Here is a 138,564-nt window from a genome sequence, read left to right as displayed (position 1 = left end):
GCGCCACACAACCACAAGTGCGCCGGCAGCCAAGAGCTCGAGAACGCTGCTTCTGCACAAGCCCGCCTAGGGCGTTCACCTTTGTTCTCAGAGCTCCGTGCAACAGTCTGCCTCTCTCGCACTTCGAACGGAAAACGAAAGCTTTTCGCCTACGCCCTTCACAGAGATCCGTTGCCAGGACGAGAATGACTTGTAGCCGGAGCTCGCCTCCGCCGCGAGGAAGCTGCTCTTAGCACCGCATTGCAGGGACACGTCTCGCTTCTTGACTACGTGCTTAGCGCTCTCCGAATTCGCTGCTAGCCCCACGGTCCTTCTCAGCTGCAAGTAGCAGCGCTCGCAGTACATAGAGCTTCGCAAGGACCGAAGACCCGGAGGGAAGTATCGCACACGAAAATGTGGCAGGACTGAGACGTGTTCTACATTTTCCCTTCTCGTCATCCACTTTGTGTTTCTGCTGCTTCTGCTGTTAGGAATCACTACTTGAAAGACGAGCGAGAGCGTCTTTCTGGGTGCATTGCACTGAGTGAGTGCTTGCTAGTGACTTTGCACTCGGAGCCAAGGCAAGAGGGCGTGCTTGTTCGCAGAACTGAGAACACGCTTTTGGGCAGAGCTGAAACTGACCGCTGGAGTTCAGCTCCTTACGACTGCTAAGGGCACTTGCGAAGGAAAGCGAGAGTCAACCACCTTCCTCTCCTAGTAGCCTCTAACGTGGTGCACACAAACACGGCTCTTGTGCCGCTTCGTTCACCGCCCTCGCCCACACCTACGCCTGGCTCCGCTTTCACTTGCCGGCGGCCAGAAGCCCCTGCAGGGGCGCCCCATAGCCAGCAGTGTGCCGGCAGCCAAGAGCTAGAGAACGCTGCTTCTGCCCAAGCCCGCCTAGGGCGTTCACCTTTGTTCTCAGAGCTCCGTGCAACAGTCTGCCTCTCACGCACTTCGAATGGAAAACGAAAGCTTTTCGCCTACGCCCTTCACAGAGATCCGTTGCCAGGACGAGAATGACTTGTAGCCGGAGCTCGCCCCCGCCGCGAGGAAGCTGCTCTTAGTACCGCATTGCAAGGACACGTCTCGCTTCTTGACTACGTGCTTAGCGCTCTCCGAATTCGCTGCTAGCCCCACGGTCCTTCTCAGCTGCAAGTAGCAGCGCTCGCAGTACATAGAGCTTCGCAAGGACCGAAGACCCGGAGGGACATATCGCACACGAAAATGTAGGAGGACAGAGACGTGTTCTACATTGTCCTTTCTCGTCATCCAGTTTGTACATCTGCTTCCTTTGCTGTTAGGAATCGCTCCTCGAAAGACGAACGAGAGCGTCTTTCTGGGTGCACTGCACTGAGTGAGTGCTCGCTAGGGTCTTTGCACTCGGAGCCAAGGCAAGAGGGCGTGCTTGCCAGCTGAACTGAGAACACGCTGTTGGGCAGAGCTGCAACTGACCGCTGGAGTTCAGCTCTCGCCGGACGGCAGAAGGCGAAGAACGAAGCCGCTTGCGAGCGGCGCAGTGCAGCGAAGAGCTCTCCGAATTCGCCGCTAGCTCCACGGTCCTTCTCAGCTGCGAGTAGCAGCGCTCGCAGTACACAGAGCTTCGCAAGGCCCGAAGACCCGGAGGGAAGTATCGCACACGAAAATGTGCCAGGACAGAGACGTGTTCTACGTTGTCCCTTCTCGTCATGCAGTTTGTGCCTCTGCTGCTTCTGCTGTTAGGAATCGCTCCTTGAAAGACGAGCGAGAGCGTCCTTCCGGGTGCATTGCACTGAGTCGAGTGCTCGCTCGGGACTTTGCTCTCGGGGCCAAGGCAAGAGGGCGTGCTTGCCCGCAGAACTGAGAACACGCTGTTGGGCAGAGCTGCAACTGACCGCTGGAGTTCAGCTCTCGCCGGACGGCAGAAGGCGAAGAACGAAGCCGCTTGCGAGCGGCGCAGTGCAGCGAAGAGCTCTCCGAATTCGCCGCTAGCTCCACGGTCCTTCTCAGCTGCGAGTAGCAGCGCTCGCAGTACACAGAGCTTCGCAAGGCCCGAAGACCCGGAGGGAAGTATCGCACACGAAAATGTGCCAGGACAGAGACGTGTTCTACGTTGTCCCTTCTCGTCATGCAGTTTGTGCCTCTGCTGCTTCTGCTGTTAGGAATCGCTCCTTGAAAGACGAGCGAGAGCGTCCTTCCGGGTGCATTGCACTGAGTCGAGTGCTCGCTCGGGACTTTGCACTCGGGGCCAAGGCAAGAGGGCGTGCTTGCCCGCAGAACTGAGAACACGCTGTTGGGCAGAGCTGCAACTGACCGCTGGAGTTCAGCTCTCGCCGGACGGCAGAAGGCGAAGAACGAAGCCGCTTGCGAGCGGCGCAGTGCAGCGAAGAGCTCTCCGAATTCGCCGCTAGCTCCACGGTCCTTCTCAGCTGCGAGTAGCAGCGCTCGCAGTACACAGAGCTTCGCAAGGCCCGAAGACCCGGAGGGAAGTATCGCACACGAAAATGTGCCAGGACAGAGACGTGTTCTACGTTGTCCCTTCTCGTCATGCAGTTTGTGCCTCTGCTGCTTCTGCTGTAGGTAATCGCTCCTTGAAAGACGAGCGAGAGCGTCCTTCCGGGTGCATTGCACTGAGTCGAGTGCTCGCTCGGGACTTTGCTCTCGGGGCCAAGGCAAGAGGGCGTGCTTGCCCGCAGAACTGAGAACACGCTGTTGGGCAGAGCTGCAACTGACCGCTGGAGTTCAGCTCTCGCCGGACGGCAGAAGGCGAAGAACGAAGCCGCTTGCGAGCGGCGCAGTGCAGCGAAGAGCTCTCCGAATTCGCCGCTAGCTCCACGGTCCTTCTCAGCTGCGAGTAGCAGCGCTCGCAGTACACAGAGCTTCGCAAGGCCCGAAGACCCGGAGGGAAGTATCGCACACGAAAATGTGCCAGGACAGAGACGTGTTCTACGTTGTCCCTTCTCGTCATGCAGTTTGTGCCTCTGCTGCTTCTGCTGTAGGTAATCGCTCCTTGAAAGACGTGCGAGAGCGTCCTTCCGGGTGCATTGCACTGAGTCGAGTGCTCGCTCGGGACTTTGCTCTCGGGGCCAAGGCAAGAGGGCGTGCTTGCCCGCAGAACTGAGAACACTCTGTTGGGCAGAGCTGCAACTGACCGCTGGAGTTCAGCTCTCGCCGGACGGCAGAAGGCGAAGAACGAAGCCGCTTGCGAGCGGCGCAGTGCAGCGAAGAGCTCTCCGAATTCGCCGCTAGCTCCACGGTCCTTCTCAGCTGCGAGTAGCAGCGCTCGCAGTACACAGAGCTTCGCAAGGCCCGAAGACCCGGAGGGAAGTATCGCACACGAAAATGTGCCAGGACAGAGACGTGTTCTACGTTGTCCCTTCTCGTCATGCAGTTTGTGCCTCTGCTGCTTCTGCTGTTAGGAATCGCTCCTTGAAAGGCGAGCGAGAGCGTCCTTCCGGGTGCATTGCACTGAGTCGAGTGCTCGCTCGGGACTTTGCTCTCGGGGCCAAGGCAAGAGGGCGTGCTTGCCCGCAGAACTGAGAACACGCTGTTGGGCAGAGCTGCAACTGACCGCTGGAGTTCAGCTCTCGCCGGACGGCAGAAGGCGAAGAACGAAGCCGCTTGCGAGCGGCGCAGTGCAGCGAAGAGCTCTCCGAATTCGCCGCTAACTCCACGGTCCTTCTCAGCTGCGAGTAGCAGCGCTCGCAGTACACAGAGCTTCGCAAGGCCCGAAGACCCGGAGGGAAGTATCGCACACGAAAATGTGCCAGGACAGAGACGTGTTCTACGTTGTCCCTTCTCGTCATGCAGTTTGTGCTTCTGCTGCTTCTGCTGTTAGGAATCGCTCCTTGAAAGACGAGCGAGAGCGTCCTTCCGGGTGCATTGCACTGAGTCGAGTGCTCGCTCGGGACTTTGCACTCGGGGCCAAGGCAAGAGGGCGTGCTTGTTCGCAGAACTGAGAACACGCTTTTGGGCAGAGCTGAAACTGACCGCTGGAGTTCAGCTCTCTCCGGACGGCAGAAGGCGAAGAACGAAGCCGCTTGCGAGCGGCGCTGTGCAGCGAAGAGCACACGAGTGAGTGCTCGCTAGTGACTATGCACTCGGAGCCAAGGCAACAGGGCGTGCTTGCCAGCTGAACTGAGAACACGCTGTTGGGCAGAGCTGAAACTGACCGCTGGAGTTCAGCTCCTTACGACTGCTAAGGGCACTTGCGAAGGAAAGCGAGAGTCAACCACCTTCCTCTCCTAGTAGCCTGTATCGTGGTGCACACAAGCACGGCTCTTGTGCCGCTTCGTTCACCGCCCTCTCCCTCCCCCTCGCCTGGAGCCGCTTTCACTTCCCGGCGGCCAGAAGCCACTGCAAGGGCGCCACACAACCACAAGTGCGCCGGCAGCCAAGAGCTAGAGAACGCTGCTTCTGCCCAAGCCCGCCTAGGGCGTTCACCTTTGTTCTCAGAGCTCCGTGCAACAGTCTGCCTCTCTCGCACTTCGAACGGAAAACGAAAGCTTTTCGCCTACGCCCTTCACAGAGATCCGTTGCCAGGACGAGAATGACTTGTAGCCGGAGCTCGCCTCCGCCGCGAGGAAGCTGCTCTTAGTACCGCATTGCAGGGACACGTCTCGCTTCTTGACTACGTGCTTAGCGCTCTCCGAATTCGCTGCTAGCCCCACGGTCCTTCTCAGCTGCAAGTAGCAGCGCTCGCAGTACATAGAGCTTCGCAAGGACCGAAGACCCGGAGGGAAGTATCGCACACGAAAATGTGGCAGGACTGAGACGTGTTCTACATTTTCCCTTCTCGTCATCCACTTTGTGTTTCTGCTGCTTCTGCTGTTAGCAATCACTCCTTGAAAGACGAGCGAGAGCGTCTTTCTGGGTGCATTGCACTGAGTGAGTGCTTGCTAGTGACTTTGCACTCGGAGCCAAGGCAAGAGGGCGTGCTTGTTCGCAGAACTGAGAACACGCTTTTGGGCAGAGCTGAAACTGACCGCTGGAGTTCAGCTCCTTACGACTGCTAAGGGCACTTGCGAAGGAAAGCGAGAGTCAACCACCTTCCTCTCCTAGTAGCCTGTATCGTGGTGCACACAAGCACGGCTCTTGTGCCGCTTCGTTCACCGCCCTCTCCCTCCCCCTCGCCTGGAGCCGCTTTCACTTCCCGGCGGCCAGAAGCCGCCGCAGGGGCGCCCTACCGCCAGCAGTGTGCTGGCAGCCAAGAGCTCGAGAACGCTGCTTCTGCCCAAGCCCGCCTAGGGCGTTCACCTTTGTTCTCAGAGCTCCGTGCAACAGTCTGCCTCTCTCGCACTTCGAACGGAAAACGAAAGCTTTTCGCCTACGCCCTTCACAGAGATCCGTTGCCAGGACGAGAATGACTTGTAGCCGGAGCTCGCCTCCGCCGCGAGGAAGCTGCTCTTAGTACCGCATTGCAGGGACACGTCTCGCTTCTTGACTACGTGCTTAGCGCTCTCCGAATTCGCTGCTAGCCCCACGGTCCTTCTCAGCTGCAAGTAGCAGCGCTCGCAGTACATAGAGCTTCGCAAGGACCGAAGACCCGGAGGGAAGTATCGCACACGAAAATGTGGCAGGACTGAGACGTGTTCTACGTTTTCCCTTCTCGTCATCCACTTTGTGTTTCTGCTGCTTCTGCTGTTAGGAATCACTCCTTGAAAGACGAGCGAGAGCGTCTTTCTGGGTGCATTGCACTGAGTGAGTGCTTGCTAGTGACTTTGCACTCGGAGCCAAGGCAAGAGGGCGTGCTTGTTCGCAGAACTGAGAACACGCTTTTGGGCAGAGCTGAAACTGACCGCTGGAGTTCAGCTCTCTCCGGACGGCAGAAGGCGAAGAACGAAGCCGCTTGCGAGCGGAGCAGTGCAGCGAAGAGCACACGAGTGAGTGCTCGCTAGTAACTTTGCACTCGGAGCCAAGGCAAGAGGGCGTGCTTGCCAGCTGAACTGAGAACAAGCTGTTTGGGCATAGCTGAAACTGACCGCTGGAGTTCAGCTCCTTACGACTGCTAAGGGCACTTGCGAGGGAAAGCGAGAGTCAACCACCTTCCTCTCCTAGTAGCCTCTAACGTGGTGCACACAAACACGGCTCTTGTGCCGCTTCGTTCACCGCCCTCGCCCACACCTACGCCTGGCTCCGCTTTCACTTGCCGGCGGCCAGAAGCCCCTGCAGGGGCGCCCCATAGCCAGCAGTGTGCCGGCAGCCAAGAGCTAGAGAACGCTGCTTCTGCCCAAGCCCGCCTAGGGCGTGCACCTTTGTTCTCAGAGCTCCGTGCAACAGTCTGCCTCTCACGCACTTCGAATGGAAAACGAAAGCTTTTCGCCTACGCCCTTCACAGAGATCCGTTGCCAGGACGAGAATGACTTGTAGCCGGAGCTCGCCCCCGCCGCGAGGAAGCTGCTCTTAGTACCGCATTGCAAGGACACGTCTCGCTTCTTGACTACGTGCTTAGCGCTCTCCGAATTCGCTGCTAGCCCCACGGTCCTTCTCAGCTGCAAGTAGCAGCGCTCGCAGTACATAGATCTTCGCAAGGACCGAAGACCCGGAGGGACATATCGCACACGAAAATGTACGAGGACAGAGACGTGTTCTACATTGTCCTTTCTCGTCATCCAGTTTGTACATCTGCTTCCTTTGCTGTTAGGAATCGCTCCTCGAAAGACGAACGAGAGCGTCTTTCTGGGTGCACTGCACTGAGTGAGTGCTCGCTAGGGTCTTTGCACTCGGAGCCAAGGCAAGAGGGCGTGCTTGCTCGCAGAACTGAGAACACGCTTTTGGGCAGAGCTGAAACTGACCGCTGGAGTTCAGCTCTCTCCGGACGGCAGAAGGCGAAGAACGAAGCCGCTTGCGAGCGGCGCTGTGCAGCGAAGAGCACACGAGTGAGTGCTCGCTAGTGACTATGCACTCGGAGCCAAGGCAACAGGGCGTGCTTGCCAGCTGAACTGAGAACACGCTGTTGGGCAGAGCTGAAACTGACCGCTGGAGTTCAGCTCCTTCCGACTGCTAAGGGCACTTGCGAAGGAAAGCGAGAGTCAACCACCTTCCTCTCCTAGTAGCCTGTATCGTGGTGCACACAAGCACGGCTCTTGTGCCGCTTCGTTCACCGCCCTCTCCCTCCCCCTCGCCTGGAGCCGCTTTCACTTCCCGGCGGCCAGAAGCCGCCGCAGGGGCGCCCTACCGCCAGCAGTGTGCTGGCAGCCAAGAGCTCGAGAACGCTGCTTCTGCCCAAGCCCGCCTAGGGCGTTCACCTTTGTTCTCAGAGCTCCGTGCAACAGTCTGCCTCTCTCGCACTTCGAACGGAAAACGAAAGCTTTTCGCCTACGCCCTTCACAGAGATCCGTTGCCAGGACGAGAATGACTTGTAGCCGGAGCTCGCCTCCGCCGCGAGGAAGCTGCTCTTAGTACCGCATTGCAGGGACACGTCTCGCTTCTTGACTACGTGCTTAGCGCTCTCCGAATTCGCTGCTAGCCCCACGGTCCTTCTCAGCTGCAAGTAGCAGCGCTCGCAGTACATAGAGCTTCGCAAGGACCGAAGACCCGGAGGGAAGTATCGCACTCGAAAATGTGCCAGGATAGAGACGTTCTACACTGAGTAGAGACACAGACAGACAGAGAGTTCTACACTGCCCCTTCTCGTCGGCCATCTTGTGCTCTGCTGCCTCTGCTGTGACGAATAGGTCCTTGAAAGGCGAGCGACAGCGGCTCTCCAGGCACTGAAGAGAGTTCCCTAGGGACTTTTCGATGTAAAACTTTTTCCACCTCCAAAAATACATGGGTAAGTCCTAAAAGTTTTGGTTTTCTTAAGAATAGTTTCGCCCAAGTTTTGCTGTTCTAAACACCCATGGTTTCAGTCTTCACTTAACTGCTTGTTTCTGTCTTTTTGGCTAGTGGCAATCTAATTCTAAGGTAACTAGATGTGTTGGAAATCCATAAATTACATCTCAAGTTAGGTGGGATAATTGGCTCGGAAGAAAATGGAATTGAGAATTTGGAAAGAATCCAGAGTGAGCTGATGTCACAATCCGAGATTCCCTTGGGTTCCAAATCCTTTCATTTGTGTTTTTGTGGGCTTTTTGAAGGCGGTGTACAGTTGAAGCCATGATTTAGCTGCGGTGAGACCTGCTCTGCTGTAAAAGCATTATTTTCTCAGTGAGCATGGACAACAGTTAGAGTGTCGTCTTTTAAGATTCCCTGCACTCCACTTATGGTGGCAAAAGCAGTGCCTTGACTGTAATCATAAAAGTGATTACAGCTTCATTGCTTTGACATCATGTAGGATGCTTCCTCCATCTGCTGTGGTCAGCATTAAGTAACAGATTTCTCAGTTTCTAGGAAGAGTCTAGCAAACAATCACTTTGCTCCTTCTCTTGCATTTATTCATCACTGCTATGCTGCTATACAGACAGGTAGTCTGTTTATGATTCAACAATTCAATGGGACATCAAGTAAATAACAAAGCAAAACTAACTACCGAAAGCACTATAAGGGCCAGAGATTAGCTTGGATCAAAACAGGTATTCTCCTAGCATTGTTTACAAACGAGTCAGCATGTGAAACAGAAGGCACAATGTAGTTTGTGCCTTGTTTTGGGCATGCCCGGAAGAAGGAAATTCTGATTTCACATACGGGAAAAGAAATGTTGACATTTGAATGAGATTGTTCATACTCCAGTAAAGGTTGCTTTGAAAGGTTGTGGAAGTCCTGTTAGGAAACATGGCTTTACAAGTCCTTTCCACCAGGAGACAACAGCTGCAGAACATCTGGGTGTGCCAGTGTTGAGAGCACCAGCAAAGATCAAAGTGGAGAAGTTGGTGAACAATGGCAGTGGCCTGGCGGAGGGCAAGTGGGGTGCTGGCTGTGGGACCAGGGGAGTCCTGACTGATTTAGGAGGCGTGTGATGGTCTGTGCCAGCAAGCAGAATAGTGCTGTGGCCTTGGCACACTGCTAATACTGGAATTCAGTGGGGTCACTGGGCAGGCTGAGTGTGTGAGCTGCTGGAGGGACCCAGGTTGCCCACATGTAAACATCCAGTCTCCCTCTTGCCAGCCACAGAAAGGAGCAGGATGTGGCTGCTGGCGATGCCTGTCACGTATATGTAGTGTATATGTGTGCTATCCCAGCCTGCTGGGAACACTTCTTCTTTGGGACTGCTTGGGCTGAGGGAGAGAAAGCAGTGGTAGTTTCTGAGGTTTCGAGTTTGCTCGAGTTTCTCAGGCTGTTTCTGGAGCCACCCAGAGTTCTCTTCCTTGAAGCATTTCAAGTCCTGCTAATTTTCAAAATTCAAACAGACACAGCCCTAAGCTAGTTGATCTGACTTCAGAGCTATTCTTACGCTGAGCTGTTGGATGATCTGATCTCCTGAGATGTCTTCCATCTCAGTTTATGACCTGGTTCTTGTGAAAAGTAGGATCTTTTAGCCTGGAGAAGAGAGGTTTCTGGAGAGACAGTATTGTGGCCTTTGAATATGTAAAGAGGGTATAAGACAAATGGAGAAAGACTTTTTAGGAAAGTTTGCAGAGACAGGATAAGGGGCCATGCTTTCAAACTGAGACTAGGTTTAGATTGGCTAAAAGGAAAAACTTTTCTACAATGAAGCTGGTGAGACACTCAAACGGGTGTTCCAGAGAAGTTGTGGATGCCCCATCATTGAGAGTGCTCCTTATCAGTTTGGCTAGTCTTGAGCAATTTGATCTACTGTAAGATCTACCTGGCAAGGAAGTTGGACTAGATGATCTTTAATCACAGACTGTTGTATGATTCCGTGGAAGACAGAATGCAATAAAGTTCATATTTCAGATTTTGGCGCAGACATATTTATTTTTTCTCACTTTATGCATCATTGCAATGACAACTTGTTAGCTTCTGAAATGATTAGCTGAGATTGATTTCCTTCCTTAGTTTCATTTTCTCTGTTATTCCTTCACTCTTGGACTTTTTTTTTCACTAGATTCCCTCTTTCAGTAAACTGCCCTTAAGTATCACTTTGCTCCCCACCTGGCTTTTTTTTTTTTTTTCAATGACACCTTTTCACTGGTTCGTTTTGGGCCTTTGCTGCTTGAAGTCCAGCAGCCTCCTTGTCTGAGCATTACGGAGCTTTCTTTACAGCTTCATCACTATGCAAAAAGCCATAAATTACTGTGTTCCATCTCACATACCATCAAGTATCACACTAATATTCCCTCTGCTGAATAGCTGGTTGGTTTACATAGACCAGCCAAATACCAGGAAATCCAGATGGCAGCAAGAATCTTGTAGACTACTCCCGCTGTTCATTTAAATTCTGGAGAAGTCACGTGAGGTATCACATTCTCTTGAAAGAAGTGTCTATCATCTCGGACATTCTAGAATGGGCTATTAATATTGTCATGAGTTTCTGGCTAGACTTTTTAGTATGCAAATTCAAATTCAAATGATCTGAAATGATAGAACTTCAAGAATTTTTTTTTCCCAGAATCGAAGTATGATGGAGTTCCATAGGGAGAATCTTAATCTTAGTTATTCTATTCCATCTCACATCATGGCTGGGGGAAGGGAGAAGGGAGTATCTTTGGGGGACAATGGGTTCCGGTGTAGTCAGTAAGCTGGGCAGAGGAGCCATCAGGTATTGTCTGTTGTTGGGCGGGGGGGGATTCGTGTGAACTCTTCCTTTCTTGTACCCTGCCACTAGTATTGTTGCTAAAATTGTTTGTTTTCTCATCCAAGTGACAAAATCAGCACACTTAATGAGGGATGAAGAGGGAGCAGCGACCTCAGAACAGGAGGAAGAAGAAGCAGAGCCTGCTGTCCTCCAGAAGAAAAAAACACTACCAGCCAATTTTGCATCATCTGTGAACTTCCTGGGCGTGTACTCTATCCCCTTGTCCAGAACACTGAGCAAGATATTAAACAGGACTGGGCCCAAGACCGAGCCTTGGGGACCAGCTGGATGAACTCTATTTCCCACCACTCTGTGGGCCTGGCCATCACCCAGTTTGTCACCCAGCAAACAGCCCACCCATGCAAACCATAAGCAGACAGTTTCTTCAGGAGAATGATGTGAGACTCATTGCAAAAAGGATCAGGGAGATGCCTAGGAAGAGTCTCAGGTGAATCCAGGAGACTATAGTGGAGGACTATTCAGTTTTCCAATCAATTTGCTTAAAAAACTCTACAAAACCGTAATAAACAAACAAACAAACAAACAAACAAACATAAAAAGCAGACCAAACAAACACACAGAACCCCCCAACCAATAATCCCCAAAGAGACAAAAAAAGCCCCCAAAAAAGCCCACCAAAAAACCCACCCAAAACTGAAAAAAAACCCCAAACCCAACACAAAAAATCAGGGTGAAGGTTTTTAGTAACTTTAAAAATAACAAAACAAAACAAAACTAAAAAAACCCCAGAAAGTCACATTTCTAAAGGTGCTGTCCCAGCCTCTTCTCTCAGCAGGGAGGACATCCTGAAGTGGAGCCAGTTGGAAGAAAGCGGGACAGGGCAGCACCTGGGCCATTGTCTCAGGACGGCCCTGTGGCTGCCCCATTGCCAAAACCTGGACACATAAATCAAACACAGGTATGCACATGTGCTTAGACACAGCAAAAATATATTTGTCTGAAAAGAATACTGGTCCATTTCTATCACTGGAAAGAGCATAATGCCTCGTCTCAGCTTTCTTTTCAGTCATTACAAATGTTTCGAAAATAAAGGAGTGCAGAAAATGGAAATATCCAAGATCAACATGAGGACCAGTAACAAAGATTCCATTTTTGAAACTGCATTGGGAATCCTCTGCAGAAATTGACTCAGAGCTCTAAGATTTACAAAAAAGACCAAGAGGACTGGAGTCAATACAACACAGTGTCTGGAGACTTCAGCTGGTTACCTTGATTTCTCAAATATGATGGAGAAAGCACCTTAGCAACTACAGCTGCCAGTTCTCTCAGGGCCCTGACATGCCTCTGGGTGGGTCCCATGGTCTTGCATGCTCAGGTTCCTCAAGTGGTCTGAAAGCTGACCTGCTACTATGGGTTAGAATCAAGTCCACCAGTCCAATAACCTGAGAGATGTGGAAATAGTGACTGGCAGTAAAAATTGAGACCAACACTTGTTGAGTACCTCAGCCTTCTCCTTGTCTGTTGTCACTAGTCCTGTCTGGCTTATGGGGGTGGGGGGGGGGGGGGGGGGAATAGGGGAGGTGTGATAGGTTTCTTTTCATCTTCCTTTTCCCACTGAAATACCCGTAGGTGCCTTTATTATTCTTAGTTTTGGCATGCTTTTCCAAATTCAGCTTCAACTGAGCCTTAGCTATACTGATCCCATCCTCACACACTCATGTGTTACCACTGTATTTTTCCCATGATTTGTCTCGCTGTGTATTGTCTGCATATTACCTACTTGCATCACATCTATTAATTTTCAATAACCTTCTGGCTTTAACTTGTTTTCAAAAAAAACCCTTTTTGAACCTTTCCACCTCAGAAATTCACCTGGGAAACCCCAAATCCCCAAAATTCACCCCGAAGTCCCCCCTGGGACGCTCAGCACTCACCTGGCAACTCCCAAAAGCCCACAAATTCACCCCAAAATTCACGGGGGACCCCCAAATCCCAGGGCTTCACCCCAAAATCCCACCTGCAACCCCCAAAACCCCTCAAATCACCCCCAAGACCCAGTCCCCCCAACACCTCCCAAATTCACTCCAAAATGTCTCCAATCCCCCTCAAAACCCTCCCAGATACCCCCAAATCCACCAAATTCACTCCCAGACCCATCTGGGACTCCCAAAAATCACCAAAATTCCCCGGAAAATCCACCTGCATCCCCCCAGATTCATCCCAAAATTCTCCCACGACTTCCAAATGCTCACCTGGATACCCCAAAATCGACAGAATTCACCCCAAAATACGTCTGGCATTCCCAAAACTCACCTGAGAACCCTAAAATTCACACGTATACCCTAAAATTCACCAAATTCACCCCAAAATTCCCCTAAGATCCCTAGAATTCCACAAATTCCCCCTAAAATTCAACTGGGACTCCCCACATTCCACAAATTCACCCCAAACCTCGCTACCCGGGATCCCCCAAAATTCCACAAATTCTCCCCCAAAATCAACCTGGGACCCCTCAAAACTCACCTGGATCTCCCCAAATCCCCGCCCCGCCCCGCCCCCCCCAATTCACCTGGGCACTCCCAAATCCCCAGAATTCAACCCAAAATTCACCTGGGACCCCAAAAACCTCCAAATTCGCTCCAAAATGATTGGCAACTTTACACACTCCATTTTCCCACAAAAGGATCTAGAGCCCTGTGCGCTTCGTATACAAACTAAATGCAAAAAAACTTTCTATTCATTCTCAGCAAAAAGACTTCCTATTCCTCCTTCTTTTGGACAAAACTGCCTTCACTTTCAAACTTATTCTCTTGCTCACTTACCTGCATAATGCTTAGTCCCTGTTCTGCATGCTCATTTTCTTCACTTTTACAAGGAATCCTCTCCTCATCTTCTTCTTCCTCTGCTTCTTCCATTTCCTGTGCCAAGATCACCCGTTTCTCTGTTAGATTTCTTTCTCCAGCTGATTTTTTGACAACTGTCCCTATCTTCTGGCACCGCTCGCTCGAGAGAGGCGATTGTCCCGCTCTGCTCTGGGCTGGGACTGCGCTCTCTTCAAGCCCTGGGGGCAATTTTGGATGCCACAGCGTCAGAAAGACCTCAGGCTATTGGAGAAATGTCCAAAGGAGGGACACAGGGATAGCGAAGAGGCTGGAGGGAAAGCCATACAAAGAGTGGCTCAGGGCATTTGGTTCAGCTGCAGAGAGGACACTGAGCTCACACCTCACTTGGGACCTCTCAGCTCCTCCCAAGGGCAGCACAGGGACAGCTTTGCTCTCTGCTCTCTGCGACCAGGGACAGGAGCCAAGGGAATGCCAGGAGCTGTGTCAGGGGACGATTAGGCTGGCTATCAGGGAAAGGTTTTTTTCCTCAGAGGCTGGTCGGGCACTGAATAGGTTCTCCAGGCAATGGGCACAGCCCCAAGGCTGCCAGAGATCCAGGAGCGTTTGGCCAATGCTCTCAGGGATGCAGAGGGTGGGACTGTTGGAGTGTCTGTGCAGGGCCAGGAGTTGGACTTTGACGATCCCTAGGGGTCCCTTCCGACTCAGGAAACTCTTACCATTTTCCCCTCTTTCCTCTCCTTGCACAATGCTCTCAGCTTACTGTTCCACCGCATGCTCCACTTCTGAAACCTCCGCTACTTCTTTCCAGTTCAAGCACAGTTCTACTGGTTACAATCCAAAGATAGACAGATTGAAAAACAACCAAAAAGAAACACCTGTTTGGAATGTCGTGGTCTTATCTGCATCTCCAACTATGAAGTCGATTGTGCCTTGCAAGTTCTAAAACTTGCAAAACAACAACAACAAAAAACACCCACCACACCGTTTTAACATAGGGATTTGCCTTCTTCTAAGAAATCCATATCCCTTCTCAAAATGGATCTATTTCAGGAAGAGATCATCTTGAATAGATCACTTACTACCTAAAGAACCTGGAACACTCAAATCCGTAATGATAAGCCTGTTACCTTGTCGTTTTCTGTTCCAAAGGCAAATGCATTTGCTCAAGTGCCGTTTGTAACAAGGACAGAGCTCAAAGTGTGGCTCTGAGAAATGTTTTGGTTTCTCTCTCCTATCTCCATCAAAAGCACTTTCTTCAATGGCTGAAACAATACTTGATACAGTCTGAATTTTAAAGGTCATGAAAATTTTCTCCAAAGTGAAAAATTAATATAGCAGTCAGGTTTGAAACCAACGGGAATTTTTGTTTTACCTGTTTGAAGATTCCCTTCACACTAAAATGCTGGCTGATGGATACCTAGAAGAAATCAATTCCCACAAAATGCTTCTGGGTAAGCCATTACGTCATCCATTACAATTTGCTTCAGTGTCCCGTTCCTGTCCAATTGAAGGTCCCTGTTTAAGAGACTCAAGTGCGGAGAGAAATAAAATTAAATATGACTACAGTGCCTTTAAATCGAAATCGAACTTCCTGATCAATCTCATAAAACCTTTAGGCTAAATGTTGCCATTGATCTGTTTCTACTGAACACAATCACGTCCTGGCTTGTTAGAGATTAGTTCATTAGAAAGAAAGAAACGCAGAGAAGTTAAAATATTTCCAAAGAAGCATTTGACATCCTTCCTTTTGGATGGGGAACCACACCAACACTGCTTACATAAGAGGTCAAATGACTGTCTTCCATGTTAGTTCTGCACTGTGCTCAGCGGAGCCTTTCTGGTTTATTTGCCTTTGACTTGGACATAAAGCTGAGTCTTGATTCAAGAAAAATCAATATTCACACTTGTTTTCATTTACACGGACATTGGCTTGGTCTCCTAAACAAAGAGAATGATGGGGAATTTTTGTACGAGTTCAGATAGGTAACATTCTCTTTCCGCAACCTGGCATTGTATTTTCACTTGGTCTGTTACCTCTGGCTTTGTTTTAACGGCTCAAATTATTAGGAAGAGTATCAAACCTCCAGCTCTAACCACAGTCCCACTGCGAGGTGTGTGAAGGTATGTGCATCTGCCCCTCAGGTCCATACTGCTCTTCTAATGTGCCTCTGATCGAGCAGGTAGGAAAGACCTCCTGGCTGTGTGAACAGTGCTGCTTCCTCTACGGCTTCAGAGCTGCTGCTAAGATCTTCAGGAAGGAGAGCGGTATTGTACCCATTTTTAGATGGTTTTTAAAGTTGCCGGTGCTTGGCTGTCTTAAACGTCTGAGTTCCTAGAACTTTGAATGAGATCAAATCTATGAGTGAAGAGATGATGGTGCAGACCAACTTCTGATTCCGGTGATCCAAGAATCTGCACTACTACTTTTACCTTCTGAATAAGGCATGGATGTGATGGTATGCACAGTAATACTGATGTGCTATGGTTTTTGAATGATAGCAGTCTTCCTTTGTCCCATTCCTAAACCGTGGGCATTATTTGCCTTAACCTTGTTCAGTAGGGACATTGTTCTATATTCTTACATGAAGTGAAAAGCACTCTTTTTCCATACCTTCACACAACAGCATTAAAACAAGGCCTAAGTAGTACAACCAATGTTCAAAGATGCTCTACCTTTTAAGTTTACAAAACATACCAAATTCATACCTTGTTCTAAGTTGATCTCAAGAAGAAAGGGTGTTCTCCAGATACTCCTTCAGCTCCTCCTCACAGCTCACCGTTTGCCTTTTTTCTAAGATTGTATCCAGATCACTTTCATCATCTAAGGCCACATAAAAAAGCTAGTAAAAATGGTTTCGTAGATACTAAAATCTCCCCAACTCTTTAGGATTCAAGGAAGTTAATTATGCACATATCTTCTACACCCAGAAGAGAAAGCTACCTCAGCAAAACTCATCGCCTATGAAAATCTTCCTAGATAATGAACACCTCTGACACTGCCACCCCAAGTTGGTGTTCTGAAACAATGAGAACCTCACATCCAATCAGACTCTAGACCTGCACAAGATCTCGTCATAGCAACTTGCAGCCACTTTCTACAGAAAGCAGCAGTGATCTCTATCGCTGTTGCCATACCAACAATAAGACAGGACTGTCCATTCAGCGTGAATCAAGCAGTTAGCAAAAATGCACCTGACAGAATGAAACTGAAGAGGAGAAATTCCCATCTAAAAGTCAAAGATTACATTTTTAATTTTATAGCAGGTATTTTGAATTTCAGAGGGCTCTTTGCATTAAGAAGTCCTGTCTTTATAGCACACCCTTGTTTTTATGTTTCTACCTGGATTATGGCCATTTAGCCGTCTCCTTCAAATCACTCCAAAGAAAAACATTCAAGTGAACAAGTTCTTTCTAAACTGCTGGAAGGTGAAATGAATGAGTAAGAGGATATGTAACATGATAAAAGGCTGCCTGGAATTTTACGACTGGTATCCAACATGGCGTCTTCTATCCGGAGAGTAAAAAAAAATCAGTCTCCAAGTAAACTGGTAAGAATGCGGATTCTCAAAACTTCTGTTTATTCTGGCACCATAAAGCACCAAATCACATTCTATCATTTATCCCTTTAGAAACAACTGCCCGACTTTTTTTATGTATAGAAAAGATTGGAAGACATTTGGGAGATCATTTCCAGCTCTTCCTGAAGTCTGATCTTAAGCAGACTGGGCCATACGTCATTCATCGCTATCCTATGTATTTCAGATAGAAATGATCATAAAAATACAATCTATTTCTATTACAAATAATAAACACAAGAATTATGAACACTTCCACATGAAACTCTTCCACACCAAACTGTTTCTCTGGAGTGTTTTGTCACACTATGGACCTCTTTCTAAGGTGACATCAATAGCCTACCACGCAGAAGGCATTGCAGGTGGGAGCACAGCAAGAACAGACTCATCCCAAGGAGTGATGAAGATATATGTCATCAAATAAAAGAAACGTACATCCACGTGCTCCACTTCTTCTTCAAACCTACATTTTCGTTTCTCAGTCATCTGAAGCATGTTGGAGTGCACAACTTCAGCATCTTCTGCTGTGCAAATGTTCACATCCAACAGGGTCATCTGAAGGAAAAGAAGAACAAATTATTGACATGCACAGAAGAAATACTGTGTGGCTTTCAGAGAGCCTGGCTAAACGTAGTGTTTCTTTTCTTGTGATGGACAGAGATAGATTCAGCCTCCTACATGCCATATTAGATTACTAAACAATACCATCTGGTTGGACACAAAGGGAGAAATTGAGGCAGAGGTGGAATTTCTTTCCCAAGAGAAGACAGATTTAGCACAAGGGCTGAGGCTCCTTGCATCTTCCACATTCATGTAGGACAGCACTCCCTTCATTACTGGCATTTGTTACGGCTTTTCCACATTTCAAGCACAAATACCAACTACTACTGTGAAACCAAACGGATGGCTTACTTTTTGAACAGAGTAAGGAGGAGGTTAAAAAGGAATTCTGCTTGTTATCTCAGTGTCTGGTGCATCCTCAGACGCACTTTACTCTAATGACGCATTGGACCACGGCTATCACAGCCAAAAGCTGTGGCACTCAACTTGCACATCTGCCCTTTCTCCTGACACTTGCCCTCGACCAGCTCATACTGGATGCTCATTTTCTCCACGCACTCCACATTAGGGCTGTCTGAATGATACGGAACAGACCACAGTCAAAATTCCCATCTTTCACAGTGCAGTGTGACATGGAAACATGACAGAGGCCATGTGCTGAATCTCAGCACACGGAACAGATGCCAGCAGTGCCTACAGACACCAGACACTACCAGCCAAAGAAATCAAGACATTTTCATACACAGCTGTTTATCATTATGCTTCAAAGTAGCAAGGTACTTAACAATCGCTACCAACTTCTTTGCTACCATACAGGCTACAAACATCCCAACTGGATGTGCTCTGGAGCAAGAGAAGGCAGACACAGAGCGGGAAGGCATGCTGCAAGGACACAGAGAAAGGAAGTATCTCCAATACTTCCCCTCTTCTTCTCATACTTCCCCTCTTCTTCTCCAAGAGTTAAAAAGGAGTATTTTTGTATGATTGAGAAGGGATCCACGTCAAAATTAACTTTTGATTTCCCCCAGATTCATTCTAACCGAGCCAGTTCCTGCTAGATCTCCCCATGCACAGGTGTTTGTACTGGCCAAAGGAAAGCCATGCCACAGGCAGCCTCTTTGGCTCTTACTGCCACCTCCAAGCAACTGAGAAGGTATGTGGCAACACACGGAACAAAGAATAGAGCAAACATGCACTCTCAAAGCAACCGTCTGCCTCATCGTTGCCCAGGAGAAAAGAAAATATTGCTCGAATTCCAGACTGCTCTTAGGATTTCCCGACCTACCTAGACTTTTGTTTCAATTCTCCAGAGTTCTGCACCGTTCGTTTCCATCGGATTTGGCACGTGTTGGAGGCAACAGGGTGCTATCAAAGCAGGAAACAAGAGTCAGGTATCCTAAAATACAAACCAGTCAGTACTTCAAATATAAAATTATGAATCCGAATATCCATACTACTGGGCTTTCTTTTATTTACAGCCATCTTGGCAATGAAAATAAACCTGAGATTGTTGTTGTTCAAGGCCAACTGTTTACTGCCCGATAAGGAACTAACTGTCATCTACCTGGTTCCTACATCCACCGTAAAAAACCTCCCTGTAAAGATCGTAATGCATTGCACCCACACCAATGTGTCTTGTGTTCAGGATGGATATTCAAACGTAGCAACGTTAGATTTCTATCCAGACTCCTCTCTTCATTTATTCCGCAAATAAAATCCCACGCCATGGAGAAAAATATGCCTTGACAAAACCACCAAGTTCTAGCTCTCCACCCCTCTTTGCCCATTTCTGCTATGTTTCGAGATTTACTTCTGCATTCCTCCATTTTTAGAGCCTGATCGTCACCTATTAAGTGTAGCTGGGGCACTGAAAATCAAGAATGCATTTTTTCCATTCAAAAGAGCTGTACAGAAATAGATGTAGACCCTGCCTTACTGCTGCATTTAGCAATCACACATTGACAGGAAGCAAAGTGCATTTTGTAGCCAAGTCCTTCATTAACTCCAGCAACAATTGTTTTCCTTTATGCTATACCCTCTTTTGCCATACCCGATATATTGCAAAACCTTCAGTCTCTCTTCACTGAGTACCATCTGCTCCTTTATCAACTTTTCCATTTCCATATTCACAGTTGGGGGATTCTGTATTTCTTCACTTGCCATAAATTCTCTGCAGGATGGAAAGTAGATATGTAGAATGGAATCACATGATATATGTGATATCATACGTGGTATCACGTAGAAAGAAAAAATGATCAAGTATTACTTTGATAGAAACCAAAAGTGAACACTAGCCTCTTGGTGTTGCTCATTGTCCAAAAGAAGACTGCCAAATTTCTGACCTGAAACTCTGAACTCCACACTTCTTTTGCATGAGCTTCCAGTCCCTTGCCATTTCAGTTGATGCCATTTTTCTTTCTCAAGCTCTGATTGCATTCGATTCAAGAGTAGCTTGGCAGTTGCCCTCTCATTATCCAGCAGTGCTCTGTTTATATTCTGTGTATTAAAAAATAAAACCAGAAGTAGAAGCAGCATACAACATGCAAAAACAAACCAAAAATTGTCTCTTCTACAGAAAATGAGGGGAGAAAAGAACACAAATGATAACCAATAGCCTGCCAAGTAGAAATTTCTCCTATATTTCAGTGATTGATAGGCAGAAAAAATGAATTTCATCTGGGGAAAGAAAGACATTCTAGGAATATTCAGACTGCTATCTTGCCCCAGGTAAAACATTTACCATGGCCTTAGCGTTAATGAGCTTGTGAACATCAGCTGCCAAGAGGAAGGACATTTCCTCCAGTTTCACACAATACTTGGTCAGTACATCTGCTATCTGTGCAATCAAACAATACAGAAAAGCAACAACAATGAAAAGTAGAACTCAAATATCAATTTCCCAAGTTAAAATCTACACGAACAAGACAATTTTTCCATTCAAGTGAATTCGATTTAATTAATTCATTAACTACATAAGTAGCATTCTCACGTTCAAGAATAGAATTCAAAGAATCGACGTTGCTTCTTCTGAGACATTGAAGCCTGAGTAGATCCCAACTTCAAATCTAGTAGGACGGCATGAAAGCAATACCTGCTACATTTAGTACATGTAAACTACAAAGAACATCTAGAACAGCTCTAAAAGATGAACAAACCCATGAACTTTGAAGGAGACGCTAGCAAGAAATGTGGAAATAGGCTTTATCTGCCCAGTGCTTTTCCCAAAAGCACGGGCACTCCTTGGCGTCAGTGAGAGTCTCTGTCTCATTACTCAGCAGCTGGCTTAGGGTAAAAAAGGATGCATGCAATCACTTCAGTCCTGTTCATGACATAAACTTACTGCATCATCATGGAAGCCATTTACTTGGAAATATAGCCTAAAAAATAGGTGTCAGACTGGGTACATATCTAGATTGCTATGAGCAAAACCAATTTCTTTTTAACAGGAAAGCCATACAATATGCCTGCCATGGCAAATATTAGTCTACTAGCCCTGCACTTCAACGGGCAGTGAGCAGTTCATGACACCAAGTTTACGTTTGGCAAGGAGACAGTCTATTTATTACAAGCCCCTAGTTCTAGAACCAAGAATTCAGGAGTTGCTCATTCCCAATGAAAATCTGTCCATTTCATACCTTTGGGGTTTTATGCTTCTGTTCTTTACCTGACTTTAGTGTGGCTTTCTTGTGAAGTCACTGATGGGTGTTTTTCCAACACATTTCTGCTGATTACACGCTAATTGCATGGCATCAGCAGACATCTCTGAATGTCTCTTGAAAGTATGCTTTTTACTCTTCCTAGAGGACCTTGTCTTCTTCTTTCCTTCACCCAAAAGGTGGGCTAAGTGAGCCTTCAAAGAACCATCATCTCAACAATTAGAATTCTTTCAAACCTACTGAATGGAGAACAGCGACAAAAAAAATTTAAAAAGACTAGTACGCGAAAGACAGCAGAAGAGAAAGGTAAAATAATGAATCCTACATGCCACATGCATAACTCTCTTCATTCAAGGCTATTTTCAAAATGAGGAAAAAAAAAAAAAAAAGATCATCTTTTCCTCAGAGAGGAAAAGTGGAGTAACTGGATTGTGTTGCCTTGCCTACAGTTACCAGAAAAGTCAACAGCTGAGTCGAAAACTCCTGAAGCTGGCTAACTACACCTCTAAATGTTTTACTACTGTGTTATGATTCTGTCTTCAGTTAATAGAACCCGATATACAACAAAGAGATGGGAGCACATGGAGATGCATTGGAGAGCCTACGCTGAAGGTAACACATTCATTTTTTACTCCAACAAATCCAAATTAGAAATGTTGAAAATGACCCGGGGCCATTTCAACAGCCAGCAAACTGACTAACACAACCAACCTTTGGCTTTTATTCAATCCTTTGCTTGTTTTACCTGGACCTTGAAGATCTGTCTGCAGCCTTCCTCTCTGCAAATATATCACACTCGTCCTATTGAGAACCCATGGCTCATCACAGCTGCTTCGCCACGCCTGCTTCCAGAAGAACTGGCAACTACAAGCTGGGAGCCAAGAGATACAACACTTCACTTGGAAAAGGGCCTTCCATGAATCCTAGAATCCCAGAATGGTTTGGACTGGAAGCGACCTTAGAGACAAATTATCTTCTTCCCACATCCTGACACGGGCAGGGACACTTTTCCACTAGTCCAGGTTGCTCCATGTCCGCTCCAGCCTGGCCCTGGACGCTTCCCGCCATGGGGCAGCCACAGCCACAGCCTCTTTGAGCAACATGTGCCAGGCCTCAGCACCCACCCAAGGAAGAATTCCTTTCCAATATCCCGTCTACCCCAGCCCTCTGGCAGTTTGAAGCTATTCCCCCTTGTCCTGCGAGTCCAGACCCTTTTCCAAAGTCCCTCCCCAGCTATCTTGGAGCCCCAGCAGGCACTGCAAGGGGCTCGAAGATCTCCCTGGAGCCTTCTGTTCTCCAGATTGGACACCCTCAGCTCTCCCAGACTGTCCGAGAGCAAAGAAGCTCCACCTTTCAAAGCACCTTAGACACCTCCTACCGGCCAAACTCGATGGCAACGCTGGCCTTCCGGGCCCTACGGATATCGCTTCCGGTGTCGCTCGGAGTCACTCCCGGCTCTCTTCCCGCCCCCCATGGGGCCCTCAGGCGATGCCGCTCCGACGGCACTCCTGCCGCTGTCGGACCAACGGGGGGGCGGGGGGCCAGCCCAGCCTCATCCACAATCCACAGTGTCCTCGGCGGCTGCTGCGGGCTCATGGCGGCCCACACACCCGGAAGCAGAGCTCCGAACACAGAGGATCATAGCCCCGCATTTGTGTTCGTCTCTGCACAAGGCAGGCCAGACTTGCCATGCCCGGACTTTTCAGTTCAGCACGAGAATGAGAATACACCTGCGCCATGGGGGAGGAAACCTCTCAAGACTCCCTCATACGTAGTCGCTCAACTTAATGCCTAGGCACTTGCCATTCCTAAGGCTACACTAACACCTTTTTTGCCTTGCGGGTAAGAAATGCCATTGTTCTCATGTGCAGGTAAAGGCACAGAAATTGGTAAAAATCTATTTTGTCTTTATTTCAGCCAGTTTCTTTCTTACACTTGTCCTGGGGTACAATACACAAATGTGTATTCTATCACCATCTGTTAAAATGTGTGAGGGGTGGTGATCCTTATCTTTGTGGGAGATATCCTCTGCTGATGTGCCATCTGATAAGATCAGGGGAATGATCATCTTTATCTTTTCACAACCCATCCTTCCTCCAGAAGATATATTCTGTTAATGGGCCATTAAGTCCTATTGTGTGACTGATAAGATTACATCATCCCATTGGGAGATGCCCCAGCCAGGGGGAGCAGACACGCCTTTCCTACCTAGATAAAAAACTGGGGTTTGGGACGCGAGGGCAGCCCTTTCCACTGGATCCCAGAGGGTAGTCGGACCATTTCCACATTATCGCTGGATCTTCGGAGGAAAACTTCACCTTCTACATGAGCACTGCTTCAACTGAATCACATCTGTCATCCAGGAGGACTGCAGCCACCATTTATACGGACTGCTACCAACACCCTGACTGACAGGGTGTCAGGTTGTATTTCTGACTTTGTCGGTGTTTTATTCTTTTATATTATTGCATGTATTTTATTTTTTCTCTTTTCTCCTATTAAATTGTATTACTGACTTGGAGTCTCGCACTGGTTTTACTTTCAAACCAACACAACACTGCTTGCAAGACAGCCAAGATAACGCTCTGTGCTATGTTCTGCCATGACACATGCCTGCTCCCCAGCTGCAGCTAAGCCAGTCTCCGGTGCCCCAGTGACGCACCCAGAATCCCGTGGCGCAAGATCTGTGCTGCTGAGCAGGGCAGTCTGACATGGGGGCTCTGATGAGAAAGATTACCACATGCTGTCACATCCCATCCCATCCCATCCCTGCATCAAGGATTCTGGGAGCCCCTCTATGTCCCCATGGAGGCAACTCTGGCTGGGCCAGGAGACCCTCAGCATGCCCACAGGACAGCTTTCCTCACGGACACCACAGAGGCCGTTCCCCATCCCCGTTCCAGGCGTTTGCACCTGCCCATGTCTCTGCCAGGAGCCAATCACCCTCCAGTTTCCCCCGGCAGCTCATGGCATGAGCATGCCCACTGGGTGGTCTGTCCCAAACCAGCAGAAGCACCTCGCTCTCTGGAAGGGTGCAGGCACCCAGGACTGCCACCCCTATGCCATTTAGCACCATCCTGCTCACTAGCCGGTGGCCACCACAAGTCCAGATCAATGCTGGGCCAGCCTGGACTGGCCCTGCAAGGCAGCAACCCTGCTGACACACCCCATTTGGCTGGGCCTGGCTGCGCTTGGCCAGGCTCAGCTGTGCATGGCTAGCCTCGGCTGCCCTCGATGTCACTCAGTAGCACTCATTGTCACTCAGCTGAGCTCAGTGCCGCTTGGGCAGCAGCCCATGAGCTCGCTGTTCACCCATGTCCAACACGGCCTGCCGCTCCGCTGTTTGCGAGTTTTTTCTTTGGTGGAAAAGGGGCCGTTTTAATGACAGTATTTTGAAGTTCTGCAAGTGTCTAACTGGGAATCTCTGGAGCCTTTGTCGGGGTGTAGCCAAAGTGGCGACTCTGCCCCAGGGACGTTCTGGTCCAACGTACCGCTGGTGTGTGGGACAGGGGAACAAACTGCCTCGGGGCAGCGAGCAGGGCTGTGGGAGGGAGCAGTAGTGGGGAAGGTTTGAAGCTGGCAAGGTCACCAAAGCACAGAGAGCAATAGACTCTGCTCGCATGGGGACAATGTGCGACAAGTAAAGTGGGTGATCTAGAGGTGAAAAAAGGTGAAAAATACCCGGAGGGTATTGCTGGAGCAATCAGCTCATCATGTCTGCTGGTCATACATAGAGGTCACAGGCAAGTGCTTTTGCGAATGGACAAAATCTTGATCAGAAACTCTGGAGCTTTTCCTTTCAGGGGAGAGAGAATTGTGGAGGATGTGGGCTGCTCGTATTTCAGAGTAGTGTTTCAAACCAGGTACTTTTAGACTGTATCCTGCTGAGGGATTGTTCTGTAGAGCTCAAACTTGGTCTGAAAGTTTATCATTTATTGCTGTCTCAGCCTCTGATAAATAATCTATAATGATAATGTTAATAGGCATTAATCAAAAGCCCCAAAGCAGCGGCTCAACATAATCTGGCTCCCTGAGCTAAATCAGGGGAGGTTTAGGTTGGTTATCAGGACCACAGGGTGATTGAGCACTGGAACAGGCTCCCCCAGGGAAGTGGTCACAGCACCAAGCCTGACCGAGTTCAATAAATATTTGGACAATGCTCCGGTATATGATGAGATGGTTGGGGTGTCATGTGCTGGGCCGGGAGTTGGACTAGATGATCCTGGTAGATCCCGTCCAACTCAGCCTATTCAATGATTCCATGATAAACCTCTGCAAGTGCAACTTGAGGCCATTCCCTCTTGTCTGTTACTTGTTATCTGAAAGAGTCCAATCACTACCTGGCCACACTCTCCTGTCAGGGAGTTGTGCAGAACCAGAAGTTGTGCTGAGCCTCCTTTTCTCCAGACTGAGCCCCACCCAGCTCTCTCAGCTGCTCCTTGTTCTCCAGCCCCTTCCCCAGAGCTCTTCCCTTTTGTGGACACACTCCAGTCTCTCAATGTCTTTTTTGTCATGAGGGTCCCACAAATGACCTGAGGATTTGATGTTTGGCTTCAGCAGTGCCCAGAACAGGGGGACACTCAGTGCCCTGGTCCTGCTGGCCACACTATGCCTGGTAAAGGCCAGGCTGCTCTTGACCTTCTTGCGTACCTGGGTATGTGCTGGCTCAGGTTCAGCTGCAGTGGTGATTTCTCTCTCCTCTCCAAAGCAAGCAGTTCAGTAATTCTTTTTTTTTTTTTTTTTTACCTGCCAAGGTGTAGCAGAAAACAATCAGAGAGCAAGGGGAAAGCAGGTCTTTTCCAGAATGCTGAAGAATCTTAAGTGGAGAATAAAGCTTAGAGGAGTCTGTCATAAAGAATTATTTCATATCAATACCACAGCCCTTTGAGTAGTCCAGAATGCAAGAAAGAAAAGAAACCAGGGAGCCTGATAATCATTCCTAGAAGGCATGTTCAAAGTCCCCCAAAATTTCTGTGAAATAATTAGGAACAGAATCTAATTTCGGCTACAGGTGACTTACTGTTCCTGTAAGTTATACTCTGTTGAACTATCAGGAATGGAATCATCTCCACCATTGCTGATGCAGTGTAACAAAGAACTATTTCCTGATAGTACCACGTTTGCAATCTACAGCTGAGAATGCGCAACATGAGTACCAATAAGGTCTGTGCTGAAATCCGTGTGTAGGGAAGGACAGCAGCAGTGTGCCAGCACTTGCTTTTCCAGGGGAGTGCAAGGGGTGCAATGGCAATGGCAGTTTCCCGTGCCTTGGGACTCATTATTGCTGCAGCACTTGAGAGTGAGTGCCAGCTGAGAATTCTGAGTGCTGGGCTGTGAACTCTGGCATTAGAACTGTTCTTAAAATGCTTTTCCCCCCACGTTCATTCACACTGGCTTTTGTAAACATTTGTCTACATATTGACATTTATATGCAAGAGCACTTAGGAGTCTGTCAGTGATTAAGACCCTAAAGTTTAGGGGAGCAAATTTTCAGTTTTTTAAGGAAGTAGTGGATAGGATGCCCTGGACACTGCCCTCAGAGATAATGCAGCTGAACAGACCTGAACACCTATTTAAAGATATTTTTCCTAGAGACTAAGAACTCACAATTCCCATTTTTAAGAAGTCAGACAAGGAATGCAGGAGACCAGCTTGGCAGACTAACTACCTCCTTGTTTAAAAAGCAAGAAGGTAATATGGAGACAACATACATAATGCAAAAAGGTTTTTTTGAAAACAAGTTAAAGCCAGAAGGTTATTGAAAATTAATAGATGTGATGCAAGTAGGTAATATGCAGACAATACACAGCGAGACAAATCATGGGAAAAATACAGTGGTAACACATGAGTGTGTGAGGATGGGATCAGTATAGCTAAGGCTCAGTTGAAGCTGAATTTGGAAAAGCATGCCAAAACTAAGAATAATAAAGGCACCTACGGGTATTTCAGTGGGAAAAGGAAGATGAAAAGAAACCTATCACACCTCCCCTATTCCCCCCCCCCCCCATCCCCATAAGCCAGACAGCACTAGTGACAACAGACAAGGAGAAGGCTGAGGTACTCAACAAGTGTTGGTCTCAATTTTTACTGCCAGTCACTATTTCCACATCTCTCAGGTTATTGGACTGGTGGACTTGATTCTAACCCGTAGTAGCAGGTCAGCTTTCAGACCACTTGAGGAACCTGAGCATGCAAGACCACGGCACCCACCCAGAGGCATGTCAGGGCCCCGAGAGAACTGGCAGCTGTAGTTGCTAAGGTGCTTTCTCCATCATATTTGAGAAATCAAGGCAACCAGCTGAAGTCTCCAGACACTGTGTTGTATTGACTCCAGTCTTCTTGGTCTTTTTTGTAAATCTTAGAGCTCTGAGTCAATTTCTGCAGAGGATTCCCAATGCAGTTTCAAAAATGGAATCTTTGTTACTGGTCCTCATGTTGATCTTGGATATTTCCATTTTCTGCACTCCTTTATTTTCGAAACATTTGTAATGACTGAAAAGAAAGCTGAGACGAGGCATTATGCTCTTTCCAGTGATAGAAATGGAGCAGTATTCTTTTCAGACAAATATATTTTTGCTGTGTCTAAGCACATGTGCATACCTGTGTTTGATTTATGTGTCCAGGTTTTGGCAATGGGGCAGCCACAGGGCCGTCCTGTGACAATGGCCCGGGTGCTCCCCTATCCCGCTTTCTTCCAACTGGCTCCACTTCAGGATGTCCTCCCTGCTGAGAGAAGAGGCTGGGACAGCACCTTTAGAAATGTGACTTTCTGGGGTTTTTTTGTTTTGTTTTGTTTTGTTATTTTTAAAGTTACTAAAAACCTTCACCCTGATTTTTTGTGTTGGGTTTGGGGTTTTTTTTCAGTTTTGGGTGGGTTTTTTGGTGGGCTTTTTTGGGGGCTTTTTTTGTCTCTTTGGGGATTATTGGTTGGGGGGTTTTGTGTGTTTGTTTGGTCTGCTTTTTTTGTTTGTTTGTTTTTTTATTACGGTTTTGTAGAGTTTTTTAAGCAAATTGATTGGAAAACTGAATAGTCTTCCACTATAGTCTCCTGGATTCACCTGAGACTCTTCCTAGGCATCTCCCTGATCCTTTTTGCAATGAGTCTCACATCATTCTCCTGAAGAAACTGTCTGCTTATGGTTTGCATGGGTGGGCTGTTTGCTGGGTGACAAACTGGGTGATGGCCAGGCCCACAGAGTGGTGGGAAATAGAGTTCATCCAGCTGGTCCCCAAGGCTCAGTCTTGGGCCCAGTCCTGTTTAATATCTTGCTCAGTGATCTGGACAAGGGGATAGAGTACACGGCCAGGAAGTTCACAGATGATGCAAAGTTGGCTGGTAGTGTTTTTTTCTTCTGGAGGACAGCAGGCTCTGCTTCTTCTTCCTCCTGTTCTGAGGTCTCTGCTCCCTCTTCATCCCTCATTAAGTGTGCTGATTCTGCCACTTGGATGAGAAAACAAACAATTTTAGCAACAATACTAGTGGCAGGGTACAAGAAAGGAAGAGTTCACACGAATCCCCCCCCCCAACAACAGACAATACCTGATGGCTCCTCTGCCCAGCTTACTGACTACACCGGAACCCATTGTCCCCCAAAGATACTCCCTTCTCCCTGCCCCCAGCCATGATGTGAGATGGAATAGAATAACTAAGATTAAGATTCTCCCTATGGAACTCCATCATACTTCGATTCTGGGAAAAAAAATTTCTTGAAGTTCTATCATTTCAGATCATTTGAATTTGAATTTGCATACTAAAAAGTCTAGCCAGAAACTCATGACAATATTAATAGCCCATTCTAGAATGTCCGAGATGATAGACACTTCTTTCAGGAGAATGTGATACCTCACGTGACTTCTCCAGAATTTAAATGAACAGCGGGAGTAGTCTACAAGATTCTTGCTGCCATCTGGATTTCCTGGTATTTGGCTGGTCTATGTAAGCCAACCAGCTATTCAGCAGAGGGAATATTAGTGTGATACTTGATGGTATGTGAGATGGAACACAGTAATTTATGGCTTTTTGCATAGTGATGAAGCTGTAAAGAAAGCCCCGTAATGCTCAGACAAGGAGGCTGCTGGACTTCAAGCAGCAAAGGCCCAAAACGAACCAGTGAAAAGGTGTCATTGAAAAAAAAAAAAAGCCAGGTGGGGAGCAAAGTGATACTTAAGGGCAGTTTACTGAAAGAGGAAATCTAGTGAAAAAAAAGTCCAAGAGTGAAGGAATAACAGGGAAAATGAAACTAAGGAAGGAAATCAATCTCAGCTAATCATTTCAGAAGCTAACAAGTTGTCATTGCAATGATGCATAAAGTGAGAAATAATAAATATGTCTGCGCCAAAATCTGAAAGATGAACTTTATTGCATTCTGTCTTTCACGGAATCATACAACAATCTGTGATTAAAGATCATCTAGTCCAACTTCCTTGCCAGGTAGATCTTACAGTAGATCAAATTGCTCAAGACTAGCCAAACTGATAAGGAGCACTCTCAATGATGGGGCATGCACTTCTCTGGAACACCCGTTTGAGTATCTCACCAGCTTCATTGTAGAAAAGTTTTTCCTTTTAGCCAATCTAAACCTAGTCTCAGTTTGAAGGCATGGCCCCTTGTCCTGTCTCTGCAAACTTTCCTAAAAAGTCTTTCTCCATTTGTCTTATACCCTCTTTACATATTCAAAGGCCACAATACTGTCTCTCCAGAAACCTCTCTTCTCCAGGCTAAAAGATCCTACTTTTCACAAGAACCAGGTCATAAACTGAGATGGAAGACATCTCAGGAGATCAGATCATCCAACAGCTCAGCGTAAGAATAGCTCTGAAGTCAGATCAACTAGCTTAGGGCTGTGTCTGTTTGAATTTTGAAAATTAGCAGGACTTGAAATGCTTCAAGGAAGAGAAGTCGGGGTGGCTCCAGAAACAGCCTGAGAAACTCGAGCAAACTCGAAACCTCAGAAACTACCACTGCTTTCTCTCCCTCAGCCCAAGCAGTCCCAAAGAAGAAGTGTTCCCAGCAGGCTGGGATAGCACACATATACATTAACATATATGTGACAGGCATCGCCAGCAGCCACATCTTGCTCCTTTCTGTGGCTGGCAAGAGTGAGACTGGATGTTTACATGTGGGCAACCTGGGTCCCTCCCGCAGCTCACACACTCAGCCTGCCCAGTGACCCCACTGAATTCCAGTATTCGCAGTGTGCCAAGGCCACAGCACTACTCCGCTTGCTGGCACAGACCATCACACGCCTCCTGAATCAGTCAGGACTCCCCTGGTCCCACAGCCAGCACCCCACTTGCCCTCCGCCAGGCCGCTGCCATTGTTCACCAACTTCTCCACTTTGATCTTTGCTGGTGCTCTCAACACTGGCACACCCAGATGTTCTGCAGCTGTTGTCTCCTGGTGGAAAGGACTTGTAAAGCCATGTTTCCTAACAGGACTTCCACAACCTTTCAAAGCAACCTTTACTGGGGTATGAACAATCTCATTCAAATGTCAACCTTTCTTTTCCCGTATGTGAAATCAGAATTTCCTTCTTCCGGGCATGCCCAAAACAAGGCACAAACTACATTGTGCCTTCTGTTTCACATGCTGACTCGTTTGTAAACAATGCTAGGAGAATACCTGTTTTGATCCAAGCTAATCTCTGGCCCTTATAGTGCTTTCGGTAGTTAGTTTTGCTTTGTTATTTACTTGATGTCCCATTGAATTGTTGAACCATAAACAGACTACCTGTCTGTATAGCAGCATAGCAGTGATGAATAAATGCAAAAGAAGGAGCAAGGTGATTGTTTGCTAGACTCTTCCTAGAAACTGAGAAATCTTGTTACTTAATGCTGACCACAGCAGATGGAGGAAGCATCCTACATGATGTCAAAGCAATGAAGCTGTAATCACTTTTATGATTACAGTCAAGGCACTGCTTTTGCCACTATAAGTGGAGTGCAGGGAATCTTAAAAGACGACACTCTAACTGTTGTCCATGCTCACTGAGAAAATAATGCTTTTACAGCAGAGCAGGTCTCGCCGCAGCTAAATCATGGCTTCAACTGTACACCGCCTTCAAAAAAGCCCACAAAAACACAAATGAAAGGATTTGGAACCCAAGGGAATCTCGGATTGTGACATCAGCTCACTCTGGATTCTTTCCAAATTCTCAATTCCATTTTCTTCCGAGCCAATTATCCCACCTAACTTGAGATGTAATTTATGGATTTCCAACACATCTAGTTACCTTAGAATTCGATGGCCACTAGGCAAAAAAACAGAAACAAGCAGTTAAGTGAAGACTGAAACCATGAGTGTTTAGAACAGCAAAACTTGGACGAAACTATTCTTAATAAAACCAAAACTTTTAGGACTTACCCATGTATTTTTGGAGGTGGAAAAAGTTTTACATCCAAATGTCCCTAGGGAACTCTCTTCAGTGCCTGGAGAGGCGCTCTCGCTCGCCTTTCAAGGACCGATTCGTCACAGCAGAGGCAGCAGAGCACAAGATGGCCGACGAGAAGGGGCAGTGTAGAACTCTCTGTCTGTCTGTGTCTCTACTCAGTGTAGAACGGCTCTGTCCTGGCACATTTTCGTGTGCGATATGTCCCTCCAGGTCTTCGGTCCTTGCGAAGCTGTATGTACTGTGAGCGCTGCTACTTGCAGCTGAGAAAGACCGTGGAGCTAGCAGCGAATTCGGAGAGCGCTGAGCACGAAGTCAAGAAGCGAGACGTGTCCCTGCAACGCGGTGCTAATAGCAGCTTCCTCGCGGCGGGGGCGAGCTCCGGCCACAAGACATTCTCGTCCTGGCAACGGATCTCTGTGAAGGGCGTAGGCGAAAAGCTTTCGTTTTCCGTTCGAACTGCGAGAGAGGCAGACTGTTGCACGGAGCTCTGTGAACAAAGGTGCACACCCTAGGCTGGCTTGGGCAGAAGCAGCGTTCTCGAGCTGTAGGCTACCGGCGCACTTCTGGTTGTGTGGCGCCGTTGCAGCGGCTTCTGGCCGCCGGCAAGTGAAAGCAGCGCCAGGCCTGGGCGAAGGCGGTGAACGAAGCGGCACTAGTCCCGTGCTTGTGTGCTCCACCTTACAGGCTACTAGGAGATGGAGGTGGTTGACTCTCGCTTGCCTTCCCAAGTGCCCTTAGCAGTCGGAAGGATCAAGCTGAAGCACTGCTGCTTGTGCTGCTCCTTGGTTCCCTTGGAGCCCGCTGTGAAAGCATTGGCGGTCACTTCTAGGCGCCGAGTTGCACACAGCACCACGGTAAGTGCCTCGGAGAATGGAAATCCAGAGTGCAGCGAGGAGCTGTAGAACGGAGGGCAGCGAGACGCCGAGTGTTATGCGCCCTTTCAGGGCTGCTGCCAGGGGGCTACTTTAAGAACGCCTCGTTCTTCTTCCTCGCGTCCTTCTCGCTTCGCTCTAGCTGCATGGAGTACAGCACAGCGAAGGAGTGAGGACGGGCACTGCCCCAGCTTTTGCCCCGGCCAGCCTGTGCTGCGCCTTTAGCTGCACACCAGAACAACGGCTTTTCTTACCCGCAAGGTAAAAAAGGTTTTAGTGTAGCCTTAGGAATGGCAAGTGCCTAGGCATTAAGTTGAGCGACCACGTATGAGGGCGTCTTTAGATGTTTCCTCCCCCATGGCGCAGGTGTAGTCTCATTCTCGTGCTGAACTGAAAAGTCCGGGCATGGCAAGTCTGGCCTGCCTTGTGCAGAGACGAACACAAATGCGGGGCTATGATCCTCTGTGTTCGGAGCTCTGCTTCCGGGTGTGTGGGCCGCCATGAGCCCGCAGCAGCCGCCGAGGACAGTGTGGATTGTGGATGAGGCTGGGCTGGCCCCCCGCCCCCCCGTTGGTCCGACAGCGGCAGGAGTGCCGTCGGAGCGGCATCGCCTGAGGGCCCCATGGGGGGCGGCGAGAGAGCCGGGAGTGACCCCGAGCGACACCGGAAGCGATATCCGTAGGGCCCGGAAGGCCAGCGTTGCCATCGAGTTTGGCCGGTAGGAGGTGTCTAAGGTGCTTTGAAAGGTGGAGCTTCTTTGCTCTCGGACAGTCTGGGAGAGCTGAGGGTGTCCAATCTGGAGAACAGAAGGCTCCAGGGAGATCTTCGAGCCCCTTGCAGTGCCTGCTGGGGCTCCAAGATAGCTGGGGAGGGACTTTGGAAAAGGGTCTGGACTCGCAGGACAAGGGGGAATAGCTTCAAACTGCCAGAGGGCTGGGGTAGACGGGATATTGGAAAGGAATTCTTCCTTGGGTGGGTGCTGAGGCCTGGCACATGTTGCTCAAAGAGGCTGTGGCTGTGGCTGCCCCATGGCGGGAAGCGTCCAGGGCCAGGCTGGAGCGGACATGGAGCAACCTGGACTAGTGGAAAAGTGTCCCTGCCCGTGTCAGGATGTGGGAAGAAGATAATTTGTCTCTAAGGTCGCTTCCAGTCCAAACCATTCTGGGATTCTAGGATTCATGGAAGGCCCTTTTCCAAGTGAAGTGTTGTATCTCTTGGCTCCCAGCTTGTAGTTGCCAGTTCTTCTGGAAGCAGGCGTGGCGAAGCAGCTGTGATGAGCCATGGGTTCTCAATAGGACGAGTGTGATATATTTGCAGAGAGGAAGGCTGCAGACAGATCTTCAAGGTCCAGGTAAAACAAGCAAAGGATTGAATAAAAGCCAAAGGTTGGTTGTGTTAGTCAGTTTGCTGGCTGTTGAAATGGCCCCGGGTCATTTTCAACATTTCTAATTTGGATTTGTTGGAGTAAAAAATGAATGTGTTACCTTCAGCGTAGGCTCTCCAATGCATCTCCATGTGCTCCCATCTCTTTGTTGTATATCGGGTTCTATTAACTGAAGACAGAATCATAACACAGTAGTAAAACATTTAGAGGTGTAGTTAGCCAGCTTCAGGAGTTTTCGACTCAGCTGTTGACTTTTCTGGTAACTGTAGGCAAGGCAACACAATCCAGTTACTCCACTTTTCCTCTCTGAGGAAAAGATGATCTTTTTTTTTTTTTTTTCCTCATTTTGAAAATAGCCTTGAATGAAGAGAGTTATGCATGTGGCATGTAGGATTCATTATTTTACCTTTCTCTTCTGCTGTCTTTCGCGTACTAGTCTTTTTAAATTTTTTTTGTCGCTGTTCTCCATTCAGTAGGTTTGAAAGAATTCTAATTGTTGAGATGATGGTTCTTTGAAGGCTCACTTAGCCCACCTTTTGGGTGAAGGAAAGAAGAAGACAAGGTCCTCTAGGAAGAGTAAAAAGCATACTTTCAAGAGACATTCAGAGATGTCTGCTGATGCCATGCAATTAGCGTGTAATCAGCAGAAATGTGTTGGAAAAACACCCATCAGTGACTTCACAAGAAAGCCACACTAAAGTCAGGTAAAGAACAGAAGCATAAAACCCCAAAGGTATGAAATGGACAGATTTTCATTGGGAATGAGCAACTCCTGAATTCTTGGTTCTAGAACTAGGGGCTTGTAATAAATAGACTGTCTCCTTGCCAAACGTAAACTTGGTGTCATGAACTGCTCACTGCCCGTTGAAGTGCAGGGCTAGTAGACTAATATTTGCCATGGCAGGCATATTGTATGGCTTTCCTGTTAAAAAGAAATTGGTTTTGCTCATAGCAATCTAGATATGTACCCAGTCTGACACCTATTTTTTAGGCTATATTTCCAAGTAAATGGCTTCCATGATGATGCAGTAAGTTTATGTCATGAACAGGACTGAAGTGATTGCATGCATCCTTTTTTACCCTAAGCCAGCTGCTGAGTAATGAGACAGAGACTCTCACTGACGCCAAGGAGTGCCCGTGCTTTTGGGAAAAGCACTGGGCAGATAAAGCCTATTTCCACATTTCTTGCTAGCGTCTCCTTCAAAGTTCATGGGTTTGTTCATCTTTTAGAGCTGTTCTAGATGTTCTTTGTAGTTTACATGTACTAAATGTAGCAGGTATTGCTTTCATGCCGTCCTACTAGATTTGAAGTTGGGATCTACTCAGGCTTCAATGTCTCAGAAGAAGCAACGTCGATTCTTTGAATTCTATTCTTGAACGTGAGAATGCTACTTATGTAGTTAATGAATTAATTAAATCGAATTCACTTGAATGGAAAAATTGTCTTGTTCGTGTAGATTTTAACTTGGGAAATTGATATTTGAGTTCTACTTTTCATTGTTGTTGCTTTTCTGTATTGTTTGATTGCACAGATAGCAGATGTACTGACCAAGTATTGTGTGAAACTGGAGGAAATGTCCTTCCTCTTGGCAGCTGATGTTCACAAGCTCATTAACGCTAAGGCCATGGTAAATGTTTTACCTGGGGCAAGATAGCAGTCTGAATATTCCTAGAATGTCTTTCTTTCCCCAGATGAAATTCATTTTTTCTGCCTATCAATCACTGAAATATAGGAGAAATTTCTACTTGGCAGGCTATTGGTTATCATTTGTGTTCTTTTCTCCCCTCATTTTCTGTAGAAGAGACAATTTTTGGTTTGTTTTTGCATGTTGTATGCTGCTTCTACTTCTGGTTTTATTTTTTAATACACAGAATATAAACAGAGCACTGCTGGATAATGAGAGGGCAACTGCCAAGCTACTCTTGAATCGAATGCAATCAGAGCTTGAGAAAGAAAAATGGCATCAACTGAAATGGCAAGGGACTGGAAGCTCATGCAAAAGAAGTGTGGAGTTCAGAGTTTCAGGTCAGAAATTTGGCAGTCTTCTTTTGGACAATGAGCAACACCAAGAGGCTAGTGTTCACTTTTGGTTTCTATCAAAGTAATACTTGATCATTTTTTCTTTCTACGTGATACCACGTATGATATCACATATATCATGTGATTCCATTCTACATATCTACTTTCCATCCTGCAGAGAATTTATGGCAAGTGAAGAAATACAGAATCCCCCAACTGTGAATATGGAAATGGAAAAGTTGATAAAGGAGCAGATGGTACTCAGTGAAGAGAGACTGAAGGTTTTGCAATATATCGGGTATGGCAAAAGAGGGTATAGCATAAAGGAAAACAATTGTTGCTGGAGTTAATGAAGGACTTGGCTACAAAATGCACTTTGCTTCCTGTCAATGTGTGATTGCTAAATGCAGCAGTAAGGCAGGGTCTACATCTATTTCTGTACAGCTCTTTTGAATGGAAAAAATGCATTCTTGATTTTCAGTGCCCCAGCTACACTTAATAGGTGACGATCAGGCTCTAAAAATGGAGGAATGCAGAAGTAAATCTCGAAACATAGCAGAAATGGGCAAAGAGGGGTGGAGAGCTAGAACTTGGTGGTTTTGTCAAGGCATATTTTTCTCCATGGCGTGGGATTTTATTTGCGGAATAAATGAAGAGAGGAGTCTGGATAGAAATCTAACGTTGCTACGTTTGAATATCCATCCTGAACACAAGACACATTGGTGTGGGTGCAATGCATTACGATCTTTACAGGGAGGTTTTTTACGGTGGATGTAGGAACCAGGTAGATGACAGTTAGTTCCTTATCGGGCAGTAAACAGTTGGCCTTGAACAACAACAATCTCAGGTTTATTTTCATTGCCAAGATGGCTGTAAATAAAAGAAAGCCCAGTAGTATGGATATTCGGATTCATAATTTTATATTTGAAGTACTGACTGGTTTGTATTTTAGGATACCTGACTCTTGTTTCCTGCTTTGATAGCACCCTGTTGCCTCCAACACGTGCCAAATCCGATGGAAACGAACGGTGCAGAACTCTGGAGAATTGAAACAAAAGTCTAGGTAGGTCGGGAAATCCTAAGAGCAGTCTGGAATTCGAGCAATATTTTCTTTTCTCCTGGGCAACGATGAGGCAGACGGTTGCTTTGAGAGTGCATGTTTGCTCTATTCTTTGTTCCGTGTGTTGCCACATACCTTCTCAGTTGCTTGGAGGTGGCAGTAAGAGCCAAAGAGGCTGCCTGTGGCATGGCTTTCCTTTGGCCAGTACAAACACCTGTGCATGGGGAGATCTAGCAGGAACTGGCTCGGTTAGAATGAATCTGGGGGAAATCAAAAGTTAATTTTGACGTGGATCCCTTCTCAATCATACAAAAATACTCCTTTTTAACTCTTGGAGAAGAAGAGGGGAAGTATGAGAAGAAGAGGGGAAGTATTGGAGATACTTCCTTTCTCTGTGTCCTTGCAGCATGCCTTCCCGCTCTGTGTCTGCCTTCTCTTGCTCCAGAGCACATCCAGTTGGGATGTTTGTAGCCTGTATGGTAGCAAAGAAGTTGGTAGCGATTGTTAAGTACCTTGCTACTTTGAAGCATAATGATAAACAGCTGTGTATGAAAATGTCTTGATTTCTTTGGCTGGTAGTGTCTGGTGTCTGTAGGCACTGCTGGCATCTGTTCCGTGTGCTGAGATTCAGCACATGGCCTCTGTCATGTTTCCATGTCACACTGCACTGTGAAAGATGGGAATTTTGACTGTGGTCTGTTCCGTATCATTCAGACAGCCCTAATGTGGAGTGCGTGGAGAAAATGAGCATCCAGTATGAGCTGGTCGAGGGCAAGTGTCAGGAGAAAGGGCAGATGTGCAAGTTGAGTGCCACAGCTTTTGGCTGTGATAGCCGTGGTCCAATGCGTCATTAGAGTAAAGTGCGTCTGAGGATGCACCAGACACTGAGATAACAAGCAGAATTCCTTTTTAACCTCCTCCTTACTCTGTTCAAAAAGTAAGCCATCCGTTTGGTTTCACAGTAGTAGTTGGTATTTGTGCTTGAAATGTGGAAAAGCCGTAACAAATGCCAGTAATGAAGGGAGTGCTGTCCTACATGAATGTGGAAGATGCAAGGAGCCTCAGCCCTTGTGCTAAATCTGTCTTCTCTTGGGAAAGAAATTCCACCTCTGCCTCAATTTCTCCCTTTGTGTCCAACCAGATGGTATTGTTTAGTAATCTAATATGGCATGTAGGAGGCTGAATCTATCTCTGTCCATCACAAGAAAAGAAACACTACGTTTAGCCAGGCTCTCTGAAAGCCACACAGTATTTCTTCTGTGCATGTCAATAATTTGTTCTTCTTTTCCTTCAGATGACCCTGTTGGATGTGAACATTTGCACAGCAGAAGATGCTGAAGTTGTGCACTCCAACATGCTTCAGATGACTGAGAAACGAAAATGTAGGTTTGAAGAAGAAGTGGAGCACGTGGATGTACGTTTCTTTTATTTGATGACATATATCTTCATCACTCCTTGGGATGAGTCTGTTCTTGCTGTGCTCCCACCTGCAATGCCTTCTGCGTGGTAGGCTATTGATGTCACCTTAGAAAGAGGTCCATAGTGTGACAAAACACTCCAGAGAAACAGTTTGGTGTGGAAGAGTTTCATGTGGAAGTGTTCATAATTCTTGTGTTTATTATTTGTAATAGAAATAGATTGTATTTTTATGATCATTTCTATCTGAAATACATAGGATAGCGATGAATGACGTATGGCCCAGTCTGCTTAAGATCAGACTTCAGGAAGAGCTGGAAATGATCTCCCAAATGTCTTCCAATCTTTTCTATACATAAAAAAAGTCGGGCAGTTGTTTCTAAAGGGATAAATGATAGAATGTGATTTGGTGCTTTATGGTGCCAGAATAAACAGAAGTTTTGAGAATCCGCATTCTTACCAGTTTACTTGGAGACTGATTTTTTTTTACTCTCCGGATAGAAGACGCCATGTTGGATACCAGTCGTAAAATTCCAGGCAGCCTTTTATCATGTTACATATCCTCTTACTCATTCATTTCACCTTCCAGCAGTTTAGAAAGAACTTGTTCACTTGAATGTTTTTCTTTGGAGTGATTTGAAGGAGACGGCTAAATGGCCATAATCCAGGTAGAAACATAAAAACAAGGGTGTGCTATAAAGACAGGACTTCTTAATGCAAAGAGCCCTCTGAAATTCAAAATACCTGCTATAAAATTAAAAATGTAATCTTTGACTTTTAGATGGGAATTTCTCCTCTTCAGTTTCATTCTGTCAGGTGCATTTTTGCTAACTGCTTGATTCACGCTGAATGGACAGTCCTGTCTTATTGTTGGTATGGCAACAGCGATAGAGATCACTGCTGCTTTCTGTAGAAAGTGGCTGCAAGTTGCTATGACGAGATCTTGTGCAGGTCTAGAGTCTGATTGGATGTGAGGTTCTCATTGTTTCAGAACACCAACTTGGGGTGGCAGTGTCAGAGGTGTTCATTATCTAGGAAGATTTTCATAGGCGATGAGTTTTGCTGAGGTAGCTTTCTCTTCTGGGTGTAGAAGATATGTGCATAATTAACTTCCTTGAATCCTAAAGAGTTGGGGAGATTTTAGTATCTACGAAACCATTTTTACTAGCTTTTTTATGTGGCCTTAGATGATGAAAGTGATCTGGATACAATCTTAGAAAAAAGGCAAACGGTGAGCTGTGAGGAGGAGCTGAAGGAGTATCTGGAGAACACCCTTTCTTCTTGAGATCAACTTAGAACAAGGTATGAATTTGGTATGTTTTGTAAACTTAAAAGGTAGAGCATCTTTGAACATTGGTTGTACTACTTAGGCCTTGTTTTAATGCTGTTGTGTGAAGGTATGGAAAAAGAGTGCTTTTCACTTCATGTAAGAATATAGAACAATGTCCCTACTGAACAAGGTTAAGGCAAATAATGCCCACGGTTTAGGAATGGGACAAAGGAAGACTGCTATCATTCAAAAACCATAGCACATCAGTATTACTGTGCATACCATCACATCCATGCCTTATTCAGAAGGTAAAAGTAGTAGTGCAGATTCTTGGATCACCGGAATCAGAAGTTGGTCTGCACCATCATCTCTTCACTCATAGATTTGATCTCATTCAAAGTTCTAGGAACTCAGACGTTTAAGACAGCCAAGCACCGGCAACTTTAAAAACCATCTAAAAATGGGTACAATACCGCTCTCCTTCCTGAAGATCTTAGCAGCAGCTCTGAAGCCGTAGAGGAAGCAGCACTGTTCACACAGCCAGGAGGTCTTTCCTACCTGCTCGATCAGAGGCACATTAGAAGAGCAGTATGGACCTGAGGGGCAGATGCACATACCTTCACACACCTCGCAGTGGGACTGTGGTTAGAGCTGGAGGTTTGATACTCTTCCTAATAATTTGAGCCGTTAAAACAAAGCCAGAGGTAACAGACCAAGTGAAAATACAATGCCAGGTTGCGGAAAGAGAATGTTACCTATCTGAACTCGTACAAAAATTCCCCATCATTCTCTTTGTTTAGGAGACCAAGCCAATGTCCGTGTAAATGAAAACAAGTGTGAATATTGATTTTTCTTGAATCAAGACTCAGCTTTATGTCCAAGTCAAAGGCAAATAAACCAGAAAGGCTCCGCTGAGCACAGTGCAGAACTAACATGGAAGACAGTCATTTGACCTCTTATGTAAGCAGTGTTGGTGTGGTTTCCCATCCAAAAGGAAGGATGTCAAATGCTTCTTTGGAAATATTTTAACTTCTCTGCGTTTCTTTCTTTCTAATGAACTAATCTCTAACAAGCCAGGACGTGATTGTGTTCAGTAGAAACAGATCAATGGCAACATTTAGCCTAAAGGTTTTATGAGATTGATCAGGAAGTTCGATTTAGATTTAAAGGCACTGTAGTCATATTTAATTTCATTTCTCTCCGTACTTGAGTCCCTTAAACAGGGACCTTCAATTGGACAGGAACGGGACACTGAAGCAAATTGTAATGGATGACGTAATGGCTTACCCAGAAGCGTTTTGTGGGAATTGATTTCTTCTAGGTATCCATCAGTCAGCATTTTAGTGTGAAGGGAATCTTCAAACAGGTAAAACAAAAATTCCCGTTGGTTTCAAACCTGACTGCTATATTAATTTTTCACTTTGGAGAAAATTTTCATGACCTTTAAAATTCAGACTGTATCAAGTATTGTTTCAGCCATTGAAGAAAGTGCTTTTGATGGAGATAGGAGAGGGAAACCAAAACATTTCTCAGAGCCACACTTTGAGCTCTGTCCTTGTTGCAAACGGCACTTGAGCAAATGCATTTGCCTTTGGAACAGAAAACGACAAGGTAACAGGCTTATCATTACGGATTTGAGTGTTCCAGGTTCTTTAGGTAGTAAGTGATCTATTCAAGATGATCTCTTCCTGAAATAGATCCATTTTGAGAAGGGATATGGATTTCTTAGAAGAAGGCAAATCCCTATGTTAAAACGGTGTGGTGGGTGTTTTTTGTTGTTGTTGTTGTTTTGCAAGTTTTAGAACTTGCAAGGCACAATCGACTTCATAGTTGGAGATGCAGATAAGACCACGACATTCCAAACAGGTGTTTCTTTTTGGTTGTTTTTCAATCTGTCTATCTTTGGATTGTAACCAGTAGAACTGTGCTTGAACTGGAAAGAAGTAGCGGAGGTTTCAGAAGTGGAGCATGCGGTGGAACAGTAAGCTGAGAGCATTGTGCAAGGAGAGGAAAGAGGGGAAAATGGTAAGAGTTTCCTGAGTCGGAAGGGACCCCTAGGGATCGTCAAAGTCCAACTCCTGGCCCTGCACAGACACTCCAACAGTCCCACCCTCTGCATCCCTGAGAGCATTGGCCAAACGCTCCTGGATCTCTGGCAGCCTTGGGGCTGTGCCCATTGCCTGGAGAACCTATTCCGTGCCCGACCAGCCTCTGAGGAAAAAAACCTTTCCCTGATAGCCAGCCTAATCGTCCCCTGACACAGCTCCTGGCATTCCCTTGGCTCCTGTCCCTGGTCGCAGAGAGCAGAGAGCAAAGCTGTCCCTGTGCTGCCCTTGGGAGGAGCTGAGAGGTCCCAAGTGAGGTGTGAGCTCAGTGTCCTCTCTGCAGCTGAACCAAATGCCCTGAGCCACTCTTTGTATGGCTTTCCCTCCAGCCTCTTCGCTGTCCCTGTGTCCCTCCTTTGGACATTTCTCCAATAGCCTGAGGTCTTTCTGACGCTGTGGCATCCAAAATTGCCCCCAGGGCTTGAAGAGAGCGCAGTCCCAGCCCAGAGCAGAGCGGGACAATCGCCTCTCTCGAGCGAGCGGTGCCAGAAGATAGGGACAGTTGTCAAAAAATCAGCTGGAGAAAGAAATCTAACAGAGAAGCGGGTGATCTTGGCACAGGAAATGGAAGAAGCAGAGGAAGAAGAAGATGAGGAGAGAATTCCCTGTAAAAGTGAAGAAAATAAGCATGCAGAACAGGGACTAAGCATTATGCAGGTAAGTGAGCAAGAGAATAAGTTTGAAAGTGAAGGCAGTTTTGTCCAAAAGAAGGAGGAATAGGAAGTCTTTTTGCTGAGAATGAATAGAAAGGTTTTTTGCATTTAGTTTGTATACGAAGCGCACAGGGCTCTAGATCCTTTTGTGGGAAAATGGAGTGTGTAAAGTTGCCAATCATTTTGGAGCGAATTTGGAGGTTTTTGGGGTCCCAGGTGAATTTTGGGTTGAATTCTGGGGATTTGGGAGTGCCCAGGTGAATTGGGGGGGGCGGGGCCGGGCGGGGATTTGGGGAGATCCAGGTGAGTGTTGAGGGGTCCCAGGTTGATTCTGGGGGAGAATTTGTGGAATTTTGGGGGATCCCGGGTAGCGAGGTTTGGGGTGAATTTGTGGAATGTGGGGAGTCCCAGTTGAATTTTAGGGGGAATTTGTGGAATTCTAGGGATCTCAGGGGAATTTTGGGGTGAATTTGGTGAATTTTAGGGTATACGTGTGAATTACAGGGTTCTCAGGTGAGTTTTGGGAATGCCAGGGGTATTTTGGGGTGAATTCTGTCGATTTTGGGGTATCCAGGTGAGCATTTGGAAGTCGTGGGAGAATTTGGGGATGAATTTGGGAGGATGCAGGTGGATTTTCCGGGGAATTTTGGTGATTTTGGGGAGTCCCAGATGGGTCTGGGAGTGAATTTGGTGGATTTGGGGGTATCTGGGAGGGTTTTGAGGGGGATTGGAGGCATTTTGGGGTGAATTTTGGAGATTTTGGGGGTAATGTGAGGGGATTTTGGGGTGAAATCCTGGGATTTGGTGGCCCTGGTGAGGATTTGGGAGTTTCAGGTGAATTTTGGGGGATCCTTGTGGATTTTTGGGGGTCCCATGTGAGGGATTGGAAGATGCAAGGTGGAATTTTGGGGTGAATTTTGGGGAAATTTTGGAGGTCTAAGGAGAATTTTGTGGGTCCCAAGTAAATTTTGGAATGAAGTTGTGGGATTTTGGGGGTCCCGAGTGGATTTTGGGGTGAATTTGGGGAATTTTGGGGCATGTGCATGGGTTTGGGGGCGATTTGAGGGAGTTTGGGGCTCCCAGGTGGGATTTGGGAAGTCTCAGATGGAATTTTGGGTTGAATTCTGAGAATTTTAGGGGCCTCGGGTAGAATTTGGGGTCCCATGTGGATTTTGGGGGAATTTTTGAGATTTTGGAGGTTCCAGGTGGGTTTTGAGGAGTGCAAGGGGAAAATATGGGGTGAATTTGTGGAATTTTGTGGGTCCCAGGTGAGCATTTTGGGGATCCCAGTTGAATTTTGGAGTGAATTTGGGGTCCCAGGTGAATTTTGGGAGTCCCAGGTGGAATTTGTGTTGAATTCTGGGGATTTTGGCGTTCCCAAGTGAATTGGGGGGGGAGGGGAGGATTTTGGGAGGTGCAGGTGAGTTTTGAGGGGTCCCAGGTTGATGCTGGGGAGAATTTGGGACCTTTGGGGTTCCCGGCTGACTTTTGGGCTGAATTTGTGGAATTTTGGAGGTTTCCAGGTGGAATCTGGAGTTGCCGGGGGGATTTTGGGAGATGCAGGTGGAATTTTGTGGGGTATTTGGGGGAATCCAAGCTGGATTTTAGGGTGAATTGTGGGGGATCCAGGTGGGATTTTGTGGGTCTCAGGTGAGGGTTTGGGGGATGCAAGGTGGAATTTTGGGGTGAATTTTGGGGGTCCCAACTGAATTTTGGAATGAAGTTGTGGGATTTTGGGGGTCACGGGTGCATTTGGGGGTGAATTTGGGGGGATTTTGGGGCATGTGCGTGGGTTTGGGGGCGATTTGAGGGAGTTTGGGGCTCCCAGGTGGGATTTGGGAGGTCTGGTGAATTTGGGGGATTTTGGGGGTTCCCAGGTGGGCTTTGGAGGTTTCTTGGATGGGTTTTAGGGGAGATTGACGGGATTTTGGGGGGGTTCCCGGTGAAGTTTGGGGCGCGTTGGAGTGACTTTGGGGGGCGTTTGAGGAGGAATTGGAGGGGTTTTAGCGGGTCCCAGATGGGATTTCGGGTGAATTTGTGGAATTTTGGGGGTTCCTGGATGGGTTTAGTTGAGGATTTGGTGGATTCTGGGGATCCCAGGTGGGATGTGGGGTGTCCCAGGTGGAATTTTTGGTTGAATTCCGAGAATTTTGGGGGGCTCGGGTAAAATTTGGGGTCCCATGTGGATTTGGGGGGAATCTGTGAGGTTTTGGAGGTCCCAGGTGGGTTTTGAGGAATGCAAAGAGAAAATCTGGGGTGAATTTGTAGAATTTTGGGATTCCCAGATGTGTCTTCGGGTGAGTTTGGTGGATTTTGGGGTATCTGTGTGGGTATTGAGAGGGATTTGTTGTATTTTTGAGGTGAATTTGTGAGGTTTTGGGGGGGGACTGGATTTTGGAGGAGATTTTAGGGATTTGGGGGCTTCCAGGTGGGACTTTGGGGTTAACTTATAGGTATTTGGTGTTCCCTGGTGAATTTTGGAGTGAATTTGTGGAATTTTGGAGGTTTCCAGGTGGAAGCTGGAGTTGCCGGGGGGATTTTGGGAGATGCAGGTGGAATTTTGTGGGGTATTTGGGGGAATCCAAGCTGGATTTCAGGGTGAATTGTGGGGGATCCATGTCGGATTTTGTGGGTCCCAGGTGAGGGTTTGAGGGATGCAAGGTGAGATTCTGGGGTGAATGTAGATAATTTGGGGGGAAATTTTGGGGTTCCAAGGTGAATTTTGTGGTTCCCAATTGAATTTTGGAATGAAGTGATTTTGACGGTCCCGGATGGATTTGGGGGTGAATTTGGGGGATTTTGGGGTATGTTCGTGGGTTTTGGGGCATTTGAGGGATTTTAGGATTTCCTGGATGTGTTTTGGAGTGAAATTGCAGGGTTTTGATAGGGCTTAGCAAGATTTTAATGGTTCCTGGATGGATTTTGGGGGCATGGGAGTGATGTTGGGCGTTGGGAGGTCTGGTGAATTTGGGGGATTTTGGGGGGTCCGAGGTGGGCTTTGGGGGTTTCTCGATGCCTTTTTGGGCAGTTCCTGTTGAATTTTTGGGCGAATTTGAGTCCACTTTGGGAGGGTTTTGAGGCGGAATTGGAGGGGTTTTAACGGGTGCCAGATGGGATTTAGGGTGAATTTGTGGAATTTTGGGGGTTCCTGGATGGGTTTAGTTGAGGATTTGGTGGATTCTGGGGATCCCAGGTGGGATGTGGGGTGTCCCAGGTGGAATTTTTGGCTGAATTCTGAGAATTTTTTGGCGTTCCCATGGGAATTTTGGCCATTTCCAGCTGAATTTTAGGTTGAATTCTCGTAAATTTTTGGGGTCTCAGGTAGATTTTATGGTCCCATGTGGATTTGGGGGGAATTTGTGAGATTTTGGAGGTCCCAGGTGGATTTTTAGGAATGGAAGGGGAAATTCTGGGGTGAATTTGTGGAATTTTGGGGGAATTTTGAGTTTAATACTTACTCATCTCTCTCAGACCTCTTAGGACCCACATCCTAACTGCAGAAAGTGACCTCATCTATCGAGATGAGAAAACCTGAGCGAACAGAAGGTCGGGATTCAAGCACATGGGATTTTTACTTTACTGGAAGCACTCACTCGTTCACAAGCCTTACTTGTCAAACTGGATTGTGCGATGCTATTGTCTTGCTTGTGTTAGAAAGAAACCAGGGAGAAATTAGCTAAGAAATAAGAACCACACTTGGGGCTCGGGCTTGGCAGACAAACGGAGGAAGGCGGCACCTGCCCGCTTTGCCCGAGTCCCTGCTCCTGCCGGACAAAGGCGGACGCGGCTCCGTGCGGGGCGAGCCGGGCGCTCCGTGCCGGGGCCGGGGCCGAGCGCTCGGGCGGGCGGCGCTCAGGATGCTCGGGCAGCGCCGCGGGCCGGGCGGGCGCGATGGAGCCGCCTGAGGGCTGGGACCCCTCCGGGCGGCCGGCCCGGCGCACGCAGTGGCTGCTCAGCGCCCTCGCCCACCGCCACGGGCTGGAGCGCGGCGTGGAGAACGAGATGGTCGTGCTGGCCAGCGGCCCGGAGCAGTCCCTGCAGGAGATCTTCCAGCAGCGGGACTGCGCCGGGCCGGGCCGCATCCCCGGCGAGGAGTCCCGCACGCTGTGCCTGGCGCTGGGGTCGGAGGAGGCGGCGGAGCCCGAGGAGTGCGCGGGGCTGTGGGACGGGCTCTGGGCCGAGCTCACCTTCCTCCAGCTCCACACGCGGCTCCGCGGCCACTTCAGCACCCGCGCGGGGCCGCGGATGCCGCTGGGCCGGGAGGGCGAGCACATCGAGAGCCACATCCGCCCGCGCAGCCCCCGCCGAGCCCGAGCGGCGGCCGCCAGGGCCCTGCTCCCGAGAGCGCTGCGAGGAGATGGTGGCGCTGGAGCGGGCCGAGGAGCGCATGGCCGAGCTGCAGCAGGAGAAGGGCAGCCTGCGGCAGCTGCTGAAGGACGTGCGGGCCGCCCTGCAGAGCAGCGATGCGCGGTACCCGGCGCTGCGGCTGAGTCCGGGCCGCCTTCTGCACCCCGCTCCCGGCGGCGGCTCGGGTGGCCCCGAGCGCTTCAGGAGAGATGCTGCTCTCAGAAAGTCAGTGTTTAGAACCCCTCCACCTCCGGACTGAGACGGAAGTTGCTCGTTCATCCTCGGCATTAACTTTCTAGCAATGTTTAATTACAAGGGAGGTTTTTAGGAGAAATGTATGGCACCGGTGTGCTATGAAATATATTTGTGATGAGCACTGTTCAAAGTGTAGGGGAGTTCAGCTTAACAAACCCACGTGTACAATGCTGCTTCTGCTTCCCCTGCACGTGCAGCCAGGATGTGCTGATAGCAGATGCTGGGTATGCACTGCTGCAGGGTTTTTCCTGAAGTAAGAAAGAATTTTGGGATTCTTACCTGCACAAGCACGTGCAGTGCCTCAGTCATAAGTGCCTCAGAAATATCAAAGTATGTCTTCTTCAGAGTGTGGTCACAAGGGTTCAGAGTTGGAGCCAGTTCTGCGGGCAGGTTGATGAATAGTCTGGGGCTCCTCTGCAGAACCCCATTCATTCTGGGGCTGCTTTCTGCTGGTTCTGCTGGACGGGCTCGAGTGAAACACACACACCCAGTTAACAGCAGTTAAATTACTCTGGCATGAAACAGTGTGGAACAGGCAGAGCAGTGAAGGGCAGCATGGACCAGTTGTTCTGGCAGGTCTGACAAGGCCTGATTTGATACAGCACTCACAGAACTCTGCTCCACCTGTGACACTTGCAATAGATGACTGTTCCTCTTCACAATATCCAGCAAGGCAGGTCAAAGACACTTTTACCATTTTCATCTTCAAAAGGGAGAGGAAATCAGCAGCAAACATGAAGTAACCAGTCAGAGATCCCAGGAAGAATCAAAAGAACAAAGAGTGGTGGAAAAAAAGAGGTGGAGCAGTGATCCTTATCTATGTGGGAGATATCCTCTGCTAATGGGCCATCTTTTAAAACCAGGTGGGGCAATGTTCTTTATCTTTTCTGCAACCCATCCTTCCTCCAGGAAGATATCTTCTGTTAATGGGCCAATGAGTCCCACTGCATGATTGATAAAATTACATCATCCCACTGGGAGATGCTCCAGCCAGGGGGACGAGCCAAGCATTTCCTCCCTAGTTAAAATCTGAGATTTGGAACACCAAGGCGGCCCTTACCCACCGGTTTCCAGAGGACAAGAGCTACCAGACCTTTCTACAGCATCACTACTACAACAAGACCACTTCTTCTGGACTGCTACCACTACCCTAACTAGCGGGGTGTCAGGTTGTATTCTGATTCTGTCAGTTGTTTTCTTTTGTATGTATTTTTTTTCTCTTATCTTTTCTCCTATAAAATTTTATTTCTGACTTGGAGTCTCTCACTGGTTTTGCTTTCAAACCAGCACGAGTTTGGAGGGGATTTTGGCTGAATCTTGATATTTGGGGAGTTTTTGATCCGTGTCTTAAAGTTTGGGGGATTTTGTGTGGGAATCTTGGTGTTTGGGAGGTTATTAGAGACACAAGATGCTCAATGACTTCCAGAGATGAACTTGGGCAAGGAGGAACACCCAGTTTATGGAGCTCTCTTCTTGTTATTTCCCCCTAAACCAGGAATTTTCATTCCCCAGGTGTGTGGGGATGGAGGAGGCAGAAAAGCCCCGGAGATCTCTCACAAGGAGGGGCTGCAAACCCAGCCCAGGGAGCTGGGAGGAGGAAAGACCCTCCCTGAGCTGGGAAGGCGGCCGGAGATCCAGGCAGAGCTCAGAGCTGGTGGAGAAACCTCATGGAGGGGAGAAGCCCCACAAGTGCTTGGAATGTGGGAAGGGTTTCAGCTACAGATCCGAGCTGATCCGGCACCAAAGGATCCACACTGGGGAACGGCCCTGTGAGTGTGGGGAATGTGGGAAGGGTTTCAGAGACAGCTCTGACCTGCTCCGGCACCAGGTGATCCACACTGGGGAATGGCCCTACACCTGCTTGGAATGTGGGAAGAGCTTTGGGTGGAGCTCCAACCTGAGAAGACACACTGCCTCCACACCGAGGAGAGGCCCTACGAGTGTCCCCAGTGCGGGAAGAGATTTCACACCAGCTCCAGTCTCCTTCTACATGAGCGGATTCACACAGAAGAGAGGCCCTTCCGCTGCCCCGACTGCAGGAAGGGCTTCAAGCAAAACTCCACCCTCACTGTCCACCGGTGCATCCACACTGGGGAGAGGCCCTACGAGTGTCCTGAGTGTGGGAAGAGCTTCTCACAGAGCTCTCACTTGACCCAACACCAACGGAGTCACCACTAAGGGAAGCCCTGTGAGTGCCCCGAGTGTGGGAAGAGCTTCGTGCTCTGCTCCAGCTCCATCCTCCATGGGAGGATCTGTGTTGGATGATCCCCATTGACCCCCATTGGGCAGAGCCTTGGTGATCCATGGTCCTGGTGATCCCCCTTGGGTGAGGAGGAAGGGGTTGGAGAGATTTCTTTCCCTTCTGCTTGTCTTGCTGTGATTTGGTTGGTAATAAATTTCCTCCCTGTGCCCAGGCTGGGTCTGTGATGCACATTTGCTGTTTGGTAACGATGTTTTCCCTTTTTACACCAACCCAGGAACTCTTGGTTGAACTTTTTCTCCCCTGTTGCAGCTGGAGGGGCAGGGTCAGAGTGACTTTGGTGGGTGCCTGGCATCGGGCCAGTGTCACCCAGGCCATGGGCACCCCTGAGATCCCAGTGTGGTGATTCATTCCCCCACTTCTAGAGAATGGGCTACCCAAACTGAGGCCAGGATGAAACATGGTTATGACTGGAGCCCACTCTCTTGTGACCCTATCAACAAAAATCCAAAAGGAGACCTTTGATCTCTCCTGGGCCACCGTGGGCTGTGACCAGAAGTCTCCCTCTGAGGGGCCTCTCAGAGTCAGCAAACCCCATAGGCTTTGCTATGCCTGGCGGATCGCTGAAACACGACGTGTCCTGGGCTGATACCCTCACTGCTCAAGGCCTGATCCTTCGCCCAGTGGGAGATGCAAAAACACCTGAAGGGAGGATTTCACTGAGCTCTGAGGGGAATTTTTCCCAGGTACCTTGCTTGCACTGACTGTTCCTGTCTGTGTGTGCCCCTGCACATATGTTATAGCAAATGTGGGAGAAATACAGCTTTCCTAGATGTGGAAGTACCTTGGATATATCTAAGTTAGGCTTGTAAGCAAGGTTCAGTTATAGTTATGAACATACTTAAATGCTGCTAAGCGTTGTTCTTTTGCTAAATTGTTAAATCTAAGTCATAAGCTAAGTGTTGTTTTTGCATTAAGTTGCTAAGTACAACTTGGAAGTTATAGCTATAAGTTAGGTCAAATGCTGTTAAGTGTAATTGCTGTATGGAATTAAGGTTAAGTTATAAGTTAAGTTAGGTATAAGTTCAGTATTGTTCCTCTGTTGAATTGCTAGGTCTAAGGTGTGAGTTAAGTTACAAATTAAGGTAGAAGTTCAAGTGCTGCTCAGAGTTGTTAAGTTTTTAGGCCGCGCTCCTTTTAATTCCTTCCTGCACTGTCTTTTGTCCCATGCACCTAAACACAGCACACACCCACCCAGACTCCCCTAGGGAGTTCTCAGTTCATTTCTGTTTTGGTTGCCTGGATTTTGTTTGTTTTTCTTGTTGCTTGTTTTCCCTTCTTGTGCCTTAGCTCTCCTGTAGGCAGTAGAGTGAATCTTGCCAACAAATTTGTGCTTTGTCCCTTAATATTAAATCTGACTTTAGCTCATGCCCTTGTCACCGATTTTCAAGCGATCTCAAACGCTCTCATTCATGACAGCACCACAATGTCCTGCATCACCAGGCACCGGCACCCAAGAGCAGAGGGACAGCCTGGAAGCGGCCCGGAGCAGCCCCAGCCCCGTGGCCTTGTAGCCCCTGGAGTGGCCAGAGCCCTGGGAGGCTTTGGCCACGGTGGGAGCCGGCAGCCCCAGCCCCGGCCTGCAGAGCCCTCGGGCTGCAGCCCGGGGTGGCCGGGGTAGGAGGAATTGGCCGGACGTGTCAGGGCCTTGTGGGCAGTGGCTCCGTGTCCCGCGGGAGGCCGGGGACGAGGGGTGTCCCTCAGGGCTGTGCCCGGGCACCGGGGCTCGTCAGTGCCTCGCTCAGTGACACCCAGGGGCACCGAGCGCAGCCTCGGCGCCTTTGCAGGGCACGGGGAGCTGAGCGGGGCAGGGGCACCAAGCGCAGCCTCGGCGCCTTTGCAGGGCACGGGGAGCTGAGCGGGGCAGGGGCACCAAGCGCAGCCTCGGCGCCTTTGCAGGGCACGGGGAGCTGAGCGGGGCAGGGGCACCACGGAAACACCGAGTGCCTGCCCGGGGCAGAGCCGGGGCAAAGCCGGGCTGGAGAGCCGGGAGAGGCTGCTCAGAGCTGGCCCGGGCACTTGGACACCTGGGAGACAGAGCCCGGCTTGGAGCTGACACTGAGCCCAATACCTTAGAAATCACAGCCGGCTTTTCTAGACACACTTCATTATGTTGTATTTTCTGAACGTGACTTTTTATCAGGGAACATTTTCAATGCTCATTTTACCTTTTTTTTTTACCCTTTAGAAAGAGTTCCGTTGTGTTTTGTTATGTGCGAGGAGGAATGTGCTGGGAAAGGTTGTGGGTAATGGAATTTTTTATTCAATATATTTTCAAATCTGAGATGTGACAAGTCCAGACTTTGACTCCAGCAGCAGTGTCTGGTTCCAGACTGCTCTGCTTTTCACAGTGACATCTCAGTTCATTCAATTCCAGCGTTCAAAGCCCTTGAAACACGAAAAAGCTGGGAATCAGGTTAAAGCCCTTGGAGGGTTTGCTCTATCCGTACATTCCACATCTCCCCTGGTGTCTGTTCAGCCTCTCCACTCCTGTCCTAGAGCACATTGCTGTATCCAGAGTGCAGTACATGCTTTTATAGATAGATAGATACATGTTATTATTGCATACACGATTCTCTTGCAGTGAGTTATTGTGATGGTAATTCCATGATCCTCTGCTTTGTGCCCAAAGAATGGTTATTGTATCTAAACCCCGGCAGCCCGGGAGGGGATGTGTGTGGGGCCGGGGCGGGGAGAGGCTCCTTGTTCGTTCCGCGGGCGTTTTGAAGCCTCGCTGACTCTGTGCACCGTGGGGTTTTGCTCGGCTCGAAACCCCCCGGTCCAAGCTCGGACAATCTGACCGGTGGTTTGCCCGGGAAATGGCTCTGGCGACTTTTATGGAGAGAGACGGCTTTGATCCGATTGTTCCGAAAAAGAACTTTAATGAGATGAAAACAGCAAACAGGAGGCGTGCACTGTACTGGGAACGAACTGGAAAAATACAGGGTCCAGAGTAGAGCAAGGGTATTTATACACTTGGGTGCAGGGAGGGATTAAGGCAGGGTTTGAGGGAGAGATCCAATGGGAAAGAGCGATTAACAATATTATAATTTCTGCAGCGAAAAGGAACCAATAGTAACAAAGAGAACTGAGAACTTTCTGGTAACAATCTACACAACTGAACAGGGGGATCTTGGGAGTGAGCTTTTTGCTCCTCAAGCCTCCAATGGGTTTAGGCTGAGGTTGTCTTCGTTTCTGAGTACAACCCCGCCATAGACTCAAAAGCTTTTTTGGCATGGACAAAAAAAGGATTTTTTCCCTTTTCTTGGCTCGGAGAGGCTGCAGGGGCAGCCTTGCCGTGCCTGGAGGCGAACTGAGCAGCTGCTGTGTCGCAGCCCGGGGGCTCCGCGCCGGCAGGAGCGGAGCGGCGCCGCTGCAGCCCAAAGCCGCTGCGAGCCGGGCCGAGCCGGGAGAGAAAACAGCCCGAGGCTTCAGCCCCGCTGCTTCGCCTGCCGGGACCGTGCCCGCGGAGCCCGGCTGGGGAGGAGTTCAAGGGCAGGCGAGCCCCGGGCTTTCATCTCCTTCGGGACAGCCCGTGGTTGGTTTTTCCCCTGGGGGAGAAGCCGGTGCCAGCTGTACCGTGTGTTGTGAGCAGGGGTTTCTCTGGCATTTTGGGTCTTTTGTCCCAGGTGTGTGTGTGGGGTAAGGTCTGACAATTTAATAGCTAATAGTTATTTACTTTTTTATTTTTAATTGCCTTGTGGGCTTACTGTTTGTTAATAAACTGTTGGAGTTTTTTCCACTTTCATCTATTAATACTAATTTCGTGTTGGTGGAAAGGGATTATTGGAACACTGCAGAGGAGACAACGCTCTACTGTTCTCTTTTAAATCGTCTCTCAAACCAAGATACCCATCCCTGTGATCTCCTGCCCACTCACCTCAAGTGACTCCGGTAGCTCTCCCAGTCCCTCCCAGTGTCCTCATAGTCCCTCCTAGTGTCACTAGAGTGCCTCCCAATTCCTCTTAGTCCACAGCCATTCCATTCCCAGTCCACTCCCAGACCTCCACCCTCTCTCCTAGTGCCATCCCAGTGCCCCCCAACTCTCTCCCTTCTCTCCCAGTGCCCCCTTTAGTCCCTCCCAGTCCTTTCCAAGTCCTTTTCAGTCCAATCCCAAACCTCCACCCTCTCTCCCATTGCCCCAATCCACTCCACTTTCTCCCAGTGTTCCCCCACTCTCTCCAATTTCATTCCCAGTCCCTTTCAATGCCACACCAGCCCTCTCCTATCTCTCCCAGTTCCCCCCCAGCTGATCCCAGTGTGTCCCCACTCTCTCCCAGTGACCCCCAGTGTCCCTATCTCACTGTGGCCCTCGAGCTCCCAGCCTGGCCCCGGCTGCCTGCTCTGCTCCGTGATGGATTTCTACCCTGCCAAGATCCAGCTGAAGTGGTTCCAGGGCCAGCAGGAGCTCTCGAGGCATGTGGTGGCCAATGACCCGGTCCCCAGTGGGGACTGGATTTCTACCAGCTCCTGGTGCTGCTGGAAACCGCCCCCGGCACGGGGTCAGCTCCAGCTCCAGGTGGAGCACGTCAGCCTGGAGCACCCCCTGAGCCGGCACTGGGGCATGGCCCGGACCCCACAGTGCAAGAGTAGTGGGTGAGGCACTGGGGGAGCTGGGAGGGAGATTGGGGTGTGCTGGGAGTAACTGGGAGGGAGTTTGTGATAGCCTGGCTTAAACTAAAAGTAGGGCTCGGGGGTCTAGAAGGGCAGAGAAGGAGTTTGAAGAATGCTGGGGAGGGTTTGATGGGGTTCCAGGGATCCTGGTGGGCACTGGGAGGGAGTTTGAGGGTGCTGGGTGTAACTAGGATGGATTTGAGTAAGTCTGGAAGGGCTGGAAAAAGATCAGGGATTGGAAAGCAGGGGTTGGAATGAGGTTAGTTGTGCTGGGAAGAGACTGGGAGAGGTCTTTGTGAGTCCTGCTGGGACTGGGAAAGGGTCTGGGGGTCCGGGAGCAGTGGGGAGAATCTGAGAGGGGGTTATGGGATTCTGAGTCGGAGAGGAGGGGCTTTGGTGAGTGCTGGGGAGGCTGGGAAGAGATGGGGAGGAGGTTTTAAGGGGTCCTGGGTGGGCTCGGGACAACTGAGAGGGTGCTTGGAGGGGCTTGGGGTGTCTGTGAAAGGTTTTGGGAGATCCTAACCCCCGTGGACCCCGAGATGCTGCCAGACACGGCCCGCAGCAAAATGCTGATGGGGATCAGAGGTTTCATGATGGGCTTTGTCTTCCTGGCGCTGGGGCTCGGCTTCTACCTGTGCAAGAAGGTAAGAGGGGGTCCCAGGGGTCATGTCCCCCCTCCCTTGGACCGTGTGTGCTCCCCCTGGGGCCCCCAGCCGGGTGTCACCCCCTTTTCTCGGCCCACAGAGTTCCTGAACCGGCAGCGGCTGCAGCCCCTCCCCGTGGCCTCAGGCCCAGCCAGGACCCCCTGCTTCGTCCCCGTGCTGATTTTGGGGGAGATCTTGTGTCATCTCCAGCCCCGTTGTCACTCTGCCCACACGCGGCTGTTCCCGTTTATTGTGGGGCGGGACTGGGAAAGGACTTGGGGGGACCCCGCGGGGGGATCGTGTTCAGGGGGGGAGGGTGGGGTCCAGGTGGGGAACACTGGGTGCTGCGGGTCTGCCCGGCAACCGGTGAGTCATCACAGCTGCTCGCTCTGATTGGCTGAATCTTCTTCATCGCATTCTCTGATTGGCTGAAGAGAGGCCCGGGAGTTGAGAGAAGGAACAGGAGAGATCCCGCCCCAAGCACCAGCACGGGAACAACAGAACCAGCCTGGGCACAGCGAGGGAATTTATTACCAACCAAATCACAGCAGCACAAGGAGAAGGGAGAGGAATCTCTCCAATCCCTTCTCCCCTTCAGAATATTAAAATCCATGCTAAAGCCTTTTGGCACAGAGTCCCGGATAGAAGAAACAGCAGCAGCAGCCTGGCATTTCTTTTTCTTCTGGGTGGTGATGAAGATGGTGATCTCTCAACCCAGCACAGGGGTTTTTATTCATAAATCATCCAATGAGCTAAAAACACGAACCTAAAACATTCCTTCTAAACCTACTAGAATCTTCGTTCTAGAGCACGAAAGTAGTGTCATAATTTACGCATATAGTTCTATCTATTCCTGTCAATGATTCCATCTATTCTATCTGGAAAATGTAAGCAATGTTCTTACTATGTTTTCATGAGAGACTCCAAGTCAGAAATAAAATTTAATGGGAAAAATTTTTAAAAAAGTAAATCCAATAGAAAAGAAAACCACTTGACAGCCAGAATACAATCTGACACCCTGCTAGTTAGGGTGGTGGTAGCACTCCAGATGAAATGGTCTTCTTGAAGTAGTGATCCCGTAGAAAGGTCTGGTATTTCTTGTCCTCTGGAAACCAGTGGGTAAGGGCTGCCTTGGTGCTCCAAATCTTATTTTTTAACTAGGGAGGAAATGCTTGGCTCATCCCCCTGGCTGGAGCATCTCCCAGTGGGATGGATGTAATTTTATCAGTCATGCAGTGGGACTCAATGGCCCATTAACAGAAGATATCTTCCTGGAAGGATGGGTTGCAGAAAAGATAAAGAACACTGCCTCACCTGGTTCTTAACCGAGGGCCCATTAGTAAAGGATATCTCCCACAGAGATAAGGAACACTGCCCCACCTGGTTTCCACAGTTCATTAAAAGGTGATAGAATACATACTTTTGGGCATATCTTTGCATTGTAACCTAGGACAGTCTGGGGCTAAGTTTCTGAACTTTTAACTAGATTTTAGGGGTTTAAACTCTTTTAAGGCACTTATAGTATATTCTTATTTAAGAGTGAAACTTCTACTTCATATCTATGTGACTTAATAATATTCCTACTGAATTAAAACTAAAACTTACACTTCTACTTCATGTCTGTGTAGCTTAATATATTTTAATTTTTCTAAAGGCTTTAATTCAAACCCTGCATTCTTCTCTCTCTCTAAGGGACTTAGAGGCTTCTATTTTAGACACTCCAACACGCTCTGACATTGAAATGGGGCCCATATTAGGGAAGATCCTGCTGCTTTCTGCCACTTTTAAGGGGTTATAAACGGCTTTGGGATATTTCTCGGTTAGTTTATGGGTAGATGTGACCCCTTTTTTGGGAGAATCCTGATGCTTTCCACCAATTTCGGGGGTTCTAAAGGGCTTGTGGTGGACTCACTCCCGTGGGTTCTGATGCTGCCCGCCCACGCTTCGAACTGGTCCGGACTGGTGCTCCCAGTGCCGCGTGGGGCAGGGCCGCGGGGACCCACCCAGGGCACAGCACGGCTACTTTGGGGCTGGCGGCACTGCCTGGCGCTGGGCATGGGGCGTGTCGGAGGAGCTGGGGCCCTACTGGTGCTACTGGTGGTGCTGGGAGCTCACCTATCTGGGGGCCAGCGGGACGCGGGTGAACGTGTGTGCTCCCCCCGGGGACCCCCAGCCTGGTGTCACTCTGCCCCCGAACAGCTGCTCCCAGTATTCCCAATAAAGCTTCCCAGTTCGCATGGTCCTGTTTATTGGGGGCCAGTGGGGAAAGACTTGGAGGGACCCCGAAGGGGGAGTCATGGTTGGCGGTAGGGCAGAACGGGCCCTGTTATGGATCGGGAATGGGGACCACCAGGAAAGGTCGTGTCCCCCCCTTCTCACCCCACTCTGGGGGGACTTGGGGGTAACCCTGAACCCCAACATGGCACCACACAAAACACAAAGGTGCCAGAAACCCCCTGAGTCCCAAGGGGAATTTGGGGAGGGGGCACATGGGGGAGGCCCAGACCAGGCCAAGAGCTCAGCGCTGCCCCAGCCTGAACTGCCTGGGATCCATCCAGGCTCCTCCTGCAGGATGAGATGGTGTTGGGAAAATGGGGACCCCAAGGGTGGGTGCTGGGCCCATGGGGAGCAGGAGAAGGGATGGAGGAGGAGGAGGGCTGAGGAAAGAGCAAGAAAAGGACCGGAAAGGAGGCAGGACTAGAAAGGAGGAGAAGTGGAACCTCTCTCAATGCAATTTGGGGGTCTCATATCCCTCCCCAACTCTTTAGGGGTACCAGCCCCCTCTTTTCCCCTGCTCTTCCACCCCTTTCCCACTGCCCCCCAGTCAAACACTCCCATCCCTCATGCCTGTTTTTTGAGGCTTCCAAGCCTGTCCTGCTACCTCTAGGGATCCCATCCCCCTTTCCCTCCATTCAGGCACCTCTTGAAAGCTTCTTTCTGGTGCAATCCCCGAGTTTTGGGATTTTTGGAGTGCAGTTTCAGAGGAGGACAGCTCTCACTGGCTTTCCTCTCCCTGTTGTGGCCTCTCAGCTGCCCCCCAACACCCTGGGGGTGCTGGGATTTCCCTGCTGGGGACAAGGACGTTCATTCCCTTCCAGGAGCCCAATGCCCGGCTGGGGCTCCAGGGCAGGGGATCCTTGAGCAGCTCCCCCAGAACCTCCGCCAGGGTCTCCCAGCGCAGCCGGAGCCGCTTGGCCTGGGGTCCCCAAAGGCCTCAGCAAGCCCCAAGTCCCTGCCAGGAACCCTCAATTCCCTCCAAGCCAGCATCCCCCACAGCCCCTGCAAGTTCCCCCCATGGCACTGACTGTGGCCGTGTCCCCACATGTCACTGGCCATGTCCCACCATATCCTCACCCATGGCTGTGTCCCCTCCATGTTTCCATCCCTGTCACTATCCCCTACATCTCCATCCATGCCCAAGTCTCCCCACGTCCACATGAATGGCCACATCCTCCTCCATGTTCATGTCCCCCTCCATGTCCACGTGTCTCCATGTCACTCTCCAGGTCTGTGTCCCCACCATGTCTTTGTCCCCCCATGTCCCCACCCATGTCTCAGTTCAGTGTCTTTATTTTCACCCCAAGGTTGGATGCATTAAAGGGATGAAGAAAAATGAAAAGCAAATCAAGGCCCAAAGAAAAGGATTTCTGTGTCCATGCTGGCTGAGGATCCATGTGCTTGGGTGGGAGGGGAGAACCTTTTCTGGAGGTGTTTCCACCCCATTGTTTCCAAAATCTTGGTCTTTGCCCAACTCTATCACCAGTTTGTTGCAGAAGACACCCTTTAGTAATAGGAAATCAAAATTGTGAGATCACTGAGGTTGGAAAGGACCTCCAAGACCATTCAGTATTCCTGGATGCCACCAGAAGATAGGACTGAATACAGAAGATTTTCTGGGGTTGAAAGTAAAAAAATCTGCTCTCCCCAAGGAATTCCCAAGGTCAGTTTGGGTCCCAATAAATCTTCCTGTCCCTGTGTTCATCCAGGTGCCCACAAGGAGGCAGGATGATGCGGAGTCCCAGCCAGGTGTCTTCCCAACACGGATCACCAGGACCACGGATCACCAGGGCTGTGCCCAATGGGGGTCAATGGGGATCATCCAACACCGATCCTCCCATGGGGGATGGAGCTGGAGCAGAGCACGAAGCTCTTCCCACACTTGGGGCACTCACAGGGCTTCCCTTAGTGGAGTCTCCATTGGTGTCGGGTCAAATGAGAGCTCTTTGAGAAGCTCTTCCCACACTCAGGACACTCATAGGGCCTCTCCCCCGTGTGGATGTGCTGGTGGTTTCTCAGGTAGGACACCCACCCAAAGCTCTTCCCACATTCCAAGCAGGTGTACGGCTGGTCCCTGTGTGGATCACCTGGTGCCTCAGCAGTTCGGAGCTGCTGCTGAAGCTCCTCCCACATTTTCCACACTCATAGGGCTTTTCCCCGGTGTGGATAACATGGTGCTGGATCACGACAGAGCTGTCGCTGAAGCTCTTCCCACATTCCCCACACTCACAGGGCCGTTCCCCAGTGTGGATCCTTTGGTGCCGGATCAGCTCGGATCTGTAGCTGAAACCCTTCCCACATTCCAAGCACTTGTGGGGCTTCTCCCCTCCATGAGGTTTCTCCACCAGCTCTGAGCTCTGCCTGGATCTCCGGCCGCCTTCCCAGCTCAGGGAGGGTCTTTCCTCCTCCCAGCTCCCTGGGCTGGGTTTGCAGCCCCTCCTTGTGAGAGATCTCCGGGGCTTTTCTGCCTCCTCCATCCCCACACACCTGGGGAATGAAAATTCCTGGTTTGGGGAAAAAAAACAAGAGGAGAGAGCCTTGGGCTGAGGGTTCCTCCTTGCCCAAGTGCAACTCAGGAAGACATTGAGCATCTTGTCTCTTCAAGAACCTCCCAAACACCAAGATTCAGCCCAAAAATCCTCCAAACATCACGACACAGATCAAAAACCCACCAAAACCATAGATTCAGCCAAAACCCCCTCCAAAATATAAAGACTGAGCCCCTGCAAAAAATCAAAGCACCAACATCTAGCCCAATAAAGCTCACAAACACCAAGATTCACCCCTGTGAAAATTATGGATCCCCCTCTCTGGTCACCAGCTAAATGTGATGTGGACAACACTCTTGGGCCTGGGGAGAGGCTGTACATACAGGGAAGGGTGGAACCTTGCGCTGCTTCCCATTTCTGCTCTTCCTCCTCCTCCCCCTGTGTCCCTACTCTTCCTCACACTCCTCTTCCTCCTTCTCCTGCACAGTCCCACCTTTTCCTCCCATGTACATTGTTTGATCATTTGCACTGGAATTTTTTGTGTGTATTTCTTGGTGGCTCTTCGTGATGGCAAAATTTTGGTATGGGTTTTTCGATGTTCACCTTAGGATGGATTTTGCAAAACCAGAAGAGCTTTAAAGGCAACACTTTAACACATAAACAGTTAATAGAATACTGTTAATAAGAAAAAAAAGCAGATTGTGGGGGGGCCACATATGAGTGGATGGATGCATGGATTCCAGGCAGCCAGGAGAGGAGCTTTGGAGCTTTAGAAATGCAAATTAACATTGCTGGAGAAAAATTAGGACAATGTACCAGGGACTTCTTGCCTGAGGGGGGGAATTTCGCTGATTCCCTCTGTCCCTCACCCCAAGCTCTGCCTGCTTGCACAGATGGAATTCGCACAACTAAAGGCAGAGCCCATAGTCAGGATATCTGACTGTAATAGAAATTGGTTAAGTGGCAAAGCGAAACAGCAGACGGAGAATGTTGTGAAAATTTTACTAAAAAAAGTGGGGGGGACTCTTCCCTCTCCCCACTCCAACATGTGCTGTCACTGTCTAGGTTATATAGGGTGTATTAGAGTACTGAGGTGTTTTTGCTAGTCCAGAGAAATCAGTTGGGAATCCAAGTATTTGATGATTTAATAAGATAAAAGTGGTCAATTGATGCAGCCCTGGATGGAGGGAGCACCCAAAAACGGGAAAAAGATGAACAGACACCAGAACAAATCCTACAACACCATGGACCAGCCCTTGGGATCCCTAATGAATTGATATCAGGAGACAGAAAATACATCCATAATTTGAGTGGCACAATGAGGTTTAAAAACTAAATATTATTATCATCATTATTACTATTATGATTAATAGTCATACTATTATTATTATTGCTGCTATTGTTATTTTTATATACTCAAGAATATATTATCAGTCCTCGAAATAGTAATCAACCAGACAGCTCCAGCTCCTGACCCTCCTGCCGACCAATCCACAGGAATGAGGAATAAGACATTTCACTACGGGATGGGATCAGATTATGTATTAGCAGAAGGAAGAGGAGTTTGTTGGAAATTGGAAAATTAAATTACTCAAATTGCTGTTTGCAAATAGATGTCAACTGAAAAGTGGTGAAACACATAACAATGGAAATAAGAAATTAGCTCATGTACCAGTCCAACTGTAGAAAGGATGGGAATGGTACACGTTTTCGTGGTTCCCTAGCAGACTATGCGTTAAATGAATGTTGTTCCTCCTCTGATGTGCTGCAGCAACTCTCATCTTTTTACCATGCACGACACCTTGCTGAGCGCAGCTCATTCAGCAGGTGAGCAAGGGGATGCAGGTGGCAGCCAGGCCTCCTGATCCAGAAACGGCTACAAAAGGACAGGCAATGAAGTCACTGAGAATAATGCCAAAACCAAAGAGGATCCAGGAAAAGAGACTGAGTCAATAATAATTAAACGTTTGTAAAGATAATTATCGAGAAAATGAGAAGAGGCGAGATTTAAAGGATTAAGATGAACGTGTGTGGAGATATGGCCAGGGACTTGTACATGAATGTTGGGGGTTGAATTGTTCCCTTTTCTTTCTGTGGAATTTTCCCCATTGTTATGCTAAGTATTTGTGGCAACACCTTAGTAGCAGTAGTTTTCTCTCAAAGAGGGGTAGGGGATAGGGGGAGATCGGAAAAGGAAAGGTGGGACAGGGGCCTGGGCTCTCTCCCTCTCGCTCGTGGTGGAGTGGAAGGAAGACGGCAGAGGCTCCTATCTACCGTCCTCCCCGCTATCCCAGCGCTGGGAGCCACGTTCCCTGCCGCCAGACATCGCTCGGTGTTTTCCCGCCTCATCCTACTACCTCCGGGCACTCTGCTGAGCACCACGACCGACACCGTGAGGGGCGAGTAGGTCCTTCAGCCCTCTCACCCCTGGGCCGCCGCTGCCATCACTCCAGCCCTCTTCAACTGCGCGGGACCTGCCCTGACCCCAGCACTGGTAACAGCGCAAGGAGAGAGGGCTTTGGCCAAAGGGACTGGAACTGAGTTATACTGTTCTGTTTTGTTGTCAATTTTTATAGCTGCTGTTGTTTCTGCTATTTTGCCTTGTTAGGTATCAGTAAAGAACTGTTATTCCTATCCCCATATCTTCTGCCTGAAGGCCTCTGATTTGAAACTATAATAATTAGAAGGGAGGGGGTTGCACTCTGCATCTCAGAAAAGGGGTTCTCGCCTTTCCTTAGAAAATACCTGTCTTTCAAACCAAGACAATGAGGAAGTAAAGGGAAAAAATATCAGTTTCAAGAAATGTTAGTGACACGGATTGCTGCTCAGCCAAGATCCTACTCCATTCCTGAACTTCGAGAAGGAGAAACACTTAACACAGCCGGGAATATCGGATGTTCTACAAAAGGAGGGGTGCATATTAAGAGGGACACGCAGTAGGCGGATCGGGAAGTCTGAACTTTCCAAGTACCTCAGCCAGTGGGGAAAGTGAGACGGAGATGCGGTCGGGAAAATGAGTATAAAAAGGAGGCTGCGTACTATAACTGGAGAGACCGCATGGCAAATGCGGCATGGCCTCTCCCTTTGTTCATTAAGAAAGTCACTTTTACAGGACTCCTCTGTCTCCTTTGGGCACACAAACCTCTGGCCACGGGAATTCTCCCGCACAGCCCCGGGCACAGGGAAGCCACCTCTGTGCTACCCACAGGCATCGGGACGAGCCAGCGCTGCTCCGGCACCGGCTCCTGCCGAGGCCCCAGCCGCTCCCGCAGCGCCCTCAGCCCAGCGCCAACACGGGCCGGGACCGGCACAACCAACCCGTCAGAGCCCCCTGCCGCCCCCTCGGCCCGCAGCGAGCTCCGAGCCCCCGCAGAACCGAGCGCGGCTCCCACCTGCGCTGGGGCCGCCTCCGAGCTCCGCCGCCACCACTCGCGGGTCCTCACAGACGCTGCCACAATGGCGCCTTTGCTGCTCTGCCCAATCAGCGCGCGAGAACCAGGAGTTACGGCACAATCAGCCAATGGCAGCGAGGGGCGGGCTCTGCACACGGCCCAACCTCGGCCCGCGCTCTCAGGGCCCCCCGGGCTGTGTGAGGGCAAAGGCGGAGATGAGGAACAGCCCTGGAACGGGCCCGGGCCCGAGCCGCCATTGGCCTGGAAACACAAACAAGGTTTTCCGCAGCTCCCGGCACGCCTTTCCCAGCCCTGCGTGTTCGCTGGCTCCGGCTCAGCGGGAAGCCCTGGAACCTCACTTCTCCTACCCCCTAATTAGGAGCCTCAGTGCATGGCTTTGATTTCCCCCAAAAAGGAAAACTGCCCCAAACCCCTGTGGATGAGTGGGAGAGGGGAGAGATTTCTGGCAGAAAACTCCAAAAACTCAAAGCAGGATAGTGAGAAGTAAATGAAGACCCTTAAATCCGGCTTTCCTCCACCCCTCCCTCCTTCCAGCTGCACCTCCTACCTCGGCAGTACAGGGTGTGAGAAACGACGTTCACTTTTTAAAATTTTAAAGGTTTATTAAACCTTAGCAAAAAAAAATACAGTGTTGGGAAGGATGAATTAGGGAAACCTTATAAATACGAGTGCCTAGCAAAAGACTTTGAGAATATGGAAAATATAAGCGAAATAGAAATGAGAGCAATTTTCGACTGTGTGGCTGAAAGCAACTGAATGCCTGAAGGCCCCTTTGTTTAGATAATGTTAGATGCTGCAAATACCAAGAAGCAAGAGGCATGGCAGGAAGGGTCCCAGATAAAATTTAGAGATAAGAAAAGCAGTAAAACATGGTAATATAGTGATTCCTATAGGTTGCATGCAAATGTTAGAAAATTTGTATCTTGTATTAGATTGGTTAGTGGAAATTAGAATATTCAACATAGAAGAAGATTTAATGTATTGTAAAGGGGAAAATCTCTCTCTTATGCTCTTACTCTTTTTGTTCTTACTTTCTTAAGCTCTCTTAAGTTTTCTTCTTTTACTCTCACTCTATCCCTCTCTCCGCCCTGCTCTGAGCTGCGGCTGCAGTTCCTAGCAGGGCCTTATATATACCACGCCCTACGAAATAAACTGCAAACTTTAAGACCAGAATAAAAGGAGCGCCTGAGTTTGTCCCGACCGTCCCTAAGCGGAGATTCCTACAATACAGGAAAAGACTGAATAGGAGAAAAATCAGCGCTGGTAGCACAGGACCAAACCAGCAGACCGGGGTGTGCTTTGGGGGCCCGGGGGAGTCCCCGGGCCGCCCCCGCCCCCCCCGATCTCGGCCAACGGGTGCGAGCGGCGCGGCCCCGCTGCTGAGCACTGACCCCGCCCTGGGGGCCGCCGGGACCCCCCCGGAAAAAAAAAAAACGCACCTGCACCCCCCCTTCAGTCCCTCCGACCTTTCCAGTCCTGGAGGAAAAGGGGAAAAGGGGAGGGCAAGGAGCGGGATCACCCGGAGACCCCCGGGGTGAGGAGGAGGGCGAGGGGCGGCTCGCGCTGGGAGGGGAGAGGAGTCCCGTGCGAGGAGCCCTTTGCACGAGGACCCCCAAAATTCCTCCCGCGAACCCCCCCGAAATCCTCGCGCCGGACCCCCCTCCCCCCCAGCACGAGCCCACCCTCGCGGAAAGAGGGTGGTCGTGATAGGATTTGGGGTCCCCGTGAGAAGATTTTGGGGTCCCTGTGCAAGGGCTCCTCGTGCCACCATCTCTTTGTGTCACCCAGAGGAATTTGGGGGCTCCTCGTGTCACCCAGAGGAATTTGGAGGTCTCCTTGTGTCATCCAGAGGAATTGGGGGGGGGGTTCGTTTCACAAGAGGAATTTGGGGGCTCTTCTTGTCACCATCTCCTCGTGCCACCGAGAGGAATTTGGGGGCCCTCCTCTCACCTAAAGGAATTTGGGGGCTCCTCGGTTCACTGAGAGGCCCGCGAGTGTCACCAGGAGCTCCTCAGTGCCACCAGGAGGAACGGGGGGGTTTCTTCGTGTCACCGAGAGCCCTGTGTCACCAAGAGCCCCTCAAGTGCCCCTAGCTCCTTGTGCCATCAGAAGCCCCTCGAGTGCCACCAGCTCCTTGTGTCACCGAGAACCCCGCGATTGTCACCTTGTACCAGAGAATCTGGGGGGGGGTCTCTGTGCCACCCCGAGCCCCTCGGTGTCACCAGCCCCGTGCCAGGGTCCCCAGTGTTACCGGGGTCTCTCTCTGTGTCGCACACCAGGACCCCCGAATTTAACCGTTCTCGTGCAGAGGGACCCCCTCAGGACCCTCGAGTTTCCTCTCCCCCCCGCTCGTGCACCGGCACTATCGAACCCCTCCCCTCCCCTACTCTCCTGAGGAATCGCCGCTCCCCTCCCTGCGCACCGGGACCACCGGTGACCCCCCACAGTCACTCAGCGCAGTCACCGGGCACCGAGATGCCCCCCTTCAAGCATTGACACCCCCGCATCGTGCACCGGGATCACCGGAGACCCCTCCACGAATCACCGGGACCTCCCGGTCATGCACCGGGACCACTGGACACCCCCTCACAAATCATCGAGCACTGGGACGCCCCTTCGGGCACCGCCCCTCCCTCGTGCACCAGCACCGGGACTGGACTCTCCCGTGCATTGACCTCCCCTCACTCTGTACCGGGACCCCACCCCGGGCACCGGGACTGGACCCCCCTTCGAACCCCAGGATCCCCCCTCGTGCACTGGGTCTGGGACTGGACCCCCCCTCGAACACCGAGGCCCTCCCCGGGCACCGGGACCGGAACCCTTCTCGTGTACCGACCCTCGCCCTCCCGTGCACCGGGCTCAGACCCCTCTTTGTGCCCCGACCCTAACCCATCCCGGGGGTTCGGCCCCTCCCCTTCGATTCCCCCCGGAACTGGAGCGGGACTGGGGGGCGCCGTGCTTTGGGGGGGCACGAGGGGTCCCCTTGCGGCTCATTCCTGTCCCCCTCCCCACCTGGGACCCCCCCAATTTACCGGGGCTCCCCCTATTCACTGCCCCCCCCTCGTTCACCGACGCCCCCAAAGCGCTGGGACCCCCCTAGCTCCTTGGGACCCCACAGCGCGCCAGGAATCCCCCCTCACTCACTGCCTCTCCCCCAATCGATGGGACCCCCTCCCACACTCACCGTCCCTCCCCATCCATGGAACCCCTCCCCCCCCTCACCGCGCCCCCCCAGTCACCAGGACCCCAAAATCCATGGGACAGCCCCACACTCACTGCCCATCCCCCATTCCTGGGACCCCCCCCTCAATCCATGGTAACCTCCCCATCCATGGGACCCCCCACCACCCTCACCGCCCCTCCCCTACTCCCCCCGCAGCACTTCCCGGCCCCCCCCTCCCAATTGATCGAACCTCCCCTCGGTAACCCCCAGCCCCTCCCCCCTGCGTTGGGCCCCGCCGTGACCTGGCTAGCTCCACCCCCCGGGGCCGCCGCTGCTCGGAACCTTGCAATAAACGCCGATCCGTCCTGTAGCCACGCCCAGTGAGGGGCGGGGCATAGCGGGACGGCCAATGGCGAGCGGCGGGGGCCGGGAGGGAGCGGGATTGGGGGCGCCGGAGATAATTAATGGAGAGTGGGGGAATGGGCGTGGCCTCGTGAGCGACTGCCAATGGAGAGGGGTGGCCTGGGTGGGGCAGGATAAAGGGCGCACGAAAAGAAGGGGCGGGGGAAAGGGGGCGGGGCCTAGCGGGAAACGAAACTGGGCGGTGCCTGAGTGGGAAAGGAATGGGGCGCGGGAAAGGGGCAGGGCCATCAATGGAGACGTAAAAGGGGCGGGGCCACCAATGGGGCGTGGGAAAAGGGGCGGGGCCATTAATGAGGGCATGGGAAAAGGCGGGGCCACCAATGGGGGCTAAAATGGGACCCCTTGGGAACATCGGGGGGGTTTCAGGACACCAGGGGTCCCAAATGATTCCAAATCCTGCTGAATCCCAAGGAATAATCCCAAATGATCCCAAATCCCGCTGGATCCCAAGGAATAGTCCCAAATCCTGGATCCCAAGGAATCCTAAATTCCAGATCCCAAATCCTGGATCACATCCAATCCCAAAATTACCCCAAATGATCCCAAATCTTGCTGGATCCCAATAAATGATCCCAAATGATCTCAAATCCTAAATCCTGCATCCCAAAAAGTCCCAGGTCCCAAATGCTGCTGGATCCCCAAAACCCAATCCTAAATTATCTCAAATCTTACTGGATCCCAAATAAAAATGCTTCTGGATCCCTCAAATCGAATCTTAAATGGTCCCAAATTCCAAATCCTGGATCCCAAAGAGTCCCAGACCCTAAATGGTCTCAAATCCCAAATCCTGCTGGATGCCCCAAATTCAATCCTAAGTGATCTCCAATGCTGGATCCTCCAAAAATCCCAAATCTCAGACCCCAAATCCTGCTGGATCCCCAAAAACATTCCTGAAAATCGATTCCAAATCAGGGTCCTGGCAGGGGAAACAGAGCCCTGAGTGATCAGTTCAGGCTCTGAGGGGGTCACCTAGGTCCTGGCAGGGTAAATCAGAGCCCTGAGGGATCAATCCAGGCCCTGAGGAAGTCAGTGGGGTCCTGGCAGTGTAAACAGATCCCTGAGGGATCAGTCCAGGCCCCGAGTGGTTAAATCCTACCCCAAAAGGGCCACCGAGGTCCTGGCAGGGCTGATTCTGCCCCTTGGGGGAGAATCCAGGCCCCAAGGGGTTAAACCCCACCCCAAAAGAGTCACTGAGGTCCTGGCAAGGCTGATTCTGCCCCTTGGGGGAGGATCAGGGCCCTCCCTCCTGCGAACCTCGACACCCTCGTCCCACACAGCTCTGGACAGAGCCTCTGGATGGGTACCAGGATGGAGCACCAGGTGGGAACCCCAAAATCCCGGTCACTGGGGTCACGGGGTCACTGCCTCGGGGGGGCTGGGGGGGATTTTTGGGGGGATTTTGGGTAGTTTGGGGGAAGTTTGGGAGCCTCCAGGGCCGTGGGAGGGAAAAGGGGAAGTGGAAAGTTCCAGAGTCTGTGGAGTCCAGAGGGGCCGGGGAGAGGGAAAAGGGAGGTGGGACCCCCTAAATTCCTGGGGAGATGCAGGTGGGACCCCCCCAGAATCTTACCTGTGTACCTGGGAACCTCGAAACCCCCCTGGACCTGCACCTGAGACAACTGGGAAACCCCAAATCCTTGGGAATTGCCACCTGGGAAACCCCAAATCCTTGGGAATTCTCACCTGGGACACCCCCCAAAATCTTACCTAGATATCTGGGAACCCCAAAACCTCCCTGGACCCTCACCTGGAAAACCCCAAATCCTTGGGAATTATCACCTGGGAAGCCCCAAATCCCTTGGGACCCTCGCCTGGGACCCCTCTAACATCCCGTGGCCACCCTGCCCCCCCGGTCCGTGTCCCCTCGATGTCCCCTGCTCACCTGGGACCCTTCAAAAGCTCCCCAGAACCCCCCAGACCTCACCCGGGACCCCCAATGCCTCCTCCTAACCCGTCAACCTCCCCCTGAAACCCCCCAAACCCCACCCAGGGCCCCCCAAACCTCACCCGGGACCCTCAACTCCTCTCCTGAACCCCCAAACCCTCCCAGAACCCCCCAAACCCCACCCAGGATACCCCTAACCTCTCCCCCATCCCCCTAAACCCTCATTCCTGTCCCCAGCTGTCCCTCCCTGCCCTCCCCCCCGAGCTGGCCCAGGCAGACACCGCGTGGCACCGAGCCATGGTGGCCCTGGTGGCCCTGGCCCAGGCCTTGAGGACGCCGAGCACTGTCCCCGCGGCACTGGCTGAAGCCAAGGTCACACTGGACCAGGCCCGAGTGGCCCTGGAGGAGCTGAAAGAGGCCAGAAAGGCCGAGGTGGCCCCAGCGGTGGCCCGGGGGACCCTGGGGGACGAGGATGAGCGGGAGCTGTGGCACCAAGGGGACCTGGCCGAGGCGACAGCGGCAACGCTGGAGCGGGAGGAGGAACAGGCACGGCAGTGCCAGAGCTGGCTACGGGCTGGGCATGGGCTGGCCGTGGGGCTGATGGTGCTGTGCGGGATTGTGTGTGAGTAGAAATCAGTATGGACCAGTATAGAGCAGTATGGACCAGTACAGACCAGTAGACACCTTCCCCTGTCCCAGGATAGGGACATTGTGGTGGAACTGGGGACACTGGGAGGGAACTGGTGACACTGGGCTGGCACTGGAAGCACTGAGAGGGAACTGGTGACACTGGGCTGGTGACATTGGTATGGTGACACTGGGGCAGTGGCACTGGGCTGGGACTGGGAACATTGGGAGGGGACTGGTGACACTGGGATGGTGACACTGGGATGGTGACACTGGGATGGTAATACAGGGATGGGACTGGGAGCACTGGAACACAATTGGGAGCACTGGGCTGGTGGCACTGGGATTGAATGGGTGGCACTGCGGTGGTGACACTGGGGCAGCCCTGGGGACACTGGGCTGGTGGCTCTGGGGTGTCCCTGGTGCCACCACTCAGGTGACACTGTGCTGGTTGCCCTGCTGCTGTGTCCCCGGTGCCACCTGTGTGGTGTCCCCATGTCCCCACAGTGTCTCTGGACTCGGCACGCGCTGCGCTGGGGGTGGCCGAGGACAGTCACCTACTACTGGCCCTGGGCATGGTGGCCGTGTCCTGCCAGGTGGCCCTGCAGGGCTTGGCGACATCACGGCGACACCTGGACACCATTGTTCGTGAGCACCGGGCCATGGCCCAGCGCCTGCGAGACCGCGCCCAGCGGGTGGTGATGGCCAGGACCAGTGCCGAGGCCACCACGACCACCAGCAAGGTCACCACAGATGTCCTGGTGCGGCTGGCGGAGGTGACACAGTGGCTGGGGACATTGGTGGAAGCTGTCAGGCAGGACACGGCGGTGAGACGGTGGGGGCCACAGCCGCAGGGGTTCCCCAGAGCTACCCAGAAGCTCAGGAACATCATGGTGGCCTTGGAAACATCGGTGGAGGGACACGAGGAGGTGATGCGAAAGCTGAAGGAGGCGGCCCAGGGCGCGGCGATGGGGCAGGGGTAGGGACGGGGATGGCGCTGTCATCCCAAGGGACACTCGGGACCTTGGGGACACGGCGATGTCTTTGCCTTGGGGGCACTGGGGCCACCCTGAGGTCCCCTGTCCCGTTTTGGGTCACCACGATGTCCCCGCAGTGCCCCCACGTGACCTCAGTGTGTCCCCCACAATGTCACCAACAGGACCCCAGTGTCCCCCCACGAGGGTCCCCAGCAGGACATTGGGGGACACCGGGGCCATGTGGGGACACGCAGGGGTCACTGAGTGGTGACCTTGCCGTGTCTCCGCGGGCCGGCCGGGCGGGGCGGTGACGTCACCTCGCCATGCCCCCTTCCGGCACCGCCGCGTCCCCGCGTGTCCCCCGAGCGTCTCCCGGCCGTGTCCCCCACTCCGCCAGCATTCCCCCGGAGTGTCGCATCCCCAGAGTGTCCCCAAGGCCATGGAGCTCCGCGAGGTGCGACAATCCCGGCGCAGGGGGGCGGGAGGCGACAGGGGGGGACAGGAGAGACAGGGGGTTGGCGGGAGGGGACCAGGGGCCTACAAAGGGGACGGGGGGGACAGAGGGGACCGCGGGGTGGCAGGAGGGGACGGGGGGGGGGGACAGAGGGGACAGCGGGACTGGCACGGGGTGGCTGAGGGGGTGGCACGCGGTGACAGAGGGTACGAGGGGACAAGGGGTTGACAAAGGGACAGAGGGGACAGCAGAGCCCTCCAGAGAGGGGACAGAGGGGACCCCAGGAGGCCACAAGTGCCACAAGGTCCCCATCACCTCCCCTGTCCCCTCCCCAGCTGTCCCCATCCCTGCTGGAGTCGCTGGTGGCCGTGGTGGCCGCCCTGGGCGACCTGGCGGCCACCGTGGCCGGGACGGACGGGGACGTGCTGCTGGCCGTGTCCCCAAAGTCCCTGTGCAAGGCCTTGGAGATTTTCATCGATCACCTCATTGCCACCCTGGGCCACGAGGGTGACACCTCCTTGGGCCAATATGATGTCCCCTCCCTGGGTGAGACCCTGGCCGCCCTCGGGGACACCCCAGGGCCCACCTGGGACCATGTGACAACTGCGGCCAGCACCTGGCAGGCCTCAGTGGCCGCACTCAGGGACAGTTGGACCCAGCGGGCCAGGGAGGCCACAGAGCTCCGTGACGCCTGCAGGGACGCGGCCACCACCGAGGCCACTGCCACGGCCACTGCTACCGCGCGGGCCGGGGACCTGCAGGACAAGGCCACCCACTGCACAAAAACCGGGGACAACCTGGTGGCCACGATCTGGCGGCTGCCAGTGGCCACGGACAAGGAGGAGGGGGCCTCAGCATTGGAAGCGTACAAGGCGAAGGTCGGGGATGCTGCTGAGGAGGCGAGGGTGGCCATCAAGGACTTGGAAAGTTCTCTGGTGGCCACCAGCGAGGCCAAGGCGGCCACCAAGAGGAGGCAGCGGGCAGAGGCGGCCCTGGGGCCACTGGAGCACTTGGTGGCCACGTGTGACAAAGCCACTGCGATGGTCCGGGAGCTGTGGCACCAGGTCAGGGACATCGAGGCCACCCTGGTGGAGACAAAAGAAGCGTTCCCTGATGTCCCCAAGGCTTTGGTGGCCAAGGTGGCTGAGGCCGAGCGACTGTGGGAGGCCAGCGCAGACCTGGCCACGTGTCACCTGCAAGGGACACTTTGGAACATCCTCAAGCTCCTCCCGAGTGGCCCTGGTGGCCCCGGTGGCCGCACGGTGGCTGAGCGGTGCCAAAAAGCGATCGAGGACATTCCGAGGCTGCTGCGGGGAGAGTGATGTCACCACTGTGACGTCATCTGAGATGGTGACATCACCAGGGGACACCGCTGGTATCACTTGTCCCCTCCACCCCTCCCCGTGTGGTGTTTGAGCCAAATTTATGAAATTTTCTGGGAATTTGCATTAAAATTGGCCCAAATTCTGATGGGAATTCCTGGAGTGACGTCACTGGTGTCACTGGTGGACAGGGAAATCCCCCCCAGGACCCCATTTCCCCCTCCAGGACCCCAATTAACCCCTCAGGACCCCCCTTTCCCCATTTTTCACCTCTCGGACCCTTTTTTCCCCTTCTAGGACTGACCCCCCTTTCCAGGACCTCATTCAAATCCTGGGACTTCCATGGGAAATCCCCAAGAAAGGGACCCGGGAACCCCAAAATCCCGGGAATTCCATCGGAAAGCCCCCCCAGATCCCGGGAATTCCATGGGAAATCCCCCAAAATGGGGACCCAGTAATGATTGTAATAATAATTCCAATGCAATATTGACTTTCTCATTTACATATTGGCCTACATGTGCTGATATTGACCATAAATACTCGCATATATTTCAATGTGTAATTCTAATTAGCTGTTCATTAGTATAAAAAGAAATTAGCTCGAGTATGTACTGTATAGTTTAATACAGTTAATATAGTTTAATATAGTTTAATTTCTATAGTTTTATAGAAATAGTGGTGTGATGAATTTATTACATTGTAGGCTTTAGCAAAAACACAAAATATTTAGAATTTTTCTATATGACTGAAAGAATGGCAGGAAATAATTTTGTTGGTTCCCACATCTCCAAGAGATGTGAAAACAGTGACAAAAGCAGAGCAAAAAAACAGTAGAATAATTTTTAAAAATTTTTTAACGCTTTATTGGAGGATGTGGAACAACAGGATAGAGACACAAGAAGAAATAAAAATATCTCGCAGGATGTCATGCAGAAAAGTTAACACCATAAAGAAAACAAACCGAAGAGTTGTTGAAATATCAAAAATTCACAGGAATGTCTGAAAAATGCATGAACACACATGAATATTAATTCGGTAATTAATGTAATTAAATCAGTAATTTTAAAAAGTAAAAAACTGTTTATAGATCACACTTTCCAACTTTAGGTGCTTTTTGGCCAAAAACCAAGGGCATCCTAGCGCTGGTTGATTGATTTTTTAAATATATCTTTTTAATCCCTTATTAAACTTCTAAAAAAGCAATAAACTTCCAAACTAGTTTCTGGCAATCGGGAGAGGACAAGGGGGATGGAGAGGGGATGGGGGGTGGACAGAGGGGAGCACCGGGGTGGGAGGAGGGGACAGGGAGGGACAGGGAGGACAAGGGGGGAGAGAGGGGACGGGGGGGGGATAGAGGGGAGCGGGGGGGGGGGGGGACAGAGGGGACCAGGGAAGTGGCGGGAGGGGACAGGGAGGGACAGAGGGGACAGGAGGGGACAGAGGTCCCACCGTCCCAGCAAGATGCACCCCTGGGATCTCCGTGGCTCCCTGGGGTGTCCCTGGGCTTCTCCTGCAGCCACGAGGTTGGATAAAAAGGGACAAAAAGACAAAAAGGGGAGTAAAACTCCCTAATGTTGGAGTGTAAAAACAGATACCTTTCTGAGTTCCTCAGCGAAAAATCAAGAAGTTTCAGTAAAAGCTGAAAAACATAAGTACCAGAATAAAAAACAAGTCTCCATGAAAGCTCCAAAACCCACGGTTTTAAACATAATAAAACTATAGTAAAAATATTGCTTACATTTTTTAATATAAAACAAGATGGACCATATGCGCAGTTTATATGCAACCTGGCATGCTAAGAAATTAGAATTCTAATAGGTTACAAAGAAATTGTTAAAGTTCGTGTTTTTAACTTATTAAATTAACAAATTATTATTAACTATTACAAAGTAGCAAATTATTGGGTAATTTGGGTATAAGAATCTATGCATTGAGGAAAGACGTGCTCTTGGCTCTTGCTCTCTTGCTTTTCTCCTCTCCTCAACGCCATCATCATCGCCTAAAGAAAATAAAAGTGGCCACAGCAACATCAGCCAGGACCTCAACAAAAGCAGCTTCTACTTCTAATTAGAACTTTACTTCTATTTAAAACTCTATCCCAGAAACTTTTAGCATGGACTTTAAAGCTTGTGACTCTGCCTTTCAAAACTGATGTTCCTTTACAATAAACAACTTTATAACAACTAATTACTCATCTCCTTTAGAAAAAAAACAACGACCCAACAAATGGTGCCTCGTGTACCCTAAGAAACTGCGGCAACTTTTAAATCTGTCCACGAAGGCTCTGAAGGGTAAAAAAATCGTAAAAAGGGGGAAATCCGGGACAGGTGTGTGTGTGTGAGAGATGCTGAAAGGACAAAGTGAATGCTGGAAACTGAGTGATAGCCCGGAATTTAGGGCAGGAATTTGGGGTTAAAACGGGAATTAAGGAAAGAAAGGGGACTGGAATCACCTGTAATTTCCACCGAAGGAATCCTAAATCTGAGGACTCGACCTGTGTCTGACTTGCTGTAGGAATCTTGGCTATACTGAATGTTAAAAAAAGTTGGTGCAGATTTTACAAAAGGAGAGAACCCAAAACCCCAAAATACCCTTGAGGCACGCATGGTTGAGCTGATCTAATTAGAAAACACTTCCTGAGAGATCCGGGACTAATTAAGTCTGCTTGATAAGAGGGGGAGGTTTGGAGATAATCTCTTGATAAGAGAGTAAGATTTTGAGGTTCAAATTCAAGGTTTCAAGTGCTGCTATACGACCGTGGTTTTATGGGAGTGTGTGGATGCCAAGAGAAAGATTTTAAACTTGGGAAATTTGAGAGAAAGAAGAAAAAAAGAAAAAATGGGAAGGATTCCACTGATTGATGAATGGGGAAAAAAAAGATATTTGCCTTTACAAACAAACTGCGGGTTTGCTAATAATGAAATTGAAAGATGAAAGAAACAATGGGGAAAAAATATTAATTCTATAAGAATTAAAAATTAAAAGGGAGGGTTAGAGGAGAATCCTAGGTATCAGGTGTTCTGAGACATCTGTACCTCTCAAGTACCTCAGCCAACGGGGAAAGAGAGAGGGAAATTGGGATAAAAATGAGGCTGAGTCCTCCAAAAATAAAAATAAAATTTGCTGTGGAGGGATTTAAAAGTACAGTTAGGCATCAAGAAGGGGATAAAATGGGAGTGAAACTCCTCCCGTTAAAAGAGGAGGATCAAAAACAAATTTAAAAAGTAGTGTGGGCCAAGTCTGGGAAAAGGGAGGGGCAAGTTAAACATAACACATATATTAAATTAATTAAATTAAAATTTGAATTTAAATATTAAATTAAATTTTTAATCTAGTTAAATTAAATTAATTAATTAATTAAAAACTGACACAAATGGCAATACTGGCTTTCATTGGAAGGGGGGAAGGGGTTATAAACAGTAATTAAGGAAGTAATTAAGAATGGAACTTTAAAAAATTAACAGAAATTGCCCAATCTAATCAGAGTACGGCAACACTGGCTCTCCTTAGAAGGGGGGAAAGGGTTTAATTAAGGAAGTAATTAAGGATGGAACTTAAAATTTAACACAAATTACCCAATCCGATCAGGGTACCACAACCGGCTCTTGTTAGAAGGAAGACAAGGGTTATAAACAGCAATTGAGGAAGTAATTAAGGCTAGAACTTTAGAACCATGCATGTCTCCCCACAATTACAGGCAAGAAAATTGAACGAGACATACAGGCTTGTCCAAAACCTGAGGGAAGTGAACAAATGAGCTATAGATCAATATCCAGTGGTACTTAACCCCTACACACTATTAAGTAAAATTCCTCCATCACACCAGTAGTTTTTGGCATGATAGATCTCAAAGATGCTTTTGGGCCTGTCCCCTAGGACAGACATATTTGAAAATAATATTTTTCTCTCATATTTGAAAATAAAGTAGAGACATATTTGCCTTCAAATGAAAAGATCATGATACAGGAGAAAACAACAGCTTAGATGGAAAAGATTACCTCAAGGATTTACAGAATCTCCTAATTTATTTGGACAGGCCTCAGAAGAAGTCCTACAAGCTTTTCCTATTGTACCAGAAGTAAAATTTATTCAGTAGGTTGATGATTTACTTCTTTCAGGAGAGGATGAGAAACAAGTCCAAGAATTCACTATATCACTACTAAATTTCTTGGGAAACCAAGGGCTTCAGGTGTCAAAGGAAAAACTTCAGTTTGTGGAGAATGAAGTAAAGTACTTAGGGCATATAATAAGTCAAGGGAGCCGGTGATTAAATCTTGAAAGGATTACAGGAATAACCTCATTCCCTTAGCCAAAAACCAAAAAGGAGATCAGAAAGGTTTTGGGCTTGCTAGTATACTGTAGAATACTGCAGACTATAACACCCAAGCTGTTAAATTCCTACACGAAAAATTAGTAACAGATGAGATTACATTGGGAAGAAAGGAAGACCAAAAACTGGAGAATTTGAAACAAAAATTGTTTAGTGCTCCCTGCCTTAGATAAACCCTTCTATCTATTTGTAGATGTGGAAAATGGGGTAGCCCATAGAGTCCTAGCCCAATAGTGAGCTAGAAAAACAGTGGCTTACTTGCCAAAATTGCTGGACCCTGTTAGTAGGGTGTGACCTACATGTATTCAGGTGCTAGCTGCCACTGCCTTACGAGTAGAAGAAAACTGAAAATTGACTTTTGGAGGGAGATTAAAAGTGCACACCCCACACGCAGTTGTGACAATTGATAAAAGATTCATGTTAATCACAAAAGCATTGGGGTTTGTATAAACCAGAATACTAAGCTCTAAAGTGAAGCATGGACACTAGATAAAGGAAATTATATGATTAAATAATTCTCTTTAAAATCACCTTGTTGTATTATATTATGTTGTATTATGTTACATTATAATATGTTATGTTATGTTATGTTTCTCAAATAAGTTGTATCGGCTACCAGCTTGCAAAATCGGACTTCCCAAAAAGCCCTTCCTACCTTTGTCTGATCAATACTGCCTATCCCAAAAAACAGACTCCCAGAACTTCTCTAGTGGTTATCTACAAAGACCAGACCTCCAGAACTTCCCTGGTGGTCATCTACAAGGACCGGATGGCAATCTGTGACTGATTATCACCCAAAGGCTTTGTGAATTTCTGAACAACGAGAACCCACAGTATAAGAAGAGGCTGCAAACCAAGGTTCGGTGGAGCGTGGAGTGGGCGGTGACCCCTCACGTTCCCCAGCGCGCTGCTTGCTCTTTCTATATCAAATAAAGCAATCTAAATTTTGCTGAATATCGAGACGTTTGTCTCTCATTTATAACACAGTCAAAAATATTTTGAATCAAAAAGTTGTAAAGTGGCTCACGGACTCTCGAGTGTTGAAATATAAAGCAATTCTAATAGATAAAGATGATCTAGAATTAGTTGCAGATAAAACACCTTAACCCAGTTCGGTTTTTATATGGAAAGTCAGTAGAAGAATCAGCGCATGATTGCTTAGAAATCATAAACTATCAAACCAAAGTAAGGGAAGATCTAACAGACCAACTGTCTTGGTTTGAAAGACGGGTATTTCCTAAAAGAGACTTAAGCTTCTCTTTGAAATGGAGAGTGTAAACCTCCCTCCCTCCAATTTACTATAATTTTGAAATTAAGGGGCTCTCAGGCAAAAATATGGGAAGTAGGAATAGCAGTTCTTTACTAATATACCTAACAAGACAAACAAAAACAACCACAGCTATGAAGTTAACAGCAATCAGAGCAGTAGTTCAGTTCCGGTCCTTTCCGGCTGCCAACCCCCTTTCCCTGAGCTCCGTTACCAATGGTGGGGGGTACGGCAGGTCCCCCTCAGCTGCGGGAGGGCTGGGCGATGGCGGCAGCGTGCCAGTGCAAGAGGGACGGGGAGAGAGACCCCTCGGCTCACGGAGCGGTCGCGGTGCTCAGCACGGGTGCCCGGAGGTGGCAGGTCGCGACAGGGAAGCAGCAGCACGGCAGGGGCTGGGCAAGGGCGGCGGCGCCGCGACTGCGATGGCGGGGGGTGCTGGGCGGTGGCGGCCGTCCTCCTCCGACCCCTCGGGCAAAATGGGCCGAGCCGGTGTCTCCTCTCCCTTCTTCTGGTGTTTGGATCTCACGGGTTCTTCCCCTTCCCCCCTCCCCCCTCCCATTTTCCCCCAGTCCCTAGGGCCTAGTCAATAGTTGTTAGCATAACAATGGGGAAAATTCCATAGAGGGAAAAAGGGAAAAGACAAACTCCCAACATTATCCACCCCGAATTTTTCCCATAGCAATATGCTACACCTTTAAATTATATACATACATGCAGTTAGAGATACAGGCACAGTAAGTATCATAGGTAGTTCACCCTAAAACAAGGTCTCCTTGGGGTATGCATCCCTTTGCATCACCCACCAGGTACAACCTGGTCCTTGAGCGAATACAACTCCATGGATGGGATTTTCTTTGCTGGAGGCAGGATTTACCCAAACAGTTTTTCCTAGCATACCTCTCATGTGTACCACTGGAACCTTATCTCCATCTGATATTCCCAAGGGCTCAGATTGGGCAGGGCCTGCTCGGTTAGTGGAACCTCGGGTGTTCACTAACCAGGCGGCCTTTGGTAGATTAATCTCCCAGTTCTTGAAAGTTCCCCCACCCAGTACCTTCAAGGTGGTTTTAAGCAGGCCATTGCACCGTTCAACTTTCCCTGCAGCTGGTGCGTGGTAGGGGATATGGTACACCCACTCAATGCCGTGTTCTCTAGCCCAGGTGTTTAAAAGGCTGTTCTTGAAATGAGTCCCATTGTCTGACTCAATTCTCTCAGGGGTACCATGCCTCCAAAGAACTTGTTTTTCCAGGCCCAGGATGGTGTTCCGAGCAGTGGCATGAGGCACAGGGTAGGTCTCCAACCATCCAGTGGTGGCTTCCACCATGGTCAGTACATAGCGCTTGCCCTGGCGGGTTTGAGGCAGTGTGATGTAGTCAATCTGCCAAGCCTCCCCATGTTAGAGTTAATAAATTAGAAGCTTCAAACACAATAAAGTTATAGTTTAAAATATTGCTTACATTTTTCAGTTAAAACAAAATAGGCTATATACGCAGTTTATACGTAACCTGGCGTGCTAAAATCTAAAATTCTAATAAGTGAAAAAGTAGTAGTTTGAGTTTATGTCTTAGCTTCTATAAAGTTTCTATAAGAGAACATGCTTGACAAAAGCATGTTTACATTAGTAAACACTTATTCAAATATCAGCATTAAGTTTTAATTTTCCTATAGTTAATTATTTAAAAAAACCCAACTTCTAAGTCTTTGCAATACCCTCATTATAAATTAATAAGTTTTTAATGTCTTTAAAAAAAAACTTACAAATTTATTACCAGTATTTTAGCTTTCTGTCAAACCAAATTGTAATAAATTTCTAGTTTACATTTCTCAAATTATCAATAAAATGCTTCCTAAACACAAATCAAAATGACTCCTAAAACCATCATTTAAACTATAAAATTTAATTTAAGCCAAAATTTCCTTTATATATATTCAAAACCCGAGCATTTCTCTATAAACTCACTTTTTAAAGCTCAAATTTAGTTTGCATATATAATTTCAAAACCATAGCATTAAAAGTATAAATTCTGTATTATAAAATATTTTTTTGATTTGTATTTTATTGTTTAACCTAAATTCTTTCAACATTCCAATTAAATTTAAAAAAAACCCTGCAAACATACCCCTACATCAAATGTATAAAAATAATCAGTTAAGCTGTAAATTTAACATTCCTTTGTTTTCATTTTTATTAATTCTCTCTCTTGTTTCAGTAGGTCTCCTATAACATAACCTTGTACTGTCTCATAGTTTTAAGTGTTTTTCAAAGTTCCTAAAAAATTATCTAAGCCTCGTTAAAAGTCTCTTCTGCATTACTAGTCTTATAGTTTTCTCCAGTTGTTATTACAAAAGTTTTCCAGCAGTCTGCCCCGTTCAAAGCATCTCTATCCTGAAAAAAACTTCAAAAAAACCAAACTGCAAAAAAATTTAAAAGTTCTCTTCCAATTAGAATTTTGGCAGTAGCCAGGCCGTAATTCTACCTGGAAGAGAAACTGTGTAAACCCAAGTGTTTTCTGCATCAAAATAAAACTCTAATAATTTTAACTTAGCAATTTAATCCTATCAATATGACAACTAAAACTAATTTTAAAGTAAATTCGTTGCTCATTTTCCAAAAATGATCATCTAATTCCTCATTAAATCAAAACATGTCAGCTGTTTGCAGACTCTAAGATGATAACACAGTGTTTTAAAAATTAATAATTATCTAATTTTATAAACAAATGTATATTATTTAAAATATTATATCTACATTATCCCTAATTGTAAGTTTCTAGTTTTACTACGTATATTATTAGAAGTAATTTTCTTCCAATAATTTAAAACAAAAAGTTTACTTGTATTCATACAAATGAATTCCAGTAAAAAACATAAAATCTTATCAAGTACAAAAAAGCACTAACCACTCCTCAATAAAAAAGCAAACACACAAACGTAAACTGCCAAAAACTTTTACTTACACCTAACGTCTCGTGTTTTACCTATAAAAAATTATAAACCTTAAGTTGTTTTTTCTTAAAAAAGGGGGAATCAGTAGCATTGTAAAATTTTATTATATAATAGTTTAAAAAAATAAGTTTTAATTTTATGTTATGCTTTTACTGCTTTGCTTTGTTTACTATTAGTAGTGCAAATTTATCAATTAACCAACTTAGAAATGCTTAAACAACTTTAGTTAATGTATTAAATTTAAATGTCGTATGTCTGTCCAACACAACCCCAAAAAAACTATTTTCACTTATTTAACTATCCTTGTAGTTACATTGTTAATGTTATTTATAATTTAAAATTTTATTTATTTTATTTGTATTTGTATTGTTAATTATATTGTTAATACAAATTTGTGTGTGCTTTGCCATAATAGCCACTTGCTACTAAATAAAATAAAGTTTTACTTTAATAACCAAGTTAAAAAAAATAAAACTAACCAAAGCCCTCTTAAAATCATTAAAACCAAAACTAATTAGGCTGTGTTTGCCACCAAAAAAATTTTTAACTCCACTACTAAATACAACCCAGTAAATGTTAAGCAGTAAAAACACATACCATACCAAACCTTAAGGAAAAAATAACCTTCTTTGCTACCAAAAAGCCATAAAAAAAGCGCGCCAAACAGACTGCAAATAATATGTCAGAAAACAATTAAAGTTAAATAGTTTGTTTAATAAATTAAATTAGTTAAATGTTAAAAAATCTTTATAGTTCTAAGAGGAGGGGGAGATGTTAGAGTCAATAAGTCAGAAGTCTGTCTGAATCCTTCAGAGAGAGATCAAAATACAAAAATTAAATTAAAGCCTTTGAATGGATTGAAGTATGTTAAGCCACTCACACATAAGGCAAAGGTGAAAGTTTAAGTTTTACCATGAGTGAGCAAGTAAGTAAGTAAATAAAATAAGTAAGTAAATAGAATGAGTAAGTAAATAAAATAAGTTTTAAATGCTTTTAGTGAATAATGGTCTTAGATGCCAGAAAAGTAGTACATGTTCTAGTGAAAGTTAAAAAACATAGTCCTAAATACCAGTGTTTTCATAAAAACTCCAAAAACCTAGTTTCAAACATAATAAAAGTATAGTTTAAAATATTGCTTACATTTTTCAGTTAAAACAAAATAGGCCATGTACATAATTTATATGTAAGCTGGCGTGCTAAAAAACGAAAATTCTAATAAGTCAAAAAGTAGTACTCCGAGTTTACGTCTTAGCTTGTTTAAAAGTTTCTATAAAAGAACATGCTCAAAAAAAGCTGGTGCTTCTTATGCCGTTGCTTTTATACCATGTACTCTTACCATTGCTTTGCTTTGCTTTTGCCTTTGACTTTAAAACTAATGAACTTCTACAATAAACAGCTTTATAGTAACTATTAGCTACTTAGCTTAAAAAAAAACCCAAAACAACAATTTAGTACCTAAGAGCATCTGGAGAACTCAAACCTCACATCCCCATACTTATATTTGGACCATCGTCCGCCATACCAGAGGGGCTTCACCCGCTTGGCTTGCTTGATGGCAGTGCAGGTCTCACAGTCATGGATAACTTGAGAAATACTGTCCATGGTTAGATCCACCCCTCGGTCTCGTGCCCACTTATAGGTGGCATCTCTGCCCTGATGACCTGAGGCATCATGGGCCCATCGAGCCAGGAACAACTCTCCCTTGTGCTGCCAGTCTAAATCTATCTTTGACACCTCTATCTGTGCCGCCTGATCTACCTGCTCATTGTGTCGTTGTTCCTCATTAGCCCGACTCTTGGGGACATGGGCATCTGCGTGGCGGACTTTCACAGGCAGCTTCTCTACCCGGGTGGCAATGTCTTTCCGTTCATCGGCAGCCCAGATTGGTTTTCTCCTACGTTGCCAGTTAGCCTTTTTCCACCTTTCCAGCCAACCCCACAGAGCATTGGCTACCATCCATGAATCAGTGTAAAGGTAGAGTTTTGGCCACTTCTCTCTTTCAGCAATGTCCAGGGCCAGCTGAACAGCTTTAAGTTCAGCAAGTTGACTCAATCCACCTTTTCCTTCAGTAGCTTGTGCAACCTGTCGTGTGGGGCTCCATACGGCTGCTTTCCACTTCCGGTTCATCCCCACGATGAGGCAGGGACCATCAGTGAAAAGAGCATAGCGTGTTTCATCTGCTGGCAGTTGGTTATACGGTGGGGCTTCTTCGGCCCGGGTCACTTGTTCCTGTTCCTCTTCGTCAGCAAGACCAAAGTCTTCCCCTTCCGGCCAGTTGGTAATTATCTCCAAAATCCCAGGGCGATTTGGGTTTCCAATGCAGGCGCGTTGTGTGATGAGGGCAATCCATTTGCTCCATGTGGCGTCAGTGGCATGGTGGGTAGAAGGAACCTTTGCTTTGATCATCCACTCCAGCACTGGTAGTCGGGGTGCCAGGAGGAGTTGTGTTTCCGTGCCAACCAACTCTGAGGCAGCTTGAACCCCTTCATAGGCGGCCAAGATCTCCCTCTCCATTGGAGTATAGTTGGCCTTGGACCCTCTGTAACTTCGGCTCCAGAATCCCAGTGGTCGGCCTTGCGTCTCACCAGGCACCTTCTGCCAAAGGCTCCAGGACAAACCATGGTTCCCAGCTGCAAACTAAAGCAGATTTCTCACCTCTGGTCCTGTCCTGACTGGGCCAAGGACTACCACATGAGCGATCTCCTCCTTGATCTGGGCAAAGGCTTGCTGCTGCTCAGGGCCCCAGTGGAAATCGTTCTTCTTGTGGGTGACCAGGTAAAGAGGGCTCACAATCTGGCTGTACTCAGGAATGTGCATCCTCATAGGCAAAAGCCTATGGCACCTAGGAAAGTTTGTGTTTCCTTCTTGCTGGTTGATGGAGACATTGCAGTGATCTTATTGATGACCTCAGTGGGAATCTGACGCTGTCCGTCTTGCCATTTTACTCCCAGGAACTGTATCTCTCAGGCAGGTCCTTTGACTTTGCTCTTCTTGATGGCAAAACCGGCTCCCAGCAGAATCTGGATGATCTTCTCTCCTTTCTCAAATACTTCCATTTCCGTGTTCCTTCACACAATGATGTCAATATAGGAGTGCTTGGAATGTGGGAAGAGCTTTAACTGCAACTCTGACCTAAACAAGCACCACAAGACCCACACTGGGGAACGGCCCTATAAGTGTGGGGAATGTGGGTAGTGCTTCAGACAGATTTCCCACATCCTCAGCCACGAAATGATCCACACTGGCAAACGTGAATGGCCCTATGAGTGTGGGGAATGTGGGAAGAGCTTCAGCAATAGCTCTGACCTCATTAAGCACCCGAAGATCCACATTGGGGATTGACCTATGAATGTGGGGAATGTGGAAAGAGCTTCAACCAGTGTTCCAACCTCATGAGGCACTGGCACATCCACACTGAGGAGAAGCCATATGAGTGTCCTGAGTGTGAGAAGAGCTTCTCCAGGAGCTCTTACTTGACCCAACACCAACGGAGGCACCACTAAGGGAAGCCCTGTGAGTGCCCCAAGTGCAGGAAGAGCTTCATGCTCTGCTCCAGCTCCATCGCCCGTGGGAGGATTCATGCTGGATAATCCACCAGTGACCCCCATTGGGCAGAGCCTTGCTGATCTATGATCCTGGTGATCCCTGTTGGGTGGAAGGAAGGTGTTGGAGAGATTTCTTTCCCTTCTCCTTGTCCTGCTGTGATTTGGTTGGTAATAAATTCAATCTCTGTTCCCAGGCTGAATCTGTTTTGCCCATGCTGGTGCTTAGGGTGGGATCTCTCCTGGTTCTTCTCTTGACTCCTGGGCCTTTCCTTGTATTTCCTGTCCCTGTGCAGTTGCAGAGGGTAGAGACTGAGCGGTTTTGGTGGCTCCCAGCACCCAGGCAGGGCCAGCCCAGCCCCAGGGGTTCCAAAGGACTTGTGGGGCCCCCCATTTGCAGGACATCCCTGCTGGAGGAGGGTGTCCCCCCTTGCTGCAGCCCCAGCCCTCAGGCAGTGCTCAGCCAAGCAGAGAACACCCTCAGCTGGGGCCTCATTTTTGGGCACCCCTGAGCCCCTGAAAATCTCAATCCCCATTTTGGGTTCAATTGAGCTCCTGAATATCTGGGACCCCATTTTTGGAGCTGGTTTTGGTTTTCAGGGCCTAGTTTTGGTAGCAGGGGGGTTCAGGGCTGGATTTTGAGATAAGCTGGTGGAAATTTCCTCCATGCCTGGCAGAGCTAATCCCTGGTGACTCCAAAGATGTAGGTGCCATAGGGATGCAGAGATCCCCCTGCAAGCCCTAGAGATCCATAGGGATGCAGAGATTCCCCTGCAGCCCCTGGAGGAGCCATGCTGGAGCACAGGGATGCCTGAGAGGAGTCTGTGACCCCGTAGACAGAGGGGCCCCCGCTGGAGCAGCCTGTCCTTGAAGGACTGACCCTGTGGCAGAGTGACCCACGCTGCAGCCGTGTGAGGAGGGCTGGTGCCCATGGGATGGACTTAGGTTGGAGAAGTTGATGGAGAACTCTCCAATGGGAGAGACTCCAGGGTGCAGCAGGGGAACGACTCCTGTCCCTGAGCAGAGGGAGAAGCTACAGGGCATGAACTGCCCACGGCCCCATACCCTGTCTCCCTGCACTGTAGGGGTAGGAGATAGAGCTGGAGGAAAGCAGGAGGGCTCGGGAAAGGTGTTTTGAAGGGTTTATTTTGCTTCTCATTATCCTGATCTGAGTTTGTTAGTAATAAATTCAATTAATATCTCCAATTTCGAGCCTATTTTGCCCATGGTGCTGTTTGATGAGGGAACTCTTCTGGTCCTTATCTCAACTCATGAACCCTTGGTTAAATTTTCTCTCCCCTGCCCAGCTGTGGAAGGCAGAGAGAGAGCAGCTTTGGTGGGCGCCTGGCGTCGGGCAGGCGTCACCCCGGCGTCACCCCGCTACAATGGGATATATCCTCGTGTGGCCCTGTGTTATGGTGCCACAGTTGCTGTTGCTTTTGGGTTTTATCTTTTGCATTAACTGCTTGTGAAGTGCTTGCAGTTTTCCTCGTGTTCCCTTGGCGCCGGCAGCCCCGTCCGTCTCCCTGCTCCCCCTCCCACGTTCCATCCCGGCTGGCGGAGCCTTGGAGCTGCCGTGGGGGCGGTGGGGCTGCTCTGGGGGCTGCGCCCCGAGCCGGGGACCCTTCCCAGTGCTTCCAGTCTGCCCATCCAGCCTGGAGCAGCCAGCGAGGGCTTCAGATGGGACGGCAGAGAGGCGCTGCTGGGGGAGAACCCAGCTCGCGTCGTTTTAGTTGTTTCTTCCCAACATGGGGAAAAACTATTTTGGGAGTTTTCTGCCAGAAATCTCTCCCCTCCTCCACTCAGGAGAAGGGATTTGCGGCGGTTTTCCCTTTTTGGGGGAAATCAAAGCCATGCACTGAGGCTCCTAATCAGGGGGTTGGAGAAGTGAGGTTCCAGGGCTTCCCGCTGAGCCGGAGCCAGTGAACACGCAGGGCTGGGAAAGGCGTGCCGGGAGCTGCGGAGAATTTTGTTTGTGTTTCCAGGCCAATGGCGACTCGGTCCCTGGCCCGTTCCAGGGCTGTTCCTCACCTCCGCCTTTGCCCTCCCACAGCCCGGGGGGCCCTGAGAGCGCGGGCCGAGGCTGGGCCGTGTGCAGAGCCCGCCCCTCGCTGCCATTGGCTGATTGTGCCGTAACTCCTGGTTCTCGCGCGCTGATTGGGCAGAGCAGCAAAGGCGCCATTGTGGCAGCGTTTATGCGGACCCGCGAGTGGTGGCGGCGGCGGAGCTCGGAGGTGGCTTCAGCGCAGGTGGGAGCCGCGCTCGGTTCTGCGGGGGCTCGGTTCTGCGGGGGCTCGGGGCTCGCGGTTCGCTGCGGGCCGAGGGGGTGGCAGGGGGATCTGGCGGGTTGGTTGTGCCGGTCCCGGCCCGTGTTGGCGCTAGGCTGAGGGCGCTGCGGGAGCGGCTGCCCGCCGTCTCCTTCCCGCTGGGTCCTCGGTTAATAGAGTCTGATACCATCCCATGGTGAAATGACGCGTTCCTCGTTTGAGTGGATTGGTTGGATATTATTTCCAGGACAGCTTGTAAAGTAATTATGCAATTCAAATGATAAATGGTTTCTCTGGCTCCTGATATGAATTCATTAGGGTTCGCAAGGGCTGGCCCATGGTGTTGTAGGATTCGTTGTGGTGGCCGTTCATCTTTTCCCCATTTTCGGGCGCCTGTCCAGCCAGGGATGCATCAGTTGACCGCTTTTCTCTATTTAAGTAATTATATACTGTGATTCCAAAATGATTTCTGTGTACTTGTGGTATCTAAAAACACACAGTGGTTTAATATACCCTATATAACATAGACAGTGTCAGCACATGTTGGCGTGGGGAGAGGGATGATTCCCCCCACTTTTTTAGTAAATTTTTCACATTCTCCATTTGCTGTTTCCCTTTGCAGCTTAACCAATTTCTGTTGCAGTCAGATATCCTCACTATGGGCTCCACCTTTAGCTGTGCAAATTCCATCTATGCAAACAGGGATGAGGGTGAGGGACAGAGCGATGATTCCCTCCCCAGGCAAGAAGTCCCTGGTATATTGTCCACACTTTGCAGTGTTAATTTGCATTTCTAAAGCTCCTCTCCTGGCTTCCTGGAACCGATGCTTTTCCAAATGTGCCCCCCCCCCCCCCCCCCCAAAAGCCGTTTTGGGTTTTTTTGTTGGTTTTTTTTGTTTGTTTTTTTTTATATTCTCTTAAGTGTTTAAAAGTAAAAAGGTCACCTTTAAATGCCCTCTAGTTTTGCAAAATGCAACCAAAAGGTGAACATCGAAAATCCCACAACCTAATTTTGCCATCACTAGCAGCTACACATACACATACAGAAAAAAAATCCCAAGCGGTTAAGTTTTTTACTACATCTTCTCCTAAGACTAAAAACTCATTCTCACAACCCTGCCCCAAACCTACACTGGCGATATAAAAGTGGGATTATTATGAAAAAACATTCTAATGGTGTAACCTAATCCCAGGCAGCCCAGTGTGTGAGTGTAACTGAGAGGCAGAGTGGAATTGTGCCGTTGTCTTCCCCAGCAGCTGTGGCAGTGCAGGCACAGAAAGCAGCGAAGCTCCAGCAATGGCAGCAAGGATTGGCCCCAGTGTGTGGAGATGCCAAAGGAGGGTGCCCAGGCAGAGGATTTCAGCAGAGGATCTGTGGGCAGGCCCAGGGGCTTGCCCCGATGTGGAGCCCTGGCTGCTGCTGCGTTGCCTTCAGTGCAGGGTCAGTGGTGCCCTCCCATGCTGCTCCTGCAGCCAGGAATTCCAAATCTCTGGGGCTTGAGAGCCCCTGAGCCCAGGGTGAGGGGTCCCCCCGTGTTGAGCTGTGCTGGCGGCTGTTTCTGTGCTCAGAGACACTTGGAATGGGCCACGGCACTTGGCCACCAGTGGTGCTTCTTTGCACTCCTTAGGCAGGACCCGATGTCCTGGGTGGATGTTGTGAACAGCAAAGTGCCAAGGCAGGCTCTGTGCCAGCCCAGCTTTCTGTGGGAGAGATTTCACAAGAGACAGGATTCTGGCCACAGACTGCTTGAAATATACATCCCTTATCTCCACCCTGCACTAGGTGGAGAATTACCAGGGTAAGGAATTCCAAGCGAGATAACTGAATATCTGCCCTGGGTCTGGCTCTTATTCTTGCCAAGGCCAATGGCAAAAGCCATACCTGTGGCATCTTTGTTTCTATCACCAGCTTCCAAAGGTGTTTCTTTATTTCCCCATTCATTCTTTCCATCCAGCCTGAACTCTGGGGGTGCCAGGAGTTGTGGAGGTCCCATTGTATTCCTAAAGCAGCCATAACCCCCTGAAGGACTTTTCCTGTAAAATGAGTTCCCCATCTGAGTCTATTGCTTCCACAATCCCTTATCTTGGAATTATTTTTTCCAAAAATACTTTAATAATTAATCCAGCAGTTGCTGAAGCAGTTGGAAATGCTTCTGCCACCCTGTTAGCTGACATGAAGTTAGTTACCAGAAGATATTTCAGCCTTCCCATTCTGGGTCATTTCAATAAAATCCACCTGGCATTGTTGGAAAGGAGGTACAGCCCAAGGCCTCCCTCCCTTGGCAAGTTTCTTTCTAACCTGGTTATTGGCTTTGGCACAAGTCAAGCAACCTTCAACAGCTCGTTTTGCCAGAACAGAAAGACCCAAGGCAGGAGATCTTGAGGGAGGTGTCTGCCAGTCCTCAAGAGCCCCAGCGATTCCCTTCATGGAGTTGTTGTAATAATTGTAGGGTTAAAGCTTTTGGTGTCCATTGTTTACCACCCTTTGTAAACCAAGTATCCCCTTTTTCCTGTGCCCCGCTGTTTTTAATTATCTCCAACTCCTCTGGTGGGAAAGACGCTTTCTCTGTCAGCGGTTGAGCCACTGGGAGCAAAGGGAGGATCTTGGAGCCTTCTGGCAAAAGCGCTGCTTTCTGAGCCTCTTCCTCTGCCAGTCCCTGACCTATTTTCTCCCTCGAGTACCCTGCCTGGTGTCCCCTAACGTGGATTGTTGCCAGCCCTGTTGGTAAACTTACCACCTCCAGTAGGTGAGTAATTAAACTCTCATGAGTGAACATTTTTCCTCTGCAGGTTAACAAAGCTCTTTCCTCCCACAGTTTTCCAAACCCATGGACCACCCCACGTGTGTACTTAGAATCAGTAAAATCATTCACTGTTTTTCCGATATAATTCCCAGGCACTCACAAGTGCACACCGCTCCTCTGTCTGAGGTGACCCTGTAACATCCCCCCTTCCTCTAATTCCCTTCCCTTAATAGCAGCATTTCCTGTGACCCATTTCCCTATTCCTGGCCTTGAAGACCCACTCATAAACACATTTTCTCCCTCAGGCCAGGGAATGTCTCCTAAATCTCTCCTAGGCTGGCTCTGGAGCTGTCACTTGAATGCAGTCATGGGTTTGTTCCCAGCCCCCTGTCCAGGCTGTTCAAACAGGAGCCTGGGTTAAACCCTTCCCCTGTCCTCAATTCTAAATCCTCCTGTGCCACTGAACAAGTTTCATTCTGTAATCACTGAGCACTGCTCATCCGTGTAGAGGTTTTTTTGGTTATCAAAGGTTTAACTTGGTGCCAGACTTGAACAACAGGAGATCTCCTGCCTTCAGTTTTTGGGTCTCAGATCCCATTAAAGCTGTGGCTGCCCAATTCTGCAGACAATGAGGCCACTCTGGCCACTGGGTTAAACATTTTAGCAGAAGAATTCCTTTGGCATGGCCCTGTTTAACATCCTCATACGACTCAAATTCATTTTCCCTGTCTGGAAGGGCCAGGGCAAGAGTCTCAGTTAATCTGCTTTTTAGCATTTGAAAATTCTGCTTTCCTCCTGGTGTCCATCCATCCAGTTTCTTGACTGGCAGGATAGGAGTGTTGTAGGGAGAGATCCCTGGTTCCAAAAACCCTGCCTTTAGCAGGGACTCAATAAGAGGCTGTAAGCCCTTCCTTCCCTCCCTTGAAATAGGGTATTGCTTTTAGACACCACTTGTCTTGTTTGCTTCAGAGTAATTTTGAGAGACTCCATATCTAATTTTCCTCATTTTCCTGGGGCTGCCCACACGTCTGTGTTCACTTCAGCATAGGCCTTGCCAGACATTTGTCACAAAGGTACAAAAGCATTAGCCTCTGTATCACTATTTAAAATACTAATTTGCATTCCAAATTTAGCCATCAGATCCTTTCCCAGTAACTTACAATGGCAGTTAGGAGCAAATAAAAATTAATGCTTTTCAACCCCATCCCCCACATCTGCTAATAGTGGTCGAACAAAACACACCCACTTCTCTTTCCCACTTATGCCCTAAATAATCAAAGAATTCTTGACATTTTTCCCCCCTTAGGTCAAAGATTGAAAGTGGATTGAGAGGTCCCTGCCCCTGTCAGGAAAGGCCTCCTCTCGATCCAGACCCACCCTGAATGTTCTCAAGGGCCCCCATGCGCTGTGTCCCTGGTCTGACACCCCTGATAATGCATGTCCATGAAGGGCGTTAATTTGCTCCTCCTGAAGGTGCTCCTGTGTCTGCTTCCAGTGTCCTTGTGCCCTGCAGATGGAACCCTGATTCCTTCCCAGGGGCTGTTTGGGTCGGCCCTCCCTTGCCGAGGAGGGCCATGCCTCTGCCAGGTCCTTGTGGCCAATTCCATCCCCTGGGTGCTGGAGTCCCCTTGGGCCCTGGGGTTCATCCCTCAGGGGCTGTAGAAACTCTGCCATGGCCTTTGCCTTCCCCTTGGCCTTTTCCTCATCCCTTCTTGCATTCCCCTGCTGTGCCTTTGTGACCAACTGCTCCAGGGGCTTCTGCCCCTCAGTGCCTGGGGGTGCTCATCCTCTGACAGCTGCTGAGCTTTCTGCAAAATCATTCCTTTCTGCAGTGACCCAAAGAAAATGCTTAAAAGCTAATCTGGGTGCTTGCCCGTCCAATGCCCATTTCCCAGCTGTTCCTTTGTGCTGCTGCTCCTTGTGCTGTCGCTGCCGTGGCCAGCCCGTATCCCAGAGCCGGTGCCTGTCCTGCCGCAGTGTCCAAACGCGGCCCCCCCGGCGGGCAGGGCCGGCAGCTCCACGGGGCCGGGCAGCGGCCGGGGCGTCCCGCAGCCTCCTGGGGGCCGGGGGCCACTGCCGGGCCTGCAATTGCCGGGGGGTGCTGGGCTCAGGCAGCGCCCGGCGCTGAGCCCCGGCTGCCCCACAGCCCCGGCCCGGCCCCGCAGCTCCCCACAGGCCCCCAGCCCGTGCTCCCGGTCCCGCACTTCTGCGCCCGCTCCTGCCGCTGCCCAGCACAGAGAAACCCCCTGGAATCCTGACCTCCTTGTGTACCTGTCCTGGGAACCGGGGATACAAAGGATCTGGATCAGCTGGCAACTTCTGAGGATAAGAGCCTGCTGAAAACATCCCAATTGTGACAATTGATAAAAGATTCGTGTTAATCACAAAAGCATTGGGGTTTGCATAAACCAGAATACTAAGCTCTGAAGTGAAGCATGGACACTAGATAAAGGAAATTATATGATTAAATAATTCTCTTTAAAATCACCTTGTTATATTATATTATGTTGTATTATGTTACATTACATTATGTTATGTTTTTCAAATAAGTTGTATCGGCTACCAGCTTGCAAAATCGGACTTCCCAAAAAGCCCTTCCTACCTTTGTCTGATCAATACTGCCTATCCCAAAAAACAGACTCCCAGAACTTCTCTAGTGGTTATCTACAAAGACCAGACCTCCAGAACTTCCCTGGTGGTCATCTACAAGGACCGGATGGCAATCTGTGACTGATTATCACCCAAAGGCTTTGTGAATTTCTGAACAACGAGAACCCACAGTATAAGAAGAGGCTGCAAACCAAGGTTCGGTGGAGCGTGGAGTGGGCGGTGACCCCTCACGTTCCCCAGCGCGCTGCTTGCTCTTTCTATATCAAATAAAGCAATCTAAAATTTTGCTGAATATCGAGACTTTTGTCTCTCATTTATAACACAAATCCTCACGATTTTTCTCTTCCTCCTCTTTTCCATCTTCCTTTTTTTTACCACATAGATTCCTCCTGCTGTTTCTTGCCTGAGCCATATTCCTGCACACTCCTCTTCAACTAATCCTTTCCCAGCATACCAACCCTATCCATCCCCTGTTGTTCAGATGCTTTCTCGACCTCCCTTACTGCTGCCCCGCCCCCCCCCCCTCCCCGCCCTGGGTGTCCACATCCTTAATTAGCTTGATTAGCTCTGTGAGAATGTGCGAACTACCTGAACGTTCTTTCCTTTTGTATAACATACTATATTCATGGCTCTATTAAATCTATGTTCTTCTTGAAGTTCAGGAATTCAGCAGGATTTTGGTGTGAAGTCTGTGAATTCATACCCTTTTCTGAAACTGATGGTTTCTCCTGTTACTTGCTTACCTACAAGTCCCTGGCCCTATCTCCGAGTAGATTCACGTCATCTGTAAAGACATATTCATTTATTCCTTTCAAAACGATGGGAAAGGGGGAGAGAAGCCATAAAAGGACATTTAGGACCCCTAGACTGAATAAAAGAGGGGGGTCAGTCACCCCAAACCGGGCCAGGCAGAGCTGGGATTGAGGAATGATGGAAAGGGGTAGGGGAGGGGCCATAACCGGAAAGGGGATCGTGTAGGGGTCTCTTTGTGCCCCTTTCAATTCATCCCTGGAGTGATTCTCCAGGGCTGTGGGAGGGGATGGATTTGGACTGGCGGGGGTCTCCAACCCTCTTGTCCATCCCTGGGGGATTTCTAGGAGTCGTTCCCCCCATCCAGCAGCCGGTGCTGCAGCAGATGTGGGGCAGAGTGGAGTATGAGAGAGGGGTCCAGGGTTGGCACGAAGGAGGAGGGGAGGAAGAGAAGGGACAGAGGAGAATGAGGAGCAGGAGAAGCATGAAGTTGCATCCTGCAGGTGGCCAGGGAAGAGGAGGTCGTCCCAGATATATCAGAGAGTTCTCAAGAGAGTTTTTTTCTGTGGAGAGTATTTGGAGTTTGCAGATTGCAGACTTGAGACCCAAATAACTTTATCAGTCACTGGGAGGCCTTGGTTTTTTGGGGGGATTTTGGATCTTGCAGGACCCCAAAGTTGAGCTGCAGTTCTGCCTTTGGTGGATATTTTCGGGTCCACGTGATGTTCACCAGGTTCTGGCAGGGGGAGGATATGGGTCTTTGTGATACCCCAAGAGAGTAGTGATGGGGAAAGGACCCCCAAGACCTCTGGAGTGGGAAGAGTGGAGAGCTCATCCAGAGCTGGAGGACCCCTGGCAGCCTGAAGGGCAGAGCAGAAATTCCTGGAGTGTGGGGACCCCTGGGATCTGTGGAACCCTGGAGCAGAAAGTCAGGGAAGAAGGAATCATTGGACTCTCAAAACCCCCTGGGTCATCTGTAAGCAAGAGCCCAGAATGGGGGCACTCAGAGCCATGGGACCCCCATCAGCCCAGCTAAGGGAAACCCCCAAAACCCAGAGCAGAGAGATGAGAGAGGCAGATCTCCTATGAGGGTTTTTTGGGGGGATGAATCTTGATGCTTCAGGGAATTTTATGGACACAAAACATCCGGTAACTTCCTGAGATGGACTTGGTCAGGAGGAACCCCACCCTAAGGCACTCACCCCTTGTTTTTTGCCCCAAACCAGGATTTGTCATTCTCAAGCCTTGGCCAGATGGAGGAGAAAAAGCCCCAGAAATCCCCCATGGGGAGGAGCTGCAAATCCAGCTCAAGGAGCTGCAAGGAGGAAAGCTGCAAGGCGGCTGGAGATCCAGACAGGCTTTGGAGCTGGTGGAGCAGTCTCAAGGTTGGGAGAAGCCCCACAAGTGCTTGGAATGTGGGAAGGGTTTCAGCCGGAGCTCCAACCTGATCCAACGCCAGGTGATCCACACTGGGGAACGGTCCTATAAATGTTTGGAATGTAGGAAGAGCTTCAGCTGGAGCTCCAATCTTACTAAGCATCACAAGATCCACACTGGGAAATCGCCCTAGAAGTGCTTGGAATGTGGGAAGAGCTTCATCCATCCACACTGGGAAATCGCCCTAGAAGTGCTTGGAATGTGGGAAGAGCTTCATCCCTTCATCCGGAACTCCAACCTCATCAAGCACTGTAATATCCACATCAGGGAACAGAAACAGCCCTATCAGTGCTTGGAATGTGGGAAGAGCTTCTGCTGGAGCTCCCAGCTCATCATCCACCATTGCATCCACACTGGGGAGAGACCCTATGAGCGTCCCGAGTGTGGGAAGAGGTTTTACACCAGCTCCTATCTCCTTCTACATCAGCCAATACACACAGGGGAGAGGCCCTTCCACTGTCCCGACTGCGGGAAGTGCTTCAAGCAAAACTCCCATCTCATCACCCACCAGCACATCCACACTGGGAAGAGGCCCTGCAAGTGTCCAAGTGTGGGAAGAGCTTCTCCAGGAGCTCTCACTTGACCCAACATCAGCGAAGCCACCGGTAAGGGAAGAGCTTCGTGTGCTCCTCCAACTTCATTCCCCCATGGGAGGATCTGCATTGGATGAACCCCAGTGACCTTCATTGTACAGAGACCTGGTGATTTATGGTCCTGGTAAGCAATGTTGGAGAGACACCTGGCTGGTGGGTTCCACGTCTTTGCAACTCCTCACGGGCACCTGGATGAATGCAGGAGCAGGAACATCCATCAGGACACGGATTATCTTCAGCAGTTCATTGGGGAGTGCTGACTGTTTGACTTTCAGCCCCATAAATCTTACCTTTCGTTTTCAATTATTTCTTCTGGTGGCAGCAGGAAATACTGGTTGATCTTGGACATCTTTTCCAACTTAAATAATTTAATGATTCTAATTCTCTCTGGCCCTCAGGCGTTGTCTTGGGGATGGTTTTTTATCCCATACCTTTTGTGGGTGTTTTTTGTTTCTGCCGTGGTCACTGGTCCTCCCTCGGTTCTCCTGGCTCTGAGAGTATAGGGATGGGTGAGAGCCAGCTCAAATTTCCTGTGGAGTTGGGGGAAGCTGTGGTTGTCTCTTTTGGTCGGGCAATCTGCACAATGGCCATTCAGTGCAGTGCCTCTGACCAGAGATACTGTTGCCTTGTGGATATTGCCTGTTTCTTTTTGTTTCTTTTCCTTCGGCACTGTGACTGCACTTACTGGCTTACTTCTCTGGTTCTCTGCTGCTTGGGAGCCCAAAGCCAGTGTGTGCCATGCTGGGACCTGGGACCAGGAGCACCCCATCCCCTGCCAGGGGCCGCCCCCTCTGCGCAGCTTCACCAGGGACCAGCCATTGCAGATGAGCTAACCAGGGGAGTAATTTCCCTCTCAGCCCCTCTGCTCTCCCTGCTTTTTCAGAGCTTCTTGCTGCACTGTAACCCAATATCCAGACACCCTGCAGCTTTGGGCATGGCCCCAGAGTTTGCTACCTTTTTTTTCCAACTCCCAGGTGTGCCGGCATCTGCCCTTCCAGCCACTGCTCCGAGGTTCCTGCTACAGCCCATTTCACCACCTGGATGGGCACTGGGATCAGCTGCCCCAGTGAAGTTGTAAAGGAAGCCCCTTTTCCATCTCTCCTCCAGCCCACCCACCATTTCCACATGCAGAGAGGCAGCCGAGCCCGCGCCACAGTGCCCCCTGCAGCCGCGGCGGAATCATCGCACCCGCCCCGCCCACCGGGACCCACCAGCGCCCCTGCCGGCTGTGCCTGGAACTGTACCTGCGGCTGAGAGAAGGCTGTTACTGGGTCTGTGGTTCTGTCTATTGGTTCTGCCGTTGTATTTGTTTGTTTGCCTTGTCACACACACACACTCTAGGAAAGAACTGTTATTTATTTTCCCATATTTTTGCCTGAAAGCCCCTTAATTTTAAAGTTACAATAATTCGGCGGGGGGGTCATTCCCATTCCAAGAGAGATTCCCACCTTCTTTGACAGGCACCTGTCTTTCAAACCAAGATAGATTTTGGCACCCAGTGTGGGGCCTGAGAGCACTGAGAGGAAGGGATGTAAAAGGAATAACAGTTCCTGGTAACCTACTTTTTCTGTGCAGAGTATTTAAATTTTGTTAGGTGGTACCATGTGTTTAGCTTATCCTGGTTCAGTTGGCACGTAGTTGTGGCTGTATTTTTCTCATTTGTAGCTCCTTATCTAAACATGGGTCCTATGACTAAGGTTACTGTGGCTGTTATCCAGTGTTTGCACAATGGGTCAATAATGTGAGAAATTAAGGGATTTTTAACTTCTTGAAAGCAGGCACATGGATGCATAGCTAGCACACACTAAGTGTAAGTTTTTGGGGTTTCGTTGATAATGGCACCCAAACCTTGGCCTGAGCAGCTCGTGAGACGTGAGAACTGACCTGGGGGTCCCAACCCAGAGCAGACCCCAGGTCCTTTTGGGGGCTGAGCTGTGCACTCCTGAGCTTCTCCGTGCTCAGAGCTACCCCACCAACACAGGATGTGACCTCTCCAGTGGTGCTGAGGTTCCACTGTGTCTCGAATGTCATCACACTGGGTGCCCAGCGAGCCTCGGAGCCTCTGCCACCCTCCCGCCCATTGACCTGTAGCCCCCAAGCTGTGCAGCCTGGAGGGGTCTTTACCCCAGGGTGAGGGGCTGCTCGGCACCCCCTGCCCGAGGGCTGAGCGGAGCTGGTTGGGATCACCCCGCTCGTCTCAGCCTCTCGAAGCCGCTTCCCCAGCTCCGGCTGCCGCCGCCGCTCGGCCCCGCCGCCGTCCCGCGGAGTCGCCGCTCGTCGCGCAGCTCGAGGGGCTCGATCCGGGCCGCGCCCCGCCCGTCCCTCGCTGCGGCTCCTTCAGTGACACGGGGCGGCCGAGAGCCCCGGGTTGGGTTCTGTTATTGTATTTTATTCTATTTTCTGTGTTTTATTTTATTCACATCTCCTGCACGCCTCAGCATGGCCCTTCGGTCCACACCCGACAGCGCTCGTCCCGCTGTGTCTCTTTTCAGTGACACCGCGCGCCAGGGACACCCCGGTGCAGTTTCTTACTGCATTTTACTCTGTTCTTTGTGTTTTATTGTATTCACCCCCAGTCCGTCCTTCGGTGCAGCTCCTCCACGTGCGGGCAGGAGAGACGCCCTTAGTGCGCCTCTTTTATTGTATTTTATTATTTTCTCTGTATTTTCTTTCGTTCCCACCTCCCCCGTCCCGCAGAGCGACTCCTTCAGGGACCCAGAGGGGCACAAATCCCTCGGGACAGCTCCAACAGGGCCCCGCCCACCGCCGCCCCCGAGGCCTCCCCGCGGATCGGACACCGCAGGCGGCCCCGGCCCTTCCTCTTGTTCCTCTTCTTCCTCCTGACAGGATTGAGCCCCCGCCGCTGCCCGGCTCCTTCTGCCGCTCCTGCCCGGCACGAACCGGCGCTGGCGCTGACGGGGCCGGAGCGCGGCTGCCCCGCGCCTCAGGGCCGGGCCGAGGAGTGACCGCACGGCTGGGGAGGGACCCCCGCTGGACAGGGCACGGACTGACCCCATGGAAGGGACCCCACGCCCTGGAGCAGGACAAGGATTCCTGTTCCTGAGGGGGAAGCAGCGGCACGAACTGACCGAAACCCCCATCCCTTCTCCCTGCACCGCTGGGCAGAGGAGGGAGGGAACTGGGAACTGTGTTGGATTTTTACATTCCTCGTTACAAAGCAGAGTCACAAGTGGAGCTCCGCTTTCAGCTTCAAACGAGGGAATCGTACGTGGGCGCTGGGACTCCCATAACCTCAGGGTGTTACTTGATACTCGACACTTTAGTTTTGGCACTATGAAGCCCTTCAGCAGCAATGTCTGTCCCACCCATTGGTTTCTGGCTCAGACCCAGCCCGGAACTTGGACAAGAAACCCTAAGTCCCAGGACAAGTAGCTCTGCCATTACTTTATTATTTTTCCTTTTTTTTTTTTTTTTTTTTTTTTTTTTTTTTTTTTAATATATAATCCCGTGTTTGTTCTCTGTTTCCCCCCAGCCCTTGTCCCCCTCCTGGAGGTTTGTGGCCAGGTGCCGTCCCACAGCCCTTCCTGCCCCGGCACCCGCGGCCGCTCCGGTGCCGTCAGGCCCCGGCTCGAAGGGAAACCACAAACCCCTCTGGAAATAAACCCGGTCTGGGGGAAAGCCCTGCAGGGGGGATTGAATCCCACGGGCAGCGCTGGCTGAGAGTTGGAGATTCCAAATGCTCCAAAGGGCCGGAGGGAGCCGCGCTGGGGCCTCGGGGCCTCCCTGGGGCACCTCGAGACCCCCGAGCAGAGCGACCCCTCCTGCTCCCCAAAATCCACAGGTTTAGGTCTGCTGAGGAAAAGAGCTGGAAAAAAGGATTGGAAAAGGGGTGGAGCCCAAGGGGACCCCTCAGCCATCACCTGGAAAGGAAGGGGTTTCTGCAGGAAAGCCACAGGCAAATCCTCTGGAAAACAAGGAAATAATGATGAATTTTTAAACTCTTTCCACTCCTGTTTCCAGAAGGTCTCGGCTGGGTCCTGCCAAGAGGAGCTGGGGGCGGGGAGGGGGCTCAGAGCCTAACTGGAGAGAAAAGTTTAATTGGGGCAAAGAAACTGTAATTGTGGGGAGAAAATGGGAATAGAGGGGATTTGAATGGGAGGGGATGATTTGAACTGGGGAGAAAAAATTGAGTGGGGGGAGGAGCCTCCCAGCCCTGAGCTGTGCCCTGAAGATGCTGCCAGAAAAGGAGGTCCCATCGAGGTGCACCCGAAGGTGGGTGAGAAGGCTGGAGCACTGGCTGAAGTTCTTCCCACATTCTAAGCACTTGTAGGGCTTCTCCTTACCATGAAGCTGCTCAGGGACCACCAGCTCCGAGCTGCATCTGGGCCTCTGGCTGCCTTCCCGGTCCAGGGTGGATCTTTCCTCCTCGGGACTCCGTGGGCTGGGTTTGGAGCCTCTCCTCATGCAGGGCTTTTCCTCCCCATTGAATTCCTGCACTGTGGAGCCGCTCAAAACAGCCTCTTCCACGAGGTTCTGGAGTGGGGATTTGTCTTTGCTGGTCTCTGTTCTGTGCTCGTTTTCTGGGGGAGGAAGGACAAGGAGAGGAAGGAACAAGAAAAAAGAAGAAAGGCAGAAGGAAGGAAGGAGGGAGATTCATTTTTGTGCCGGAAGGAAGGGGAAAGAGATTTCTCCAATTCATGCCTGGCAGGACAGTGTTAGCAGAGGGGTCGTCCTGCAGCCAGGGGCGATGCTGGGCTGGGAGATGGAGCAGAAGAGAGGGGGAAAGGGGCAGTGACTTCCTCCTCACCTGCCTGGGGCTCCCGGGGGTATCTTCTTCCTCGCAGCCTCCTCCTCCATCTGGCCAAAGTTTGGGAACTGGAATTCCTGTTTTGGGGAAAAAACAAGTTGTGACTGTGTTGGCTTGGGTGTTCCTCCTGCCCAAGTCCAGCTCTAGAAGTCACCAGGTGTCTGGTGTCTATAAAAATCTCCAGACCACCAAGATTCAGCGACCTCAAAAAAACCCAAACCACCAAGATCCAGTAAAAAAACACCCACTCAGGATGGTCTCTCTACTTTGGAGTTCAAGGGGTCCCTCCTGTCTGGGCTTCTGCAGGCCCAGACACTGTGTATTGGTATCCACTCTGTGGGCTGCTGGGGCTCCTGGGCATCCCAGAGGTTCCTCTTCTCCGGGCTCCCCATCGGGATGTTGGCCCCCCGCAGGCTGCAGAGGGTCCCCTAGCTCCGATCCCGCCCTTTTCCGCTGTCCCAACCCCCAGCCCCGCCGGTCCCGGGCGATGGCCACGTGGCTCCGGGCTGACAATGCAGCGTCTCAGCCGGGTAGCCCAACCCCCAGCGCGGGAGGGTCCCACGCATCCCCCGGCCCAGCGCCGGGGCTGTGCTGGCCCCCAACACCGGCACCCCCGAAACTCTGCCGGCTCGGAGCTGCCCAGCGGGCGCCCGACCCTTGGCCCCGAGCACAGAGCTCTGCCCGGGGACTCCCGGGGAAAGGCGGCGGCGCTTGGCAGCGGCCCCAAAGGAGCCGCTTGCAATGCCGGCCTGCGGATCCTCCGTGACCCAAAGGTCCCGGAAGCTGCCTCGCGGTCGCAGGAGGGGCTTTGGAGCAGGGAGGCTCTGCGGGCCCCCCGGGCTGTGCCCCTCCCAGGCTGTCCCCGCCCCGGTGCTGATGTTTGGCCCGGGCTCTCTCGCTGTTCCCAGCTCCCGCAGAGTCCCGCCGTGCCCGGGCATCGACTGACCGGAGCCGCAGGCCCCAGCCTCTTGCTCAGCAAAGGCTCAGTGTCCATTGCCGCCCCCTTGCCGGGAGCTCCGGCCGTTCCCCACCCCCGGCACAACCTGCAGCTCCCTGGAGCCGGGCACTGCGGGTTCCACAACGACACACAATATTCACTTCATGCAGTCTTTGTTTTCTCTGCTTAGATGTGCAAAACCAGCTGCTGCTCACACAATCCTAGCTCAGACTGAAGGGTTCCCACACAATGCTGCATTCAGTTCTGACACACCATTAAGAAATCCAAGAGCAAAACAGACAACTGATTACAGAATTTGGCAAAATCACATCTGAGAACATTTTGTTATAAAATCACAAGTATTAACAGAAGCTGAGAAAGTCAACAACGTTAGAAAACAAGCTTCTAACACTGGGACTAGAAGAGCTCAGGCAATTGGAATGAGCCCTCTCTGACATGTGAGCAACGCCATAGAATTTCCCAAACCAGGGAAATGGGAAGCCCTGGCAGCAGCAGCCTCACGCACAGCAATGACACAGAACAGGGCAGGGCAAGCAGCTGCCAAAATTATAACTTCTACTTGCAATTAAGAACTTTGGTTTCAAGTTCTACTACAGTCACAGCAGAGTCAAAAAGAATAAAATTAGTAATAACTGCAACATTAATAGCAACAATAGTGATAATAGAAATAATAATAATTAATAAAGCTAATAAAAACCCTACCATACTTATACCAGGTTTGCATGGACAGGTTTTGGTAAGGGGGGGCTCTATGAGCACCTTCTGTGAGGCTGCTGGAAGCAGCTGCTCCTCCATGTCCCGCAGAGTCAACGCCAGTGGGCTCCAGGACGGACTGGCCACTGGCCAAGGTTGGGACACTTTGAAATGGTGGTAACGCCTTTGGGATAACAGATTTAAGAAAAAGAAAACCGGTTATAGTGTAGTTGTAACTGTGACCAGGGAAGGGCAGGGTGAGAACATGTGAGAGGAACAACTGTGCACACAGGCAGGGCAGGGCAGGAGGAGGGGCAGGAGCTGCTCCAGGTGCTGGAGCTGATTGCCCTGAGATTCCGTGGTGAGGCAGCTGGGCCCCTGCAGCCCATGGAGGGCACGGAGGGCAGAGATGCACCTGCAGTGCCTAGAGGAGCCCATGCCCGAGCAGGGGGATGCCTGAGTGGAGGCTGTGACCCCATGAGAAACCTGTGCTGGAGCAGGGACCTGCAAACCCGTGGAGAGAGGAGCCCAGGCTGGAGCAGGTTCCTGGTAGCACTTGTGAGCCCGTGGAAGTGTGACCCCCGTTGCAGCAGTTTGTGAAGAACTGCTGTCCGTGAGATTAACTCACCTTGGAGAAGTTCATGGAGAAGCGTCTCCGGGAGGGACCCCATGTTGCAGCAGGGGAACTACTCTCCCCGAGCAGCAGGAGAAACAACACGTAATAAACTGACCAGAACCCCCATTCCCTGTCTCCCTGCACCCACTGGGGCAGGAGGAAGAGCTAGGAAGGAGGGAGGGAGGGAGGGGCAGAAGGCGTTTTTAAAGCTTTATTTTACTTCTCACTATCCTGCTCTGATTTGGAGAGCAGTAAATTCAATTAATATCTTTAATTTCGAACCTGTTTTTCCCATGGTTGCATTTGCTGAGTGATCTGCCCCAGTCCTTACCTCAACCCATGAAGCCTCCATTCTATTTTCTCTCTCCTGTCCATCTTTGGAGGGGAGTGAGAGAGCAGCTTTGGTGGGTGCCTGGCATCCAGCCAGGGTCAACTGACAGTCCCTTTCATTCTTTCTTTCTTTCCAGAGGTCACTGAAGAGCTTGAGTGGGGTTTTGATGGAGGGAGTGAAGGTGGCGGGGAGCAGTGGGGACAGGAGTCACAGGGGTGTGGGACAGGCATCAGAGGGGCCCAAGCAGCTGGCAGGGGGCAAGGCCTGTCCCCCTGGGTCAGCAGCAGCCCCGTGCCCTGCCCAAGGCGCTTCCACCAGCGGCTGGGCCCAGAGGCGGGGGATGACCCCAGTCCCGGGGGGGCGTTTCTGCCCCGACCCCCGTTCAGCCCAGCCTCCCCCGAGTGCACAGTGACCACTGGCACGGCTGCAGTGGGCAGCGTGACCTGCTGGGGACATTGAGAGCTGCCTCCACTGTGACACTGTCCTGGGGATCTCACAGGCACCAAACAAATCACAGCCAGCCCACTCCTTGTGATGTCACAGGCCCTACGAGTGTCCCGAGTGCGGGAAGAGTTTTCAGTGCAGCTCCTATCTCCTCCTACATCAGTGGATTCTCACTGGAGAGAGGCCCTATAAATGTCCCGAGTGTGGCAAGAGCTTCAGGCACAGCTCAACCTTGACCCAACACCAATGGAGACACCACACTAAGGGAAGTTCTGCAAGTGCTCCAAGTGCGGGAAGAGCTTTGTGTGCTGCTGCAGCTCTGTGGGAGGATCAGCGTTGGATGATCCCCAGTGATCCCCAGTGGGCAGGGCCCCGGTGATCTGTGGTGCCGTTGCCCCGTGTTGAGAAGACACCTGGCTGGGGGGCTCCACCTCTTCCTGGCTCCCTGTGGCCTTGATTTTCTTTTCATTTCTCTTTGTCCTTTCCAAACACCCAAAACTGGTGTAAAAATAAAGATGTTGAACTAAAACATGGATGGAAACATGGGGGGGAACTTGCAGGGGCTGTGGGGGATGCTGGGTTGGAGGGAATTGAGGGTTCCTGGCAGGGATTTGGGGCTTGCTGAGGCTTTTGCAGACCCCAGGCCGAGCGGCTCCGGCTGCGCTGGGAGACCCTGGCGGAGGTTCTGGGGCAGCTGCTCAAGGACCCCCTGCCCTGGACCTATACCCATGTCCTCCTGTCCCAGTTCCTGGTGTCCCCTGACCCGGATGCCCTTCTCCTCGCTGTCACTCCCATGCACCCCGTCTGTTCCCGTCACCCCACTCCTGGTCCCGTCCTGCTCCCATCTCAGTCCGGATCTCATTCCCCATCTCACTCCCTGTTCCTGTCCCGTTTTCTCTGTCTGGTTACCGTTCTCAGTCCTGTATTCTCTTTCCTGTTCCCGTTTTCGTATACCCGTTCATGTATTTCCATTTCCACATTCCCATTCTTGGTTGCGTTCCCATATTCCAGTTCCCGTATTTCTAGTCCCGTTCTCTTACTCCCGATCCCGGTCCTATTTTCCTAATCCTCATACCATATTCTCAGTCCGGTTGCCGTTTCCGTATTCCCAGTCCCGTTCGCATATTCCCAATCCCGGTCCCGTTCCCGGTCCCAGTCCCGTATTTCCAGTCACTGTCCCGTATTCCGAGCTCCTGTCCCCATTCCCGGTCCCCATTCCTGGTCCCAGTCCCTGTCTCCTCTCTCCGGACGCCGCCGCCATGGCTCCGCCCCCTCCGGCCCTCACCTGACCAGGGAAACCCCGCGCTGCTCCCGCCCACCAATCACAGCGCGCAATTGTTGCTGTATTTGCATAGCTCCGCCCCCCCCCCGCTGGCCCTGCCCACCGCCGGCTGTTGCCGCGCCGGGCGCAGTTCGCTCCCGGTTCCATCTCAGTGCTCCCAGTACGAGCGGCACTGGGAGGGAAAATGTTCCCAATTCCTTCCCGGTGCTCTCAGTACCGCGCGGGGGGGGGCGGTTCAGCGACACCCACAGGGCAGAGCGCAGCTGCTTTTGGGGAGTCGGCACCTGCCCGGGCCGGGCTGGGAGCGGAGGAGGAGCGGAAGGAAGAGGAGAGACAGAGGAGGACTAGGAAAAGGAAAGGCAGGAGCGTGAGGTAGAGAGGAGGAAGAGCAGGAATTGGAGAGAATGAGGGAGGGAGAAGGAGGAAAGGAAGGAGCAGCGGGAGGAAGTGGAGGAGGAGGGAGAGGAGGAGAAAGAGCAGGAAAAGGAGGGAGAGAGGAAGAGGAGGAGCGGAAGGACCAGGAGGCGCAGCCGCCGCAAACTACGCCGTTTCCCTTTCCGCCCGCTCAGACTCCGGCAGCATCGCCCACGCGGAACCCGCAGGTGAGTGGGGAGGGAGAGCTCGCCCCAAAGCCATCGAGAGGGTCTCCGGAAGGTTCTTTTTTTGCGGGGCAGGGGATGTTTGGATCTTGCAGGACCCCAAGCCGAGCCATAAATGCCACTTTGGGGGTTCTTGGGGGATCCACGTGGCAATCGCTCGGTACCAGCGGGGGTGATATCGGTTTTATGGCTCCCCAAAAGAGCTGGGGGTGGAACGCGGGAGCCCCGGAGTTGGGAGAGCGCACATGGGCGATCCCGGAGCCAGGGGACCCCCGGCAGCCTGGAGGGGTGGGGAAAGCTGGAGATGAGCGGGGTCCGGGCCCCCTGAGGTTGAAAGGGGTGGTGAATTTTAGAGCTGGACCTGGACACTGGGTCTATCATACCCAACGCGCCCACCCCTTGTTTTGCCCCAAACCAGGATTTCCCATTCCCCAGCCTCGGCCGGATGGAGGAGGAGCAGGAGGCTGCAAGGAAGAGGAAGATGCCCCGGGAGCCCCAGGCAGGTGAGGAGGAAGTCACTGCCCCTTTTCCCCTCTCCTCTGCTCCATCTCCCAGCCCAGCATCGCCCCCAGCTGCAGGACAACCCCGCTGCCAACACTCTCTTGCCAGGGATGGATTGGGGGGGATCTGCTTCCCCTTCCCTCTGGCACAGAGGAAAATCCCATCCTCTCCTTGTCCTTCCTCCCCCAGGCAATGAGCTGAGCATGGAGACCATGGAGGACAAATCCCTGCCACACAACGTCATGGAAGAGGCCGTTTTGAGAAGCTCCACGGCACAAGAATCCAATGGGGAGGAAAAGCCCCGGAGATCCTGTACAAAGAGGGGCTAGAGACCCAGCCCAGGGGTCTGTGGGAAAGGAAAATCCATCCTGGGCCGGAAGTGCTCAGAATGTGGGAAGAGCTTCAGCTAGTGCTCAACTCTGATCCACCAGTGTTGAATCCACCGAGGAACGGTTCTATGAATGTGGAGAGTGTAGGAAGAGCTTCAGGACGAGCTCCAAACTGATTGTCCACCAGGGGATCCACACAAAGCAGAGCTCGTATTAGTGTCATGAATGCAGGAAGAGCTTTCAAACCATCTCCCATCTCCTCAGGCATCAGCAGATTCACACCAGGGAGAGGCCCTTCCACTGCCCTGACTGCAGGAAGGACTTCAGGTACAACTCCAGCTTCATCATCCACCAGCGCATCCACACTGGGGAGAGGCCCTACGAGTGTTCTGAGTGTGGGAAGAGCTTCGTGCTCTGCTCCAGCTCCATTCCCCATGGGAGGATCAGCTTTGGATGATCCCCAGTGACCCCCATTTGGCAAGACCCTGGTGATCCATGTTGGGAAGACACCTGGCTGGGGAGCTCCACATCCTCCTGGCTCCCCGTGGGCACCTGGACACATCCACAGACCAACATCAGAAATCCATTGTGGAGAGTTGATTTGTCGAGTTCCACTCCTAAAAACATCTTACCTTTTGTATCTTCTGGTGGCATCAAGCAACACTGGATGGCTTTGGGTGTCTTCTCCAACATTAACCCATTGTTTTAATTCTCTCTGGCCCACAGGCATCTTCCACAGCCAAATGGGGATGGACTGGGGCAAAATCCAGAGTTTTGGAGACAGTGGGATGGAAACCCCTTCTAAAAAAGTTCTTCCTACCCACCTAAGCACATGGATGCTTTGCCAGCACAGACATGTGAATCCTTTTGTTTTAGCCTTGTTTTTTTTTTTTTTGTTTCTGTTCATCCCTTTGAAACCTCTGAAACTGGGGTAAAAATAAAGACATTGAACTAAGGCATGGATGGGGACATGTAGGGGCAAATGACGTGGATGGGGACATGGGTGACATGGAAATGGATGGGGACATGGCCACGGAGAGGGACATGGGTGTAGTCACTAACTGGGACAGTGTCAGTGCCACCAGCACCTTCATCTCAGCCATGGCGAAGTGCTGCCTGATGCAGTTCCTGCCAGCATGTCCTCACTGTCACCACCTCGGAGTCCCAGCTGAATGTCACCACCCACCAGGGCGGGACAGGGAGCTTGTTCAGCTGGTGACAAGTGGCCCGGAAGCAGGTAACAGCCACCAAGGTATCCCAGAGCCACTGCACTTAGGGGACTCAGACTGCCCCTAGGGACAGACTGGGGACGGGACAAGGGTCAGTGTTCCCCAGGAGGTCACATGGCCTGGTGGCAGTGTCCCCTGACACGTTCTGGTGGCTTCATGCATTAACATGTCATGGTGGCAGCGTCCCCACAGGTATGGCGACATTGTCCCTGATATGTGTCCTGGTGGCATTGTGTCCCCTCCTCCCTGTGTGTCCCCATCCCCCCCGCCCCGTGTGTCCCTGTCCCTTTCCGTGTCTCCATGTCCCCTTCCCTGTGTCCCCGTCCCTCCCCCGTGTGTCCCTGTACCCCGCCCCCGGCGAGGCCAAAGTCCCCGAGGTCCCAGGGCCATGTCCCGCAGGGTGTCCCCGTGTCCCTCAAGGTGTCGCCATGTCCCTCAGGATGTTCCTGTGGCTGCTCCTGGCACTGAGCGTCTGCTCCTGCCCAGGCACAGGTAGGGATGTGCCACGACACCCCGTGACACCCCATGACATTCCAGAACACCCTTTGTCCTCTGGTTTTTGGTCCTTCCCTTCTCTTTTGGGTCCATTTCCCCCTATTTTGGGTCCTTTCCCCCATGGTTTGGGTACTTTCTCTCTGTTTTGGTTCTTTTTCTCCTTATTTTGGGTCTTTCCAGCCTATTTTGGTTCATTTTCCCCTTATTTTGGGTGCTTTTCTCCTCCTTCTAGCCGTTTTCCCCTCTTCTGGGTCCTTTCCTCCTCTTTTGGGTGCCCTCCCCTTGCTTTTGGCACATTTTTGGGTGCCTCCTCCCACCCCCATCCCACCCTTTAACGCCCCTCGCCCCCCATCTCCGTCTCCCCAGGCATGTCCCCAGCTCTGTCCCCAGCTGTCCCCCCACGCCACATGGACTCGGTGCTCGACATCCTGGACGTCCTCGAGTCCCCGGCCCGGGGCGGCTCCCCCGGCACCGCTGCAGCCTTGGGGAGGGGGTTGGGGGTCTGCAGCACCCCGGGGTGCCGGGCGGTGCTGGGCGAGCCCCCCGGGTCCCCCGAACGCCCGCCGGCTCTCACTGTGGGCCAGTGGCAGCTCCTGACCGAGCTTCTCCGCTACGACCCGGCGACACCGGAGCTGGGGGCGGTGCTGACCCCCGACGGCTCCACGGTGGCCCTCGGTCCCCTCCTGGCCGGCATCGAGGCGGGGCTGAGATCCGGTGGCTTTGGGCCACCCCTCCCCACCCTCGACCCACCCGCCGATCCTCTCTTGGCTGTCACCATCGCCGAGGCTTTGGGGACATCGTTCCTCATGGCGCAGGGGAGTGACAACAACGCCACCGCGCTGGGACCCGGCGGCTGCTGGGACGACGTGGAGAACCCCCAGAATTACACCTTGAGGGGTCCCCCGTCCCCTGTCCCTGACCCTGTGGCCATCGGGGCCATGGATGGGGTGCTTCTGGGGGCGCAGCTGGCGCGGGGACCCCTCCCTGTGGCCGAGCTGCTCCGGGGCTACTACGGGGTCGGGAATGGCTCGGAAGCAGGGAGACCCCTCAGCAGTTACCGGCGCCGGGATTTTGGGGCGCTGGCGGGACAAGGACGGCTGGAGAAGGAGGTGGCGGCCGTTTTGGGGATGCTGAGGACGCTGTCGCCTAGCCCGGAGCTCCTGAGGGACATGGGGACACAAGAGGTGGCGGCCGTGGCTCGTCGGGCAGCGCAGGAATTCAGCGAGCGCTACGTGGGTACGGGCGGGGTGGCACCTCCTAAATGGGGATGGCACTTCCCAAAGGGGCGTTGTCACCCCCTAGATGGAGTTGTGACCTCCCAAATAGAGATGGTCACTGCTCGAATGGGTGTTGTCAACCCCAAATGGATTTGTCACCCCTAAACAGTGGTTGTCACCTCCCAAAAAGGGATTGTCACCCCCTAAATGGGGTTGTCACCCCCTAAACAGGGATTGTCACATCTTAAATGTGCTTTGTCACCTCCAGATAAGGATTATCACTCCGTATGTCTCCACATGGCCTCTTCCAAGGACCCATCAAGCACCTTGTTCCCAAACGGCCTCTGCATGTCCCCACTGAGCCCATTGTCCCCACATGGCCTCTGCCATGTCCCTAGTGGCTCAAGGGACATATCCAGCCCCTTGTCCCCACATGGATATCACCACATCCCTAGGGAGCCCCTTGTCCCCTGGTGGACTCTACTGTGTCCCCATCAAGTCCCATATCCCCACGTGGTCTCTGCCATGTCCCCAAAGACCTGTCAAGTCCCTCTTCCCCTGGTGGACTCTACCATGTCCCCAAGGAGCTCTTTGTCCCCATATGGCCTCTGCCATGTCCCCAGGGGTCCATAGAGCCCCTTGTCCCCATGCAGACTCTATCATGTCCCCATCAAGCTCTATGTCCCCACAAGGCCTTTGCCGTGTCCCCAAGATCTCAGGTGACACCTGCACCCTGTTGTCCCCACAGAGTGTCCAGCCATCGTGCCCCGCTGCCTGTGGGGCGCCCGTCCCTACCGGGGTACCCCGGCCCCGCTGCAGCCCCCGCTGGGCTCGGTGTTCCTGCACCACACCCTGGAGCCGGCACTGCCCTGCCAGACCTTCAGCGCCTGCACCCGCGCCATGAGGGACATGCAGCGCTTCCACCAGGACACTCGTGGCTGGGACGACATCGGCTACAGGTCACTGTCACCTCCCCGGGGTGATGGCACCTGCCACAGGCCCTGGCATCCCCTGTGGAAGCGGTCATTGTACTCCTGTGGGCACTGTCACCCCCACTGGTCCCTGTCACCTCCCCTGGGGCCAGTCATTGTCTCCCATGGTCACTGTCATCCCCTGTGGTCTCCATCACTGTGCCACCATGGTCCCTGTCACCCTCCCCTTCACTGTCCCCTTGCAGTCCTTGTCATTGTCCCCTCACAGACCCTGCCACTGTCCTCTCACAGTCCCCCTCACTGTGGCCCCCATGGCTCCCACCATTGTCCCCCCACAGTCCCTACCTCTGTCCCTTCATGACCCCCATAACTGCCCCTCCATGGTCCTCACTACTGTCCCCCTGCAGTCCCTATCATTGTCCCCCTGCAGTCCCCAACACTGTCCCTTCCTGGTCCCCACCACTGTGCACTCACAGTCCCCATCCCTGTCCCCACACTGTCCTCATAACCCCCCACAGTCCCCCTCTCTGTCCCTTTCCAGACCCCACCACTGTCCCTTCGTGGGACAAATCTAAAATCCCAAATCCATCCCTGTCTCCCCACAGTCTTCATCCCCGTTTCTCCTTCTGTCCCCATAAGCCCCCATAGTTCCCACCATTGTCCCCACATCGTCCCCACCACTCTCCCCTCACTGTCCCATCCCTGTCCCTTTGTAGTCCCCACCATTGTCCCTCACTGTCCCCTCACTGTCCCCATTGTGTCCTCGTAGCTTCGTGGTGGGCTCGGATGGGTACTTGTACGAGGGCCGGGGCTGGCACTGGGTGGGTGCCCACACCAAGGGCTACAACACCCAAGGCTTCGGCGTTGGCATCGTCGGTGACTTCACGGCCACCCTCCCGGACCCCGACACGCTGGCCCTGGTGCGGGACGAGCTGCTGCCCTGCGCCGTCCGCTCTGGCCACATCCGGCCGGACTTCACCCTGCGCGGCCACCGCCAGCTAGGGCGCACCGACTGCCCCGGCAACGCTCTCTTCCAGGAGATCCAGAGCTGGTCCGGCTTCCAGGGGACACCATCGGGGCTCGGGGTGGGTGGCCTGGTGGGGTTGGTGGGAGGGGGTTTGGGATCATTGGGACTGACCATGGGTCTTGTCCACTCTGCAGTGAGAAGCAGCCCTGGCCAGGGAGCCTGGGATGGACGGGGGCAGGAGAGGGTGGACACTGGTCCAGATGGACACCGGAGCCATGGATGCCAGCTGGACTTTGGTCTGCAGCCCTCTAGCCTAGCCCTGATGACCACCAGCCCAGCCACACCCTGGCCCACCCCACTGGCTAACCAGCCCATTCTAGTAGCCCCAAAACCCCCCAAAATAAATCAAATTCCAGGATATCACCTCCGAGTGGTCCCTGCAGAGCAAGGGGGAAACTGAGGCAAGGGCTGGGGGCGTGACTTTGAGGTGATGGGAGGGGACTTCGGGACCCACCCTGGAGACCTCAACCCACCCCCTAAGCGAACACACACCCCCCAAACTGGCACCGGTAGCATCCCAGGGCCCTCAGCTGTCATTTCGGAGGGACTCCAGGAGCCACCGCGACCCCGCAGTCCCTTCGAGGGGTGACTCGCGGTGTCCCCCCGGTGTCACCGGCGCGTCCCCAGCAGGAGCAGCGGCATCACCTCCCGGGGCAGAGGCGGAGCAGGAGGAGGAGGTGAGGGTGTGGGTGAAACTCCTTCCCGGTCACATGGGGAAGCCGCGACAGAAACCGGGCGCAGCAGCTGAGATATCCCAAAGTCCCCAAGGTCCCCTCGAGGGATGCTGCGGTCGGGGGAGCGCGGGGAGTGCGGGGTCGCGCAGTATCCTCGCGGGGGTGAGGGGGAGTGGAAGTGGAGGAGAGATCCCAAAAATGCTGACATTCCCCCTTATAGGATATGGGCCACTCCCCGCTTTGGGGCGCTGGTGACAAATTGGCGGATGGCGGTGACAAAAAGCGCAGGTGCCGCCTCGGGGATGTCACAGAGAGGGGGTCCTGCAGTGCTACCGCGCCCCCCGCGCTAAGGGCCACACGAGGGTGACAAAGAGGGGATCAGGTGGTCCCCAGGGTGCGGCGGGGTGGGGAAGGGGCAGGGGAAGCGCTGCCGGGGCGCGACTGAAACGCCTCCGGTCCCGCCTGCGCCGGGGGCACGGGCGTGGAGGGGCACCTGGCACCCTGTCCCAGGCAGGTGTGGGGGCTGCGAGGGGCTGGCGTGGGCACCCACTGGGTGTGGACCTCCTGGGTGGGCAGGGGTATCCCAGGGATGTGGGACCCCGCAAATCGGGGACCCCTCGTTGGACAGGAGAACCCAAAAAATTGTCTCTGGGTGGGCAGGGACATCTCGGGAATGTGGAACCCTACAAAATTGGGACCCCTAGGGTGGGCACGCAAAAAATTGGGACCCTCGGATATGCAGGGGCACCCCGGGGATTTGGGACCTCGAAAATTGGGGACCCCTCAAGGTGAGGATGCCAGGTTGGGGACGCCCACCCCACCACGCCCAAGTCTAGCCCCTGGACTCCCCAGAGTGCCTCCCCCCATCCCAGCCCCCCCCCCCCACCCGTCCAAGGACCCCTAAAATGCCTCCCCCCGACCCCACAACCCCAAAATTACTCCAGCCCCAAAAATGACTCCCCCCATCCCACCAAACGCAAATCCATCTCATGCACCCCCCAAAATGACTCCTCCCATGCCACCACCCCCCATTCCAGCTAATAGAATTACTTCCCCCATCCCACCACTCCCAAATTCCTCCCCTGGGCCCCCCCAAAGTGACTCCCCCCATCCCACCGTCCCACATCTACCCCGTAGACCCCCCAAAATGCCCCCCCCCCCGTCCCATCACTCCCAAATCCAGCCCCAGGACCCCCCAAAAATTACTGTCCCCATCCCATCACTCCAAAATCCAACCCACAAAATGCCTCCCCACGTCCCACCACCCCCAAATCCACCCCCTGAACCCATCAAACTCTACTCTTCCCCACCACAGATGGAGGTGGAAGCTCCCCCGGCCACCCCCGAGCCCCCTGCCCTACTGAAGAACTACAAGTGGCTCACCGCGACGGCCGCCACCCTCGGGGGGGACCCCGAAAGGGGCGGGGTGTCCCCGGGGAGCCGGCACTGGGCGCGGCCGCAGGGCTGGAAACGCTCCTACAGCCACCCCGACACCGACGGCGACAGGGCTGGCGACAGGGGTGTCCCCAAGGCCAGCGCGCCCCGGTCGCTGTTCCGGAGGGCGTTTTCTGCCCCCTCCAAGGCTCCCAAGGAGTCGCTGGGACCCGAGGGGAGGGGACACAAGGGGACGAGGCCACCCGTGCAGCGGTACCTGCGCTCCGTGGGCAGGAGGAGGGAACAGCGGCAGGCAGGGCAGAGCTGAGCGTGCAGGATGGGGCAGGTGAGGGCGGTACAGGGGTGGGAGAGTGGAGGTGAGGCGTGGGGGGGGTGATGATTTTTGGGGTGATTATGACGGGTGGGAGGTGATGGGGATGGTTTGGGGGGTGATGACTTTTGGGGTGATTATGATGGGTGGGAGGTGATGAATTTTGGGGTGTGGGGTGGGAAGTGCTGGTTTGGCACAGCCCCCTGGGGTGCCCTATCCCCCCTGTGGTTGTTCCTGCCCCACGTGTCCCTGTCCCCATGTGTCCCCGTGCCGAGGCTGGCACTGACAGTGGCACTGGGCACCGGCACCAGGACCCAGTCAAACCAGCTCGGCTCCTACAGGGCCACCCACGGGGCAGGTGCAGAGCCACCCTGGCCTGGCCCCACACCTGGCCTGTCACTGTCACACTGCCATGGCCACTGGCATTGCCACCGCATGGCCACCTGTCCTCTGGTGGCATCTCCATGAGTATCCTGGCACTGTGGTGGCACCTCTAAGGCCACGCATCCCTCAGTGTCATCATACCCAAGGTGGCATCTCCATGGTCTCCTGTGCCCTTGTGTCACCACACCCCTTGTAGCACCTCCATGGCCATGTGTCCTCTGGTGTCACTACACCTGTGGTGGCACCTTCATGGCCACCTGTCCCCCATCCTGGCAGCCCTGGTGGCATGGCCAGGCCACATGTCCCCCATCACTGCCACACTCCTCATGGGTGACAGGCACACGGGGGCACCCACACCCTGTTCTGTCCCCTCCCATGGCCGGGGCACACCACGGCCCCTGCCGAGCTGCCCTGTAAATGGCCTCCCTTACAAGCAGCCAGTAAGTAAGGGCGTGGAATTGTTACCGTGACTCTTAAAGGCAGTTTATTTCTTTCATTCATCCAAAGAAGTCGAGGAATATTGTAGGTGCTGTGCTTAGGAGGAGTGGAATGTCTGAGTTCACCAGGCTGGAACAGCTTTATTCTGGAGTGAAAGCTGAGTGCTGGATGCTGAAGTAATTTCAGAGGCGCTCAGATGAGTTGGAAGTGCTGAGTTGGAAAGGACCCATCAGGATCATTGAGTCCAACCCCTGTCCCTGCACAAGACACCACAACAATTCCACCATGGGCCTGAGAGCACTGTCCAAATGCTTCTTGTCCCAAGACAGACTTGGGGCTGGGACCACTTCCCTGGGAACCCTGTTCCAGTGCTCAAGCCCCCTCTAGGTGAAAAACTTTTCCTGATACACAACCTAACTCTTCCTTGACTCAGCTCCAGCCATTCCCTCGAGTCCTGACCCTGCTCATGAGAGTGAAAAGATTGGTACTGGCCCCTGCACTGCCCCTCGGGAAGATGTTGAAGAGCTCAGTGAGGTCTGACCTGAGTTTCCTCTTCTCCAGCTGAACAAACCAGGTGTCCTCAGCTGTTCCTCACAGAGCCCCTCCAGACCCTTCTCCGTCCTTGTGACCTCCTCTGGACACTCTGCCATGGCTTTATGTCTTTTCTGTGTTGTGCTGTCACTCAAGGTGAGGCCACCCCAGTGCAGAGCAGAGCGTGACAATCCCCTCCCTGGCCCAGCTGATGCTGATGCTGGGCCTGCTGCCCCAGGACACGGTGGCACTTTGGACTGCCAGGGCACTGCTGACTCATGTTCAACTTGCCCTTGGCCAGGACCCCCAGGTCCCTCTGACAGTTGCTCTCCAGCCTCTCCTTCCCAGTCCATACACCAAGGCAGGGGTGCCCCATCCCGGGGCAGATTCTGCCCTTGTTAAACTGCACACAGTTGGTGATTGCCCATCTCCGGTTGTGAGGTCTCTCTGCAGAGCCTCTCTGCCCTCCAGGCAGGCGACAGCTCCTCCCAGTTTAGTGCCATCAGTAAATTTACTGATTATCCCTTCAAGTCCTGTGTTCAGGTCCTTAAGGAAGATGTTGAAGAGCCGGGGCTGACAGTGGAGCCCTGCAGAACCCACTGGTGACCACTGCCAGAGTGGTGTCACCCCAGTCACTGCCACCCTCGGTGCCTGACCCCTGAGCCAGTTGCTCACCCATCCCACAATGTGTTTATCCAGCTGTGTGCTGGACACTTTGTCCAGAAGCATTCTGAGAGACACAGTACCAAAAGCTTTGCTGAAACCCAGAAAGATTCCATCTGCTGGCTTTCCTGCATCAACCAAGTTGATCTTACCCTGTAGTAAAAGGAAATCAGGAAGCAGGACGTTCCCCTCATGAAGCCATGGTGCCTCTGACTGATGCCTGTATGGTCCTCCAGGTGTTTTTCAATACTTCCCAGAATAAACTTTTCTGTGATTTTATTGGGTATTGGAGTGATACTGACAGGCCTGTAGTGTCTGGGATCCTCTTTCTTGCTCTTCTTGACAATCGGGACAACAGTCACCGGCTTCCAGCCAGCTGAGACCCCTCAAATCCCAGATGTGAGCTCTGCGTTTGCTCTGATTTCTCCAGGGGAAGCAGCCTGCACACACCCGCATGTCTGAGCTTCTGTTGTCCTCAGGTAAATCCACTTTAAGGGCCACAGTTGTTAAAAGAACAATTAAAAATACTTTCTGATTACAGGCACAAAGTCACTGCAGACAAAACAATCTCTTCAAAAGCTTTTTAAGGTGGCACTCACAGGGCACAAGTGAACTGCTAGGAAAGTCAGGTTTGAAAAAAGGTCTTAATCACGTGAATTTGTCATGGTTTACAGAAAGGAGACTGTAGAAGCCCTGCTTAAATGAGGACTCATCTATGGCATGGTTTGAAGCACTCTCCTCTTCCTTTAAAGGAAATGTCTTTGTGGGCACGATAAGTGAGATATTTAATGAAATTACTTACTTGTGTAGAAGTAGCAATAAATGTTTGTGTGACAATTGATTACATTTTCTTTCGGTAATTCAGGAAATGTTAATTTGTTGCTACTCCCCACCCAATTCTCCTGTCATTCGCAGCAAGCAGTGATAAGCATTCAATAGGAGTGTGATGATGTTTGAGCTGGCAGTTGGAAGTGCAGTGATCTGTGATCCCAGTGCAGCTGGGTTGGCCCATCCATGTTTTCGAACATAACTGGCAAGGTCTAAGCAACCTTTTTCCTCCTGGCACATCTGTGTGTGCAAGATGTAGCCAGAAACTTCTTGGTTTACTGTGGGACACATATTGAGAAAGTAAGAAAATTACAGCCTGAAAAATATTCCAGGCTGGGGTTTTTCAGCTCTGTTCCCAGCCGATAAGCTGGTCCAGCTCAAGGCTAGGGAGAATTTCTCCCAGGGTGATAATTTGGTCAAAATAAAAAGGAATTAATAACAAGATAGGACACTTGTTGTGGTGTGTGACCAGGCCCTGGGAATGGGATGCCTTCTCTCTGAACCAATCACCTTTTCTCTGCTCTTGGAATTGCGAGTCATGCTATAAAACCCAGTGTGTTTCTGAATAAACTTGTCTCTTTCTTTCCTATCATGAAAGATGACCATGTAGCTGTGCATCTTATTTCCGCCGCACTTAAAGGGTTAAAACCCCTTTCCACGACTACAGTTTACATTCAGACTGCAAGTGGGACACAGAATATGACGGTGTGAATAGCTGAGCAGGAAAGCGCATAGCATTGGCATGTTTCAATAGAAGCAGTTTGTCTGTGTAAGGTGGAAATGGACGTGTGGGACTCCAGCAATATGACACTACACTCAGCTGAGAAACAAAGTGCATTGCTTCAGTGTGTGCTCTGAAAATGAAAGGCTGCAAGGAAAAGGCAAGGGGGCAGGTCAGTGAAAGCTTTCTGTCCTGACATATTGAGCTGTTTGAAGCAGAACTGCTGCTCTGTTTCGCTAAGAACTCTGACACTGAGAAGATGTGCTCTTCCGTGTAGCTGAGAAGGAAAGTGAGAATCACCCGTCCATCTGTAAGAGTTTGTATGCTGCAAGGGGCAGGCGAAGGCCAGGCCTGGCTTTTAGCTCTGGGACTTGTTATAAGGAAGCACTGCTGGATGTTCTGAGCTTTTTGGAATCTGGAAGCGTGAAACCAGTGGACCCCGGATTTTCTTAGAATTGACTGCCCATAAACAGTGCCACAGTTATTCAATAATGGCATCCAGCTCTTGTTGCACCTGTTCCACATACAGTCCCTGTATGAGAACATCATTAATGTGTTGCACAGTCTGTACTTCAGCTGGTGCAGTATGTTGTGCTGAAGTGCAGCGTTTTGCTTGGTGACAAAAAGTAGGGGTCTTTTTATAGCCTGGGGGAAGACATGTAAAAGTGGATTTGTTTCCTCCCCAAGGAAACACAAACTGATCTTGAGTGATACAGGGAGGAGGAGTCATGAAAAACACGTTAGCTACATCAAGTACAGCATACCATGTTCCTGGATGTGCCTGAATTAGGTGTACTAGTGTAGCATTCAGGAGCAGCAGCACTTATAGGGGATGTTTTTCTTGTTCACTTCCCTATAATATGCAGTCTATTCCCAGCTGCCATCTGGCTTCTTTGCAGGCCAGACAGGACTATTAAAAGGAAAATGTATGTAACGAAAAACACCTGCTTGTAGCAAATCATTAGTTGCTTGAATTTCTGCATCTCCTCGTGGAAATTTATACTGCTTTATATTTACAATTTCCGTGGCTCTGGGGGTTTCTGCTTCTTGTTGTACAAGTCCCACAGTGATAACTCTGGCACGTAGCCACTGTGTGGTGCCAAAACCCCAATATGTACCATTAATTTCTAATGTAGCACCCCGCAAAATATCTATTCCTAAAATGTATTGACCAACTGAAGCAACCACAACAGGATATATATGAGGGTCCCAATCTCCAATTTTCAATTTCAACTTAGTAACCTTCCCCACTACAGGTTGGTCACCTAATCCCCACATGGGAGCAGTAGTTCCCTGTATTCTTTCTGGGTTGCCGTGAATGATACTGACCTACACCCCCATATCAATTAAAACACAGACTCCTTGTTTATTTGTATTTGACCACCAGATAATTCATTGGGTAAAGTGATGAGAGCCCTGTCGCAACACATGGCAGTCCAGTATGAGGGTTTGGTATATTCCCTGTTCCTTTGTCACTTGTCCCTCTGCCTCAGCTGCAGCTTCCTTCATGTCTGTCCACAGATAAGCCAGTGCAGAGAGATCAAATGATGATCTTCTGTCGTCCCCAACCCCAGGTACTCCACCTTCCATCCTTTCTTGCTCTGGGAATTCTGTGCCATACAACATAAGGCTTGTACTTGTTGTCCATCTGTATCTTTTTTGTCTGTGCTTGGTTGAGGAGTAAACAAAAGAAGCGGATCCATTCACTCAGCTCCCCCTATCATTATTCCCCTGTTGATTCTCCTCCTTTTCTGCTTTCCCCTGATCTTGGGCTGATTTCTCTGATTCAAATCCTGGTAAATCCCCTAACTGACTTAATTTTTCCATCACCTGTTCAATCGGGTTCCCTTGCTCTGATAAAATTAAAGGTATCGATGATTGAGAGATGGGGACTACTGACTGGTGATCAGAATCCGAATTTTACTGTGAGCTACATATGCTTATATACCATTTTTAGGAAGGCTAGTAACTTTTTACTACATTCATTGGGTTAAATATCACACAGACAAACTTTACATTTCTACAGTCTTCTTTCCTGTCGCCAGTCTTGATCCCATCTTCTCGTAATCTTCAAAGCTCTGTTTGCTCTTGCCAAGGCATCTTGTTTACCAAACTGCATGTGCTAATTAAATCCACAGTACTCTCCATCTCAGCTTCCACAAAGGGCATAAGGTAAGCTTTCCATCCCTTTAGGCAGCTCTCTAGGAGAGTATTCCATTCCCTGTGGTTAAGGGCTGGGCCATTTAAAGCTCGGGAAGCCCCATCATGACACTAATTTTCATTCCTTCTGCTTTAAGCAGATTGTAAACTTGTCTTAAAGTTGTCCATTTTGTGGTCACAGATGGCCAAGCAGCATCACTGGTATACTGATCTGAAAAGCCTTCTGCAACAGCTGCGAGTATAGTAACATTATTTGCCCAAACACCACAGAGCACTGACTGCACATGCATATCAGATGTAAGTCCCATAAACTTTTTAGCATCTGCATCATCTAGTAACACAAGAGTCAGCACCTTCCTCGATAAGGTACACTAGCCATTTTTGAGGTTTCTCCCCTTGTGTTTGTCCAGTACATTCCTAACTTCCTTAGAGCTATAATCAGTTAATTTATCTGTCCGGACAGCTGGTCATTTCCCCCCAGGCACCAGCTTCCATTTGAAGACAGAACCTACACAAGTACCTTCCTTTTCTATTTCTTATTCATCGTGAATAGAGGAATCAAATTCATTAGCACTCCAAATGGTTCCATCCAAGGTCTCCACATCCCTTCTGGATTTGTGACCATAGCATGGACTCGTGGGCCAGCTGCCTTTTCTGTCTATCTTTTTACCTCCCTGCCTACCAACCCAAATGGCACATTTTTGTGCTAAAACAGCAAATTTTTTTCCAGAGTTGCTCACCCTGTTCTACAGCAGTTACAAAAGCTTGACATTGTAACATTGTATCAGCTCACAACTGTTCTATTTTTTCATCTGACTCCACCATTTCACAAACTCTGCATTTTCTTCAACAGCAACACAAATAATAGGCAAACATCTCTCTGACCAGCATGAATCAGCCACCCTTTAGCACATATCTGAGGAGTTTATATAAATTCTCCTGAGTATTTCAACACCTTCAGGTGTGTCCCCTAGACGGCAGTGGCATGCATCATATCCTCTTCACCCCCTCCACCCTAGAACCATGCCTTATATCTCCTCCCCTGGAGTGGAATTTTTCCATTTATGGCATCATCTCAGGCGTGGCCAGTTCCTGACATTAGGCCACAATGGCTCCTGATACCACCTCCATGCTAACAACAGCTCCATTATGCGTTGTTCCTCCTTCGCAGGTTGGCTTCCTATCGGCTGACCAATGCATTGTTTATCTTCTTGTTCTTCATTATCTTGTCAATGTACACAACAGCAGCCCAGACATGGCAGGGCCTTGCACATGCCTTTGGTTCCTGACACATTAGTGGAGGCCAAGGGTGGCAACAGCTTTCTGTCCTGGCATATTTGGTTTGGAAGCACTGCCTCAATTTCTAATACTATGGGGGCGGTATCCATCTTTGCAAGGTGGTCTCCTGAAAGATTCAGTTTGGCATGTGCTTTTGACTTCTCAGAGGTGGCCTTCTTGAAATTCTGGCAGTACACATCTTTTGGAGAAGGTAAGCAGCTATGCTGACTCTTGGTGTGCAGCTGATCTAGTGCCCCAGGCAGGTAATGCCCATGAACAGTGTTCTGGCACCTCTGTCTGCGATCAGTCCCCGGACACTTTGTATTTTGGAGGAGGGGATGCCATTTCTTTTGAAACAGGCTTCTAGTTCCTCTCTTTGGCAAAGAAAACAAGTTTGGAGGCACACTTTGGGTGATGTCAGTGAGTTTCAAAGCTTTTCCCAAAAGGCAGTTCTCGGCTGTTGATCTGTCAGTGGGAATGCAGATGCCAAGCTGTTGAGCTTTTTGTCCTTTACTGTGTGACCAGTCCCTGGTGCCATTCCATTTGGATCATGATTCTGTGAGACTGGAAGCTTAGGATGGTACCTAGAGCTGAGAAGGAAATGTCGGATTCATGCTGGTCGGAGAGATGTTTGCCTATTATTTGTGTACGAAGTTGCTGTTGAAGAAAATGCAGAGTTTGTGAAACAGTCGGCATGACCTTGCAGGCACCTATCCTGGACCAATACCTGCCTGCATCCCCTTTCCCTACTATCCCACTTCTCCCCTCTCCTGTTCTCCCTTTTCCTTGACTCTGGGACTCCTCAGACTCCTCAAAGCTCCCCAGTTTCCCACTCCTTGTATTTCCTGTTTGTGACACTGTCAGAGCCTGGCCTGGGGCTCCCCCATTTCATGGTTTTGGGGTATCTGGACAGCACCCATTTGAGCAGGGCCAGAGCCGAGCCAGAACTTTGGGATTCCCACACCCAGATGGATAAGTGCCCCCAGCAGAGCCACCCCTGTGACCTGGAGACACTGCGGATCCAACACAACCAGAGGGAGAGTGGGGAGAGCCAGCGGCTGGGGAGATCCGTGGGAATGGGGCAGAGTTACAATCCACTTTAAACCCAGAAGAGCAAAGAAAATTAAGTCTCTGTGTATAAAACAGTAAGAACTTTGAAGGTTCAAAATATATCCAAAGAACGTGATTAAAACCAAGTGAGGTTAGATGTTGGTGAAAGAAAGAGGAGAGGAGAGGAGAGGAGAGGAGAGGAGAGGAGAGGAGAGGAGAGGAGAGGAGAGGAGAGGAGAGGAGAGGAGAGGAGAGGAGAGGAGAGGAGAGGAGAGGAGAGGAGAGGAGAGGAGAGGAGAGGAGAGGAGAGGAGAGGAGAGGAGAGGAGAGGAGAGGAGAGGAGAGGAGAGGAGAGGAGAGGAGAGGAGAGGAGAGGAGAGGAGAGGAGAGGAGAGGAGAGGAGAGGAGAGGAGAGGAGAGGAGAGGAGAGGAGAGGAGAGGAGAGGAGAGGAGAGGAGAGGAGAGGAGAGGAGAGGAGAGGAGAGGAGAGGAGAGGAGAGGAGAGGAGAGGAGAGGAGAGGAGAGAGGTGTTTTTCCACCACACACCCAAAGCCTTTTTCCTCCCCAACCTATGGTGTAAGGGTCTGTTCGAGCCTGGCAGCTGATAGCCCTGGGGCTATGATCTCCACCCTGAAGGTGTTAAGCTTGTGCTCTGCGAATGCCCCCAGCCCCGAGTTGTTACTTTATCTTATCTTCATCAGCGAGTGGTGTAGGGACTAAGTCAGGAGGCTTCCTCAGGATGTGGTGCTCTTCTCTGTAGCTTTTGTAATACAGTTTTGCTATAATAGGCAAAACTCTTTCATGAAAATGTTACGTCATAAGTTATAATATTTCAGTCTCTGACAGGGGTCTGTGAGAATAGGATGGGGTCCATGGGGCTATGATAAGGATCCATGGGACAGGGATAGGATCTGTGGGGCTGAGATGGAAATTCTTGGGACTTGAACAAGGATAGAAAACATGAAGTGGGACCAGCACCTACGATGAGGGATCCTCAGAATGCTGCCAGGCAGATTCGTGTTGCCTTCCCGGCCCGACTGGGATGTTACCACGACACCAAATCCGATGAGGATGATGATGCTGGCAGCGATGACAGACACAGTGACCCAACACCACCTTGAGATTCCATCCGGATTCTGGCTCTGGGAAGCATAGGATAGTGAGGAGAAACCCCATCCCGGTGCTCCGAAGTTCTGAATTCTCCCAAATTCCCACTTCCCACATTCTATATTCTCAGCCTCACCTCAGGAAATGCAGGAAGTGGGGAACTGGGGGAACACGGGGAGGGGGACTTAGGAAGTCTGGGGGTCCCAGAGCCAAGAAAAGGGGAGGCTGTGGGTGGGGAAAGGTTGAATGGTCGGGAAAGAGGGTGCAGGGGGATATTGGTGCAGGATAAGGGGGTGCACGGTGTACAGGTTGCTGGGGAAGACAGTTTCAAGGAGTGCAGGGTCTTGCAGAGAGAATTCCAGGCTATTCTTATGCCCAGGAAATGCTGTCTAGTGCTCCCCAGTTTCAAGGAAAGGGGAGTCATGGGGCAGGGAGACCTGGTATAGCCAGGAATGGATCACCTAGGGGTGCTCAGTGTGAAAGAACAGGGGGTCTGGAGGCTGGGAAAGGAGGGAACAAAGATCCAGGTCCCAGAGTCAAGGAAAAGGGGATGGTTGGGGACTGGCAACGATGGGATGGCCAGGAAAGGGAGTGCAGGGGGTATTAGTGGAGGATAGGAGGTGTAGGATGAGGGGTCCCAGTGCCATTTAAAGGGGGGTTAAGGGGGTCCCAGTGTGGAGAAGTTGGTGCGGGGGGCGTCAGTACCAGGGTTAGGGGTGCAGGGGAGTGGGTCCCAGTGCATAGGAATGAAGATTCAGAGCAGTCGCAAGGTCAAGGAAATAGGGTGTACAGGGATTGGGAGAAGTAGGACGGGAGGTTCAAGCGGTGCCCAGTGTCGAGCAAAGGTGAGTCATGGGTTAGGGAGAGCCAGGACAGCCGAGGAGGGGGGCTTAGGGGTTCCCCACTGTTAAGGAAAGGAGAAAGGCAGGAATGGGGGTACAGGGGGTCCCAGGACGAAGGAAAAGGAGGGTCTGGAGGCTGGAGAGGCGGAGTGGCCAGGAAAGGGGGTTAAGGGTTGAGAGGAATGTTAAATTTGTCTTTACAAATGAGTTGTGGATCAGCCTATAGATAAGGCTAGCACTGAGAGATAAAAGAAACAATGGGATGGATTCCACTGATTGATGAATGGAAAGAGATATTTGCCTTTACAAACAAACTGTAGGGCTGCTGATAAATGAAATTGGATCTCGAAAGATGAAAGAAGCAACGGGGGGGAAACTATGAATTCTATAAGAATTAAAAATTAAAAGGGAGGGTTATACATTAGAGGGGAATTTCAGGTATCAGGCGTTCCGGGAAGTCTGTGCCTCTCAAGTACCTCAGCCAATGGGGAAAGAGAGAGGGAAATGCGGCCGGGAAAATAGGATAAAAAGGAGGCTGCGTCCTCCGAAAATTTGAGAGATCCCAGGGGAATGTCCCATGGCCTCTCCCTTTATTCGAATAAAGCAAAAAGGACTCCTCTGTCTCCTTTTTGGACATAAACCTCTGGTGTTTGTGGATTAATTTTCCTGACAATTTTGGGGCTCGTCCGGGATCTATCCACCGTCCGGGGCGGCGGGCGGCGAGCGGAGCTGAAGGGGCATCACCCAGTTTCGGTGATCAGCTCCCCTTGGTGCCGGCTGGCACCGGGTGATTGATTGGGTTCCCGAGACTGTCCAGGAGACAGACGAGTGGTGGACCAGGGGGGTCCGTGAAGAGTCCGCAGGGAAGGACCACTGAAAATCTCACCGGTGAGTAAAATGGGATCTTCGGGGAGCAAACCTGGGAGGGCACCCATGGAGGGTAGTACAGGTAAACCTGAGAGGGCACCCATGGAGGGTAGCACAGGTAAAACGGGGCACCCAGAGAGGGTTGGAAAGGTGAAGCCGCGAAGGGGCCCTGGCAAATGGGATGACGATCCCATAATACCCATAATACCCCCGGAGAGTCCCTTGGGGTGAATGCTGAGGTCTTGGGAGAGATTGTATATTCACCCAGAATTAACTATGGAAATTATGGTAAAATATTGTTATTTTGTGTGGCCAGAGTATAAGTTGGCAAGGGGACTTATATGGCTACTTATGGAACAGATAAAATTCATTTGTGTCGAATTTTGCGAAGGTATTTAGAGGAAAGTGGTGAGGATTGGAATGTTTTTCAGCACCTTCCCCCGTCTTGTCCTCCAGTGTTGCTAGCTGACTCAGAGCCAGCTGCAGGTCGTCTGTATCCTCAACTTCCAGAGCAAGGGGATCAGGGAAATGTTATTCCTACAGCCTCACCTGAGAAGGATAATGGTGTAGGGGGAGGGGAGCAGCATGTTGTATCACCCCCCAGAACTAGAAGAGGAACTCAATTTAGGGCATCAGAAGCCCCCCAAGAGACAGGGGTACACCAGATGCCACTCCGTCAAGTTCCTTTGGGGGGTCAAGGGGGAGGATTTGGGTTTGTAATTGTACCACTTACTACCCAGGATATAAGAGGGTTGAAAAAAGAATTACCCCCATATTTGGATGATCCCATAGGGGTGGGGGAAAAGATAGAGGAATATTTGGGAAATGCGGATTATACATGGAAGGATTGGGATTTTCTTTTGGGAATTTTGTTTGGGTCATCAGAGAAACGAATGATTTTGCAGAAAGCTCGGCAGCTGTGGGAGGATGAACACCCACAAGCAGCAGGGGGGTCTGGACCCAATGCACCTACGGTGGGTGATGCCATCCCCCAGGCAGACCCCCAGTGGGACCCAAATAACCAGGCCAGTCTGGCTCACCGTGATTGCCGTGCTTATTTGATCAGGGCAATCAAGTCTGCGGCTCCCAGAACTAACAACATAGCTAAGGCTATGTCGTTAGAACAGGAGAAACAGGAAAGCCCTCATTGGTTGGAGAGGATTAGGGATGCCTTGAGGAAGCACGGGGGGATGGATCCTGAAGGGCCAGCCTTCAACACATTGCTTAAGGTGCAATTTGTTACTAAGGCCTGGCCTGATATAAGGAAAGGGGTACAAAAAAGATAAAAAGTGGCAAAATAAGCCTCTAAAGGAATTGGTTAGAAAACCGCAGCAGATATGTGTAAGAAGGGATGAGGAAAAGGCAGAAGCTAAAGCAAAGATGATGGCAGAGTTTTTGCAGCCCCAGAGGAGTAAACCGCAGGGTCCAAGGGGTCCCCAGCGACAGAGGGGACGGGGTCGGCCACAAGGAAGTGGCAGAGGGATTCCCTCCTCGGCAGGGGACAGCCGACCCAAACAGCGGCTGGGGAAGAACCAGTGTGCTGTCTGCAGGGCAGAAGGGCATTGGAAAAACGAGTGTCTGCAGAAACAACTGGACCCTCAGGAGGAGGAAGTCCAGAGGATAATGGAAATGGATTGTTAGGGGTGTCAAGGGCTCCTATTATACAAAGGACCCACCACTCAGGAGCCCTTGATAACTTTTAAGGTGGGTCCGGATCGAGAGGAGGTGTGTTTTTTGGTAGACACGGGGGCCTCTCGGTCCACCTTAAATTTTATACCTAAGGGGGGGAAATTGTCAAAAAGATCCTTGGTTATTCAAAGAGTAAGCGGGAAGGATGAGCGAGTGCATTTTATTCAACCGCTGTTAACAGATGTGGGGGACAGATTTGAACTGCATGAATTCTTGTTTGTTCCTAATTGTGATTGTAATTTACTGGGAAGAGATTTGATGGCTAAAATGGGAATGCAAATTAGCATTGTAAAAAGTGACACGGAGTCCGAAACTGTGATATCTTTGTGTAAAATGTCTAAAAAGGCTTATGCTGAAATAAATCCGGAAGTATGGGCAGCTCCAGGGAAATATGGGAAGCTGGACATAGAGCCTCTCCAAATTACTTTGAAGCAACCAGGACAAGTGGTGTCTAAAAAGCAATACCCTCTTTCAAGGGAGGGAAAGAAGGGGTTACAGCCTGTTATTGAGTCCCTGCTAAAAGTAGGTCTTTTAGAGCCGTGTATGTCTCCCTATGGCACTCCTATCCTGCCGGTTAAGAAACCAGATGGAACCTACAGAATGGTGCAGGATTTAAGAATAATAAATGAGATTGTCAAACCAAGGCATCCCACAGTTCCAGATCCATACACAATCCTAAATCAAATCCCTTCTTCACATCAGTATTATTCTGTACTGGATTTGAAGGATGCTTTCTGGGGGTGTCCAATCACAGAAGATAGTAAACTGTATTTTGCTTTTGAGTGGGAACAGGAGGAAGGAGGGAAAATGATAAAACAACAATTGACATGGACAGTACTCCCTCAAGGATATACAGAGTCACCAGTTCTGTTTGGGCAAGCTTTGCAGAAAATATTAAGAGAGTTTACTCCACCCTTAGGAGTCAAGTTGTTGCAGTATGTAGATGATTTGCTCTTATCAGGGGAACAGGAAAAGGTGGTTGAAGAGGCTACTGTAAAGCTGCTTAATTTTCTTGCAAAAAAAGGGACTTAGAGTATCCAAAAAGAAAGCACAGTTGGTAGAAAAGAAGGTCAAATATTTGGGACACATTCTGTCCGAAGGGTTACGGTGTATTGATCCAGAAAGGATACAAGGGATTTTACAGGTACCATTACCCCAGACTAAAAAGGAGTTACGGCAGTTTTTAGGGTTGGTGGGGTACTGTAGAGCATGGATCGAGGATTTTTCTGTGGTGGCCAGACCTTTATATAACTTTTTAACTCAAAACAGTCCTAATGTTGTGGTATGGACACCAGAAAGAGAAAAAAGCTTTAAGAAATTAAAAGACAAATTGGTTAAGGCCCCAGTCTTGGCTCTTCCAGACGCAGAAAAAGAATTTCAGCTATATGTGGATGTCAAACAGGGTCATGCTAAAGGAATTTTGGTGCAAGAGCATGGGGGAACACGGAGGCCTGTTGCCTGTTTTTCTAAGCTGTTAGACCCGGTGGCCAGAGGCGGCCCCATTGTCTGCAGAACTGTGCAGCCACAGCTCTGATGGTGGCTGAGGCCCGAAAGCTGACAAGGGGAGGGTATCTCATTGTTAAAGTCCCACATCAGATTAAAGCTTTGTTAACTGAGAGAGCCTCTAAGTGGATGACGAGTGCTCGATTATTACAGTATGAATCTTGTTTAATGGAACAGGAGGATTTAGAATTTAAAGGTGGGGAAATTTTTAATCCAGCCTCTTATTTAAATGGCCCTGGAGAAAAGGGGGGCCAGAAAGAAATCCATGATTGTATCCAGGTTATAGACCTCCAGACACGGGCTATGGAAGATCTACGGGATATTCCCTGGCCTGAGAGAGAGAATGTGTTCATTGATGGGTCCTCCAAGGTGGTAGAAGGGAAACGATTTACAGGATACTCTATCGTGAATGGGAAGCAATTAAGGGAAGGGGGGAGGTTACCACACACCTGATCAGCTCAGACAGCAGAGCTGTACGGGCTTGTGAGAGCCTGTGAATTATACCAGGACAAGACAGTAAATATATTTACTGATTCTAAATATGCATATGGGGTAATACATGCATTTAGAAAACTATGGGAAGAAAGAGGTTTATTAAGCTGCAGAGGAAAGACATTAGCTCACGAGAACTTAATCTCTCGCCTATTGGAGGCAGTGAATTTACCAAAAAAGGTGGCGATAATCCACATTAAGGGGCACCAGGCAGGATGGTCAGAGAAGGCAATAGGAAACCGACTGGCTGATGAAGAAGCTCTCAAAGCTGCATTGTTGCCAGAAGTCTCTAAGATCCTGCCTTTGCTCCCAGTAACTGCACCGCTGCCAGAGAAACTCTCTTTTCCACCAGAGGAACTTGAGATAATTAAAAAAGTGGGGCAGAGAAAAGAGAAAATAATTGGTTTACAAGGGATGGTAAGCAGTGGATACCAAAAGCTCGAGCCTTACAATTGTTAAAACAACTTCATGAAGGGAGTCATTGGGGCTCCCGAGGACTGGCAGAAGCCTTCCTCAAAATGAACGCTGCTGTTGGTCTCTTTAGCCTGGCAAAGCGAGCCACTGAAGGCTGTTTGACTTGTGCTAAAACCAACAACAAAGTTACAAAGAAACTGGCCAGGGGAGGGAGGCGTTGGGCAGTACGTCCCTTCCAGAGATGCCGGGTGGATTTTACTGAAATGCCTCGAGTGGCAAGATTTAAATATCTTCTGGTAATAGTATGTCAATTAACCGGGTGGCCAGAAGCATTTCCAACTGTGTCAGCAACTACAGGATCAGTTGTTAAAATATTTTTGGAACAAAAAATTCCAAGATAAGGGATGGTGGAAGCGATAGATTCAGATAGGGAAACTCATTTTACAGGAAAAATTCTTCAAGGAGTTATGACTGCTTTAGGAATACGGTGGAACCTCCATACCCCCTGGCACCCACAAAGTTCGGGCCAGGTTGAGAGGATGAATGGAGAAATAAAGAAACATCTCCTGAAGCTGGTAATAGAAACTAAGATGCCGTAGGTACGGCTCCTGCCCCCGGCTTTAGCAAGGATAAGAGCCAGACCCAGGGAAGATATTCAATTATCTCCCTTTGAATTGATCTTTGGAATTCCTTACCCTTGTAATTCTCAGCCGAGTGGGGGGATAAAGATAAGTGATGTGTATTTAAAACAATATGTGGCTCGGATACTGTCTCTTATGAAATCTCTTTGACAGGAAGCTCAGCTGGCACAAACCTTGCCTTTGGACTTTTGCTGTTCACAACATCCAGCCGGGACACTGGGTCCTAGTTAAGGAGTGGGAAGAAGCACCACTGGTGGCGAAGTGGCGTGGACCTTTCCAGGTGTTACTGACCACAGAAACAGCCGTCAAAACAGCTGAACACAGCTGGACCCATCACACTCGGGTCAAGGTCTCTGCAGCCCCAGAGATTTGGACATCTCAGCTGGAGGAGAAGGACGGGAAGCCGCGACTGACACTCGGCAGGAGGGGACTGGAGCAGCAGCCAGGGCGTCGACATCGGGGGAAGCCTCGTGTGCCCACCCACAGAGTGCCTGCTGAAATAGTCTGTGTGGGCATCCCTCCTCTCAGATCTCCAGGCACTGGGGGCCAACCCTTGCTGTCATTGTTTTCTTTATGTTAAGCCGTTTCTGTGCCTTCACTCGCCACAAGTGGTGTGAAAGACAACGTGAAAGTAAAAATTAAGTTAGGAAATTAGATTACACAATCAGAATGTTTCTCTTAATAATGTTACCTTTATATTATCAGTTAGGTTGGAGCCAAAAATGGGAAAATAATTGTTTTGACCTTAGGAGAAAAAGTAGCAAAAACCTTTATGGGAATGGGACATGTTTTCTTGGCTACCTGGTGGACTATAGGTTAAACAATTACTTTTTTTCCTCTTATGTGCTGTAGCAACTCTAATCTTTTTAACATGCATAATCCCTTGCTTAGTACAACTTATTCAACATGTGATCAAAAGGATGCAGGTAATAGCCACGCCTACTGATCCAGAAATGGTTACAAAAGGACAGAAATTGATGTCACTCCAAATAATTACAAAACCAAAAAGAACTCAGGAACAAGAAATTAAGTCAATGATAGCTAAAGTTTGTAAAGACAATTATTAAACAAATAAAAGAGGAGGGATTGAGAGGAATGTTAAATTTGTCTTTACAAATGAGTTGTGGATCAGCCTATAGATAAGGCTAGCACTGAGAGATAAAAGAAACAATGGGATGGATTCCACTGATTGATGAATGGAAAGAGATATTTGCCTTTACAAACAAACTGTAGGGCTGCTGATAAATGAAATTGGATCTCGAAAGATGAAAGAAGCAACGGGGGGGAAACTATGAATTCTATAAGAATTAAAAATTAAAAGGGAGGGTTATACATTAGAGGGGAATTTCAGGTATCAGGCGTTCCGGGAAGTCTGTGCCTCTCAAGTACCTCAGCCAATGGGGAAAGAGAGAGGGAAATGCGGCCGGGAAAATAGGATAAAAAGGAGGCTGCGTCCTCCGAAAATTTGAGAGATCCCAGGGGAATGTCCCATGGCCTCTCCCTTTATTCGAATAAAGCAAAAAGGACTCCTCTGTCTTCTTTTTGGACATAAACCTCTGGTGTTTGTGGATTAATTTTCCTGACAGGGTCGTTCTATGCCAGGAACAGTGGATCCGTCAATCCTGGTGCTCTTGAATTGCCGGTCAGACTTCCTGGTGCTGGGAACTGCAGTTCAGGGGAGTCCCAGGGTAAGGAAAGGCTGGGATAAGGGTAGGGAGAGCCTTAGGGTTCAGGGCATCTCTAGTCTTGAGGAAAGAGGGTTTGGGGACTGGGAGAGGCCGGAATGGGTTTGGAGACTTGGGAAAGGCCGGGATGGGCACGGGGTGCCAGGTTCAAGGGAAAGGGAGAGGCTGGGGGCTGGGAGAGGCGGCATGGCCAGGAAAGAGGATGGAGGGTGGTGCCAGGGCACGGGGCGCAGCGGGGTCTCGGCGCAGAGGAATGTGGGGTTCAGGGGGGCTCACGGTTTCGGGCAATGGCGATCCCGAAGTTCCAGTTCCCGGGAATGGGGGTTCAGGAGTGTCCCACTGCCGGGGGTCCCACTGTCCGCTCGCCGCCCCCCGGGAACACCCCCAGCCCCAGCGCTGGGGCCATCGATGGCGCCGCTCCGCTGTGGCTCCGCCCACAGCCCCGGCCCCACCCACAGAGCAGCCTCCGCCCCCGCCATTGGCTCCGCTCTTTGCTGCCCGCCAATGGCAACTGGGGAAACTCGTGACGGAGTAGACCCTGGGCGGGGCCACGGGAACCTCCCGGCCCCCGGTCACTGCCAGTTCTTTGGCTCCGGCCACCCCCGGGACCCGTCTCTTGGGTCATGTCCCCAGGGCCACCCCCAGGGCCATTGCTTGGGTCATGTGCCCTGGCCACCCCTGGGGCCATCGCTTGGGTAATGTCCTCACAGCCACCCTCAGGGTCATCACTTGGGTAATGTCCCCACAGCTACCTCCTGAGGCCATCTCTTGGGTAATGTCCCCACAGCCACCCCTCCTGGGGCCATCGCTTGGGTAATGTCCCCACAGCCATCCCTCCTGGGGCCATCGCTTGGGTAATCTCCTCACAGCCACCCCCAGGGCCATCTCTTGGGTCATGTCCCCACAGCCACCCCTGAGGCCATCACCTGTGTCATGTGCCCTCACAGCCACCCCAGGGGCCATCACTCAGGTAACATCCCCACAGCCACCCCTCCTGGGGCCATCGCTTAGGTAATGTCCCCATGCCCACATCAGGTCATCACTTGGGTAATGTCCTCACAGCCACCCCTGGGACCATCGCTTGGGTCATATCCCCACAGCCACCCCTCCTGGGGCCATCTCTTGGGTAATGTCCCCACAGCCACCCCTCCTGGGGCCATCACCTCTGTCATGTGCCCTGGCCACCCCTGGGGCCATCGCTTGGGTAATGTCCCCATAGCCACCCCCGGGGCCATTGCTTGGGTAATGTCCCCACAGCCACCCCTCCTGGGGCCATCGCTTGGGTAATGTCCCCATGCCCACATCACTTGAGATCAAATGTACTGAACGCTAGCCAGTAGCAGTCATCTGATAACACCTCCCCGAGAAGGAAGGACCCGTCACCCGCTCACACAACGGCCATGGGGATTGCGACACCCAGATCACCCAAAACAGCAGGTTTGCACCCCACAGCCCCTCACTCTTCTCTGAAGGCATCTCCAGGACGTCACTGCAGCTTGTCATGGCCGTCTACAAGGTGACAGTGGCAACAGGTGACATGGCGGAAGCTGGGACCAACAACTCCATCTCCATCACGTTGGTGGGCAGCTATGGCGAGAGCCGCCAGACCACCGTCTCCTTCTTGTTCCTGCCAGGGAAGGTGGGGATGGGGATAGGGACACAAAGGGTGGTAGAGCTGTCCCTGGGACATGAAGGGTGGCACAGGCTGCCCCAGGGATGTGAGGGGCTGCATGGACTGTCCTGGGGATGCAAGGGGATGGTGGGAAAGGATTTGAGGGAGATGGAGAAAAGGGGTTTCAGGGTCTGGAGGAAAAAATTTGGAGAGGATGGTGGGTAGTAGTCCTAGGGGGTTTGGAGGGATGGTATTCTGAAAGGATGGAGAAAAATTACTTTGAGGGGATGGTGGAGGATAAGGATCCTGGAGGCAGTGGAATCAAGTGGGAATATTTTGAGCCCCTTCACGGCTGGTGTCACTAGTGCCACCACAGGGCATCTGCCCGTCCCCCCAGAAGCCATTTCCTCCTCTCCAGGAGAAGACCCTCTCTGTGCACTGTGGGCAGGACTTGGGCCCCATTGTCCTCATCCGCTTGCATAAGTGGCGGCTCTTCCTGGAGGACGCCTGGTTCTGCAAGGATGTCCGGGTGACAGCCCCCAATGGCACTCTGTATCGCTTCCCCTGCTACCAGTGGCTGGAAGGGGTCACAACGGTGGAGGTGCGGGAGGGCTCAGGTAGGACCCACCCTGCCCCCATCCTCCTCTGATGGCCAGAGGTCGAACTTTTGACACCCTCCTTCTTTCTAGGGAAGAAGCTGGTGGATGACAAGCTGCAGATCCTCAAGGAACATCGTCATCAGGAGCTGGCAGCACGGCAGGAGGCTTACCGGTGATAGCAGGGACATGAGGACAAGGCCTGCTTTGGCCAGGTGGGTTGGTCAGCAGAGATGCTGATGTCTGCTCCCATTTCCCCCTGGCTCAGGTGGAAGAACTTTGCCCAGGGTTGGCCCCGTTGCCTCAGTGTGGACTCCATCTTTGAGCTGGACTCCAACATCCAATTCTCCTGCATCAGGGCCAGCAACTTCACTGGTTTCCTCATCTTCCAGTAAGCAGTGCCCTGAGGCCAAGGAGCACGTGGGTGATGGCAGGGAAAGGGGCCAGAGAAGGCAAGGAGTGTGCTGAGTCACTCTTCTCCTCTGTAGAGGGGCCTCCCACTTTCTGTCAGGGTTCCTGCTGAGACGCACCTCCTGGAACAGCCTGGATGAGATGCGCACCATCTTCTCCCGGACACAGGGCAGGGACATTGGTGGGTGCCTTGTGTGTTGCGTCTTGCATTCTGTGAATGTATCCAAATGTTGTCCCCTGCCCTTCCACCTGCATCACTCAGGGCTTCACAAGATGTGCCTGGAGGGTGGATAAGTGGGTGCTGATGTCTGACCATCCCCTTAGTCCCTGAGTACGTGGCCAAGCACTGGCAAGAAGATGATTTCTTCGGTTCCCAGTTCCTCAATGGCAACAACCCCATCATCATCCATCGCTGCACCACGCTGCCGCTCAATTTCCCAGTGACGCCAGAGATGGTTGCTGGCTCACTGGGAGGTGGCACTGACCTGGGCAAGGAGATGCAAGAAGGTCGGATTTTCATTGTGGATTACAAGGTGCTGGAGGACATCCCAACCGACACCATTTTTGGGCGCCAGCAGTACATAGCGGCCCCGCTCTGCTTGCTTCATCAGAGCATCGATGGGCTCCTGCGCCCCATCGCCATCCAGGTAGGGATGTCTCACCCTAAACCCTGCCATCAGGAGGATGGGTGGCAATGGTCCTAGACCATGACGTGGTGTCCCACAGCTCAGCCAAACGCCAGGACCCTGTAGCCCCATCTTCCTGCCGAGCGATGATGAGTGGGACTGGCTGTTGGCCAAGACCTGGGTGCGCAATGCCGACTTCTACAGCCACCAGCTCCTCACCCACCTGCTGAGGACCCACCTGTTTGGGGAGGTCTTTGCCATTGCCACCTTGCGCCACCTGCCCACCTGTCACCCCCTCTTCAAGGTAAGGTCCCCCCTTAGGGCCACCCGCTGCTCCCTGCCCCCAGATCTGAGGGCAGTTATGCCCCACCTGACAGCCCCCTCAGCTCCATGAAGGGGTCCCTGGTCATCTGCCAGATGTTTGTTCCCCCCTCAGCTCCTCATACCCCACTTCCACTTCACACTGCACATCAACACCTTGGCCCGCAGTGTCCTCATCAACCGGGGTGGCCTCATTGACAAGGTGAGCCTGAGAGCACTGGACTCTGCTGGAGCACTGGAGCCTATTGAGAGCACTGAGGGGCACTGAATGCTCTAGGGTATTGAGAGGCACAGGGCTGTACTGGGGACATTGGGGGTCTACTGGAGTGCACTGGGACACTGGAGGGCACTAGAGTCTTGGCGGTGCTGGGGGCTGCTGGGGGCACTGTAGGTACTGGATTCTACTGGGGGCACTGGGGTCTCTTGAGAGCCTTGGTGTCTACTGGAAACACTGGGAGGTATGCTGGGGTTTGCTGGGGGCACTGTAGGTACTGGATTCTACTGGGGGCACTGGGGTCTCTTGAGAGCCTTGGGGTCTACTGGAAACACTGGGGGGTACTGGGGTACTACTGGGACCGATGTAGCGTGTACTGGGAACACTGGGTGTACTGGAATTGCTTGGGGAGCACTGTAGTGTACTGGAGGAACTAGTGGGCACTGGGAAGCATGAGAGACCTGGGAGGACATGAGGTGGAGGACACTGGAGAGCACTGGGGTGGTATATGGGAGTACAGGGGCACTGGATGTGTGCTTGGAGGACTCGTACCCTGGGAGCAGTGCAGGATACTGGGGAACATCAGGGGACACTGAAGCCTGGCACGTCCTGCCCTCTCCATCTGTGTGTGGCTCTCCTCCCAGGGCTCAGGGGTGACCTATGAGGGGCTGCTGCTGGTGGTGCAGCGAGGCCTGGAACAGGTGACCTACACGTCCCTGTGTCTCCCTGATGACATCCACCACCGTGGCATGTCCCATGTCCCCAACTACTACTACCGAGACGATGGGATGAGCCTCTGGGAAGCCATTGAGAGGTGAGACTGGTTTTGGGGGATGGAGGGTGGTCTTGGTGGCCTCAGGATCTCACAATCACCTCATCCCTATGGCAGCTTTGTCACTGGCATTGTGACATTCTACTATAATGGAGATGCAGCAGTGAGCGGGGACACTGAGCTGCAGGCCTGGGTGATGGACATCTTCACGAATGGCTTCCTGGGCAGGACCTCCTCAGGTAGCACACCTGCGGCTACCACAGGATGTCGCTAGGGGATGCAGGGGACAGGCAGGTCCCTGAGGTTCTTGGCTGTCCCCACTCCCATCCAGGTGTTCCCTCCTCGCTGCAGACAGTGGCAGAGCTCATCAAGTTCCTCACCATGGTGATGTTCACCTGCTCGGCACAGCATGCGGCCGTCAACAATGGGCAGGTGGGACATGGGCCAGGGACCCAAAGGATATCCCCAGCTGTCCTCAAGCCACGCTGGGGACATGTTCCCCTCCCACTCCTCTGTGAGCAGGAAGGATGTCCCTATCCTGAACCAATGTCTATGCCACACCTCTTTATATGCCAGAAGGATATCCCCATCCATCCTATCTCCATGTTGGAAGGAATGCCCTCACCCTATGTCCCCATCCAATGGGTCCCCATGGCAGAAGGATGTCCCCATCCATCCCCTCTTCATACTGGAGGAGATGTCCCCATCCATCTCCCTTGTCATGCTGAGATGTCCCCATCTGCCCCCTCTCTGTGCCAAAGAATGTTCCCACCTGTCCCATCACTGTTTTGGGGAGATGTTCTCTACAGTGACCTATCCCCCTGCAGTATGATCTCGGGGCCTTTGTCCCCAACGCCCCATCCTCCATGCGCCACCCACCACCCTGCGAGAAGGGCCGGGCCTTCCTCCAGCACTTCCTCGACACCATCCCTGAGGTGGCCACCACTGCCAACATCCTGGTAGCCCTCATTCTTCTCAGCTCCCAGCTCAAGGATAGGGTGAGTCTGGCCCCACAGTCCCTATGTACCCCCCCTCAAACAGCTCTCTAGGTCTGGGGAACTGCAAGAGGTGCCCACAAAGGTGGATGTCACCACCTTTGGTGTCACCAAGCTTGGGGGACACCCACCATTGCTCCACACCTACCAAGGTATCAGAGAACTCTTGAACGGCACCAAGGGGTTGAAGCTGAAGGGTCCATGTCCCTGTCCTTCCCCCTCCCCAGAGGCTCCTGGGACAGTACCCAGAGGAGTGGTTCACGGAATCAGAACCCCGGCGGCTCATCCGTGCCTTCCAAGGGCGGCTGGAGGAGATCCGGGACCGGATTGAGGAGAGGAACCACCTGGCTGAGCTGAGATACAACTACCTGAACCCACTGGAGACAGAGAACAGCATCTCCATCTGAGCACAGGAGCTGCATCCGCTCAGCACACTCAGCACCCCCAGCACTCCCAGCACCCTGCACCTGGCCACCCCCAGCACTGTGCACATTCAGAACCCCACATCTGGCCACCCCCTGCACCCAGCAACCCCAGTATCTGGATACCCGGTGCACCTAGCACCTCCAGAACACCCAGCATCTGGCGCCTGGGTGCTCCCAACAGACAGAACCACCAGCATCTGAATATCCAGTCCACCCAGAACTCCCAGCACTCCCATCACTCCTTACATGGCCATCCCCAACACCCTTGTCACTCAGCATCCCACACTTGGACAACCCCAGCAACCCCACAGCCCCACACCTGGAGATCCTCAGCACCTACTTCCAGTGGCCTCAGCACCCCACACTCCATTTTCCTCTCCCCAATAAATGCCAGCTGTCAATCAAACACTTGCTGCTTGTATGCATACCCTAAAACCACATGGATCCACACAGCCCCCACTCAAAGTGGGAAGCTGGACTGAGACAACTGGGAGACATGGCAGAGTTCCCAGTGCTTCCAGTGCTTCCTCCCAGTATTCACAGGGTTCATCACTGATGCCCAGTGACCCGGTGCCCCCTTGCAGTGACCCCCTTGTTGTGGGCAGAGTGGGAGCTTCAGACTAAAATTTATTAGAGAAGCTCCTTTTGAGATATAAGGTACAGAAACGACCCCCAACACCTCCAAAACCTACCCAGGATGCCTTGGCTTTCTAAACTTCTCAGAAGGGAATGTGGGAGCGGCTGGATCTAATCCAAGTCCCGCTTCCTCCTCACAGGCAAGGTGCTTCAGCCCCACTTTGGAGGGCCTTCACTAAACCTGCTCAGGCTTCCAGACATCTTTCCTGTGTTGAGGAACTAAAACCAAGGCACAGTAACCTGGATAATCCACATCCTTAGTTTCCTCGTCACCGAGCCCAGGGTGCTCCTGGCCTTCCTTGCTGCCAGGGCACATGGCTGCCTCCTGCCCAGCTCCCTGTCCACCAAGACCTTTCCCATAGGGATACTCCCAGCCAGGCAGCTCCAGCCAGTGCCACTGCAGGGGCCGACACCAGCATTTATCCTTTTGGGATTTCATGAGTGTGTGAACTGAATATATGCAGGTCACCAAGACGGCCAAAATCCACAGCTGAAGTGTAAAGAGTAGATTTATTATATCTTCACACTAGCAAAATGGGGACACATACAATCCTAAGCTTATTCCATTTTAACAGGGGCAAAAAGTGTGCCAAACCTGTTCCCCTGCCATAATATACCACAGGGCCTATCACAGGCACATTCCTTCAAGAGGCTATATTTTTGCAATCTCCGAGCTGCTTATCTCTCTTCCCTCTCACGAGGAGGCCTAGGCCTGTGAGAAATGCTTTTTAGAACTTTTTTACAACATCCTGTTATCTTCTGCAGAAATTCTACTTCTCAAAGCAGACAGAAAACAACCCAAAACAACCACAATATTGGAAATTTTCCCCACCGAATATCTTCACTTGCAAAGTATCTTTCACTTGCAAAGTAATTTTTTAGTGAAAATATTACTTTTTTCTTTTTCCTTGCCAAATCTTATGCTTTTAACCCCTTCCTCCCTTCAGTGAGGTTCCTGCCAGTACACGCATTCCTCTTTCTTGAAACTCTTCACTGAATGCAGGGATCTGAGAGACCTTTCCAGTAAAGACTCAGGCAAAGAAGCCATTGCATCCTTCAACATTAGTATCAGTGTCTGCTGGTATTAAATCCCCCTCACTGCTCTGAAGCAGCCCTGCACAGCACAAACAATTCACAGAAATTCATTGTCTGTTGCTGGTCTTGTTGTCACCTCCTGTCAGCATCTTCACGGTGCCTGTTTAAATCCTGTCCTGTGACATCGCAGCCCTGCTCTCTTCACAGGTCCCCACAGCCCCTGTGCAGGGCCAGCCCAGGACAGGAGCATTGCGGGTGGGAACGGCCCCTCTGCCGTGGTGCCCACAGCAGCCCTGGGGCTCTGTGCCCCATGGCCTCCCTGCTGGGCAGCCTCTGCCAGCTCCTGCACAGCCCGTGGCACCTGTGGACCTGCACTGACAGCCCTGCCCCGGGCTCTGCCGGGCTCTGGGCCAGCACAGTGGCCAGGCAGGGCTGGCCATGGCCGGGAACAGGCCCTGAGCCCCGCAGGAGGATGGAGCTGGGCCACAGCCAAACTCAGCCCAGGGCAAAGCTGGGCTCAGCAGCCAGGGCTGGCAAGGGCTGGGGACAGAGGCTGGCAGTGACAAATGTCCTGGGCCCCCTCCCTGCTCTGTGCATGCCACCAAGGGCACAGAGCAGCCTCCTCTCTGGGCCACTTGCCTGTTTCCAGTGCCTTCCACAGGCGCTGGCCCTGCCCCTGGCACAAGCCCAAGCACAAGGCCTGGGCTGAGTCCTGCCCCTGCACACTCAGCCAGGCTGACATGGACACTGCTGCTTTCTCTGGCAGGCTCTCTCAGGCCAGCCCAGCTCCCTGCAAGCTGTGCCAGCTGCCCTGAGCTCTGTGCAGCACCAAGGGCCTCTCCCCAGCACAGCCCAGCCGGCTCTGGCCCCACAGCTCTGCTCAGGCCAGGGGGCTCTGGGCAGTGGCCCCACGGCCTCAGCTCCTCGCAAGGGCACAGCAGCAGCTGCAGCTCAGAGAGGACTCAGCCCCAGCCATGGGGAAGGTGCTTGGCCAAGGCAAAAGGAGGCTCCCTGGGTGCCCTGCTCCCTTCTCCCTGAGCTCCTGAGAGCTCTGCAGCCCCTCCTGCCGTCCCATCTCCCCAGACCAGCACAAAAGTCCCAGCACTTGTGGTCCTAGAGCTATCCTGCTCCAGGAACAGGGCCTGTTCCAAGGCTAGTGCAGCCAGAAAGTTGTTCTCATTTCCTATTCTTTCTTATGCTGCTGAGGATGGATCTCAAGATTTTAAAAAAATGCTGCAGATTAATTTATTTCATTTAATACAGTGTGAGTCTCCCTATTTACACAAAGTCTCCAGCTCACACAAGCTTGGTGGATGCTGAAGGAGGAGAGGATAAGTAATGACATTTCTTCTTAAAGACAACAACATCACAAATGGAGAAGAAAAGATATGTAAATAAAGGATAGATTTGATCTGTCATGACGTGCACTGGGAGTCACTGACAGAGGACAACAGGCAGGCTGTGGCTGCTCAAATGCATCCAGTCCTAAGTTTCTTTAGGGCATCCTTGAGCTCCTGAATCCTCAGTCTGTAGATGAGGGGGTTCAGCACTGGAGGCACCACCGAGTACAGAACTCGTGCCATCAGATGTAACAATGGGGAGGGGGTGAATGGGGGCTTCAGGTAAACAAACATGGAAGTACTGATAAACAGGGAGACCAGACAGGTGAGGGAAGCACCTGGCTTTGTGCTGTCCCTGCTCAGAGAGGACCTCAGCATGGCGCTGAAGATCTGCACAGCATAGAAAACAGACACTAAACACAAGAATGCCAACTTTGACCAGTTATTTTCAGAGACCCTCCAGTCTCCAGATTCTCAGACTTGAACCTTTGTTGT

At 50.8% G+C, this 138,564-nt stretch overlaps 5 protein-coding genes, 6 long non-coding RNA genes and 1 pseudogene across 18 annotated transcripts; 8 read left to right on the top strand and 4 right to left on the bottom strand.

Annotated features, from left to right (window-relative positions):
- Positions 1-18,819: 18,819 nt before the first annotated feature.
- Positions 18,820-20,099, bottom strand: LOC148220460 (uncharacterized). The gene is made up of 3 exons (XR_015798806.1): positions 19,877-20,099; positions 19,585-19,704; positions 18,820-18,899 (listed from the first exon to the last, which is right to left on the bottom strand). It is a non-coding gene; the product is annotated as an uncharacterized LOC148220460 (long non-coding RNA).
- A 7,149-nt stretch (positions 20,100-27,248) lies between these two features.
- On the bottom strand, positions 27,249-34,439 carry LOC148220459 (uncharacterized). Its single transcript, XR_015798791.1, has 2 exons — positions 31,554-34,439; positions 27,249-28,631 (listed from the first exon to the last, which is right to left on the bottom strand). It is a non-coding gene; the product is annotated as an uncharacterized LOC148220459 (long non-coding RNA).
- Positions 34,440-35,640: 1,201 nt separating this feature from the next.
- LOC148220458 (uncharacterized) lies at positions 35,641-36,920 on the top strand. Its single transcript, XR_015798792.1, has 3 exons — positions 35,641-35,863; positions 36,036-36,155; positions 36,841-36,920. It is a non-coding gene; the product is annotated as an uncharacterized LOC148220458 (long non-coding RNA).
- A 9,951-nt stretch (positions 36,921-46,871) lies between these two features.
- On the top strand, positions 46,872-50,591 carry LOC148220457 (uncharacterized). The gene is made up of 2 exons (XR_015798790.1): positions 46,872-48,132; positions 48,459-50,591. It is a non-coding gene; the product is annotated as an uncharacterized LOC148220457 (long non-coding RNA).
- A 7,442-nt stretch (positions 50,592-58,033) lies between these two features.
- Positions 58,034-62,766, bottom strand: LOC148220456 (uncharacterized). Its single transcript, XR_015798789.1, has 2 exons — positions 62,640-62,766; positions 58,034-59,262 (listed from the first exon to the last, which is right to left on the bottom strand). It is a non-coding gene; the product is annotated as an uncharacterized LOC148220456 (long non-coding RNA).
- Positions 62,767-66,552: 3,786 nt separating this feature from the next.
- On the top strand, positions 66,553-69,845 carry LOC148220455 (uncharacterized). Its single transcript, XM_088155408.1, has 3 exons — positions 66,553-67,566; positions 68,366-68,750; positions 69,263-69,845. Exons 1-3 carry the CDS (start codon positions 67,543-67,545, stop codon positions 69,736-69,738), a joined length of 885 nt encoding a protein of 294 aa, XP_088011534.1. The 5' UTR covers positions 66,553-67,542; the 3' UTR covers positions 69,739-69,845.
- Positions 69,846-70,038: 193 nt separating this feature from the next.
- Positions 70,039-72,715, top strand: LOC148220454 (uncharacterized). The gene is made up of 2 exons (XM_088155407.1): positions 70,039-70,186; positions 70,522-72,715. The coding sequence occupies exons 1-2, from the start codon at positions 70,172-70,174 to the stop codon at positions 71,506-71,508; spliced, it is 1,002 nt and encodes a 333-aa protein (XP_088011533.1). The 5' UTR covers positions 70,039-70,171; the 3' UTR covers positions 71,509-72,715.
- A 4,654-nt stretch (positions 72,716-77,369) lies between these two features.
- LOC106863899 (uncharacterized) lies at positions 77,370-95,694 on the top strand (annotated as a pseudogene). Its single transcript, XR_015798805.1, has 3 exons — positions 77,370-77,448; positions 85,759-85,842; positions 93,190-95,694. The product of XR_015798805.1 is annotated as an uncharacterized LOC106863899 (transcript).
- LOC148220453 (uncharacterized) lies at positions 85,932-91,505 on the top strand. Its single transcript, XR_015798798.1, has 2 exons — positions 85,932-88,606; positions 91,242-91,505. It is a non-coding gene; the product is annotated as an uncharacterized LOC148220453 (long non-coding RNA).
- Positions 95,695-97,398: 1,704 nt separating the features above from the next.
- On the bottom strand, positions 97,399-103,138 carry LOC148220452 (uncharacterized). Of its 3 annotated transcripts, none has more exons than XR_015798795.1 (3): positions 99,010-99,535; positions 98,762-98,838; positions 97,399-98,534 (listed from the first exon to the last, which is right to left on the bottom strand). XR_015798795.1 is itself a non-coding variant. In XM_088155397.1 (3 exons), the coding sequence occupies exons 1-3, from the start codon at positions 103,062-103,064 to the stop codon at positions 98,309-98,311; spliced, it is 489 nt and encodes a 162-aa protein (XP_088011523.1). In that variant the 5' UTR covers positions 103,065-103,138; the 3' UTR covers positions 97,399-98,308. The 3 variants fall into 3 exon arrangements, 2 of the variants coding, with proteins under 2 accessions (XP_088011523.1, XP_088011522.1); XM_088155397.1 differs by lacking the exon at positions 99,010-99,535 and adding an exon at positions 102,879-103,138; XM_088155396.1 differs by lacking the exon at positions 99,010-99,535 and adding an exon at positions 101,360-103,132.
- A 49-nt stretch (positions 103,139-103,187) lies between these two features.
- Positions 103,188-109,772, top strand: PGLYRP2 (peptidoglycan recognition protein 2). 3 transcript variants are annotated; one of them, XM_088155371.1, is made up of 8 exons: positions 103,188-103,687; positions 104,103-104,187; positions 104,375-105,935; positions 106,183-106,235; positions 106,605-107,474; positions 108,204-108,414; positions 109,157-109,472; positions 109,549-109,772. In XM_088155371.1, the coding sequence occupies exons 3-8, from the start codon at positions 105,910-105,912 to the stop codon at positions 109,549-109,551; spliced, it is 1,479 nt and encodes a 492-aa protein (XP_088011497.1). In that variant the 5' UTR covers positions 103,188-103,687; positions 104,103-104,187; positions 104,375-105,909; the 3' UTR covers positions 109,552-109,772. The 3 variants fall into 3 exon arrangements, with proteins under 3 accessions (XP_088011497.1, XP_088011498.1, XP_088011499.1); XM_088155372.1 differs by lacking the exon at positions 104,103-104,187; XM_088155373.1 differs by lacking the exon at positions 109,157-109,472 and having other exon boundaries at positions 103,189-103,687.
- Positions 109,773-128,873: 19,101 nt separating this feature from the next.
- On the top strand, positions 128,874-135,464 carry LOC106863902 (hydroperoxide isomerase ALOXE3-like). 3 transcript variants are annotated; one of them, XM_088155368.1, is made up of 14 exons: positions 128,874-129,089; positions 130,559-130,725; positions 131,117-131,315; positions 131,388-131,469; positions 131,563-131,685; positions 131,783-131,886; positions 132,030-132,352; positions 132,432-132,635; positions 132,768-132,854; positions 133,511-133,680; positions 133,756-133,877; positions 133,970-134,070; positions 134,466-134,636; positions 134,861-135,464. In XM_088155368.1, exons 2-14 carry the CDS (start codon positions 130,588-130,590, stop codon positions 135,038-135,040), a joined length of 2,004 nt encoding a protein of 667 aa, XP_088011494.1. In that variant the 5' UTR covers positions 128,874-129,089; positions 130,559-130,587; the 3' UTR covers positions 135,041-135,464. The 3 variants fall into 3 exon arrangements, with proteins under 3 accessions (XP_088011494.1, XP_088011495.1, XP_088011493.1); XM_088155369.1 differs by lacking the exon at positions 128,874-129,089 and adding an exon at positions 130,039-130,056 and having other exon boundaries at positions 134,786-134,978; XM_088155367.1 differs by lacking the exon at positions 128,874-129,089 and adding an exon at positions 130,042-130,056.
- The last annotated feature ends 3,100 nt before the right edge of the window (positions 135,465-138,564 follow it).

Source organism: Sturnus vulgaris, chromosome 38 (genome assembly GCF_052056855.1).
Source record: "Sturnus vulgaris isolate bStuVul1 chromosome 38, bStuVul1.hap1, whole genome shotgun sequence".
Lineage (NCBI taxonomy): Eukaryota > Metazoa > Chordata > Aves > Passeriformes > Sturnidae > Sturnus > Sturnus vulgaris.
Note: the sequence above shows the minus strand (reverse complement) of the source record. Positions and strands in the feature narration are given on the sequence as shown.

Excerpts from the sequence above, each read along its gene's own strand:
- LOC148220455 (XM_088155408.1), top strand. The coding sequence starts at position 67,543 with ATGGGTACCAGGATGGAGCACCAG. Across the intron at positions 67,567-68,365 it reads GTACCAGGATGGAGCACCAG|CTGTCCCTCCCTGCCCTCCC; the intron begins GTGGGAACCCCA and ends TCCTGTCCCCAG. Across the intron at positions 68,751-69,262 it reads GGTGCTGTGCGGGATTGTGT|TGTCTCTGGACTCGGCACGC; the intron begins GTGAGTAGAAAT and ends ATGTCCCCACAG.
- PGLYRP2 (XM_088155372.1), top strand. The coding sequence starts at position 105,910 with ATGTCATGGTGGCAGCGTCCCCACAG. Across the intron at positions 106,236-106,604 it reads CTGCTCCTGCCCAGGCACAG|GCATGTCCCCAGCTCTGTCC; the intron begins GTAGGGATGTGC and ends CCGTCTCCCCAG. Across the intron at positions 108,415-109,156 it reads TGGGACGACATCGGCTACAG|CTTCGTGGTGGGCTCGGATG; the intron begins GTCACTGTCACC and ends GTGTCCTCGTAG.
- LOC106863902 (XM_088155368.1), top strand. The coding sequence starts at position 130,588 with ATGGCCGTCTACAAGGTGACAGTGGCAACAGGTGACATGGCGGAAGCT. Across the intron at positions 131,316-131,387 it reads GGAGGTGCGGGAGGGCTCAG|GGAAGAAGCTGGTGGATGAC; the intron begins GTAGGACCCACC and ends CCTTCTTTCTAG. Across the intron at positions 132,855-133,510 it reads GGGGTGGCCTCATTGACAAG|GGCTCAGGGGTGACCTATGA; the intron begins GTGAGCCTGAGA and ends CTCTCCTCCCAG.
- LOC148220452 (XM_088155396.1), bottom strand. The coding sequence starts at position 101,403 with ATGGACAGGAGAGAGAAAATAGAATGGAGGCTTCATGGGTTGAG. Across the intron at positions 98,839-101,359 it reads TGGAGGCTTCATGGGTTGAG|GAATTCCAGTTCCCAAACTT; the intron begins GTAAGGACTGGG and ends TCCCCAAAACAG. Across the intron at positions 98,535-98,761 it reads CCCCCGGGAGCCCCAGGCAG|AAAACGAGCACAGAACAGAG; the intron begins GTGAGGAGGAAG and ends TTCCTCCCCCAG.